General features: G+C 21.9%; 1 protein-coding gene across 2 annotated transcripts; it reads right to left on the bottom strand.

Annotated features, from left to right (window-relative positions):
- Positions 1–8391: 8391 nt before the first annotated feature.
- LOC129608024 (RNA-binding protein Musashi homolog 2-like) lies at positions 8392–85920 on the bottom strand. Of its 2 annotated transcripts, none has more exons than XM_055519326.1 (5): positions 85836–85920; positions 77662–77741; positions 20441–20936; positions 10162–10904; positions 8392–10065 (listed from the first exon to the last, which is right to left on the bottom strand). In XM_055519326.1, exons 2-5 carry the CDS (start codon positions 77709–77711, stop codon positions 9693–9695), a joined length of 1662 nt encoding a protein of 553 aa, XP_055375301.1. In that variant the 5' UTR covers positions 77712–77741; positions 85836–85920; the 3' UTR covers positions 8392–9692. The 2 variants fall into 2 exon arrangements, with proteins under 2 accessions (XP_055375301.1, XP_055375300.1); XM_055519325.1 differs by lacking the exon at positions 85836–85920 and adding an exon at positions 84774–84898 and having other exon boundaries at positions 8393–10065.
- Positions 85921–105296: the final 19376 nt, after the last annotated feature.

Below are 105296 nucleotides of genomic sequence, written 5' to 3'. Positions count from 1 at the left end.
GTAAAATTAAATTCAAATATATAGAATTTCGAACTAAAATCATGCTTTGTGAATATAACTGTTCAGCAGAATAACAGTTCTACTTTTTTTTTTTTTAATAATTATTTAAATTTATAACCAGAAATTTTTAAAATGAACTCTATTTTCGAGTTTCGTTAGATATAACAAAATGATTATGTCCGCATTTAAATAAATAATTTCGATTTTACGGAAAAAGATTTTCCTCACTGTAGATTAGTGAGAAATTTTTACTTGCCTATAATATCCAAAAATATTACACAATTTATAAGAAATTATTGTAGAAGCAGAAGTACCAGTATAGCCCTACACAGCAGTCTTATCAACCCGCATGTTCAAATTTTCAATATAATAAATGTTGGAAATTTGTTATATAAGATGGATTTGATATACTTTTATTTGGCAAAATCTATTTTAGGTATTAAGATACTTGTAAAGTATGCGACATATAATCATTATTTTCTTAGCAAAATAAATTATTTACGGACTACACTAAATAATTTAGAGAAAAATAATTCTTTTTGCCTTTTTTTTTAAATATAATTTTAATATTTTAAAAATCCTGTTATTTCACCGAACAATTGAACGTATTTATAAATTTTTTACAAATTACATAGTTTATTTTTTATAAAATAATCCTAAAGCTTCGAAATAAACAAATAATTGAAAATATATTGAAAATAATTGATATTGAAGCATAATTAATTATTATAATAATAATATAATTAATTATATAATCAAAAAAACAAAACAATATTCTACTATGCCTATTATATTTATACGAGTACATACAAAAAAAAAATCAAAACTATTTATTTATATTACAAACATATATATATATTTAATATATAAACCTACTCATTTAATATATTAATTAAAATAAATATGTTTTTATTAATTTGCAAGTGTTCATACATAATTGTTAAATATATATATATATATATATATATATACATATATATAGGTATATATATATATATATATATATATATATATATCATATATATATATATATATATATATATATATATATATATATATATATATATACCTATATATATATATATATAGGTATGTATATATATACATATTGTATATTTTTAAAGTTTAATGTATTTGAAGAAAAAAAATTATTTTTTTAACTAATTTTCTAATAATAATAAAATTAAATATACAATTTACTATACAAACTCATATCTCTAAGAGAAAAAAAATGAATTAATAATTTACTAAATTAATTAATTTGCTTTTTTTTTTTAAGTTACCACACAATGTTAAAAGAAAATCTATATTAAAAATGGTTATACTTAATATTTTTTTAAATTTTCTTTTAGATCAAAACATGGTGTGGAAACTCTTAAAATTTAAATTAATTATATTTACAGCTAATACAAATTATTATATCATTATATTTTTATTAAGTTATTGAGAAAATAAAATTATAACATATAAGATTATATTCAGCGGTTCTAATAATATAAAAAAAAAACTCTATTTGATTTCTAATTAGATGATTATACTATATTGCATTATAATTATAAATAAATGAAAAATTCAAAATTATTTTGCACGTAAAATGTAATATATTGTTATATAAGAGGGTAGTTTTGGTAGAAATACTGTATAATTTTGAGCAAGTGATAAAAATATTTGTTTGCCATATTATATGAATTTTGAACTTTTGTTATTTTAAGGCTTTTAAACTTTTCATTAAAATATTAATTTATAATTAAGTCAAATTTAAAAAAATAAAAAAAAAAAAAATTAAGAAAATTTAAAATAAAAATCTTCTTTTACCTTCCATATTGGACCTGTGATAAAGTTTCTAAATTTAAGTTATTATATATATATATATATATATGTATATATTTATTTATTTTATATATCATCGAGAAAAAATTATTCAGTATTGTTACCAAATTTTCTTTTTGCTAATTTGAATTAAATCAATGAATTTAAACTGAGTCGAAATCAAAAAAATGATAACAATGAAAAATATTAGAAAATAAATAAATATAATTTAAAATAGATTTTAATAATTGATTGGTTTGTCGACTTTTTATTTACTTTTGTTTTTATTTTTTTTTTTTGTTAAGGCACCTTATATATTTAACACGTCGTGATAAATATATAGTACTTTATTTTCTACTATTATAAATTTGTGTTCAATAATAAACTTAAAAAATATTTAGTTTTTTTAAAGAATTTGTGAAAGTTTATCGTATTTTTTCTTTTTACTTCTTTTTTTTTTTCTGGAAATTTATAATATAATACTATTATTTTTCTCCAAGATACACATTTGCTCGTTTTGCACGCAATAGTTAAGTAGTAAAAAGTAAAGCCACAATTGGTTTGCTATTTAAAAATTGACTAGTTTAAGTATAGTAAAAATTTTTCTTTGTAATTCAAATTACCATCTTTTTGTTTTATTATTTTTTGTATACGTATTTTAAATCGTGTGTATATTTACATCGAGAGATTAAGTTTACATTTTTTGTAAGTACCTTGTTACCTTATTAAAATATTTTCAGGGAATTTTAATACTAAATTTTTATTGTTTTATTAAGAAAATGAATTGCTCTAAATCAATTTTTTTCATAATATTTTTATAAAAATTCTGAATGAAAAGAAATATAATTTGAACAAAGTAATATTAATGCATAAAGAGCACTAAATTTAATTAAAATAATTTTCTCAATAAAAAAGAAAAGATCATAAGGAATATTTACAACTTGTAAATTTTGTTTTACTACAGAAGCAATGAATTTTGGTTTTGTGTATTTCTCTCAACTTTTCATTTTAAACTGACTTATATTTGTTTTAGGTCGTGCACTTTTTAAGATACATATTTCATTTCTAATTGCTGTTTTTTTTTCTTTAAAACTGAAACCATTATTATTATTATTTTATTTTTTGAAGTTAACATTGCGTTACTAATTTACTCTTGTTAAATGAAATGTGCCTGTAGTTTTCTATATGTTTTTCATAAACTTTTTCGTTGTTTCTATATTACTGTTTTAAAAAAAAATAATTAAAATCAAAAAAAAAAAAACTTACCTTTTCAAACACAAAAAAATATATATATATATAATAAATAATTAACAAATTAAAATATCACATATACCGTACAATAAAAATGGGTCTTTGTAGAAATAATACTTTAATTAAAAGAAAAACAATTATTGTACATTAAATTAAAATTAAAATGCAAAATAATATTTAAGAAGGAAATCGCACGACTATAAAACAAACTCATTTTGAAATGCAAATTAGAAATAAATTTAAATGAATGTATTGTTTTTTCATTTCTGAGTGAATTTTTTTAATCATTTTGATATCACAGAAACATACTTTGTAATTTTTTTAAAAATGGAAAAATTAATTCACTTGCAATAGAGAATAGATGTTCATATCTTATAACTCAATTGTTTTTTTAAATTTTTTATAATGTTTACATGTAGAATATCGTCTTCAAATTCTTATGAACTTAAAATATTAAATAAAAACCGACCCTATAATATTTTAATATTTCAATTTTTTAAGAAATACTAAAAGGTGTTGCACCTATTTCTATAAAAAAAAACCCGAAAAAGTTTTAGTAGAAATTATATTTTTTTATTTTCTAACTTATATTTCTAAATTTCCACTCAATTTTTTGTTATTTGTAAATGAATGTAAAGGATTTGATAAATTTTAAATTGAGATAATAATGTGATTCAGTACGATTTTTGAATATTTAAAAGCAAAAAACAATACATACAAAATCCATTTTGCATTTCTCCTTCTTTGTCAATTATTTAATTTAATATTTATGAAATTTTTCATATTATATCATAATATGAAAGAATATTAGACGAAACAATATTAAACTAAAAAAAAAATCAAATTATATAATATGTACAAATCAAAAGGATATACATAACAATCTAAAAGTAAAATATAAAAATTTAAATAATAAAATAAGTTGTTTTTGTTTTACTAAAAAAAAAATCTAGAAAATAAAGAAAACAACTACAAAAAAGTACAAAAATTAAGATAAAAAAAATAAAACTTTATTTCGCTTTTGAAATAAATGAAAATTTTCCAAAAAAAATAATTTTCATTTCTTATTTATATATACATAAAAATAAGTATGATATTCTATTTTTTATAAAAATTATAAGTAATATTAATCATTTTGTTCTACATGCTGAATTTTACATGAAAATAAACTAAATTAAAAGAAAAAAATCAAAAATTATACATCAGTACAAATATAATGAGAAAATTCCTATGCGTTACACAAAAAAAAATTAATATTATAAAATTAAAAAACTATAATTAAAAAAAAATTATACTTAATGTGTTTAAAAAATATTTTTAATGAAATGAATTTCTAAAATTGAAATGAGTAAAATTGATTTACATCATATTTCATAATACTTAATTAAAACTAGAAAAATTAAAAATAGCATATTTAATACAAATTCTAAAATGAAACTTAAATTTAAAATATGAAATTAAAATTTAAATGAAAATTCCAACATCTAATTTGTTTATAAAATTAATAATACTTTAAAATGTTTACTAAATAAACTAAACTAAAAAGAAGAGTTAAAAAATGAATTTTTATAATTTAAATAATTAATTATTGTTAATTAAATGATAGAATATAAATAACAAAAAAAAAAATTTGCATTTAGGTTGTAAAAATGTTTGGTTTATATAAATTTTATAATAATTTTTTTATTATTCGAAATTATTAAATTTTTCGAATTCATTATATTCCAAAATAAAACTTTGTTATTTATGAAATTTTAATGTGCATAATATAAATAAAAAATAATATTTTATTTTTACTTATTTTAAAATTGCAAAAAAATAGAAAAAGAAAACCTTAAGGAAATCAAAGAATTTACAATTTATTTATTTCACAGATGCTTCTTTGATTATAACATAAACCCAAAAAAATATTTAATAATTCAAAATGGCCTTGTTCGATTTTTTAAAGTAGAAATATTATTTTTTAGAAAATTTTTTTGTTAGATAGAACTCTATTAGATTAAATATTTAAAATCAAATATTAAAATCATATTATATCACATAAATTTTTATAAAATATTTTATGATTTTATTGAAATATGAAATAAAATGAATTTTAAAATGTTTTTTAATTACATTTTATTATTTTGCGATATAATTTATTTAGATTTTAATTGAAAAAAATATATGTTTTAATAAATTTTATGCTTAGTGTGTTCTTTATTTCGAATTAATTAAAATTTATTAATTTCAAATAAATGTTATAAAATATTATAGCGTAAGAATCGATGAGAATATTTTTGTAATTAGTTTTAGACGTATGCAATTAAAATTTTTTAATTTATTTTTGAAGAATTTTATTGAAATAAATCCAAAATGTAAGAATATGGTAAAAAGGAATGTCTGATGGTTTTTAAAAATAAAAGGACAGTAAAAAATGAAAATATTCAATACTGTTATTAGTTAAAAGGACATTGCTTACTTAAAGTAATGATGAAGACAAATAAATCAAAAAATAATTATTAGAACTCTGTATTGAAAAAGAAATAATTGATTTTAATTATTGCAGGAGTAAGATTTGACTAAAGAAGAAAATAGTTTATTGAAATTTTTAAAATTAAACTGAAAAAATTAAAATTATAAATGATAATATGAAATGATATGGAAACAATTAAATAATTTTCATGATTTCCATGTTATTTTATTGTTATTCTCTTAATTTTTTTTTTATTTTAATATTTTGTAAGCTTGAAACAAAAACTGATGAAACTTATGTATACTACAAATGAAATAAAAATATATGAATAAATTTAAAAAGATTTAAAAAAAAAATGTTTTTAAATCAAATTCAAAAAATATTAAACATAATTATATACAAAAATTAATGTGAAAGGCAAGTTTTTTTTTTTTATTCATTCATAAACTTAAAATTAATTTTAGTTATTGTTAGTTAGTAAAGCAATAATTGAAAAAATTATTTATTTTGTTAGACAAACAAAAAAAAAAATAATAAAAAGAAAGAAAAAATTAAACAAAAATCCAGTAACAATTTTGCGTTATACACTTTAACTACAATTTAAACTTCAATTATTGTAGAAGATTGTATAGTTTAGCAATGAAATGGTAAAAGTAGTAAAAAATAGTAGTAGCAAGTAATAATAGTAGTGGCTTGTGTTAAAATTTTTTTTTCTTTAAATTTCTATTTTCGTATTTTTATAGTCATCTTAAAAAAACAAAAAACAACTTTTTAATTTCGTTGTTGTGGTTGATGCTGTTGTGTTAGCAAATGATATCTTCTTGTTGCGCTGAAAAATAATAATGCTTTATGATTTAATCGAAAAAAAAAAAATGTTAAATTTTTAAGTTAAAATTAAAAAATACACTTAAAAACTAAAAAAAAAAAAAATTACAACATATAAAATCTACACCTATTTTGTTTTTCTAACTAAAATGAGTAAATTGTAAAATAACAATTCTAAATTATTCTATTCTATTATTTTGTTATTCATTCGCAATATATTGATAATTAATAAAAGTAATTTCATAATTATAGATTGATTACATAAAATATAATTAAGTATTACAGTAGTATTTATATTAATAAATTAATTTTAAATATGCATTTATTTTTATTGCTGCATTAATTAAAAAGGAGTTAATAATTTAAAATAAACAAAATAATGTTATTCAAATTATTTATTCACAGTTGAATATGAATTGTGTGCGAACATTATAAATATAAAATTAAATATTAAAAGAAATTAAATGTTTTTTCAAAGGAAAACAAAAATTACATTAAAATATTTAATTTAATATTTAATAAAATTAGAAAATATATTTGAAATAATATATTTATCGTTTGTTGGTAGGAGATTAATTCAGAAATCAATTATATATTCAAATGAACTGTATATTCAATTCAAGAAATTTTAATTATTTTATAAAGTTTATTTTTATATTATTGAAAGCATTCAAATTATTTAATTATTGGCTTCACGCGGCACAATATATGGTGATAAACTTATTTGGTATGTAAATTTTAAATATACTTGCACAAATAGTTCGTTTGTATAAATTTGCTTAATCAAAAAAAAACTGCTTCGAAATTATATATTATGTAATCTAGCTAAAGAAATTTTACTTTAATTTCTTTTATATTGTTTTTTTTTTTTTTTTTGCAATATTATAATATTTCTCTAAAGTTAGTTAATTATTTATTGAAATATACAAGAAAATTATACAATATATAAATATATTTACTGATTAAATGATTAAAAAATTATGTAAATTAATGTATAATGAAATAGAAAAACCAAAATATGTAATTATAGTTAAAATAAAATTATATATATATATATATACTTTTTTATCTAAATGTAAAACTTCTAAAACTAAAATATTTAAATTACACAAAATAATCTAATAATTTTATATGATTTTATTAGTAATTTATGTATATATATAGCATTTATGAAATAAATGAGAAAAACTCTTCTTGTAAAATTGTATTGTAAAATAAAATTATATATTTTATTCAGAAAAAAATTTAGTATTGATAAGTAATTCTTTTTTTTTTCAATTTTTTTTTTGCTTATTTGTTTTTTTTTTTTTTGTAATTTATTTATGTATTTTTAATTTAATTTAAATGTACTGAATTGAGAATTACAAATGTGTTAAATATAAACTATATATGTTATAAAACATAAAATTTATATTTGATTCTTTGTTGTTCATATTTTTTTCTATTGTTTATTTTTTTTTATATTAATTTGCTTTTTCTCATTAATTGATATATAGAGCATATTATTATATATACAAAATTTTCACTTTAAATTTGATTATTTTTTGAGTTGAGGTTGAAATTAAAAATGAAAATTTTTTTTAAATTTAATTCTATGACACGTTGTATTTTAACTCGTTTTATCTATATTATATTATATAACAGAGATCCATAAATAATTTTTTATTATGAAAAACCGTATAGTTATACTTTAAAATATTTCTATTGTTTAAATTTTTTTTCCTTTTTTTTCGATTTCTTATTTGAAAATAATCAAATTCAAACTGAAAAAAATCTATATTTTTTATAGAATATTAATTTTGTATCAATATATTATTTATAATCTAGTGACTATACTACATCAATGATATATGTATAATATTATATTAATTTTAATTTGATTTTATTTCTTTTAAAATTAATTGATAACTAATTTGTATTATGTATTTTTTAATTATTTTTTAATTTTTATTTCTCTTTTTTTTTTTTTGTTTTTTTTTTTTTTTTTGGTTTTGAAACATAGGAAATGTAAACAAATAAATAATGTTTGAAAAAAAAAATTTCCAATTTTATAGAAATTTTCATTCAGTTTTGTTATTCTTCATTAATTTATTATTTACTTTATGCAAAATTATTGATACAATGAAATATTTCTTATATATTTTCTTTTATAATATATACGTATTTCTATTATTATTATAGTGATATATGTGTATATCAAGAATTATACTTTTTTACAGTCAGTCTGATGGCATGTTTTTTATATTTTGTATTGTGTAATTTAATAATGTATATGATTTTGTTATATAAACTAATATTTGTTATAACTAATAATAGTTTATGAACTAATTATTATCAAGTAGTATTACTTTACATTAACGATTGAACGTCTTTTTTTTTCTTTATTTTAATTTATATCTTAATATTAAAAAAAAAAATTTTAAAACTTTTATAATTAATTTTATAATTATTATATTTTTAACGACAACTGAACCATTTTTTGTTTTTAAATATTTTAGATTAAGTTTTTTATTTATTTTTTTTCTTAATTTTCATTCGCATCACAATCGGTGGTCTAAACTTATTTTTAGCTAATTATCTTATTGTTTGAATATATAATTTTTTTTAAAGTCCTTTTTACTGTTTTTTATTCTTTTCTGTGTTTGGTTTTTTTGGTTTTGTTCTTCAAAAATTTTCACTTCCATAGTAATTCTTTTTTTGGATTTTAGTATTCCATTTTTAAAACTGAATTAGCGAAATTTTTATATTAACATTAAACAACAATTAGCTTTAAATTTGAGTTTTTTTTTTGTAATTGACTATTTTATAGAACAAGTAATATTTTTTTGTGTTGATTACGGAAAAACAATAATAATACTTCTTGAATTATGCATTAAGTTCGAAATTCAAACAATATATTTGAAAATGTTATTCGTATATTAATTATCACGATTTAAGTACTATTTAAAAGATCTTTGTAAATAATTCGAGACATTTTCAATTAAAAAAATTGGTTGGAAGGAAAATTATTATAAAACAAATGAAAGTAAATTTATTTTTTATGTAAGTACTGAAGAATTCCTGTCAAACTTTCAATTTTTATACATTATGTAATTATTTTATTTATATTTCTTTTCTATTTAATAATTTTTAAATTAATTTTATGAAGAGTTATGAACTTCAGTGATTTCGAAAATATTTTATTCTCTATTCTTTTGCCTATGTATTTAAATTTTACTTAAACTATAAATTTTTTTTTTTTTGGTTTTTTTTTAACTTTATAATTTTAACTTAAAAAATACAAATTAATTTATATTTTTATGAATATATACTTTGATATTTACATACAAACTAGAACATTTTATAAATATGTTTACCCAACATACATTCCCATTGGATATACGGATGTCCAATCAACACCCTGGAAACTAGACATATCTACATTTGCTAAAGCATAACTTTGATATGGATTTGTACCAACTGGAGCACCTGCACCGGCTGCTAATGTTGCCGCTTGTTGTACAGCGATTCCTGAAGGATGATTTGCAGCAGCATTTGCTTGTTGTTGACCAGTTACTTGAGCAGCAGTTTGAGCAGCTGTTTGTGGCATTGCGGCTGCTAGTCCAGCAGCGGCAGCAGCAGCAGCTTGTTGTTGGTGTTGATGTTGTTGATTAGCTTGATTTGCTGCGGCAGCAGCTGCTGCTGCTGCGGCTGCTGCACTTGTTGGAAGTGGATATGGTGTGTACCTACAAAGAAGATATCATTAAAAAATTCAATAATTACGTACATACACGTATAACATGTAATTTTATATGTATTAAATTTTGTTCAAATGCACATACCTAACGTTATGCAATGTTGCTGCTGGTGGATATGTTAATAATTTGCTGTAACTTGGAGTTGCAGCTGCAGCAGCGGCTGCAGCATTTGGATTTTGTATTTGAAATGGTGTTGTTGATTGAAATAAAGCTGATTGTTGGGCAGCGGCTGCGGCTGCAGCTGCAGCATTAGAATATGGATGTGGTAATACTGCAGTTGCTGCTTGCTGTGCTTGAAATTGAGATGCTAACAAAGGGTTTATTGTTGTTACTGTACCTGGAGTACCAATCAATTGTCCTGGTGTTGTCATGCGTACACCAGCTGCTAAACTACCCAACATTAAACGTTTCTGTAGGAGTTGTGCTGTTGGTGTTACAGCTTCTTTAGGTTGAGCTTTCTTGCATTCAACTTTTTTGTTTTTTATTGTATGAAAATGTATTTCGCATACACGATCTACAATATCTTCATTCTCAAATGTAACAAAACCAAAACCACGATGACGTTTCGTTTGTGTGTCCATTAACATTACAGTTTCTTCAACTTTACCAAATTGTCCAAAATATGCTTTGACTTCTTCAGCTGATGTATCTTGACTAACACCGCCAACAAAAATTTTTTTGGTTTTATTAGCCGGTTTTGGTCGATTTTTCGGTGTTGCATGTTTCGGATCAATCTTTTTTCCATCTAATGTATGTACCGGAATTTTCAATACTTTATCAACACTGTTAGGCTCTTGAAATGTTATAAAACCAAAACCGCGGCTTCTCTATAATTTTTTTTTTGTTTGTTTATCAAAAAAAAAGCAAAGAAAAATTTTTAATTAAACTATTTGATTCAATTTTTATATAAAAACAAAAATAATAAAGCAAATTTCTAAATATTGAAAAATAAAACAAATTAAATAATTATTCTAAAAAATTATATTTGATTATATTTTTCTAGTAAATACTCTAAAAAAAATTAAAAAATAAAAAATTACTTATAATTTAATATTTTAATTTTTTTTTAATTTAATTTAATTTAATTTACTGTAAAAAATATATTAATTATATTAAAAAAGTAAATTTTATATATAACCTATCATTAAAATAAGTGAATATATTCTTTTAATATATAAAAATTTCAACTAGATAATTTAACTATCGTATACAAATATTGTAGAAATTATATTTCTTATAAAAAATTTCTAATCTAACAACAGCTTTTCTTTTAAACTCTATATATATATATTTCAAATGTAATTAATACTCAAAAAAAAAAAATAAAAGGAGCCAGTTGATGTTCTTTTCGTTATTTTAATGTTTATAGGGTAACAAGTCAATTTTTTTAAAAGTTTTCTACAATTAAGTTATACAGAGTTACGTTTTAATTTAACGTAAATTATTATTATAGATATATATATATATATATATATATATATGGCATACCAATAAGTACTTACTATATAAAAGAAGAAAAACGATTTGTTACAAAATTAAAATTAAAAATCTATAAAGAACCGATTTCAAATTTGTCCTAATCCATTCTAAATAATACGTTATATATTTTTTTTTAACAATTTCTGAAAACTTATTAAGTTTCATTATATTTCAATTAAGTATATATACGGTATTTAATTAAAAATTAAATAATATATATATATTTTTTTTTTAAAGTATACACTTAACGAAACATGATAATTAATTTTATTATGTATGGTTTAATAATATGTATTACGTATATATTGAATATATATTTATATATATAATATATATATATATATATATATATATATAAATATATATATATATTTATACAGGTATGATATATATATATATATATATATATATATATATATTATATATATGCAGATATGCGTTTTTAAATAATAATCAATTTAATCAATTATGTATATTACTATTAGTATTTAATAAAGGTGTATGTAAGCAATTCGCCGATGTAACTATATTGTTTGATTACGAAAAAGAGTTAACGAACTTTATAAGATGATATTTTAAATTTTTCAATCATACAGAGTTAACTTGACTAAAAAACTACAAAAACAAATCGGAATTTTTAAATCATGTTAAATTTTTGTTAGACAAATACAGAAATCCTATTCGAATAATATTATTTATTTTATTTCTTTTTAGAAGACTGTAAAAAATAATTATTATGAATTCGAGAAAGAAATGGAGTGATATAAAATAAGAATACATACTTGGATTGAACGAAATAAGGTGGCCAGATATGGTAGAAGTACTATCTTTAAAAATAACGTCTACCTCTAAAGGTAATCAAGCTGACGAATGAAAGCTAATTATAGAAAAAACACTCAGAAATGGTTTGGTAACATGAATTCCTTTCTCAAATAAAATAATATCTGTAAGATTCTATATAAATCAAAATATTACACACGGGAGGTCAGTGATTTTGATTCGATGATTGCAATTTAAATTTGATATTCCAGTTAATTTGTTATTCAATTAAAAATCTGTATTCATATCAAGCGTAATTATAAATGATATTTACAAGTATTAATTCCCTAAAATATACAAATATATATACTTATATTGTTTGAATTTTCAATAATAATAATTTTTACAAATAAAATATAGAAGTTCAAAAGGTACCTATATGAAAAACACTAATTTTCTTACTTAATTTATAATTAGAGGTTAATATTTGTAAAAAATGAATTAAATACCCTGTCAATATATATATACATATATATATATGATATTTATTTTATCTCTAATACATAACAGTTTTATTTACGAATTGTCACTAATGTGTGTATATCAAATTATAGCGAATACTAACAAACTATATGATCAGGTATATAATTATAATAAATAAGGTGATCATAAATTAAATAAATATAAGTTAAATTTTTTACAATTTCTTCTCCCAACAGTTCTATTTCTTTTGCATATAACATTTATAATACTTTCACTAAAGAAATTAAAGCAATTCAAATAAATCACTTTTTATATATTAAAAAAATATATATTTACATATATCTATAATATATAATACTATATATATATTATAGATAATTACATATATCTATAATATATATATATATATATATATATATATATATATATATATATATATATATATACAAATATACATACATATATATATACATACATATATATATATAATGTACAGTTTATGGAAATTTACTAAAACCTGATAGCACCTTTCTTTTTTGGTGCATTTTAGTTAATAATGAAAATAAAATTGCTTTAGGCGAATCGCAATATTTTAAAATTGCAATTTCGGGTTTAGCAAATTCCCAAACACATAATCAACTATGTTAAGAAAAACTATCGATGCCATGAAATTTTTATAGATTTCTTTTCAAATCAAAAATTATAACTAAGTATACGTAACTAAATTAGTATTCTAACTATTCATAATTATTATTAGTGTTTTCAAGTTATTTTTTTTTTGAGAAAAATTAAAACATTTTTTTTGATGTTCTGGTTTTAAATGAAATATGATTATATATAATTAATTCATTTTTATTCTAAAATTATTGAAATAATATTACACTATGAGAGTGAGCATTCAGTTCACTCTAACTTATATGGAATGAGGGTATATAGTAAACAATTATATAAAACAATTATAATAATTTTAGATAAATTACACATTTGTATATATACATACATAGATATATTTATATAGAAATATATACAGATATAGATTTATATAACAATACACATATCTATATATATATTTGGATATATGTATATAAATATTAATTTAATATCTGTTGCGAGTATATATAAATATTAGTTTAAATTGTCCTGCTTATTGTGATTGGCAATAATAATTATTTTCATTTAGTAAATTGAACTAAGTTAAAAAAAACTTTTTTCACATTTGCATAATTAAACATACGTATGTATTTTGAATGTTTAGTTTCTTCGGCTTGTTCAATTTAAGAATAGGATATAGGGACAATCGCCATAATCATATTCTCATGAAAATAATTTTATATAATATATAATATTAATATAAATAACAGCTATCAAATATTTTTTATTATATTTTATGCTTGAGAACTATGTATATAAAATTGAATAATTCGAATATATATGTATATACATGATGTGTTGATTATAAAAGTAGTAAAGACCTAAGATAAAATATATTTTTTTTTTAATAAAAATCATATTGTATTGAAAATTTTATCTATATATTCTAGATTTTCATCAAAAGACCAACTTATACTTATATCAACGAATGTATGGGTCTCTTCCTTTTTCAATTCATATGAATTTTAAATAATAGACTATATTATTAAAGAGACAGATTACCAAAACATAAATTAAACTAAAAATAAATTATATAAATAAACAATATAAAATAAGCCAAAAATAAATTTTTATAAGAAATTTCAATTATAATAATAAAACAAAATATTTTTATCGAAATTATAAAATTAATTTTTTTTTTACAATTTATAAAATTTCATTTAATTTAGTTGTTATTTTATTCTATACATTTATTTTAAATAATTTTAAAAATTAAAACATTACATTATATATTTTAATTTTTTATCTAATGTTATATATATATATATATAATTTTATGAACTTATATAATGGGAGTTTACATTTAAAATATACATTTTTAACGATAATGCAATAAAGAGAAAATTTTATATATTAAACAAAATTAGAATACAAAGACACATGACATTATGGTGAAAATGTTATAGAAATGTATAATAAACCACTTGGACAGAAAATTTAACATTAAGAGATAGGGGGAATGTTGTACTTAATATATTTAAATATTAATATATTATGTAATTATGTAGAAACCTAAAAAAAAAACATAACACCATAAATGTTTTAAAATATTTATTATATATTATCTAACATTAACAAAATTCATTTAATATTAAAAACAAAAAATTGAGTTTGAAAGAGGAATACGAGTATTAATTTTTTCTTGAAATACATTTTTACAATATGGAACCAAATTTTATTTAAATATAGGTATAGTTAGTATTAAAATGAAAATTGTCATTTTTAGTGAAACTTTGAATTCTGAATTCGAAACAAATTTGATATTCTCAATGACTGTTTCTAAATTTTTCAATTAAGATCTTTTTGCTGAATCTCATTATTTTACTACTTATAAGCACATGGCTCCGCAACGTGTAATTCCTTTTTGCACGGCCCGTCAAAGCATCAATGTTATTTTAGGAAAAATTAACATGTCATGCTTAGAGAGTAAGCATGACAGAACTATATGCTAACTGATGGGGAATGAAAAACCTATTTCTATGGAAATTTCTCAGGGAATACGATGGTTCATTCAGCAAGTGTAGCATAATTTCAGGGCGGCCCGCCAAAAAAAAAAAAAATTATTTTGAAAATAGCCCACAATCCGAAAAAGTTTGCCAACCCAGTTTATATTACGGTTTGTTTAAAAATTTACGAGTACTTTTAAAAAAATTTCTGAGATGTCCTTGCTGAGTACATAATGTAAAATAAGTTTTAACAATATACATATGTGCATATGTACATTTATTAATTTTTTTGTAACAAATTTGCAACATTTTGGATTATAAAACAAATTTCTTGAATAATAGATACATACCATATGTAATTCAAACAAAAAAAAAAAATTTTTTTTTACTCCTATATTATAAATGCATAATTCTTTCTAAAATCAAATTTTTTAACGTAGCTTAAATTTTACTAATTAAAAAATGCTAATTTAGTTTCTACAAAAATTTTAGGTTTTTTTCTTTTCTTTACCTCCATAAGTTTAATATAGAAAAATATTTTTATATTATTCACTTTAAAAACAAATACGATGTAAGTACATACAAAAATTTCTAAGAGTGTTTATTATTTTGGAAAATATTCTATTATAATTTCATTTGTATAATATATTATACAAATATACATATGTATAACTAAAATAAGAGTACTACGAAAGAGGACAAATTAAATAAATGCTTTTCTAATATTATGTTTGCTTGTGTTTTAATTTTTATCGTTTTCCCGGATATCATATTTTAAAAAACTAATACAATAATCCCCAAAATTGATCTAATAATACATATACATATGTACGCGTATATATATATGTAAAAATAAAAATTTTTTTGCAATATGGATCTTTTTATACTCAATTTAAGAATTTTTTAAGCCATAAAAAAACTACATTTTGTTATAAAAATTCAGCAAAAATAGACTAAATATGTTGCTGAACAAAGATATACTACAATTTTACTAAAATATTTTTGATTTAATTATACTTTTTTTTTTTTTTGGCTATATTATTTAATTTCTAGTTTAGGTTTACTAATATACTATAAAATATAAATATCTTAGGATGTGCCAAAATGTTTGTTTTTTTTTTTAATGATTTAACTAGAATTTTAGAGAATATGTATTTATAAATGTACAATAAAAATAAAAAAAATAAAATGTGTCGAAATTTCGTATTGTTATGATAACAGTAATATTCGAATTTTTTGTAAATATTATACTTTTTCCAACTTGCAACAATAAAAAATTAATAAAAGATAAAAAGAAATATAATTTAAAATAAAATTTAAATACTATTCGTTGTAGAAAACGAAAACATTTATTCTCTTCTCACATTTCTTCTTCAAGTTGTTTTACTAAAGAGTTAATAGCAAGTCAAGTTCTGCTTTTGTAGAAAAACCTAGGCTATTATAATTTTGCAAAAATACTATCTAAGTACCATAACACTTAACTTTATTCTCTAAAATAACTCTCATATATATAGATATTCAATCTAATCTAATGATATCTAATTTACGTGGTTTATGCTTTAATCAATACTGATGATAGTCTGCATTTCTACTGTTTAGTGATTTCAAATAATCGTATGTGTATCATCCGCGTACTCTGAGTTCTGAAACTTTTGGAATCTTTTATAATTATATTATATATACCATATATATCATCAAATATGTAATCAATTTAACCGTAAAAATATTTTTGTAATACAGGAGAATGCAGAGTGCGCAATGTTGTGAATGCAGAGTACAAAGAAGACTAAAAGATAATAAGCAGAAAATTGGATGCAATGAAGTTACACCGAGTTCTTAAAATTTACAATAGTATCTTCTTGTTTTATTTTGGATTTGTATTTATTTTCTGTTCTATTTTAGGTTCAATCTTCAGGAACAATGATATTTATGATTTCTGCAGATACCAATGAAACAGCCTTTTATCATTATAAGGAATAAATAAATAACAAAAGAATATCTGAATCTAGATACCGAAAAACAAAAACTCTCGATCATTAATATTTTTAAGAAAATTTTATCATATATACTTAAAATTGTTACGGTAGTAATATTGAAAACTAAAGCGTTTATTTACATGTATATAAAGCAAAGCAAATTTTTTTCTATATCAAAATTACTTCAATACCGTGTTTCAATTAATTTTAAACTATTTTTTAATTAAATTATTCTAAATTTTATTCTAAATTTAGAGTGTTATTTTAACAACGAATAATATTTTTAGAATTATAAAATAAATAAAAAATAATATGAATACAAAATATTTAAAAACAAAAAATAAATCTAATGACAAATTTTAACAAAAAAAAAAAAAGAAATAAACAAAAATAAACAAAACAAAATTTAACACCTATATTTAGTAAAATTTTTATTATAATAATTAAATATTAATAATAATAATGTAGTATATCTTTAATTATTATTAAATACCTACTATATTCAAAAGTTAAAGTTTTAAGATCATTTATGAGTTTTTAAAAATATCTCAATATTCCAAATTTTAAATTATATATATAAACTAAGTTCTTTTTAATTAAAATTACTGCAATTAATTAATAATAAATTATTTTGTAAAACATTTCTGTACATAAATACTTAGTATTTTATTTTTAATTAATTTATTTAAAAAAATCAAATTTTATTAATATTATTTTGTTTTCTTTTTTGTATAAAATTAAAAATAAAAACTTTTTAGATACCTATTTATTATTAGATTTTTAGGTTTGTATTCATTTTGTGCCTGCCTGCCATTTTTATTTTTTATCACACAACATAAACATAATATTGAAAATATCAATATGTTTCTTATAAAATTTATATGATATTTTTCAAAAAGAACAAAAAAATATCATTATTCATCATCCCTTTGTAATATCCATGATCATTAGAGCCGAAAATATATTCGTGTCCTTGATTTGAAGAAGAAAAATAAAAATGTTATTTTATTCAACACAAGAGAAAAAACAAATTGTTTGATTTCTTTTTAATCTTCAAGCAAGAATTAAGACATTTATATAATTTTTTTTTTATATAATAGAATATAATTAATAATACAGAGTGATTCAATAAAGAGTACAATATTACATATCATTGTTTAGGACATTCAAAATAGACAAATACATTAAGATAAATTCTTTAAAATTTTTGTATCTCGAAACCCGTTAAGATTTGACACCTACTCTGAAAAAAAAAAATTATCCATTTTGAATGCCCTAATAAACGATTTAATATAATATTGTACTGTTTATTGCATCACCTTGTATATTTCATTTACATATTTAAATGTAAAAAATGAAATTATATCATTATAGAGTAAGTAATAAAAATTAAATCATGAAATAAATTTTATATACTTTTCATTATATATTTTCATAAAACGAAAATGTATATATAATTTAATATTTTTGTAAAAAATGCAAATGACATTTTCACCAAATATTCCTACTTATATTTAATATTTTATTAATATAATAAATAATTATACCTTAAAAATGATTTTAAATGTTTATGAATTCTTCTTATTCAAAATAAAAAAAAAAAAAATTATTACCCGTCCCGCGTCTTTATTCAGCATTAATGAGTTGCTATATGTATATACATTATAATAAATGTAGTTAAAAATCAATTTGTCACCTTAATTATATTAAAAGAGTCTAATATTTTATAAGAGTAAATTAAAATAATTTTTTAAGTATTTATAAATCGTTATCGATAGATATTTTTAATGATTTAAATTATGAATATATATTATTTTGTTAATTGATTTTATAATAATTATCAAAAATCATAAATTATTGTTAAAGGAATTAAAAATTTTCTTTATATTTTAATTATTTTTATTGATAAGTCAAAAACAAAAAAAACTTATACTATTTTCTGAATTTAACAAAAAAAAAAATAATTATTAAAAACTCAAAATAATTTAAATAAAATAAAAAAAAAAATAATAGTTAATATTTGAAATAAAATATAATTAATATTGTGTAAGATATTATAAGTTTGGTATATCACATTTAATAATATAAAAATAATATATAATTTTGTGCTGTGCAGGAATAATTAAAAAATAAATAAAATTTATAATCAAAAATTCTTAGTGTTCTAACCCTAAATCTTCTAAGAACCTCTAGAAAAAAAAAAAACATTAATGATTCTATCTTGAATATAGACAAGCATAATATCGAATAATAATAATGCAAAACCTAATTTAGTTTTCTTAATAATTTCATTAAAATGCCTTAAAAAATTTTTCATTAAATAGAAAATCCTCGAAAACAAGGAGAATTCAAAATTTTGAAAATAAAAAAAATTGTTGCAATTAATATTCTGCAAAAGACTGCTTATTAAATATAAAAGTCAGAATCATTAATCTATATTGGATATGACAAAATAATGCATGTTTTTAGGTAGGTATTATTAAATTATTTTTGGCCTATAATCTAATTGTTGCCATATCTTATATATTTTTTTGTAATTTTATTCCTTATTTTAATAATAATTTTATGCTTCGTCTTTCATTTTTTTTTATTTTGTTTTGTACTCGTAACTTAAAAACTATTCAATTTTTTTTTTTTGTTTTCTGTAAACTATAAATTTCTATTCTTAAGAATTTATATATATATATTTTTTCCCTTAAAGTTATAAATACACATAAACCTATCTATATATGTAAGTATGTAATTATAACAATGTCGAAAAATAAGAAGTTTTTGAATCTTTTCATTTTTATATTTTAGTTACCTTTCTTTTATAATTTTAAAAAGAAAGGGAATATACAAATTCATATTATAACTATACATTTACTCGTATATAGGTATAGTTATACCTACACTTATATACCTATATATATTTATTATAACAATGCATATAGAATTTAATGTATAAAAATTTCTTCAAAAAAAAAAAAAGAAAAATAATGGAAAAAAAAAGACAAGGGAAAAAAGAATAATTTTAAAATAAAAAAAAAAATAAAAACAGTTTTTAATACCATTTGGTAATCATCTTACCTGTGTTACTGGATCCTTCATTATTAAAACATCTGTTACTGTGCCAAATAAATTGAAATATTCTTTTAATTTTTCGGCTGATGTTTGCCAACTTAAGCCACCAACAAAAAGTTTTCCAGGTGCATCAATATTATTTGGTGTTGAACGACCCGATGATCCTGATAATGAATTTGCTTTACCATTTAATTGTCCTGTTGTTGCAACAACACCATTTGTATTTACTATACCAACATTTACGGTGCCACCTCCACCTCCAGTTCCACTATTTTGATTTTGTTGCTGTTGTTGTTGCTGCTGCTGCTGTTGTTGTTGTTTTTGTTGTTGTGATTGTTGTTGTTGTTGCTGCTGTTGTTGTTGTGTTTGTTGCTGTACTTGTTGTTGTTGCTGTTGTTGTACAGCGGCTACTGCATTATTATTAATTGTTGCAACTAGTGCATTATGTAATTCACGACTATGCTGATTAACATCAATCAAAGCACCATTCTCAATTGGATTGCTATGATGAGAAAAATAAATAATATCATCTTTAATTTTTAAATTTTTTAACATTTTCGTATTTTTTATTTTGTTTTTATTATTGTTCTTAGTAATTATTTAAAAATTGTCTTTTTATGCTTTAATTATTTTTTTTTTAGAAAAAAATATTTGATCTGTTTAACACTATGATTTCTTTTTTATTTTTCGAAAAATTTTTATAAAAATATATTAAAAATTTTAATATCACAAGAATATTTTAGTGTTCACTATATTTTTTTAATAAATATTTTAATAATTTTTAAAATATAAAAATTTATATTTTGTGTTTAGAAATAAATTTTATTAAGTAAAATAGTTAAAAAAAAGATAATAAATCCAAATCAACAGGTCTAAGTGATAAACATTACTAAAATTTATGTTTCATTACAGTAATGATCGAAACATAATGTTCTTTCTCTTTATAATGCGACATATTAAAGAAGCGGGAGAGAGGAAATGAGCGACGGAATTCAAAAAACATGATATTGTTTACTACATTTACAACAAATTTTGAGAGAAATATCATAAATGTCTCAAACATATAAAACAGGGATGGGTTAATTATGGGAAATTGTACTTGTAGTAAAGCAAAGTTGACAATTGTGCTAAAGTATAAAGTATAAAATGTTGTCATGAATTTTTTTATTACTATATTTAATATTTTAATTTGGTTATTTTAAATAATTCAATTAACATTTTTTTCAAATTTAATATATGGTTTTTCTTCCTATTACTAAAATTTCTATTCAAAAATAGTTCTATGCAAATCAGTTTTATTCGAAATTGTACTTGAACAATTTTACAATAAGTTTACCAACTCTGGTGAAAAATACAAACAAAAAGTGGTTTGAAAGAGAGTTATTTTTTTTTTACTTTTCTTTTTTAACTAAAAGACCAAAAGAGAAGGTTTAAAATAATAAAAGATCCTTTTTTTTTGTGGTGCTCAGGAAGAAAAGAATGATCGAGGCGAAATAAAATAAAATAAAAACATCTGCGCATCTAAACATCAGGTTTGTATTATAAAGTAAATTTATACACATTTGTATTTATATATGTTGTATATATTGTGCATGTGTTCATTGCTTTTGATATATATGTGTATATTATTCTATAGTAAACTGCAATTATTTCATTTAAATTGAAAGTATAATATTTTATTAGGATGGGATAAATTAAGAAAATGTTTTTGTGTATAAAATTTTCAAGCTTAAGTTGTTCTACTATACTTGTGTATGCATGAAATATTAATAAAATTATTGACGGTAAACCCGATTTTAACCGAATATATTAAAATTAGGAAATTCAAGAAAACACTACCAATACTTATTCTTCTGTTTTATCTAGAATTACATTTCAGGCACATACATCCAACTGTATGAAAGCATGCAATTAAACAATCAAACAATTTGTTGTTTTTTACAAACTAATACCAATTTTTAGTTAACGCATACTCGATGTTCGTAAATTAAACTGTAGATATGCCCGCAAATACGGTCAATCAATACAGTACATATCGCAACTGCTAAAATCTTATGGAATCATAAATACTGTTTAAGTAGAGAGTAATACTGTTTAAGCCGTAGAGAAGGCGTAGCAGTTACCTTAGGTTACAAAACAATATACAAATTTTTCCCGCACTAATTTTAAACTTGAAGTGTTCCTACCTATACATAACATAATTACACGAATATACATCTACACATGCACATATTTATATGAGGATCAAAATAAAAAATTCTTTTGTTCGAAAATGCGTGTAAGAGTAAGTTTTACAATTTTCGTTTTTACACATTTTATTATTATATTTTTCAAAATTTTTTTTTATAAAATAAAATTCAGGATATTCATTGAATTTATTTCTATGAAATATAATGTCTCGTGTTAGTAAAATATGTTTTGTTAGTCTGATAAATTATGCGCCGTTATATATACATAAATATACGTATACATACATAACTTCATATACTCACATTATGTTCAAGCCATTCATTTATTAATTTATATTTTCTTTGTATTGTTTATTGTATGAAGGTATTAAAATAATTTAGGGGTTGAAATTTTGCAATAAATAATGAATACATATATATTTCATTGTAGTTTAAAATAAAGTTTGAATATCACTGGAACAAATTGAACACTAAAAATTTGTATTGTTTAGTGAAAGAAAGATAGTTGAAAAATTTTGAAGAAATTTTTTAAATAAAAGTAAATCAAGCTATTTTTAAATTCATTTTTGATGGTATTTAAATAATATGTTATTAATTTAATTCAAAAAATCATAATAAACAAAAATACGAAACCTTATTTTAATTAACTTAGTTCTAGAATTTGAAGATCCTACCAGAGGCAAATTTAAGATGTAAAAATTTTATATAGTTTTCCATAGTTATACACATATATACATAAATATATAATAAAATTTTCTAGATGGACTCCCAAATCGAAATTCGCAGATGAATAAGACTTTTTGGAACATCCAACTCCTTACCAAAACAAAATTAATTTTCATATTTTTATTTAATGAAATAAAATTAAAATTGATTGAAAATTTTTAAAAAACTAATTATTATGTCAAATTTTTAACTACATTAGTAATCAGCGTGTTTCGAAAAATATAGACCTATACAAGACTTAAACCAACTCCGTGTTAAAATTATTCAAGCAAAAAAATGAATAAAAAACGGATAAAAATTTGCATCGGTTGGATTAACTTCAGATTTTTTTTTTTAATTTAATTGAATAATTTTAATAGAAATGTGATTTGAAAAAATAATTGGCTACATTTCAAACCGATTATAAAAAAAGCAAGATGATTACAAAGTAAGATAAGTCGTTGATTATTTTAAATTTTTTATTGAAAACGAGTTAATGAGTTGGCAACAATTCAATAAAGTCTAATAATGAATTTTTATCAGGATTGTAAATTTATTTATGTATTTGTAAATATAAAATATACAAAGGATGTTCTTAAATATTTTAATATGATAAAAAATTAACAGTCGAATAATGATTTATCGAATATCTTTATAGTTTTAAATTGAATCTTTTAAAGTGTTATATTTGACCAAATTTTTATACTTATTACTTCACTATGCTCTAAGAAAGAAGCTATTAATTTTACATAAAAATTGTCCTTCTAATTAAAATCAATTAGAATATTAAAAATATAAAAAATTTTTTACATAAATATATATATATATATATATATATATATATACGCAAACGGATACATTATACTTGTGGGTATAGGAACCAAAAATTTAAATTAAATTAAAATAATTTATTTCATCTCATTTTTATGTGTTCTAATAATATTCTATCCTATTGTATAGAATATTTATATGATTACGTTGGACAGTATTACCAGATACTAATCAAAAATGGTTAAATAAAAAAATACTTCTTTTTAACTAATTATTCTCAGAAATACGCATGCTCGTCAAAAAAAAAACTCGTAAATTTCCGTTTCTGTTTCATTTAAATATTATTTTTTGAATGTTTCTACTCTCATCTTTTATACTCTCTCTCACTCTCTCTTTTACTTTTGATAAAAAACCTATTTCATTTTTGTGAAACAGTTGCACAAATTTTGGGAAAGGCCAATACAACCGTACAATTTAACATGAAACACAAAAAAGAAGAAAAAATCCAAAGGACACTCTTATTTCATTTTCATAATTCCCAAATAAAAACAAAAAATTAAATAAAAGTTTTGAATAGGTACTTCAAGAAATTGGAACAAAACTGAAATTACTGCAAATAAAAAAAAAATAAAAACAAAAAAAATTTTTGCAGCAGCAACAGAGCAGCCAGAGTTCATGTTCCTTATTGATTTTTTCAATATACAAGTGTTATATTTTCATTATTACAAATTTAATACACACATACATACATATATGTACACAAAATTATTGTGTGTTTATAAAGAAAATTTTAACCATAAAAAGAAATTTTTCCAAAAAAAATTTTATAATTTTGAATGTGGTATACGCGAACCACACACGCGTATACAAAATATAAGCTTGTGTTAGTTTTAAATTTTTATATATGTATGCTAAAAATATACGCATACAATCATAAAAGAAAGCAAAAGAATTTAAAGAAAAAAGAAAAATTTATTTTATTGGGAAAAATTTCTTTTTTATAGGTAAGGTGCGGCGATAGCAATATTAACAAAAACTAAAATTGTATGAGCATACTAGGGATGTATGTATGTTGGTTTCAATACAATAAGAATAGCAAAGGAAAAAAAAAGGGACATAACATAAATGAAAAATTATATCATAAGGTAAATTTGTATAAAAAGAAAAAAGAAAACTCTGTACTTGCACAGTACACACTTATACAAGCATACAGATACGTGCAAATACCCATTATTAATTTTTTAGTATGATAAATTTTCAATTTTGTAGATTACATATTTGGTTTGAAATTTTGCCACCTCCCTTACCTCCTCACATTTTGGTGGAAAATTGATAGCTTTGATTTTGTTCTTAATTTCAATTTTTTTTTTACTTTTTGTTTTTGAAAAATTGCTTCTAAAGAATTAGGTCAATTTTTGAACAAAATCAAATATAAAAAATTATTATAATATATATGTATGTACATTACATATTTATACATACTGTAATGTTTGTAAAAATTAAAAAATGAAAGATGAGAAGTTTTTATATACAGAAATCGTATGAAGAGCTTTTTCGTGCTCAAAGTTGTTTTATGCTAAACATAAAATTTTAAAATTAATTTTTATCGTCCGATATTTAATTTACAACTAAATATCACACTATAAGTGCTCAAAATATCTCTACTATTGTTAGTAATTGCCAAATTTTTGTATACTTTTTGTATAAAAATTATTATTTATGAAAATTATAATTATTATCTAACATATTAATTTAAGTTTAATACATTTTCATCTCATATAACATAATAGCTTTAAAGCAATTGACCAATACTCCTTCCTTTGGTATATATCTATGTACGGCGAATAATTCAATTATGAAATTTCAAATATCATATTAATGACATTTATTTAATATTAATTATATACCATATTAATATTAAAATTCAATATTGCCTATATTTTAATCAAACTATCATTGTATAACAAAAAAACATTACAACGTATACACATATATCCGCGTAGATATACATAAAAATAAGTATGTATGCACAGGTAGAGAAAATTTCGAAAATTTATCGTATTTTATATCGTATATTTTTCGTTATCGTATTAATACAGTCTTTTTTTGTTCAATTTTGAATTTCTCTCTTCATGAAGGTAAATGTTAATTTCATACATACATATACGAGTATATAAAGCTAAGCTACAGTTTAAATGTATTAAAATAAGAATAAACGATATTAGAAAATTATTTTATAAAAAGATAAAAATATATAGAAATCTGTACACATAATTTTCATATATACAATAAATTAACATAAAAATGTATGTAAAAAAAAAATTTAAGTGTTTGTATAATTTAAATTACCAAAAAAAAATTTTAGTCTAATATTGTGTGCGCGAAACCAAAATTGTTCAAAATTTGAGTTGAACATACATTACGAACTTACATAAGAGAGGACAACGGTAAAAGTCAAAATGTAATAATAAAATGTACGTTATACATACACATTCGAATTTTTTTATCTTGTTCATTATTATTATTATAACCATATATACTTTTAACCGTATTAGTTGTGTGTGTGTGTATATGTTAATGTACGCTTGCACATTATACTTTTGTAACTCAAAATATTAATGAGTATAAAATTATAAAAATGTATGAAATTATTCCATATTCAGTATACCGTTGTAAAAATATTACGGTTAACATTTTCCTGTAAAGTACATTTTTTCATTATAGATAATACAAGATAATATAATTTAATTAAGGTCTACTAAAAATCTCTTTTATATTTGAATGTCATATACTATGAATTATCACAATACCAAGTTATTATTAAAAAATAAATATAAGGTATGAATGCTTTAATAAAAATATTAATATTTTTTAAATTTAAATATTTAAGAAATTTAAAAAAAAAAAATTCTAGACTCAGAACAAAAAATTTAAGTTTATAAGCCGATATTCTAAATTTTACTTAAATTATTTGCTTACATGTCTGAGGGTTTTACTGAAAAATTTTTTAATTTTAATTATTATTAAAGGAAAATCTACAATGTTATGCGGTTGGCAACAAATAAGGGCATTAAGTCAGCTATGTAGTTGTCGATTCTTGCATTATCAAATCGAATTCAACGAGGTGAAGTAAAACGACCTTGCGGATATTCTGTATAGATTTTATGTAAACCTGTAAGGCAAAATGGCCTATAAATTTTTTAGCTGAAGACTAGAGATATGAGAAAATGGATGGTTTTGAAGTTCTAACAAGAAGAAGAATGAAAATTATAAAATAGAGAATAAATAGAGCAAAAACGCCAGTTTTATTGCAGATCTTATGAAATTTTCTAAATTTGGCCAAATTTTGAAATACGGTTAAGTACTATAAAATTTGCTAATGAATTGGCCTGATGAGGTATACGAGTAAATTTGCGGTAGAGTTTTAGTTTTAGAATTCGGAAAAACAATACCCCCTAAATATTATATTTTTTATATATATATACATATATTTTCATTTGTTTATACATGAATCTAAGAAATGTATCCAACACAATATGTAATATAATAGTATATGATATACCCTATTTTACCCTTATCATATTATATATGTTTATACATAAATTCGTACACTATATAAATATATATATATATTTACAATATATGCATTATATTAAATAAATTTTACTATGCTTTTAAAGTCGCTAGGGGGTTTCCAAAAACAAACATTAAAAGTGTATACAATATTTGTACATATATATTATAATAGTATATAAGAAACATTATAATATATCAGTTATTACTATCCAACTCTCGCGTTATTATTTACTTTCATTATATTTATATGATATATATATATATACACCTATATATACTCTGTATAATATCAGTTAATATTTATTCACTTACCTATAAGTATACGGTAAATATTTTTTTACATATATAACGTACAAAAAATTATACGTATATATCATAAGAATGGTATATTACACATAGCTATAAAAGGATCACTTTATATATCGTATTCATAAAAACGTGATACGATCTTTAATAAATTTTAAAGAAAAATTATTAGTTCTACTACAATATTTTTTTTTTGATATATTGAGAATTATTTTTGAATATATGAGAATTCTTAGCCTACATTTATGCAATTTTCATTTAATATATACTTATATATGTCATACTTGTTTGTAATAAAATATTTCGTTACCTTAGTATATCTATATAAAACTAAAAAATTAATAAACATTCTAAACGTAAAATTTATTAAATGTTACGACATCGAAAATCTGTTCTACAAAGATGCAAAAATAAGACATTAAGAAGAATAAAGTCGTTTTCTTTTTTTTTTGTAAAGGATGGGAGCCAGAATAATAATAAAGGTATATAGCGAAAAACAAAAAAAAATGTGTCGTTTAAATATATCTATTTTATGCAATACATAAAAAAAATTTTACTATTTTATATTCTAAGCATACAAATTGAAATTAAATTTGAGACCAACCGTTAAAGCATAGAAAAATCAATTCAATAAACGTTTTTTTTTGTTCTTGTTTAATTTTTTGCTCCCTTATTGTCCTATATATATGTAGAATAAAATTATTTCTTTAAAACTGTTAGAAAAATAAGTATTATATAGACAAAATATAAAAGTACTTGTATATACATAAAATATTTGTGCATAAATATAACGTTCTTATCCTTATATAAGTAAAAAGTATTTGAAGAAATTTCAGACACTTTTTCTGTTATATTTACTAAAGAAATTAATATATTTGTGTATAAATTTGTATGTATGTATAACTGAGTGGTATATCTATATTATATTGCAAACAAGATGAAAACTAAATATATGTGCATATATAATATATATATATATATATATATATATATATATATATACTATATATATGCACATATATAATATATATATATATATATATATATATATATATATATATATATATATATATATATATATATATATATATATATATATATATATATATATATATATATATATACATTATTTCATTACATATTTTATTTATTATTTTCAATATAAAAATATTTTTAATGGTTACAGAAATTGAAACATAAAAATCTATTCAATGTAATATAACAATTTATACATATAACAAAAAATAGTAAAAAATTAAAATTCTTTTGTTTTAGTATTAAGGAATATACTTAAGTATATATAATAATAAAGCAATGGAATTCTTAAGATGTATATAAAATTTTTGAAAATTTGTATAATAATTTGATTTTATAAAAAAAATTATTTATTATATAATAAAAATCTTTGTCCAGGCTTAAAATTAGACTGTTTTTAATATTCATATAAATTTTTACTTTTATCAATATTACAGCATACTTTTGATCATCTTGAAACTACTTATATTCCGAATACATGGTTTCTGCATGCATTATCAACAGCTGAAAGAAATTCTATCACAACTTATCTTGAATTAATAAAATAATTATGAATCTAATTGAAAAAAAAAATAATGATACGAAGTAAAATTAGAATATATAGAAAAATATTTTAGTACTTTGATATAATTTGAGGTGAGCTTAACTATTATAAATAATATTTATATACTTATATGTATTCAAATTAAATTATAAAATTAATTTTTATTGAAACATTCAAGACTATATTCAAATTATTTAAAAATTCTTGGAACTATTTTATTAATCTCGTTTTTTTTGAACTCATCTAAGGGTTTTCATGTTCCGAAATTATTCCGAATAAAAATAATTCAAAATTTTGAGCAATTTGACTAATATTATTCAAAAATTTCCCATTTTTTTTCTAAAAAATTACTATATCTTGGCGGATATTCTAAAGCCTCTTCATAATATATATTGAGAAAAAGTTAAAAAATCTTACTGAAAAAGTAAAAATTCTAATTTGAAATTTGTTTCTAATTCGATAACTATAGATACTTGAAGAAGAATATTAAAAGATGACACAATGAGACTTAATAAAAAATTTCGTTAATAAATTTCCACTCCTATCTATTTAAGAAAATAAAATGAAATTTCAAAATAAAACGGGATGCATATTACAACTCATAGTTATAAAACAAAATATGACAAAAAAAAAAAATAGAATAAAGTATATATGTATAACAAAAGGGCTAAATAATCACAATGGAAGGCAAAAAAATGTAAAATAAAGAAATAAAAAATTTGGTATCAAAATCATAACACGTGCAACGGCAACAGCAAGAATTCAATTGGAATTGGAACGTTTATATATTTTTTTTTTCTTTTTTATTTTTCTTCTTTTTTATATTTTTTCTTGTATATTCAATATAGTAAAATGTTATGTACATTAGCCAAAAGCTAAGAATGATGGGGTGCGAGTATTTTTCATTTCAATATTGTAATTCTCACAAGAATAAATAATTTATATATAAATATATATATATATATATATAAACATATACTACTAATATGCAAATATACATAATTTTACATATATACATATACGCTAAGCCAAAAAAACGACAAAAAATAAAAATTCACAAAAGAAAACAATATGCTACTTGGATGGAAGAGGCTTTCATTTCTTTCAATTTTTTTTTTTTCATTTCTTCAATATAGTAACAAATTCCAAATATAGTATACTCACTCGTATATACATAGATACAAATACATAATGACAGGACTACTTATAAACTCAAAATATAGTATATACATACATACGTAGTAATATAAGGCTGTATATGGCTAGATGTTATACTCAAGTATAACAATAAGTGAAATGTCCTTTTTTTCCTACTTCTTCTTCTCTTTTTTTTTTTTAAATCTGGGTAAGAAGGTAATAACCCGGGAATTTTTCATTATTTTCTATTATTTTATGTTTTTTTTTTTTTCTTGTTTTTTCTCTTCTTTCTGTTGTGCTGTTCATAAATACTTCTTTTATTTTTTTTGTTTTTTGTTTTATAAAGCTTTATATCATAAGGTGAAATTGAAATAGTAGTAATTAGAGAAGATAGAGATGGCGCCATGGGTGTCTAATGTAAATAAATTGCAAAAAGTAAGAGAACCAAAAAAAAAAACAAGGAAAAAGTAATTTTTTTTTTTCGTTTCTGTGAGTAAGTATAAAACATTAACACATTAAGTTTTTATTGCATATATACATAAACATTCATACATACATATATATATATATATATATATTAAATATATATGTACTTAATGTGTATATAAAATATTAAAATATATACATATATTTATATTATGTATAACAAGTGTTTTCCATAATTGAAAAATTTTAATTCGTATATACAATATGTATATGTATGTGTATGTATGTATGAATATGTGTATTTATCAGCAGTTAAAATGAAATGTTAGTCACCTCTTATTTTATTTTCTTTTTATTTTTATTATTTTAGTCCTTATTTTTCTGCCTATTTTACACAGAAATATGGTATAAAGCACATACATACATACATTCTTGTATATATTCATTTTGTATATATACACATATATACCTACTTATAATGAGGTAATGAAGGAAAAAAAAAATTAAATTTGTCTTTTTTTTTTTTTTTTTGCTTTTTTTGAACTATTTTACAATATTAAATTACTTAAAAAGGCGGTAGTTTACAGGAATTATTAAAGAAAAAAAAATAATTTAGTGCATAAATTTTATAGTTAAGAATATGTACATACATGTACATACATTATATATGTATAACTAATTAGATGCATATATACATATATATATGTATGCATGTATACATAAAATTATAAAAATTTGATGGACAATTTGAAACGATGCGGCATTTTCTTTTAAATATAGCAATGTGTACATAAATTTACATATTATGTCACAACTTTCAGCTACAATTTGGTATATCATGCGAGTAAATATTGTAAATTAAGGTAGGACGATGTATGTATATGTATTTTTTCATATTTTTATTTAATTGTTATACAAATATTTTAAACATTCGATAACAATATGCTTTAATTGTTGTCAGTATTTTTTTCTTTTGTATTTTAAGAATTTTGAAATTTAAAATATTTTTTTTATATATTTTAAATTGTATTGAGCCGCATTTAATGGAAATGTCACTAAATATGAATAATACACTTTCTGTTATTAAATTTCTAGTAATTTATTAAAGAAATTTTATTCTAATAAAAATTTTTGTTAAAAAATATTTTTCTATTCAAATTTATATGCATATGCAATTTAAATATGTGAACGTGTAAAATATATGTATACATACATATATCTCTATATATTATAATATGAGTACATATATTTTATTTTTTTTAAAAAAGGACATCATCATACAAGTGAATAATAAAAACCGTATATAGCAACAAAAAGGAAGAAAAAAACCAAAGCAATAATACAAAAAAAAATACGGACATATGCGAATATGTAGACAACATCAGATAGAATATATTAATATATTAAGAGTACTTAGCCTATATAGACCTATAATAAAGTTGGGAATGAAAAAACAAAAAATAAAAACAGAACAAAAAATGAAAACAATAATGGGAAAGGGAAAATAAAGGAAGAAAAACATGTTGCTAAAAAGGCAAATGGTTTGTTTTTCCAGCAACAACAAAAACCAAAAAAATAAAATAAAAGAAAAACAAAAGCAAATAATTTTATTTGCAATTTTCTCTTTACATTAGGCAAACATAATGTTGCCATGTATGTATGTAATGTTGGCAACGAATTGCTAAAAATGCTTTTAATAAAGTTTTTTTTTTTTGTATAAAATTTAATCTTTTTGATGTTATAATTGTAACAAAAGGGAAACGTATGATTTTTTTTTTTGTTTTTTTTTTTTAAATAAAAACGTAAAAAATTGAACTAAGCCCATATATACGGGGTATAGGTAGAAAAAAAGAGCAATAACAATATTCGAATTGTTTTTCTCTTTTTTGTTTTTTGTTTTAAAAATGAAATTTTAACTTGAAGTACAATTATTATTGTTTGACAAAGAAAAGTATAACGTATATGACTTTTTATTTATAAATTTTGAAAAATAAGCCAAAGGACTTTGAATTTTAACAATAAAAATAAATCAATTCAAAAAAAATTTGTTTGTTAAAAGATTTTTTATAGTTAAAAAATTAATAGGGTATTGTAAGCCAATAATTGCAATAATAACTGTAATAATATAGATTTGTTAGAATTGATTCGGATTATATGTAGAGTTGTATGACTTCAATTGAATTTAATCATAAATTTCCGAATGGAATTTGAATACGCCATAAGGATTGCTCATATTATGTACATACATATATGGGAATCAGGGGTTTTTTATAAACTTACATTTTCACGGCAAACCGACAGAAGCTACAAACATATATTAAAATCTGTATATGTATAGTAATAGTATGGCATTTAAAATATTTATACAATAGTTTTGAATATCAGAGCAATTATAATTTAATTTAAATATATTATGTATACTAGAATATAATTATGTATACTAGAATATAAGTTAGTGTGAACTGAAGTATATCTAAGTCATTAGAATGGTATTTAAATGAAAATTTTGAAACTGTTATACATGTTTAAGTATTTATATATATATATATATATATATATATATATGTATAAGTCAACATATTTTATTGTTTGAAAGAGTGTGTATTAAAATTCAATATTAAATTTCCCTATATTGTTATAATGCAGGAAAGTATAAATTTAAAGGAGTAAAAAACCTAAAAAATTCGCATATGACTTAATAATTATCATATATAACGGGTGTTTTTTTTTTAAATATAATTTTCTATTGTTTAAATTTTTGACAATTTATACATGATTCAATTCAATTTAATTTCTGTTTTAATTTTAAGGAGATCATTTGTTGAACAACAGTTCCAAATTATTATAATATTTAAAAAAATATACTAAATGTTTAAGAATTGCATTCGATGAGCGTCTAAAATCTGATATCATAGACACTGAAAATCAAAGTTAAATGATGATATTATAGACTGAAAGTTATACGAAGTTATAGAAATAATCTGGAGACCGAAAATCGTATAACTCCGACTTTCGGTCTCTAGATTATTTCCTTTTAAGCTTAGGCTATTAGCCAATTATTCAGTATCGATTATAACTTTACAATAACACTAATTAATTTGTGTTAGGTTGAAATTAATCAAAATTCGATATTTCGAATGGATCATTTAAAAATGTAGATCTAAACAAAGTTTATATATGGATTTATATTAGAATAATATGTGAGAATGATTCATTTATTAATTTAAATATGCATGCAAATTAGCAAATTTTTGGTTCAAATTTCAAAATTAATAACATAAAAAATCACCCATTACATTTGTAGAAATTAATTTTATTATACATAGATATTTATGTATATGTATAAATATAAAATATTAATAAATTTAATTTTTTTATTTACAAAAATAAATATACTTACTAGTATAATGTAAAATTGTACACATAACACCGTTATTCATATTATATTAAAAAAATAAATAGCACAGAATAAAGCTATACTTATATAGAAAGAGAGTGCTATATAAAATATGATGAAGAGAAAGAGATAATTAAAGAATAATTGTATAAGTGATGAAAGGGGTGAATAGTTTTTCTTTTTCCTAATGCATTTTAATATATATGAATATAATATTAATTATTATAATATATATGCATATTACTTATATGTTATACGTATATATATACATATATACAATATAATTGTCAAGTTAATGAAAGAAAAACCTCAAAGGAATGGTCGACCAGAGAATTAAATAAGAAAAAAAATAAATTGTTTTTTATTACATGAAACTACATAAACATAAAATATTTACAAATATATAAATATTATAATAAATAGTAATGATAAAGTATACAAAATATATACAAACATGTTTAATTATATTTGCCATTCTTCCTTGATTATAATATATACATATTTACACACATATTTGTTCATATAATGCGCAAATCTAAGCGTATGTTGTATAGAAAAATATTGCCACTTATTAAAAATTTTTTTTTTGTTATAAGATTTTTAATAATAAAAAATTTTAGGTTTTTTTAATATTTTTACGATATTAAAAATTGACCATATTTTCGTATAATGGAAGAGAATCGGAAGTGTTGAAAATGAGACATGGTATGCTTTTGTAACAAACTGGAATCTTTTAAATTTAATAAAATTGGTATAAAATTTTGTATAGGGCAACTTATTTCATGAAATTCAAAAGATTATCTATATCTTCAAATCACAATCCGATTAACTCAAAATAAATCAACTGAGAGAGCAAATTTTGTATTACAACTATATGGCCTTGCCTTATTATGTATGTACAATATGTAAAGATGCAAAACGACATTTTTCTTTAATTGTGTTACAAAAAAATATAACAAAAAAAAAATAAAAGAAGAGGCGTGCAAATAACTTGAATAATATAGAAAATAAATTTTATTAGTGGAAAAATAGTACTGTAATTTTTTGTACTGGAACGTATAACACATAATTTATTGTAAATATTCTTGTATACTACTTATATTGAATAGCCAAATATAAAGAATATCGAATATCTATAAAATTTTATTTATATTTCATCAACATGTTACATATTTATAGGCGCAAAAATGAGTAATTTGCATTATTTTTTATTTTCAACAGAATACAACAAATTAATTATTATTATTACAACTATTATTTAGAAAAAAATTGAAATAAATTTGAAGCTCCTTTCAAAAACTATTATAAAGTAATGATATCAGTTTCGAATTGTAATATATTCAAAAAATATTTAAAATTAATGTGAAGATATTCAATGGATTATGCCTTTTCAGAGCCCTCATTACTTTAAGAAGATGATACGTTGCAATATTTGCTATCCGGGAGTGTGAAATACTAGCTAAATCCTACCGAAAACTTCGTGTGCTTATTTGAAAACCCACTTCATATGTAACTAGGAATGAGAATTACAAAACAATACTGAGCGAGTTAAAAAGATCTCCGCCCACCAAATCAATAAGAATTCCACAAAAAGAAAAAAGTAAAAAAAATATCAAGATTCAAATAATTCAATTAGATGGAAATTTGGTGTTATTAACTACGTACGGTCATTTATTGTACTAGAAGAGGATGTAAAGGATATTGCGACCTTTTATATGCAATTACTCTATGTAATTACTATATTGTAATCGGATATAGAGGGTTACAATTATACTCATTAATTAATCTACCATGATAAGTGTATGATATTACAAACACACGTATAGATATACTTACATTTCGGCGAATTTAAAGTTTTTAATTTGAAAATTTTAATGCAATATCAAATTGCGGAATTCTCAAAATAAAATGTTCTAAATGTAATTAAAAGTATGGAAAAAATTTCATATAACCAAATTGACCGCGAACATTTGGTATATGATTTTATGTAATTTTTTATAAATTTACGATATCCTGAAATATTCGTACCATAAGATCTATTAATTCTATATAAATCAAAATATATACAAGATATACCAATATCTACATATATAGAATATGAAAGATTTATTAAACTTTAATAAAATTCCAAACTTATGTAATACTATGCTGAAGTGTGGAGTTATAGAGAAAACACAATACTTACAATATATATATATATACCATTTGTTATTTATGAATGAATTTATAATTGAATAAATATTGATATTATTATAGAAAATATAAATGTACACATATACATATATATATGTAAATATGTGTATATTAAAAACTTTTATACTTTGTTAAAATCACCATAATTACATTATTAATCTAAATCGCTGTTATTTATTCATGTACATAGAAATGTTTATACTCGTATCTCATAAAATATTTATCAATATTAGTTGAATAAATTTCATATTATACAACAGAAGAGTATTTTTAAATTGTATAAATAAATATTTTCATATAATATTCTTAAATCTATATTTTGAAAAAAAATGTGCATAAATTAGTTATCCCTTAAAAATTGCGTATACACTATATAAGTTTTAAAGCTATGAAATTTTCATTATAAATTTTAAATTATTTTCTCAAGTATAATTTCTAAGTATAGTATATGACTAGTCTTACTTTCTATAGTATATTAAAATAGCAAATGATCTTTTAAAAATAAAATTTCCTTTATTCATCAAAGAATATTACATACATATGTATATGTGTATGTGTTTAGTACGTATAAATCTTTAAATAAATAAAAAGAAATCAACTAAAATATTGATGCTTTTCATATGTACATATGTAACGTATGCACATACATATGTTTATACAATGGAGTATACAAATGAGAGAGTGAAAGAATGTGGTCGGACATTGGTATTTTAATTGAAAATTTATGTTTGAATAAATCAAATATACTTTTAATGTAATATTAATTTGCTATTATGAAAAGTGAGTAAGGATATTTTTTGTTTTTCGTAATATGCTTGAAATGCTCCAGAGCGATTAATTTTTTTTAATTTCATTAACAAAAAATTTATTTTATTAAAAGTTAATTATTGATTTAATACAGTGTAGATTCGGTTATAACAGTGTTTGAATCCATTTTTATCGAAAGTAAAAAATAATATTTTATTATCTTAGTTCCAGAATATGCTAAATTCAAAAATTGAGGTTTAAATGAAAAACACATTAGTAGAATTAGACGTTTAGCGAGATTTAATTTTAATAGCATAAAATAGACTTGAAAATAATTGGTTTTCAATGAGAAACAATTAAAGATTTGATCTTAACAGAAATTTGGCAAACAATTTAGAAAGAAGCATTTTGAAAGTTAACTGGCCGATTTTTTTTTAATAAACTCGTGAAAATTTTACGATAAAAGTATTAACCGAAAAATAATTTTAATTAAATTATTATTATTATAATATTAAATAACGTCCTATAGAATTACAATTTGTAGGCGATATTGTAATTGTAAAGCGTTATTCAAGAATATAAATTTCAAAAAATAAAATTCAACAGGAATCGTTTACTAAACATTTTTTTTTTTTAATACTCGAAAACATAAAACCTAGTTTTTGTAATATTTAAATCTATTGATCTCTAGAGCATTCAAAATTAATGATCTATTTTCGCAAAATTTTATTATCTATATTTTGTAAATCAATTTATTCTTTTCATTTGCAATATATACAAAGTATTTAAATATAATTTTATCCAAAATCAAAAGATTTATCCAAACATTTTATAGAAATTCATCAAAACAAAAAAAAAAAAGAAGAAATAAAATGAAATCAACATTGTAACTTCCTTTTTGAATAAAAAATTAGACCGAGTGGAAATTCTATTAATTTAAGATTTTTCTAAAAACTAAAATATTAGACTATGAAGCGTAACGTAAGTATATGAAAAATTTGTTTTATATTTTTCTTTGATTTTGATTTTTTCAATAAATTTTTTGAAATAGAAATGAATGAAAGCAAGATTAATAAATTGTATTAGAAAAGGGACAAATAGAATAGAAAATTCGAACAACACAAATTTTTAAATGTAAATGTAAATTCATTTCAATCCGAACTTAACCCTATGCGCACAGAATTTCTATGGTTTTCGTTTATTTTTCCAAGACACAAACCAAGTAAAATTAAATAGTATACGTGGAAAATGGTTTTAATATATAAACAATGCTTGTTTATAATACAAATTGTAATAAATATTTTAAAAATATTAAAAATACGTCTGTCTGGAACGCTAATTTGTACAGAAATAATTGATCAAAGTTGCATAATACAAGACAACCGTTTGGTAGTTGTAACAGACATTGATGAAGCAATAAATTCATCTTGGTTATTTAGTAATATGGCCTTACAATTTACACCTATCCAATAAATTACTCGTTTATTTACCTATGTATATATGTAAATGCTTGTACAGAGATTAAGTGAAAAATTTGGAAAAAAAAAGGAAAAGTGATTTTTTAAATGGGAGGAAAAAATTTAAAATCTAAATTTTTTTTATAATGTGAAAAACTAGGCTTAGTTTTTAATACAAGCATTAAAATTTTGTTTTTTTTTTTATATTATATGAAAAAAAAAACGATATTATTATCATTTTGGACTCTTAGATCAGAATTATTCTAAGTCGCATTTTGAAAAGTTTTCAGGAAAATGATTTAATTTTTTTTTTTTTTTCAAATTATTTACTCTCTGTTATAATTTTGGAACTACTTATAAGTAAAATATAATTATAGTAAAAATTTATAAATTTTTAAATTTAATTCCACATACATTAGGAGTCGAACTTTTAAAACAAGATTTTTTATACAATAAAATGGTGACGATTTATAAATGGTCTTGTATTAGTAAATTTTTGAAATTTGTATACTTGTGTCTTATAATTTATAAAAAGCGAAGACTCTGATAAGGCCCAGACTAAAATCTAATGGTATGTGAGAAAATTAACGAAATTTGTTCAAAATTGAACTTAAGATAGTTTTGATCTTATATAATGTGACGATATTCCTCCTTTCTATCCCTCTCAATATATATATATATATATAACAAATAAACCAGAATAAAAGCAGATCGTAAAATATAGGCTAAGTACATTCAAAATAATTTCATTTTTTTTTTTTAATTTAAATAAACAAAATATTTTTTCTAACTCACTTTTTATTTTTTTTTATTTTTTTGTAATACACTTTCTTTTCTATCTTATCATTTTAACCTAGTTTTGTACAACATTTTTCCTATTTTTCTTTTCTCATATTATTCTTTATGTTTAAATATAATTATTATTATTTTTTTTTTTATTTTATTTTCATAATATGTTCATTCTATTCAACAATTTACATAAGTGTATATTATGTACAAATTTTTTTTTTTCTGTGTAAAAGAAGTTATACGGGTTCCATATTAATATACATATACATATATACTAAGTATATATTCCTATCTAAATTTAAAGATCCTTTTTTATTGTACAAATAACATAGCTACGCGTATAAATATGTACAATATGTGCATAAAAACAAAAACAAATAAATAAGAAAAATATAAAATTTAAGAATTGTCCCCCATATTTCTTGTTCATTCATTTATATATATATGAACATCTCTCGCTCAATCTCTCTCTCTCTCTCTCTTTCTCTCTCTTTCTCTCTATCTATTCGATGATAATTTTAATGATGAGAATGATGATGATGATTATAATGATAATGATGAATACAATGTATTGAAGTGCAAGTATGCATATAACGGTATAAACGGTTATACTTTTATGAATAAAAAAAAAAAGGTTTAAATCGTTGTTGAACTGTCATTCATTTCTTATTTTTTATCCTTTATTTTCTCTTATTTTTTTTTCTCATATTTTAATGATTTTTATTACAATTCTTTAAAGTCTCAAACAAACATTTATTGTATATTCAAAAAAAAAAAAAAAATTCTTTTGAAATGTGAAAATCACTTATTGGAATAAAGGCGAAGGAATTTAAATAAATATATATATATATATATAAGTATATATATTTACTATACAAATGTACGTGTATGTGCGTGTATGTCTTGTTATACACAGGATTCAAATTCCTGTGAAAGAATTGCATTAAATATAAGTATAAAGCATCTTATATAATTACAATCATTTACATATTTATATATATGTTTGTAATCTTAATATATTTAAATTGACATAAGTATACATATCATTGTATATATACATAAATATACTTATATGCATTATAAAATGTAAATGAAATAAATCACAGTTTATTGAAACAAATAAAGCGTATACTTATATATACTTATAATATTTTCAGTTGATTTTCGAATATGAGAGAAAGGATTTAAATTGGTATATGTACATACATGCACATATATACCTTACATAAAGTGAAAAATTAAAAAAAAAAAAAATATGTATCAAAATTATGCAGTCCTTCTATACCTTATATTTTTTTTTCTTTCCACATATATACGAGTATCGCGTAGGTAAAAGAAATTTTTCATATAAATGGAATAAAAAATTTTTATTAAAAATTTACTATGCATTTGCTGATACATTAAAATATATTTCCAAATATTGGATATATGTAGACATACGATCATAGCTTTACATATACCCCCACAATTTATGTAAACATGTACGTATATATTTGCTAAATTTTATTCATATTATTCATCATAAAATGTTAACATAATAACAAAAAATGTAATTTTAAATTTCATATTGATCATATATATATATATATATATATATATATATATATGTATGTATGTGCATATAATTATACTATTTCTATAAATCTTCAATAATTTTGATTTCTTGTGATCATAAGAATTTATTATACATAAAACAATAGAAAAAATATTTTAGTAATCATTATCAAAATGTAATTCTTATCAGTATAACAGTTAAATCTGTAAAATCAATATGTAATTTTGATATCAATATATATACAAACAAAAAAGCTAAACAGAAAATATAAGAGAAAAATAATCAAAAAAAATATAACAAAAAAACAAAAAAAAAAATGCAAGAAAAGAAGAGAAAAATTAATGAAACTGGACTGGACTAGAAATATAGAATAATAAGTGTGTGGTACATTACGGGCAAAAATACATTAATGATCAAAAAATTTTTTATTATTTGTACCTATAAATGTATGTATGTATTTATATAAATTACAGAAAAGAACATAAGTACTGAGCAAGAGCAACAAATACATTCGTTTTTTTCTGAAATAATGTTAAAAAAAAAAAACAAAAATTATTATAAAACGCATACAATTATACTCGATTATAATTCGAATACATTGAAATTTTGAATGTGTGCAGCAATATTTGTTTTTTTTTGTTGTTTTCAATTTTGTTTCTAGTTTTACTGTAGAAAAAGTTTTCTACAGTTTTTTTTTTTTTTTAAATTGAAATGAAAATAATTTTTATTTTTAAGGTTGATCGTAATTTTTGCATACAACCCTGTAACATTTCTCTTTGCAATATTTATTTTTTTTTTTTTGTATGCTATACTCTGATTATTCTTTTAATTTTTTCTTGCACCCTGTATACCATCGTTTCTTTTCTACTCCCGTTTTTATTTTTATTTTTTTCGTTTGAGCATATATGAGCAGGCATCCTGTTCAATAAAATTTTTTTTAAATTTTATTCATCCTGTACTGTTAATTTGGTTATAGCTGTACCAGCATCTCATTCTTTATTTTAATCTCCAATACCTTCCCGCTCTTGTTAATATTACAAAAAAAAAATTTTTTTTCGTGTTTTTTTATTTTCTTTTTTTTTTTTTTCTTTGAATAAATTCTTTGCACCCTTATACTTTATTTTGGTGAATATAATGAAAATGATATCACACAAATATTTTTTCTTTTTAAGTTTTCTTTTTTTTCTCTCTCTTTCTTCTAATATGCGTGTATCGGATATGTTTACATGCATATATATATGAGTAAAATGTCATAATATCGAATAAAAAAGGGTAAATTAAAAATATATTTATTATCCTGTTAGATGATATTCAATTTTTTTTTTTTTTGTTGGTTTGTTTTCTCAAAATTTTTATCTTGATTCGTATTATGTTGTATAGGATTTCATCATGTTTGCAAATATTTTTAGTCATAAAATTCTTGCATCATTCTCTATATATACTGTTGAGTTTTCTTATTTCATTTATATAATATATATATTCTTTAAATATTTTTTTTTTATTATTATAATTCATATATGTATGTATGTATATAAATAAATTCTATTACACATATTATTGTGTATATTATTTACAGACATTTTTCTTTAACTGAAATACTCACAATACTCTATGAATTTATTTTACAAGGAATATTTGAATTTAGTATAGAGTGTATGTATACAAGTATGTAAATATTTATACATATGTACATATAAAATATGTAATTTGGAGAAGTGATTGTATTTAATTTTGGGCACAAATAATATTTTGTAAATGTTAAAATTTTAAATTTCATATTTGATTTTTTAATACAAATCTATATATTGTGAAGACATAAAGAAAATTTAAATATATAAGATGTTAATATATAAGATTTATTTATATATATAAAGGTAAAGAATTGGGATAATTACAATATAGAAAATATGCAATAATATAATATAATGGGAATACCAAATATTTTACTAATATCGTAATTATAATTTATAAATATTAGTATATCATATTATATATACACATATGTATAAAATAATTAAAAAAATATATACATATATATATATATATAGAGATTTTCTTAAAATACAAAAATTATCGGCATCCACTGTATCCTTTTCAATTAAATATTCTATATATTTTAAAATATATACATACATACATTTGGTAGAACCAAATCCATATATATATGTATATAAAAAAAAAAATATGAATACAATTGTAATCGATGACGGTATAACTTAAACGTCGTTTTATATTATCTGATAATATAACACAAACATTAATCCATATAAGTATGTACATATGTATAAGTATGTATAAGTAAAATGTATTAAGATATTTATTAAAAAATATATGTATATATATATAAGTATGGGAAAATTAATATGAAAAATATATTCATATAAAACATATGTACCAAAACATACCTTTATATATTTTGGGGCCCTTATTAATTTTATTTTTGAACAAAAATGTTAATGATTTTAAACACAATATTATATGTATATATTGAAAATGAGATATATATATATATATATATATATATATACATATCTCATTTTCAATAATTCTATACTCAATAAATATACATACATAATATTGTATATGATTAAAAATAAGAACCGTTACGCAAACGTATAACATATTACATACATATATTTTGTATACCAATGCACACATATAAATGCATACACATTGAAAGAAAAAATTATAATAAAAATAATGTTTGCATGTGTATTTTGTTGCAAAATGAGAAGCAAAAACAAAAAAAAAAATAACATAAGGGAAAAAATGAAAATGTGTGTATATTCCACCCCCGGTTTATTTTTTCTCACATTTCTTTAAAAATGTAAAAAAAAGAAAAGAAAAAAAAAAACTAGCATTTTTCTATCTAAATAGAAATATTGATATATTTTTGGAACGCTAATTGGAATTTTTTACACACACATACAATGAAAATATTGAATAAAACTTGATAAGTAGATTTTTGTGTATTGTTATTCTCATTTGTATTTGGTGTATGCATACGAATTTTGTATAACTGTATAAATTTTTTTTTTTTATGTTGTTCTTTCAGTTTTTTTTCTTTTCTTTTATCATTTCTTTTCTATATTGGAACAAAAGGGAAAATTTACCCTAAGTGTGACCTAAGAACCTCAGTCAGCTTTTGATTTTCGTTCGTGTTATTTCTATGTTCAAAAAAATTGGAAATTGAAAAAAAAAAAAATTTTTTTTTGCAACAAAAAAAAAATTTTTTTTTTTTTTTTGCTTCATATGAAAATTAAATGGGAGAAAAAATTCACAACTTGGAAAAAAATTAAACAAAATCAAATGAGAAAATTTTTAATTTGAAAAAAAAAATTCAAAAAAAGGAGATTTACTAAATTTTTTTATTGAATAAAATATTATTTTGCTGAATTATATTCAAAAAATATTTAAAAATGAAAAGTGCTGAATTTAAAAAAAAAATTTTTTTAAGAGCAAAATAAGAAAAAAAATTAAATAACAAATATTTGAATTTAAATTTCTAAAATAAAATATGATGAAAATTAAATCTTTTTCTTTGAAAAAAAAAAAAATTTTTTAACCATCCCTCATTTTAATACAAAAAAAAAAATTTCAACTGAAAAGGATATACATACACATATACATAAGAAAATAAAAAAAAAACCAAACAAAAACAAGCAAAAAAAAAAAATTTTTATAAAGTGAATTGAATTTATATTTTCAGTTTTCTCTTTCCTATTTGATCTTAAAATTACAAAAGAAAAAAAGAAAATTTTTTTATTACAAAGAAAAAAAAAAAAAAAAAATTTTTTTTTTTTAATTAATTTTTTTTTTCCACTCCAATGCTGCTGCAAAATTTCTATTAAATTATAAGAAACCAAAAAAAAATTGAATTTTTCATAAAGGATTTTTTATAATACGGCATTATAAAAATTATATTCAGCTATATAACATCATAAACAGGCAAAAGGAAAAAAGAGAAACAAAAAATTTAAATGGAATATAAAATGTACCGAACGAGAAGCAAAAAAAAAAACCAACGAGAATTAAAACAAAAAAAAGAGAGAGAGAGAGAGAGGAAACAACAAAATAAGAAAACGCAAAACAAAAAGAAAACTTGTATGCCAATGATATTGTCCTGTCACAGCAGTACTTAATTATATAGTTTACTGCTGTTATGGGACATTACATTGTCTTTTAACAAGAATATCAACTTTAAAAAATTCCTTTTTGATTCAAACACGGAGAATAAATATACAATATTAAAAATAATAGAGAAAAGAAAATCTACTTGATTATTAAATTAAAAAATATAAGAAAATATTTATATTAAAATACATGGATATACATATATACATTATGTACATTATATATACATTAATAAAAACAAGCACGCTTTTTAGAAATTATCAAAAATATATACAATTATACTACAATAATGTTAAAATAACATGAATATTTCAAATGGGATTAAAAACAATTTTTTTTATAAAATTTTATGCATACTTACATAAATATGTTATATGTGCAATATATGTATGTATATATATATATTTGATATATTAATTTATATATGTATGCATAATATGAAATAGAATTTGAACAATTTTTTTTTTTTTATATATGACCTTTTACTTTTTCTTGAATTAAATTTACTTCTGTATTTTTTTTGCGGAAAATTATCGATTTTAATTATTTTCTTTTCATTTATCTATTTTTCTTATTATTTTTAGTTTTTTTTTTTTTTAAGGGAGCGTTGCTTTATTAACATTTCGTATTCATTTTGTTGTTCTATTATTATTATTTTTATCATAGTGATTGTATTTGTAAGTTCTCTTCGATTTCTCTTCTGTCTCAAATTGTCTTGTATAAGTAATTTATACAAAATTTTCTCTTTTCACATTTAAAATGATTACTTACAAATGAATTAATTAATTATTCACTTTATGGAAAAGAAATTTTAATTCCATGGAAAAAGATTGAAATTATTCAATTGCATAAAAAAGTAGATTAAAAATTTCAAATAAGAAAAAAAAAAATAAAGGCTTGGTTACAATACAATCGAATAGATTTTGAAAAAAAGAAAAAAAAATAGAGAATTTTTGTTATACTCTCTTGGTTTTTTTTTATCCACCCCAATTTCTGCTTGCTATTTAATTATTATATTATATGTACAGAACTTCTATATATATATATATCCTTATATATATATTAATATTCATATAGAGTACATTTTGTATGTATATGAATAACAGGAATATAATATTATTTTTTTTTTTTTTTTTGTGACAATGTTTTAATTTGAAAATGTTCCCATTTTATGTATTGATTCTGAAACAAAATGGAATTGAAATTTAATTTTGCTAAAATACCGTATAAGAATAATATGAAAATTATTTCAATAATTTTATTTCGATGAAATTTTGCATTTACACAATACCAGGAACAGGATAATTCCAATTTGAATTTACAATCTTCCAATTTGAATTTATAAAATCTCTTTATTTTTTTAAAAATGTATGGAGAGTTTATTCTCTCATATCATTAATGTTTGTTCAATTCCAATATGAAATTGAGTGTTTTAAATTCCGTAAATTTCATTTTTGATTCATATTTGAATTTTGTTTCTTGTTGTTTTGTTATTTTTTATACAAATATGTATATGCGTTATACCGTATATATTACCTTGTATATATTCATTAATATATGAAATAGACGCCATTTTGTTTTGAATAAGAATGAAAATATTTTAATATTTTTTGTGAAATAAATTTAACAAAATCAAAAACAAAATATAGAAAATTAAAGAAAAATTTATTATAAATTTAATAAAAAAAATTTTATAATTTAATTAATTTAAATTTAAAATATTAAATATTGAATTATTTTTGGGAATTGAATTATTCCTGAGGGAAATGTGCAAAGCCAATGCCGTTATGTTAAATAACGGCATATAACCATATTTATATAAAGTTTTTTTATTATTGTATAATGCAAGCTTGATTGCATATTTTAGGGCGTAAACTATTTTATTATTTTATGATTTAAAAAATTTTTGGTTTTTTACCTTATATTTTATATTATTTATATTATGATCAATTTAAAATAATGACTATTAATACCATAAACATTTTTTTAATATTGATTTTGTTTTTTGTGTTATTAATTTAATAATTAGGGCGGCATTATTGATAAAAGAATAATTTCTATATAATTATTTATTAATAATTGAATTTTATATTGAATTAAATGTTTGGTTGATTATATTATAGAAATATTTTATATTCATGTTATAGAAATATCGATGAAAATTATTAAAAATTAGGAATTTATTAAAATAAATAGTTTATTTTATGCTCCTGGTAATGAAAAACCATACATATATAAATTATTTGATTTTATGAAATTCCTCAATTATTTGCCTTTCTTTTGTCTTCAATTTGACTTGCCTTTCTTTTTATAATTTCTATAGGTTAATTTAATTCAAAATTAAATTAATTCTTATTGTAATTAGGTTATCAGTTTAAATTAAATTTTTTAATATATTTTTGCAGATAATACAAAAATATAGACTTACTACTATAGGTTATTAGTCGATTAATCGTAAAAGTTTCAAAAATATTTTGTTTGAACTAAATTCTAAATTTATCATTTTTAACTTTAAAACTATTTTATTTTATAAATATTTTACTCTAATATAAAAAAAAAATTTGTTTTTGGTCAAAAATTTTAATTAACAATTCACAATATATACGATATATGAAATGAATCAATGCAATTTTATTTTAGGTATTTTGACCGTAATTCAAAAATAATTCGAAATTTGAATAAAATTTACTTGATAATTAATTGAAAATTTTAAAATACCCTCAGACAACTAATAAAATACCATTATACTATGAACAACATGATATTTTTTATGCTTCTGTTCTGTTAAAAAAATTCAATATTTTATTAAATGTAAAAAGAATTTTAATCCTTAAAATGAAAATAAATATTTAATTGTCTTAATCGATTTATTTGTTAATTAAAACAGGTTCTTGAAGAACAATTGAATCTTGAGATTTCATGATGATGAAAACTGACTGACCGGAAAATTACTGCCCTATAATTACTGTCGTATTTAAGACTATTAATACCTATTGAAATGAAAAGTAATATCAAAAGTCCTACTGGTGACCTACTGGTCACAAGTAATTATTGTCAATTTTGGGTTTCTTTTATTTCAAACTTCAAATTTTGTAATTATAAAAATTAAATTTTTAATTATTTAATACGGAAATTTTAAGGTATACACAATTGTATTCTGTATTTTTACTTGCTATATAACATGGGGATATTTTTCAACTAAATCGTTGAGCCTTTAACCTTTAATAAACGAGCCGAAATTTCCTAAAATATTTAAAACCGGCAAAAATTTATTAAATTATGTATTTATTTTTTTTTTCTTGTATTATATTTCTTTTTGCCCGAATCCATTAAATTTTTTATAACAAAAAAAAAGGCAAAATCCAATCAAACTATAATCATTTTTTTTTTTCTTACTTGAAGGTGAAATGAAAAACTTCAATTTTTTTCCTTTTAACTTTTGAAATGTCATTTATCTTTTCTTTTTTTTTTTTTGTTGTTTCTTGCATTTTATATTTGATTTTAGTGCGCTTAATTTTTATAAATTTTAGAAATCATCTCTTGATACCTTAAGTAAAATATTAATCTTTAAGTAATCAGAAAATATAAAATGGGTTGAAAAAATAAGTTCTTTATAACTAAATTCATACATACATACATTCATATATTTTATGATAATAAAAGTATAATGATATTGCATTTAACAACCACCCAAACATACAAGAACGAAACCATCAACAACAAACAGAACGGAGAAAAAAAAAAAACTAAAATAGAATGAATAAAACAATGAAAATACAAACAAAACAAAAAAAAAATTTCAATTTTTTTTTTCTTACTTCTCTTATTCTTTTTCTTCTTCTTAAAAGTAAAATTCATGTTACCGTCAGATTTATCTTACATTAAAAATTCGTCCTTAATGTTTTAAAGGATTTTCATCCAGAAAATGTATAAAATGTAAAAAAAAATATAAGAAAAAAGAAACAAAAAAAGGTATGATGTACCTTAAGGTATAAAATTATAAAACAGAAGTACATTATACATTCAATCCGAAATATGTTGCAAAATATTGTAGAAGAAGAGAGAAAGCAGAAATAGAGAAAGGGAATGGGGGGTGAGAGAGAACGAGTATTTGGTTGGGTTGAAAAAAGAAACTTTCTAACAAAATAAATGAAAATCAAATTTTTCCATTTTTAATTTTGTTTTTGGAAGTGAAGCAGGGTTATAACCCCATCTTTTTGTACTCTTTTAAACTCTTTTTTATTTAAAAAAGAAAAAAAAAATGAAAAGTAATATGGAAGACAAATTGGAAAGAGAAAAAAGGGGTGCCCTTTTTTTGTTATATTTTTTTTTTTGAATTTTTCTCTCATGTCCTTCCTTTCTTAATACAGGAGAGGCAGGCAGGCAGGCAACCATTTAAATTTTCAATCAGCATTTTTTTTTCGTTTTTTGTATTTATCAAATTCACCGGGTTTTATGTATGTATGTATGTAAAGAATAGAATGCCCGATTTCTTTAATACTCCCAAAATAAAAAATTTCTTTCCCTTTTCTTATTTTTGTCTTCTTTAAAAAAAAAAAAAACAGGTTTTTGGTTCAGTGCTCAAAATTTTCTTCTTCTATTTTGTAAATCGTAAATTTGTAAAGTCAATTGCTTCGAGTAAAATTTCCCATTGCCATTACTCTCTTCAATCCCCCCACCAACGTGATGCCACTACTCAATAAACTCAGATTTAATTTTTCTATTTTTGTAGAAATTTTTTTTTTGTTTGTTATTGTTGTTGTTGCGATGATTTTCCTTACAAAATTTTTGTAATTTTTTTTCTTGTTTTTTTTCTACTTTTACTCATTTCTTCATATGGAGCGGGGCGGGTTTGTGGGAAGGGAGAAAGAAAAAATAAGAAAAGTTTTACAGATTTTTTTCTTTTTTGTTTTTTCTTTTCACTCGAAAATTTTGTTTTTGGTGCAATGCTTAAACAAAAAAAAAACCCAAAAAAAAAAAAAGAAAAGATAACAAAACATAAGAGGGGCAAATTGTTTTTTTTTTTTCTTTTTTCTTCATTCCTGTTACCATTATTTAACCGTTATTTAAGCTATTTACAGATCACCACAATAGTGAGAAATTTTTTTTATACACTTCTGTGTATGTGCATATTTTATATATAAATGTATGTGCATTTAATATGTGTGCACATGGCTAAATATGGTAAAGAACCACTCCCTTATTTAATATAAAAAAATATATATTTAAGTATATAGAATTATGTATACTTATATATTAATAGATAGAAGAAAACCCAAATTCAATTAAGAATGCAAGTATAAAAAAAAAAAAATAAATGAGCAAGCAAAATTTGGTAAGTATAAAAAAAAAACTAAAGAGTAATTGTAGTAAGCAGGCAAGTTGCAATTTTATAGGTATAACAAAATATAGTAAGACAGTAAAAAAAAAAGTCTTATTACATTTTAAAGAATGAAATTAAGATGGTCAAAAGCAGTCTTTTTTATGCTTTTACTGTTCACTGCCGATTTTGTCTTTTCTATATGGCAATACAAATTTTATTGATTCTCTGTGGCATAGTATAATTCTGTTATACTGAATTTTTAAATTGTATTTTGTTTTTTTGTTTCAGTTTTAGATAACATTTTCTATATATGATATTTTTATATACATATTTAATTATATATATACCATGTATATAAAATTAAATCCAATAGAAAGTATACATACGTATAGAGAGTTTCTTATATATGGTATACGGCAAATTTATTTAATAAACATAATCGTAGGAGCAATACTGATATTAACATTAGAAATGAATTTCTTAAAATAATTAAAAATTTAAATTTAAAAATAATACCAAAATCTATTTTTAAATCTTATACAAATTTCTTTTAAATATAAATCTATTTTTATCTATATTGTACATAGTTATATTCCAAACAGCTATTTAGGAATATAAATTTAATTAAAACAATTTTTAAAGTATTTAAATTTAAATTATAAAATTTCTAATTTACATTTCAAATTTTCAATTACAATATAAATTATTGCAATATTAATATTATTTTATATAGCCTTATACATAAAGTCATAAATTACTATATACACATTTATTATAACCCTACAACTATTTTGATAAAATAGTATACTTAATTGAAATTCGAAATATGTAATTAAATATTGAGATTATGAAGAAATAAAAAAACGGATATTTTAATCGAGAAATTCTAGAACTTAATAAAATTTTAATTCATAACAAATGAAATCTGATTATCATAATTTATTTTAAAAATTCAATTACTTATATACTATGTAGCCATCATTCATTATAGCCTCAACATTAAAGTATTCATATATACAAAACATACATTGAAAATTTTTTTTGAAATAACCTGCTCATATTTCCTCATATTTAATAAAATGTTATAATTAAAATTTACAATTTCATATAATCTTGATTATCTAACCGAATTAATTTAAAAATATCTAAAAATTTCACGTATAATATATTTTATATAAAATAGTATACTTTTAGGGGTACGATAACATAATTTATTTGTGATAATTTTCAACAAAGAATAAATATACTTGAATATAGCATACATTTAGCTCTTAAATTTTGCATATAACTTGCAACTAACATTAATCTAATATATTTATATTATATAAAATTTTTTTATAATATTTAAATAATAAAGTTTATGTATACAAATAAAGCTATAGCTACATACAAGTATATGTACGGTAAATGCAATTTTAAAAATGTATAATAAAAATTATACCACAAAATATGTATGTAAAGTGTTTGCTTGTCTTTATTTAAATGTATGTATGTACACATGTATATATGTATGTTATATATATAAGCATAAAAGGAAAATTTGAGAGGATTTTTAAAACAAAGATTTTATCCTTGCCTTATCTTAACAAAAAAAAAAAAAATGAAATTTAACTATGGAAAAACTTTCTTAGTTTTTATGATTTTATTTTGTTTTTTCTATTTTTAAGTTAATGGCATTTTTACTTCAAGATTATCTTAACGTTTTATATAGAATAAATTTTATAAAAAATGAAAATTCATGTTTTTGTTCCAGAACATAGAAAAGAAAAACAAGACAAAATTTCAATTCTGTTAATAAATTTTTACAAAAACAAAAATTTTTTTTTTTGCATCATTTTGTTGTCTTAAAAGCCATGTACTTTGATTATGCTTTAAATATTCTATAAATGCATGAATTTTTAGAATTAAAGTAAATTTTGCAATATAATGCATAATGGAAAATGAAGAGAAAATAATTTTTTGAGTCATCTTTATATATATATCATGTTGTAATATTTGTGCAGTGGCAAAGCATATATATATATGTATACAGAATATCCTTTTTCATTTTCATAATAAAATATTAATAAAATTTAAATATAAAAGTAGAAAATATGAAAATGTAGGAATAAAAAAAATGAGAAATTGTAAAATTTAAATTTTTATTTTCGGAAAAAATAAGCAAGAAAAAAAATTATAAATAAATATATTTATAAAATGTTAAATAGAAAAAATCCATTAAATATATTTATTGTTATATTTGTATGCATGTACAAATATGTATTACTAAATATTATAACTAAAAACAACTATATACAAATAAAGTGAAAACATAAATTTCGTACGTGATTTCAGGAATATTTTTTTTTTTTTTTGAATTATTTACGACTATATTAGCTGTAATACAATAAATCGTCCTTATTATACATATATATATATATATATATATATATATATATAGATGATTCATATATGTAATCATATAAGTGTTAATTATGTATTAAATGTATATAAGTAGTAAAGTATCCCTATGTTTTATATACCTTTAATTTCGTTTCTTATTTAATAATGAATGCAGCTAATTTGAAATTTTTTTTTTGGTTCTTTGAATATGTATAAAAAGAATATTGCTTTAATATAAAAATTAAAATGTTAATGCAAATAAAAATTAATTTTTTTTTATATATATATAAATAAAATAATAAGTATATAAAATATATTTTTAGAATAAAAATTAATTTTAATTTTATTCAATAAAGAAAAATCAAGAAAATTTAATAAATTTTTTTCTTTATTGTTTTTTTATCACGTATGAGAATAGTCACGTATTTTTAGGTGATTAAAAATAGAACAATATTTTATACTTATATATAGAAAATTTTTTCATATAAAATGAAATAAAATTGTGTATAGCTTAAATATTGAAAATAAATTTAATTAATCTCATATCCTTTTCCAATATTTGTTGTAATATTGCTGTAATGGTATCCAGAAAAGTTAAAATTTAATTGATTTTCTAAAAATTTATTAAATTATTAGGATTTACAAACTTGAGTCGAAGAAAATTTCACGTTTATAGTATGATACATTTAATGTAGTACTAGTAAATAAAAAATTCACAATCGAAGAATTCACAATTAAATTTTTTAAATTCTACCGAAAAATATATATATAATTATAAATTTCAAATATTTCCCTCTTTTTGAAATTTTCTAGAAAAAATGTACTCCTCTCCTTCTAACAAAGTAATTTGTATGATATATACTACATTGAAATTGAATTGTATGATACTATTGACATTATAGTCTCAAATAATTTCCTATATTCTCATAAAATTTAAAATAATAAATAAGTACCTAATTCTTGCTACACGTTTGTTAGCGAAACAAATTTTACATTAGGGATTAAGAGAAATTATAAATTTTAAGAGAAGAAAAACTATATGAAATTGCAAACAAAATCTCTCTCAAATTATCAACATTATTTTTATTATTTCGCCTGATACCAAATACAATTGTCGTAATTCTCTTATTTGATTTTCAACATTTTTCTTCACTGAAAATTGCAATTTAAAATTATTTCCTCAAATTTGATGACAATTAAAAGAGTGACAAATAAAAAAAGAGTGTTAAAGAACAGATAGTAAAATATTTGAGTACTTATTTATTGCATATAAATTATGAACAGAATAGTAGCCTTATAATTACTAATTAAAATTAAATAGTAAATTTCGAGCTAAAACTACCTACATACGTCAAATCTAAATTATTTGATTTTACATACAGAAAAGTTTAAAATTATAATTTAAATACAGAAAAGTACTCATTTCAATTACGGCACAATTAAATTAGAGAAAAAATTATAGACTTTTCGATTATTTTTTCTCCAAATTTTAATTACTTTAATAATTTTTTATTGAATTTATTTTTCTATTTAAACAAAATTATTTTGATTAAAGTTTCGCCCTCTTAATCAAAATTAAATAACCCATACATAAGCAGAATTTATTTATTTTTTGATTTTTTTTTTTAGAATTTTTCAAAAACTGTCCTTAACAGAAGAACTTTTTTAATTTTTTTCTATTTTTATTTTTTGTTACATAAAAGGACTTATAAAACACAAAAGTTTAAAATTGATAATTATGAAAGAGAAACAATAACAAAAAAAAAAAATCCTTTTATTATTTTTTAACCACATTAGATAATTTTAAGAACACCCCACTTTAAGCAGTTTCTATTCAAAAATTTCTATTTTATACATACCTACTGACATACATACACGTATATTATATTCAGGCTCTTTACTCTCTTATTGTTAAAGTTAAAAACCGTTCAAAAAAAAAAATTAGCTTTAATGAAATTTTTATTTTTTTCTAATATTTTTTCTTTTTTTTTTTTCCAATCTTATGTTCCTTCCTTGTTCAAAATTAATTTGTAACCTTTTTGTATTAATGAAATTTTATATATATATAGAAACTTTTATTATTTTGACCCTTTATTATTTATAATAACCAAAACATATACTAGAAATGATTTTCTTTTTCTATATTTTATTATATTAGAAATTTCGTAAAGAAAATATATGCGCGGCATAAGGGTTAAATTAATTAAGAGTTACCGTATTAAGTACGAGAATATTAAATTCGCATATGAAATAAAATTTAAAAATTGGTCATACAAGCTACCTTCAAGCAATTACTGGTGAAACACACAATTTAATTTGTTGAAAAATTTCTCATTAAATTTTGTGTCCCATAATTCTGTGAAAATTTTCTCAATTCTTTGAATTTAACAGTAGCTCACAAAGAGAACTCTTATTTAAAATTTATATAAGACCGTATTTGAATGATTCATTAGAGAAGCAAGAAAAACCTCTAAGTTGAATTTATTTTTGTTCAAATTAAAGTGTCTATCAATTGACGTACACTAGGTGATTTGATTATATGAGCATAATTTGTAAAATAAACACGAAAAATTTAATATAAATTTTTTTTTTATTTAAAAATTCAATAATCATTTAAAAATTTTTTTACTAAACACTTCTTCAATTTAAATTTATATTCAAAAATAAAAATGAGTAGGTCCTTAATATATCGAAAATATATCGAATATGTATTATGAAGTACTTAAGAGTTTTCTAAAAATAACGAGTTTGATTTCTACTCTTTTCCCTCTTAGCCCATGTACGAAATTGTGAATCTATTTAAAAAAAAAAATAATTCACATTATGAATGTCTAAAGGATAAAAGATCAGAGAATAAGAATAATAAAGAAAAGAATAAAAATTTAAAATATTTTTAGCTCAAGTGTGCTTACAACAAGCAATGTAGATATACATATATATGTATGTACATATATGCAAATAAAAGCGATGATTCCATCAAAATATTGATAATTTTTCATTTTCTTGTTTTTATTAAATGATTAATTTTCAATAGAATTCAGAAAATTATAAAAAGAAAAAATAACCTACAAGGATATTAGATAATATTAAGTGTGATTTTTTAAATTGCAAGTTATGTAAAGAAATATATACATATATTTATGTAAATACATATAGTGTTAAGGTACAATATATAAATTTCTATTGTACTGTGCATGGGTACTACAAGAGAGCTATGGATTTTTTACCATTGAAAATACAGTGGAGCCTCCACAGCTCGAACCTATACAACTCGAAAATCTTTTTAACTCGAAGCCATATGGGTTCCCTTGAACATTGACATAATTTTTTTTTTTTTCATCAACTCGAACTGTTTTAGAGTTCCTGTGCGACTTCGAATTTATAGAGTTCTCACTGTAATTAAGTGCCTCCTAAATTCAAAATCCAAATAAATTTAATAACGGGATTCCTGAAAATAAAACACTCAAGTTAAGAGCAGAGGGTAAATTAATAAAAAAAAAATAACGATAAAAATTCGTAACTTAATTTCGTTTAAGTTCTATGAGCTCACTTTTCAACATTCCATATGGAGAAAATAATTTCAAATACACTACGAAATATTTTCGCATATGAATAAAAAAATGAGTATATGAGACATGAGTTTAAAAAAAAAAAATTAAAAATAGGAAATTTAAAGGGAGCAAAAAAAAATTTATTAAAAGCTTTTTTTTTAAGGATCTTTTAAATTTTTTCCTACACATACTCTCTAGCCTATTCCATCTTAATTCAATTAAATTTCTCTCAATTTCTCTTTCTACTTTTCTTCCTATAAATATTCAGTGTAAAAACAATATGTGCTTTGCTTCTAATGATGCGGCTTATTATATTTATTTATAAGTAAATACATTAAGTAAGTATGTTTTATTGTATTTCTTATATACCTATGATGATCTCATAGGTGACAATTATGAGACACCCTAGTGAAGTACATATATTTAAAATATTAATACACTTTTAGCAATAGAGGTAAATTAATAGTTATACATATAATTTTACCAATAAATTACATTAATATGGATAATATAGTTATGTTATAATATTTACAATATGTGTTATACAATGTGTTATACATATATACATATACAAAAATTCATACATATTGTTTTTCATATATTTTATTTGAAATTACAAACATATGTATGTATTTAATTTAAAATGGAACAATTATATGTATATAACAGTATAGTAAAATTTCATATATGTGTGTATGTGCCTATATCACCAATTATTCAATTAAAAATTCCTCAACTTAAGTATTTAAATATTATTATATGGCATTCTTTTATATATGAAATTCTATATTGCAATAACTCTATACATATACATACATAGCTATTAGAAAAATACTAGACGACAGAGAAATTATTTCCCTACATAATATTTATGTGGAAATCAATAATGCAAGTGTACATAAAATGTAAGTATGTATTGGTATATGTATACATTTCGTTTTTAAATAATAGAACTTCAATAAAAATTTACTATACTAATTTAATTTTTAATTAAAAATAAAAGTCACCCCAAATTCTAATAAAAAAATATTCACTAAATTATTTCAGACTTATTTATCGTTTATTTTGAATTAATATAAAAATCACCTAGCGTCGAATAGAAAGAACTTCATTTTTTCTAGCTAAATTTTCAAAGGTTGTTGAATTTGCTAAAAAAAAAAAATTTGGTAAATATCGAATATATTTATTTAACACAAATATATGAATAGTGGCTACTAGATGTCGCATGAACACATAACATAATAAAATAAGAAAGATTCTATGTTTTAGTGTGGTTTCAATTTACAAAATAAAAATTAATTTAGTGAAAGCACAAACCATAATTTTTGTGTTAGAAATCTTCACTAAATAAAATAATGGATAATGGATATTGTTTAGGGAAATTTTATTTTTTAAAAAGGGAAACTGTAAGTATTTTGAATTTTGGTATGAAATATATAACCAGATAGCCATAACTTATGGTCTTATAAGCACATTAATATATATACGGTTTTATATTTATGTTTAGGAAATTAAATTAAAGGGGGGGGGGGGGGTTTAAAAAAAATTGCAAATAATAGTGGAATTTTCTTTTTATGAACATTAATCTCACTTTTTTAAGGTAATTTTGGAACACAAGAACAGTACACATCGCAAGTTCATGAATCATGGTGAAATTTTTTAATATAGTCTTTCTTGATATGACACGAATAAATTTGTGGTAGTGTTTACAAAAATAATATTTTTACGATAATTATCACTATCAGTCACTAGTAATTCGATACTCAGTATAAGACCCAATATTTCGAACTGCACAATTTTTCGTATTTTATTAAATAAGTATATATTATTATTTAATATTAAAGCTGAAGTCATATTAAAATAAATAAGAATTGTATTCATAATGAAAATTTCACATATCTCGTAAAAGTTTTTTTATCCTACTAGAATTTAAAAAAAAATATTAAGAATTTATTTTCAAAAATGTGTAAGTAAAAATAAGAAAATTAAAAATAGTAAAAAAAAAAAAATTTCTATTATTTTAATTTTTTTTTTTCTCCAAAATTTTGTTATTTGCGACCTTCAAAGTTTAAAAATAAATTCAACTAAAAAAGAACTTCTTCTATGCAAAAACTCAAAAAGGAGAGAGAAAAATTTGTTTTAGGAAATATTTGTTGAAAACAAAATTATTTGAGAAAATTTGTAATGCTTCCCAATTAAATATAATCAGTCCCGGTTCTGACTTGTTCCGCGCCCCCCGGCTGTTTCCAAAAAGTGCACCCCCACAATCTAATTTTGGTGGAGAAATGACGAATATGCAATGTTTATTGCACAATACGCATAATAAATCATTTTCTTGCAACTTTATCATGGTAATACAAGACAAATTGTACAGAAACAAAGCCTGGAATTAAATTATCAGCTTTTTGTTTTGCATAACGTTTATGTGTATGTAGGTACGTACATATTATAGAATAAGTTTCACTGTAAATATAGGAACACACAAATTTGTTTGTAAAACATGTAAGGAAAAAATTTGGAAAAAATTTTTATGTTTTTTAAAATTTAATTTTTGCCTCTGCTTTCCGACGCCCATTGCAAATTTCTTATTAAGCATACATAGTAGATACGCCGCTGAGTGTAATTATGAAATATCAAAAAAAAATTTAAAAAAAAACTCCATTTTTGAAAAAAATTTGTTTGGACTGTGTTCAATTTAAAATGCCCGCAAATTAGTTAGCAAAGTAAAAGTATAAAATTAAATGGAAAAATTTTCCAAGGAAAACATTATTGTGTATTGTACACTATAATAGTAGGATAAAAAAAAGTCCATAATTTAAAAAAAACAAAAACAAATAAAACATTTCCAGAAAAAGTAAATTTTTTTTTTTTTTTTTGGGAGGAAAACAAAACTTTTTTAATTGTTTTTGTGAAAAACGATATTTTCATGTTTTAGACATTGTGTGGTTATAAATAAAATCAAAGTTATTTTGTTAATAAAATATTAAACAAAAAGAAAAGAATCAAATTCAAAAAAACAAAAAACAAACAAAAAAGTTTTGTAAATTTAAAAAAAAAAAAAAATTTACTATAGAATTAAAGACCGAAAACCCTAAAAAGAGTAACTTTAAAAAAGTTTTTTGATAGCAACTTTTGAAAGGAAGTTTATTTGATTTTTTTGTGTTATTTTTTGTCTTTTAAGTTGATTTTAAAAACTCTATTTATTGTTGAATAGTCAGTTTTAGTTTTTGATAGTTTTGAATTTTTCTTTTTTATAAATAAAGCAGAAATTAAAGAAAATCCGGGGGAAAAGAGAAGAATTTCTATAGAATTTTCCATAAATTCTCCTCGGTATATCTAGGCGCATATTAAATATATTTTGTCCTCAAATTTAAGTAAATATTGTAAAATTTTTATTAAATTTTTTAAAATAATAATTGTGATGATTTGTGTAAGCCTGTAAGCTATCAAAATTTTAGAATTAGAATTTTATATTACAATATATTTTTCGAAATCAGAAAGAAGCTTAAATTCTTCCAATTTTACGTATTATATACAAGTAGTTTTTTATCACAAATAAATTTTAAATTTTGAAATTAAAAATTTAAAATTTAATTATAAGCCGCGATGCGGTGTACAAAATACAATTAAAAAGAAAAATGAAAATTTTGCATATAAGGTTGAAAATTTCAATTATATATTTTGTTGAGTATACAAACACTTGACACCCAACCTCTTATTATACAAGTATATACAATTAATTAAAATATATATAAAAGTAAATGTTGTAACAAAAACTATCAAGGAAGTAAGCCAACACATACTCTAATACAAGAAGTACAAGGATTTAAGTACTTCACATGTTTTTTTTTTGTAAAAATTCCTTTAAAAATTTCTTGCTTTTTTAAATGGTTTGTATACGAAATTGAAACTTTAAGGTGGGACTAGGTGACAATAAATCTTTGTCTTTTTTAGTATTTTTTAGTATATAGAAACTTCTTTCAACTTCATTTTCATGTTGATTTCATACGACATTTGTATACACACAATTTATGACCTAAATAAAAAAAAAAAGCAAACTTTAAAAGAAATGGGAAAAAACTAAGGGAAAAAAATCCCTGGACTCAGTTGGTTTATATAGAAAAGATTATATAGAAAAAAAAAACAAAACTTTATTTAAATTTTATTATTTTGATTTTTTGCATTTTTCTTTTTTTCATTTTTACGCTTTTGCGTTTCACGCACGAACTTTTATTTTTTTATTCTCTGTAACATTTTACACACCATCACCTTAAAAATCCTTCTTGTGTTGTGCTTTTCATTTATAATTTTAGAAAAAAAAAACTGTTTTGTTTTTATTTTTTATTTTTTCTTATTTCTTATTTTTCTTTTTTTCATATTATAATCTATTCAGAAAATCCCTGCAGGAATACATTTCCGCACTTCATGCGAAAAAAAAACAAGAACAACAAGAACAATCATAAAAAATATTAAAGAAAAAGTAGAGAATAAAATATTTTTCTCCTTTAATCTTTATTTTGCAAGAAAAATTTCATTTTCATTGATTTAAAAAATCAAAAAGAAAAACTTTTAAAATAATGAAAATAAAATCAAAAGAAAATATTATGATTGTCCTATGAGCCCTGTACAATATCTGGTTATAGTTTTGTTGATGAAAACTATGCGTCATACACTTGATTTCCCATAAAAGTAATAAATGATGTTAAATAGATGGTGTAATCGGAGTTATTTAATTAAAATTATTATACAGGGTGCCTGAAATGTTCTCGTAGTTTTGGAAATAATATAATTTTTCTCGTTATATTTTTGGTTTTTTTTTCAATTTGGTTTCATTATTTGCATTCGTCGTGCAATTTTACCCCCTTGTTAGCTGTGTTTTTTTATGTTTTATTAGCCTAGAAATGAATCGCGATAACAAGTGCATTACTATTATAGAATTACACAGGTCAGGTATGAAGACAGCTGAAATTGTAAGGACGACTGGTTACAACAAAAAATTACTGTCTATTATGCCATAAAATGTTACCAGGAGTTGGAGACCACGTCGGAGAGGCACTCAAGGTTGCTTGTGCATGTGTTACTGCAAATGTATAGCTAATTTTGAGCATTTGTTGTGAATATTGTTATTACTACTCTAATAAACGTCTCTGACCAGTTAACAATGTTAATTTCTTAATCCACATAGAATTTCTAAGCTGTAAAAATATTTAAAAAAAAAAATACGGAAACTTTTCAGACACCCTGTATTTTGCCTATTTTAATTTAATTATTAGATAATTTAGATTCCACCAATGTATATACATCGAGTGGTATTGTAAATCATGTCAATAAGTTTGAAGAAATTTTCTAAACCATTTCAAGAATTAAAATAGCACTTAAAAAATTTCTAACTAAGCTATTGAAAATAATTTGTTTAAAATTTAAAACTTAAATTTAATAAATTTAATTTTTAAAAAAAAATTTTGGATACTGTAGCTTGATTTAGAAAAATTGCTTTGAAATACTTAAAAATTAATAGTAAAATTGAAAATTTTAAAACTCCTTTAGTAGACAATAGACATGGTACCCAAAAAATATGTTAATAATTAAAGGATTATTAGTGATTCAAAATACATACTAGAAAATCTAATACTGTATAAAATTTTTTATGAAACTATAATACGAAGCTTTAATACGTACTGGTGTCAAGAGTACCTAAATATAAGTAATGAGTTCATATTCTTATCAAACTCAACAAATTTACAATTTCCCTACTACGGTCGTGTAATATTTTAATTTCCCTTTCATTTTTTATCATTTTCTCTTCTTAACAAATCTTAAATAAAAATGGAATGGATACGCTCCTGAAATACTATACGTTCCTGAAATTTGAGAGTTAGTGTTATCTTATTGAAAAATATATAAAAGGGGGTAGAATAATAATAATATTCACCAATTCACCTTCAAAAGACGACAAAATGAATAAATTTTTTTCTGTTTTATACTTTCACTCTCACTCTCAGATTTCTTTTTTTTTTGTTTTTGTTTTGTTGCTCTATGATTTGTAGCACTGTGAAAAGATGACATTTCCACTTAAAAAAAAAACACAAAAAAGAGAAAAAAAAAGTCATTGTATTTTTTTTGATTGATAACATTTGAAAATTCATACAAACACAAATAATTTTTGTATGTACATAAATATGTATAGATATATATATAGATATATAGAAGAGTAAATGTTGAAATAGAATATCAGTATAAGGATATTTTATTTTATGTGTATATGTGGATGTGTCGTATATATAAATAAATAAATGCCAGGAAAGCAAAAATTTCTGAAGGGCTTTTCACTTTTGTTGCCTTTATTTCTTATTTTTTTTTTTGTGTGCTTCTCGTAAGTAAACTTATAAATATCTAAAAAACAAAAAAGGAAAAGAGAAAAAACAATGTTCTTGAGAAAATACTTCAATTCTGAGAATAAAACAATACAAGAGAATGAAATATGAGATGGGTAGCAAAGTAAAGATTTGGTTTTTTTTTTGTTTTTGTTGTTTTTGTAATAATAAAGTTATATTGGATTATTTACCAAAAATTTGGCATGCATATATATTCTATATGTGTATAGAGAGGTAACATAAGAAAAAAAATGTTTTGTCTATACCTTTAAATAGGTACGTGTTATAACAAAAGAGGAACTCTATTGAAATTTGTTTCAAAAAAAAAAACAAAGAATATACAAGATGTTTCTATTTTTAGTAATTTCTGATATCTTCTTATACAGTTACATGGGTATATAAATTCTAAATAAATTTTGGCTTTAAATATTTCTTATACATGTCTTTCTATATAAAAATAAAATATGAGTACATAATATATACAAACAAGTATAATAAGAGGAAGGTTTTAGATTAGTTGCAGTGGGCAATGAATATATTTGGGGAATGAAACTAAAAAAGCCTAAAAAAAATTTATATAATTTTCTTTAAATACACATACATGCTCATACATATGTATGTATGTACATATATATGCGATTCTCAAGTATCCCAAAGTAAAAAGAATTTATTAAATTCTATACGGTATGTACAAAGAAAACATGAATAAATAATAAGATGACCAGAATATTTTATTAATTTTTTATTTTACACATTATAATTGTGGACATGTGAATAAATTTTGACATTTTAATTACCCAGGCTATGAATTTTTGACAGTATAAATCAATAAATAATTAAATAGGTGTACCCTACAAAATTATAATAGTTGAGGAAGGAAAATTTTGAGAGTGAGAGCGAGAGAGAGAGGAAAGCAAGTATACAATTTTAATGAATATTTTCTCAGAATTTTTAAATTTAAATTTCCCAGATTAAAAAGAAATTCGAATTTTAAAAAATTATGTCCGAAATATTTCAAAATTAGTATTTTTTAAAATTATTTTTATTGTATTAAGAAAGTATTTAAAATGCAGCACTTATACACTAAACGTAGATATCAGTTACAAAATTATTAAAAGGAAAAAGGATATTTTATACTGTTTGTTTTGAAAACAATTTTATATTGGAATACCAGCTTCATGAAATGTAATATGGTATTAATTATTAAACAAATTAATTTTTTGGTAGAAAATTAAAAAGGCCTGAAATTTGATTCAAGGAAAGAGGAAGTTTTTAAAAATGAAACATAACTTTTAGATCGCTAATTTAAAATTATTACAGGCATACGTTTTAGAACAATTTTCTTAATGAGTAAATTGCAAGTATCTACATACATTCATAGAAAGAAAAAAATTTCGTATTTACAGTATTAAACGAATTGTTAATCCTAGATGTCATTATCATCTACTAATTATATAATAAAACTACATATAAATAAAATATGAGAAAAAAAATGTCGCCTAAAAATATGCAATTTTTTTACTATTTACTTAATTTTAGGCTTTCCGTAGTTATATGTCAGTGACTGTTGGTAATTTGTAATTATTTTTAAAATTTCAATAATGACAATACGATAGCAACTAATGAGTCATCACTGTCACTCCATAATTAACTTTTAACAAATTACATATTTATAGGAGTTTTTTTTTCATATTTTACTATAATGTAAAAATAAAACTGTTGGTTAGAATTTCATCATTTGGAATACTGAAAACAATTTTTAAAATTTTTTTAATTCTTTTGAATTTTTAACAATTGGCAATCTTAATTATTAGAAAATATTTAATTTGTTTCATTGACTTCTTCCGCCCTTATTATACAAAAACACAAAGAATACAATAAAAGCACAAATATGCTAATATTTCATTTTCTTATATACCAAAATATGCAATGTGCTGAATTGAATGTTTGTAAAAAAAAAAAAAAAAAAAACACAATATAAGAAAAAATAAAAAAATAAAACAAAACGGAAAATAATAAAACAAACAACGGCACACAATTGTTTTTCTGTTTCTTGTTTTAAATGGAAAAACTTCAAGCTAAGCAAAAAAAAAAAAAATATTTTTCCATAATTTTTCTCATTTCCTCCGCCATCTATTGGTATGTACTGCATGCAGGAGTAAGTATATATGCCGTCCCTTATCTCTTTACTTTTTGTTGATTGTTCTCAAAAACTCTTTTCTTTTTGTTGTTGTTTTTGTTTTTCTGTATATTTAATAACAAGTACTTTCCACTTTACAATATTGAAAAAGTTCTTCTTTTTTTTTTTTTGTTATTAATATTGAAACAATGTACCGGCAGCAGTAGCACTGGTTACAGAATTTTATACAGTTTTTATCTCATTTATATGTACAAGTTTACATAGTGTAGTACGTATAACGTGCCATGTTATATATAGACTTTTAAAGAATTTAAATAAAAAATAAACGAAATTCTGCTGATTTTGTATATTTATAAAAGAAAAAACAACAATAAAAATTCAAAGATTATGAAATGATAAATTATGAAAATAACAGTAAAAGTGTATTTAAAATAACATGCAATTCTTATATTTGATTCTATATCGTATAGGGTTCAATATGAAAATCGCGGGGATTCAATAAACAAAAACAATGAAAATCAAAAATATTTATATATGTATGTAGGTATAATATAAAGGAATAACAGGAATGCTTATATAATCTCTTATTATTATTGTTTACTCATTGTTTTTTTTTGATTACCCTACAGCACATTTAAATTATATTGAATGTAAAATTTTCTATATATTGTTATTATGTTATGATTAAACTGACATTATAAAATGTTGTTTGTCGAAAAAAAAAAAAAAAAACAAAATGATTATTGAGTATTGGATATCACTAATATCGGATTATTTTTAAGACATTCTCTTACAAATAAGGAGTTTTAATGCATATAAGTATTTATATAGAGAATGTTAAACAGAACCACAATAATTGTATGTCGGTTTAAATGTTTATATGGTTCACTTGAAAATGCTGATTTAATAAAATAAGAATTTGTAGTAATAATGAAAATATTTCAATAATATGTAAAATATTTATTTGCATTTATTAAGAATTGACTGCGGATTAAGTATGTTAATAATGTAAATATTGAAAATTGTCTAATTTTTGTTTGTTTTTCAAGGATTAAAGCGGGAATATTATTACAAAAAAATTTGAAATCAAATCACAAAACAATTTAAATAAAATTTGATTAAAAATTGAGATTGATTAAGTGAAACTACTTCCTTCATTATTGTTATCGCAACACAATTTTCATAATTTTTATTGTAATATGTAAAAGATATTTTGCAAAAAAATATGGAGAAATGTTGTGAATTTGTTGCACATTCTATTTGTTGAATTCCTGCAAGTCTTCAAAAAAAAAAAAATTATATCGTCTCTATTAAGACTTGATGTTCCTCACAAATTAGCAAAGGCTTGCCATTACAACAATGATCTGTTCAAAGCTAAAGGTAGCCATTCAGAATTCATCTTCAGAAAATTTTGAGATTGGTTATGCTATTTAACGTAATAATAGAAAGGTAAAAATAACTTTACAAAATCCTATCAAATAATAGCATACGCTCATGATATTGCAATTACATCAAAAAACCACAGGACATTGGTATAGAAAAATTCGTGATATAAGAAAAAAATCCAAAAAAAAAGTAGAATTGAAAATAAATGGAAAGAAAACAAAATATTTAAAAACGAAAACACAGAAGGGGTCCGCCCACAATATAAGCATCAATGAATACAATTTCGAAGATGAGACAAATTTCACATATCTCGGAAAGCATGCAAGATCAATTAGACATATAAGACCGAATTACTGCTGAAAATAAAAGTTATTATGCAAATAAGAAATTGTTGCAGTCAAAACTACTTTCAAGACAATCGAAACTTGTAATATGTAAAACAATTGTTCGACCGATTATAATATATGGTTGTGAATGGTGGACACTTACAATGTAAAATGAAAACACTTTACTCATATTTGAAAGAAAGATGCTACGAAGAATTTTTTGAGCAACAAAATCTTCTTGGCAATGAAAAAATTAAGACACCATTAGATTTATAAAGGTGAAAAGACTAAGTTGGGCAGGTCACTTGATACATACGAATCAAAATATTTTACACGAAACTGTTATATTATCGTGCGAGAGGAAAACCAAAAACAATATGGAAGGACAATATCGAAAATGACACATCGTCGCTGTCATTACAATTTTGAAATAATTTATTAGTAAACTAGTAACCATATAAAAAGTTATTAGAGCTGTTTCTTTGCATATAACAGGAAAGCAAAGCAAAAATGATATTTGGTGTAAACCCTATAGTATATTCTGCTACTGCAAGAACAGTTAAAGGTAATAGAAAATCAAAATTCCCATTTATACGCGCAATCATTATTGTACTGTGCTCATTGAACTTTAATTCATATTAAATTTCTATATTTTAAATAAAAAGAATTATTATTAAAAACATCCTTAAGTTCAAAACTCATTTATAGGAATTTTAACCAGGAAAATGCATTAGCATATTAGCTCCAATTTTTTATTATTATCACAAAACAAAGTTTAAAAACTGAAGTGATAAATTGACATTTATTAATGATAAATTTAAAAAATAAACTTATTTTGCCACAATTATCACACAGTAAGAGCAAATTATAAAATAATTAAATTTCTTGTCTGGATTAAAGATTCTTAAATGATTAATAATTGCAATACTCTTTAAGGTATTCTATAACATTTTCTTACCTACATGAATTTTCCTTTAAGATTCTTCTGTTCTTAAACTTTTCGCTAATTCTTTTGCATATTTTCTTGTGCTTTAAAATATCATGCTATGAGTACTCATTTAAATATAGCTATACTTATATAGTATTAATCGTTCTTAAATGCAAAATTATATTTTGGTATCCTTTGAATTTGGTGCGATAGAATTAATCTTATAAAAATTTTGTCATTAAAGACATTGTTAGCTCAAGAGAAATCATTTATTTTATAAACTAGATTTATCATATTAAAAAATATTTTCGACTTAAGGGATATTCTAAACTTAAGGTTATAAGAAAACGAGAAAAAAAAATTAATTTTTAAAATTAAAGGTTATACTTTTTTTTTTTAAAAACAAAAATTAATTATTTATGAAAATATTTTTTGTAATAAATCAAAAAATTGTTATGGCATAGCTTATTATTATGAACAGTAAAATTCAAGTGTCGCAACAGCATTAATTTTGCATTCACTTCAATATTTTACTCTAAATGCTATTTTATAATATTTTAATACGCAAATAGTTATTTATCTAGACATTTAATAGTCATTCATTTAAAAACCGAGAGATCTCTTCTACATTATCTCATATAAATAGTTGTTATAAAACTATATAAATGTTAAGAAGTCAAACAACCTTGGGATACAAAACATTTTCACCAAATCAAAATCTCTTGAAAAAAATTCTATTTCTCAATATTTTAAATAATTTTAATCTCTTAATTTTAATCTCTTCATTGTTTTAAAGAATGAACAACTACTAAACCATGAGGATTATTACATGTCTTAGATATTAGAAAAACTATTAAAAAGATGCCTTAGATACTAGTATCGAAAAAGAACTGGTAAGTTCCATTTGGTTCGTACACTAAGTTTGATTTAGTTTGATTGTTCTTAATTTTAACAAATTATAAATTCTCATAATAAAATTTTTGTATATTCTTGATTGAGTTCTCAAATCACGGACAAAAGAGTACAAAAACCCATTTTATTTTCTCTTAAATTACATTCAAACAAGTAATTGCAGTTTTCGGAGAGCTTTCTCTTAAAACATCAAAATGTTACTATACATAGGGTAAGGTGAAATATTACAATAAAATTATACTACTTCTTTAAAATCTACTATAGCTTCCTTTATCATTTGATTATCGTAATTTACCGTAATGATGTGAAACGTGTCTTGTAATTTAAGATAAAATTCATGAAGCGCAAACAGGAGAACAGAATTTTTTTTTTATATTTTTGTATTTGCACTTTTACTTCAAAGAAAATACGAAATTTAAATTAAATAAAAAAAAACTCAAGAAATGTGGGAGACAAAATGGTTTGATGCTAAAGTCTTATTACAATTATAATAATTCTTATTTTTTTTTTAATTTTAAAATAAATTTAGGTCAAAGTTGTTGTGTCTCAATTATATTTAAAATATATATATATATATATATATATATATATATATATATATATATATATATATATATATATAGATATTTTATATACAAATGTATATGAAATGGTGTAAGATTTTAATTTAATTTAATAGACTCTTATATGATTTTGTTTTCTGCTACAAATTTAATAAAGTGCAAAACGGAAAAAAATTCTTATATAATTAAATTTCAGGTCTATTGTCCCTTGTATTTTAATTACATTAATATTGAAATGAAGCGAAAAAATTAGTGATTTATTTCTTAATCGATTGAAATTTTAATAACTTTAATACCAAAATTAAGAAATGTAAAAAATGAGTTACAAAAATATTTTGATTTACGTTGTCCGAAAATAAATCAATCCAATGTTGAATCCAAAATTGAACTTAAGCTTTTAACTTAATTAGAACTAGTATTACAATATTAAAAAATAATTGTATGCCTTCTATTGCTTAAATTTCCCAAAATATAAAATCGATTGCTGCCATGTTAATTGTATCCATTTTGCTATACCATCCCAATTTGGTATTATCTTATGGAACTATTGTGAATTTCAAACCATTTCAAGGAAATTCTCGCTTTTTCTTTTCAAAATTTTATAAGATTTTATTAATTATGATCTAGAAACTTGTTGAACATTAAAAATTTTAATTTAATAGAAAAAAAAATTTAATATAATTTTCAAAATATTTCTGGTAAGCATTCATTTGATTTTCTATAAAGCGAAGAGTCAACTAGTTTTTAGAATTGAATTTAAAACGAGCTAAGCTAAAACAAAACAAATAAAAAAATAAGTAAATAAATTAAATTTATGAAATAAAAAATTAAAAATAAATTAAATAAATTAAAAGAAATTCAACAAGAGTTGAACATTCTTAATAATTTTAGCGTACTTGAAAAATATTTGCAAGTAAACGAAAAACAAATATAAAAAAATAATTTCCAAGGACTAGGAAAAAAAAACATTGAATTTTTATTTTAAATATGAAAAATAATTGTGTTATTTTAATTGGAATTAAATCTATTTATTTGCATAAGGAAAAACTAAATTTAAAATATAAACAAAAACTTCATCCTTTTATGAAATTTTCAACTTGAAAATTTTTACGGTGCTATACAGGTTAAAACTGTAAATTATTTAACAATATTATATTTCATATTCAATTTAGAGACAAAAATATTTACTTTTTATTAACCCTTTTGAAGACGAAATTCGACAGGATCATTTTTAGAAATTAAAAGTGTTAATATAATAAATGGTATAGAAACTAAATGAAAAATTGAAAAATTTCTGTACGAATTGGAATCAAGCTAACAACAACCCTTGTTCCAAGCATACACAGTCTCTACTCACGAAATTTGCATACAAGAACTTCCAGCAAATATCGTAAATTCTCAACATTGATTCACGTGAATTCTTAAGTTTTTTTTTTAAATAAATTATTTTAATTGTTGTTTTAAAAATTTTTAATCCTTGTGTTGATTAAAACAAACTCTGGAAATTATCATTAATTTTATTAAAAAATGTATGAAAATTTTAAAAAATTCCCATTTCCGAATACTACGCATGCAATTTCAATAATTAATTTTAAAGCTTCGTAAATTTAATGGTCTCACTAGTTTCTTAATTCAATGTTGAAAGAAAAACAAGAAAAAATTAATATCTATAAAATTTAAAATATAAAACTATTTTCAAGAAATCTGAAAAGGAAACAAAATGAATTTTTATCCTCAAAAGGGTTAAAAAATTAAAACGATCAACGTATTTTGATGGTATTAAATCTATTTCAATTCTCATTTATTATAAACGTAAGAGAAAAAATTCTTAAGTGACACAGAAAACAAGCAACCAGACACACAAACTTAAAGAAAAATAATTTACAAGAGGAGGGCAAAAACTTATTAAAAAAAAAAAAAATCTTTATAAATTGCTTTCTAGTGCTATCAACAGAATAAAGTTGCATCCAAATTAAATGTAAATTCATGTTTTACGAAAAACAAAAAATTATAAAAAATAAAGTTTTCAAAAAAAAAAAACATGAAATTTCATTTAAAAAATTTATTTTTAAAAGAGTTGTAATAACTAGAGACAGAGACACAGAAACTGATTCTCCAAATAATATGAAAGACTAAAAGAAAAAAAAAAAGCGGAGCAAGTAAGAAAAACAAATTTCTTCCTCCTTAGAGTATCAATGTATTTGTAAAAATGTTTCTTATTTCTTTGTAAAAAAAAAAATAAGGACATTCCGTTTAATATTTTCTTCTCAAAGAGCACATAGTTTTTCTTGTTCTTGTTTTCATGTCAAATCCTATTTTCATTTAATAGGAGAAAAAAGAAAATGAAACTTTTTCATTTTATTTAAAAAGACATTGGATAAACATTTTTCTTAAAAATAATAATAATGAAGGATATAAGAAAGAAAATACAGACGACCAAATTGGAAAATGGAACGTAAGTAACAAAAAGTTTTTTTTTTATTATATTATTCAAAATTAAAGGGTTTCTATTGCTTTTCACCTGTACTCGGTCTTAGAGTTCGTTTTTTTTTTTAAATAAGCGAACACATGAATTAAAGCAAGATATTTTAAAGAGATTGTTTTTCGGCAACTCTATGAAATTAATGGTTCTTAAGAAGGACATAGGTTTTTTGAAAAGCTCTTAATTGAATTAAAATTTATATGTGTACGTTCTTCTATTTGGAAATGAACACAATGAATTCTTATATCTAATTTTCAGCTTCTTGTTCAAAAATAATTCATTTATTCTATACTTATTTTATTCTTTTAAAATGTCCAAAAGGAATCAAGTTAATTTTGACTAACAATCTTAAAAAATTAAATTAATTCGGACCAAGTTTAAGTAAAAGTTTCTTCTCATTGGTCATTAAAATGAAATTAGCGTTTAACTTTAAAAATATTTCCAAATTTAATAGCACTTAAAGGGTATAAGTACAATATTATGTTTTCGTCCAATTCGCCCAACCAACCTCAATCAAAATTTTTTCAGATCTTATCTTTCCGTAGACTGTAAATGAAGTGCCCCTACATAACTCATTTCCTTACAATATAAAATTATTAAAAAAAAAAAAAAAAAACAACTTTTTTTTTCGAAAAATTGATTCACAAATTTTATTTTACTTTAATCTTTAATTTTATTTTTCCTCATATTTTTATTATGTTTTTTTATTAAAATTTTTATTTTATTCCAGGGAAAAAGTTCAGGATAAAGTTTGGCAAAAAAAAAATTAACTTTAATATTTTGATATTGAATTTTTTTTGCTCTGCTGTTTTTTTTTTTTGTTCTTTTGTTGCCTATTTATTCTACTAAATTGAATTAAATTTGTGGAAAAATTGAAAATTTCTTTTCTTTATTTCTCTTTTAATATCTTATGTGTAATAAAGAGAATATTTGGACACGTAGGAAATTCTTATGTAAGAATATTTAAAATATTTAATATTAAAAATATGATGATTTTTATAAATTTTTTTTTTTAAAAGAAATTCGAAAACTAAACAAATAATTTTGTAATTTAAATTAAAATTATGGTCAAGTTTAATGTAAGAAGATTGCAATTTTAAATAAATTGTTAAAATTTTTACAATTAATAAAATTCTATTTCTTGTACACAAAAATATTTTCATTTTAATTTTAATGAAAAAGGAAAGCAAATGATTATTTTAATAAAATTAAATTTAACGAAGAAATTAAAGAATTTGGTTAGGTTTGAAATGCATGCACTATCATTTATAATAAAAAGTAAAGGTGAAATAATTCGCAATTTTATTAAAAAATAATTATTTTACAGTCAACCCCCTATAAAACAAGGTCACGCACAACAAAATTATTCTTATGAATATGAACAGTTTTGTTATATTTTTTATCATAACTAGAATTTTCTTGTATTCACCCTCTATAACATGAAATCTTTAAAAACCGTTGTGTTTGTCGGTTAACAAGAATAATTTTTATATTATTTTGCTGGCAATTGAATCTACTACACGAAACTAGCAAATATAAATTCTCTTTAAGTCAAAATTTCCTCAAAACAAAACAATTTTTATTTTAAAAAGACCCTTTTTAAAAGAAAATTTTTGATTTGCCAACTTTACGAGTGAATGAAACCAACATTAATTTGGAAAAAACTTTGTGTGCGTAGAATTAAAAAATTTTAGAAATATGTAATTAATTCGTAAATAAACTCGTAATAATTAATTTTAAAAATAAAATGTTTTTCATACTCTTTAACGAGAACTCACTCTTTCACATTCATGTTAATTTTGCTGCAAAATAATTTTTCGTGCTCGTTATGGAGGTTCGACTGTTCATAAATTTTATTAACTTGTATTATTATTTAAAAATATTAAAAATAGAAAATTTAAAATTAACATTGAATTTCAAAATTAGTTCTAGAATTTAGAATATATTTATTTTTGGATAGTATACTTATATGAGAAATGGTTCAGATTTTGAATTCTTAAATAATTAATTAATTTCATCTTGAATTGGAATTACAATACGTAAAACATAATAATAGAAAATCTTACACAAAAATATTTCTACTCCATTTGACATATGCACAAATGTTCGTGTGCATATACATATACACACATGCTATATTTTATTATTTTGTAAACTGTTATAGAAAAGAGTAAATTCTGAAACGGTCGTATTTTATGAGTTCTTAACACTTTTTTAAAAGAAAATTTTATTGAAAAATTTTAATAATAACATATAAGTGTGTAATTGGATATGTTCTTCAATAAACAAAGAATTTTCGATAAACAATGTTTGTTCTTTGATTTTCTTCATGCAATTATAAAAAGTTCTTTGTTTCTAACTAGCATGTGATGGTACATTTATACTTTTTATCCGATTAATCAGTGCATTTTATAAAGAACATATTTCATAAAATATGAGCCACTATTATAAAATATTCGTACATACGTGCATTGCTACATATGTTCTCGTATATGAATGAAGAAACAAAGTTTAATAAAGATTTCAATAAATTTCTTTGTTGATTTTAAAGACGTTCCCCGATATCTTTACATAAGAAGAATTTTCGATAAAACTGTTATACTTTTTCTTTTTGACTTTCAATCATAATATCTACATATACATATATGTATATGTATATAAAAATTCTCATACATTTGAATATGAATAAGTATAGATTTTATATTTTTTTTTCCTTCTTTTATACTTATACTTTTTCCTTCCTCTAATTTGTGTAGAAATTTGAAAGAAAAAAAGAGTACAAAGAAGAAAAATAAATTCGTAATAAAAATCAAGACAATATTTTTATTATATTGGCGCTATACAGCACATAGTATGACACAATGTTACATATACACATTTCATATATATGTATAAATATATTATGTGCATAAAGAGCATTATATATTAGAATTCAACCCTCCCTTTTTATCAAAGTAGTATAATGGAATATTATTGAAAAAAAAAAGTAAATATGAATTAAGTATAAAAAAAATATATAAAAATAATGAGATGGAAGAAGCTTTAAGAATTTGTAGACAGTGTATAAAAAATTTCTAATACTCAGTAAAATTTCGAAAGACATACTTATCTCATATCAGTTATAATAAACCTTTTTTGGAAATTTTGTGCGAACCATTTTATAAATTAAAATTATACTCAAAGAGTTAAATTTAAACTAAATTTCAATTTATTTACTATTTAAAATTTTCAATATTATTTGTAATCCTTAGTAGATAAATGATCTCGAAAAATATAAGCAATTATTCCGATGAATTAACGTTTAGAACGCGGAACTTACTCCCTTTTCTCTATTAGAAATATTAACCATAAAATTTGAATTGTAAGTTTGCAGTCCGTATTGTATCTACATATATCAAAAGTATGTATGAATGCATCTGAATACACACATATAATTATGTGTGTATGAATACACACATATAAATTAAATTAAATGAAGAGTTTACATAACAAGACCATTTATGCTTTTTATTAAAATTTCTCGTTGGAATTCAAAAATATTATATATTTTTCGAAGTATTTCGAAAAAGAGCTTCTTAAAAATTTCCAATATACTAATTATATATTTTCTCTTCTATTCTCTTTATCTCGAAAGATTGAAAGAGACAATAGAAAAATTCTCATTTTTTAAAATTACTTTCAATTTTCAATTAGATCGACTTTCGTTGAGTTATTAAAACAACTCATTTCTTAAATTTTTCTCCATAAACTATATAGAGCCTTTTTGAATTTCGATATTACAGATTTCTATATTTTGGTGAATTTTCCCTTAGTATTTTTACACCAGTCAAACAAATTGTTGCAATAAACGAATTAAGAGAAATAATTTTTAAGTGAATTTCGGCTGGCATGGCAATGGATTATTGAGAACCTTTAGCTTTATCCAAAACCTTTAAGAAGAAAATGTACTGTTTCGGAACCGCAAGAAACTTAAGGTTCGCCACAGCTTTATTTACAGCGATCCAATAAATATATAAATTTATATATACACATACACACATACATACAGATATGTATGCATATTCAAAGGAAGGATAAATTATAATAATGATGATCGTAAAAATAACAGAACAAAGGAATGATAAAATAAAAAATGAAAAATATAAAAAAAGGGAAATATTATGACGATAAAAGATGAACAAAAAGAAAAGAAAAAAAGAAAACAGAGAAAATGAAAATTAGATTTTTATTGCATAAATAAACAAATATAATGAACTTAGGAGAACTTTAAATACAAAAATTATTTCTTAAAAAAAAAACTTTATTTATTTCAAATTATTATTGAAAATGAGTTAAAAAAAAAAAATTTAAGAAAGAAATTTATTTGATTTTGAATTCAATGTGTAATCATTCAATTTTATCGTAAATTTCTTTTATAGAAAAAAAATTTAAAAATATTTAAAACGTCACATTAGTTAAAAAAAATTATTATTTTTTAAATATTTGTTTACTCCGATAACTTAAGAATTGCTGATTACATAAAAAAATTTAATACTAGTAAATTTTGAAAACTCATTGAAAATCATACTTTAGTTAACTATTGATCGTAATTGAGTATTCAATATCATTCAGAATTCCATATTGTCTATTTATCTTTGAATTCTCTAATATTTCCAGAATTATCAATTTCGGACTGAATTTAAAATTGAAATTTTACAAAACACAACTAATTTATTAAAAAGCGCTATTTTAGACTACGATTTAATTGCCCTCGAATATCTCTAGAAGATTCAATCAATTCAATCAATATATTCAACCTATTCTTTTTGAATTTCAATGCGTTAAAACTGTTTTTCGAGTTCCTTATCGAATTTTAACACTTTCTAATGAGAATTTTAAAAAATTTTTATAATTTACAAAATTTTAAAACAATAAAATTATTTATTTATTCCAAATTTAATTTTAACACGTCTATGAATTTCGAAACGCTACCAAAATTTTCTAAAGGAAATTTAACTTAAAAATATTTTACATTTTCAATGATTCTTTGAAATATTTTTAAAACTTAATAAACTTCTTAGAATTTAAAATATTTAACTTAATTGAGTTTCAATATTTAAGAGCATTAAAAATTTTTTTAATTTTAAAATGTCAATTTTTTTTATTGTATAATGCGCATTTTTTATCGATTTTAGTTGCAGCATTTTTAGTACATACAACACTAAGTATCTTAACCTTGAAAAATCTTATATAAAAGCATTATGCACTTTTTGTGTTAAGAAAAAATTATAATTTTAATTTCTTGCGTTTTTTTTTTTTACATCTAATATTATATTTGATTATTTTAAAAAACAAATACTTATATGGTGAATTTTATCTTAAAGTTTATCGTAAAAGTTATATCCTTTGAGCATATAGAACAAGGGTTTTTGAAAATGTTACGCCGTTAATTAAAATATAAAAAAAAATTCTTTTACTAAATTTCAGAATTTTAATTAATTAAAATTAGAACTGGAATATAATTATAATTTGAGCCGGCAAATGGCTCTCAATTTGTTTCAGGAGCAGTAATGATCGTGGAAAATCTTTATAATTTTCATATTTCTTATATAAAGACATTGTAAACAATGAACTAATTAGAAATACCAAAAATTAATTAGAAAACATTTAAATTACTTTTTTAAATTTACTTTTTTTAATAATTGAATTTTCGTGTTTTATTGACTGAAGAAGAAGCCCTTAATAACAAAATATAGTGAACACTCATTTAATATTCTTTTTCGTAATATTTATATCGTATTTTTTTTTACGTGTATATTCGAAAAAAGAAAATCAATATTATATTCAATTTCATTTTTTCAATTATTGAAAATTTTCTGAGGGAAAATGAAAAAAAAAAATTAACAACAAAATTTCTTACCATGCTAATGTATAAGCAAGTGCATCCATATTAAGGTAATATTGACTCATGCAATCGAATTTTTATTTTATTGTACGTACCTGAAAATAAAAATTTGAAAACAAAGAAAATTAATATTAGTTTCTATATATGCACTTACTAAAAATATTGAAAATTTTATGTATGTATATGTAAGAAAAAATAACAAATAAACAATAAGAATAAATCAATAAGGCGAATGCAAAAAAAAAGAATATAAAATTATCAAATTGATTTTGTCACTCATATAACTCAAATATTCGGCTGAATTCGTAATATTAGCGAAGCGGGCCGAAAACCCATAAAGGAATTTTCAGATTTATCTAGAATGGCACAAACCCAAGTTAAATATAACCTGTACAGTAATGGTATGATATGGCAATATTGTAAGAAAGCCAGACTATAGTATGAACCTTGGGATATGAAACTTTTCAGGTGATATGAATTCAGTGAATCCAATGATATAAGATAATCCTTACTATAATTACAAATAAAATTTAAATGGAAATGTTAAATTTTTTATTTATTTTAACTATTAATAAATTTATTAAAGAATTTTATTGTTTCCTCCACATTCTTAACTTAAAAACTTGTTTAAATTATAAGAAGTTATAAAATTAATTGCACATTATAAAAAGAAAATCTAATATAATCTTCAAACTTTTATTTCTCGTATTCCAAAATTTTGAAAGAGATACAAAAAGGATATTTTATTAGAAATAAAAAAAATTTTATTTTTCCTAAAAACATGTGAAAAAAAAATTCTTTTGTCATAATAAATTTTGTTGTTAGTTTTATTAAATGTTTTATGCATTTATATACTTTTCTCATCATCTTATACCAGATTACATTTACACAAATTATTTATATACTATATAATGCATATGCATAATAATGAATCCTTAAAAATAGGGATTTTTCTTAAAGAATGAAAGCACATTTTATAATATTTACAAATTGTAACGTCTGAAGTATATTTTTGCATTCAAAAATTCTAGCTCGAAATATTTCATAATTTTGAGAAGTTTTCGAAACACCAAGCAATATTTCTGTGTCCAGTTGAAAAATAGAATTGTAACTTAGCAATAAATGACTTGCTAAGACTTTGTGTTATTTAATCACAGCCCTTAACCTACATTTCTTTTTAATTTTGGAAATATTCAAGGAAATTTGCTTCCAAGTCTGGTATCATTAATTGTATAAATTGTAAATAATTATATACATTTCTGGTTGCAGTATTTTAATATTCTGTATGGATACTCTATACTTATCATGTTATTTAAAATAATTTTATTTAAAAGATTAAAGTAGACGACGAGAATTTTAATCTAGGGCAAAAACAAAATTGCATAAAATGTATATATAAAATATTTTACATATGTATGGGAACATGTGTTAGTGATATTCTTATATGTCAAAAATTTTATATGCTATACACTACATATTATGTAAAACTATACATTATTGCAAATTGTATAAGTTTTGTTATGTAAAAATATTTCAAAAGACCACAATGAACAAATGGGCTAAATAATTTTTTGAATCTTTCATTATATTTTGAAAAATTGAATTTATTTTTAATATTTTTTTTTAATATATTTATAATAATATTATAGATAGTTGGCAGATAACCAGAAAAATTTATTTGGAAATAGTAAGATATGCAGTTATTCCTATACTTAAAGACTTTTAATGTTATTGAATCATATGATTCTGATTGTCGATCAGTTGTAAAGATTATTTTTAAAATTTAAAAATAATAAATGCAACAATGTGTAAATAACTAATATGTGAAAATTTTAAAGAAAACTTAAGTCGAATTGGATTTGGCTGGAATTCAGACATGCTAGAATTTTATTCATTATTTTATTCAATTTATTTCTGTTCGGCCAAGGATTCGTTTAAAAACCTCATTAAAAATTAAAAAAAAATCAAAACTAAAATGATTTATTCTTAAACGTCGAATCGAAATTTCGACCATATCGTGGCTACATCCCGGCTTCTAATGTAATTTTCGATATAACATGCATATTATATCCTTCTTGTTTTCCAATTAAAATGAAAATATATAGAATATACCATAAAAATGCCATATTATTAGCCCAAATCATATTTAATTCAATTTATATTAAATAACAGTATTTATATATATATATTAAAGTAGAGAATATTTTGTTTATGCTCTTTTTAATAAAAATTTGAAATTTGAAAGCACAGGATGAAAAACTTTTTATAAATTTTATATTAAATTTTCTTTAAAGATTTTTTCTTCCTTTTAGATTTTTATTTTGAAAATTCTTAAAATTTTTTATATTATAATAAATTCCAATATAATCCTTATAAAATAAAGGTATTAGGTACTTGAATCATGTATGTACATTAATATTTTACTTGCTTAAATTATTTACACATTGGTTTGAGGCAAATACTACGTATACTTACTATAGAAAATTTGGTTATATATGATCAATACTGAATATAAATAAAAAATGGAATGAAAAAGAAGTAAAAGTAAGTGAAGAATAAAAGATAAATGTTAATAAAGGAAATAATGTTGATGTGTGGTGAAATGTCAAAATGTAATGTCAAAATGTGTGGTGAATTTGGCTTTAAAAACCCCCTAAGATTTTCCGCCCCAAATTTTGCATATATTTGCTACAAGAAAATTTATTATGAAAATACTTATGTTAACAAAAATATCAGAGCTGCGAAGTTGGCTGTAACTAGATCAGTGAATGAGTGTGACTCTCGGTTGCTATCAAGTTAAGTCAGCTTTCATGGTATCGTGCATGTATGCAAGACTACTATTTTCTGGCTTCCTGGACAAAGCGAGATACGGGGAAATGAGATGGCGGATTGTCCTGTTCGGCCAGGGTTGGTGGAGGTTCCAATATGTTGGATGAATTGGGTTGGTTTTCTCTTGAAGGAAATCAGAAATGTTATGGATAAGGAAATCAGAAGAAGAAGGTCTCTTGGACGAGGCTCGAACGTGCAAAAGTACCTTGTAATTTTTCCAAATACGAAAGTCGTTGCACAAAAATCGAATTACATAGTTAGGTTACAGTGTATTACCGAGGTGAAGATTCTTGGAGCATATTCTCTGTGTCTGTCCGTCACTGATGCGGAAGAAGAGACTTATTTTAAGGGCTTTGGATGAGCTATCAAGAGAATCTTATAGAACATAATAAAATTCATATTGGCATCACAGAATTGACACAATTAACCCTACCCCTTCCCATTGTTTTTCAAATTAATAAATATTTTTTCCAAAGAAAAATAAAATTCCAATATTATATCAATTAACTCATTCATTTTTAAATCAATTAATATAAATTTTCATTCGTTATTTAAATTCTATTTAATAGAATAATATTGTAGTTTATTATGTATGTAAATGCCATTAAAATATTTTATGAATTTTTAATAAATTTTAATGAAAAATTTTTGTTAAATTTTAGCACTTCTGGTATTATATTTTGCCAGTGTATTATAGAATTTCAAATTTAGAAAATATCAAATGAATATTACAATATATGCAAGTTGTATTAAATAATTTATTCGTCTCCAATAAAAATATTTTTGTTTTAAAAAAATTGACATAAATATTAATTGTTTAGTATTTTATAACACTTAAGGTTTATGTTCACAATATTTTTTTGTCTTTGGAACAACAAACACTATAAATGTATATCTTATCTGCCTTACAAAAATTTAATAATTTTAAGCATAACTAAAGAAAATGTATACCCTTATATTTTAGGTACGGTATTGTTGGTCACACAAGAATTTATTATAACTATTATAAGTCCTGCATTAAAATAATTTCAAATAAAATAATAAATTAAATAATGTTAATTCAAAACAGGTGATTTAAACACTTAACATTACCTATTAGTTTGATAAGAGTTCAAAATATTTATAAATATGAATAGCAAGAGAACTTTTGCATAAAGGATTTGTAGCAAGAAATTCTCAAATTACTTTCAGTTGTAAACTGTTTGATGGTCTTTTCATATTTTTAACTTCAGTTGGGCCTTATTTTTTAAATTGCGTTATTTTTAATACAAAACATTCATAAAATTCTGTAATATTTGTTTTTAAATTATTAAAAATGTATTTTTCGAATTTAAAGGCTGAAATAAGGTGAACTCTTTAAAGGATATGCTTTAAAACATATAGTTTTTTTTCTGTTCCACTGAAATTTTTGTTAATACAATATTGTGTCACAATTTCAAATTACTCTTTACAAATTGGGTATACCTACTCTATACAAGAATATTTTTATTCAAAATTTATACATAAATTTCTTTAAAATGTGAGTTTCATACAATAAACGTGACAAAAAATACTATAAAAATAAATAAATAAACAGAATAGAATGTATACTCGTACTATACATAAAATACATAATATATGTATGTACATAATATAATGTAGGTATATAATTGAATAATTTAACACAGTGTAATGGTACAGTTTTCAAAAAAGGAAACGTAATATTTTGTAGGATATTAGAAAATAAGAAAATAATTAAGGTGAAAATAATAAAGAAAACTCGAAAAAATTTCAAAAATTTGTAAAACAAAAAAATTCAACATTGTTTTATGGCGTAAAAGAATTCAATGACACAGGACACTAAGTGAAACTCCTGTTTTTTATTAATTTAACAGAATTATTTATTTTGTTCTTTGAATTTTAAAAATATTAAGTAATTTCGTCAAGGTTGTCAAGATTAAAGTTGAATAAATAATATTTTGAAGCATCATAAAATAATATTCACCATAAAAATTGTAGCCTCCATTTTTAATATTTATACAATAAATTTTATATATTGTATAAATATATACCCTGTTATATACCCTGTTATGTATATGTACACTCTGTTTCCCAGAGAAAGAAACAAAAATTCTGACTTTGACGAGCTACATCTCAAAAACTATGGCTTAGATCAAACTCATTGTAAAACCGAAAATAAAGAAAAATTAATTGTTTGTGAAACCAGCCCCCAATGGTTACTCTATGTCACATGGTTCTAAAGTTATAAACATTTATTTATATGCAGGAAAAATCTGATAACTTTTCCTTCAACAGGCTTTCTCTAATCCATGGATTTGCACAGGAAATTTAACATAATTTTTTTCTTGCCACATATAACAATTTAATTGAATCACTTGTATCTTCACTTAATTGAATCAATTATTTATTTAATTCTTAAATACTATTGTTCAGCTCCTTAATATGCTCAATAAAAAAAAATATCATATTTTATTTTAAAAATATATGAAAATCGTCCTTTATTGTTACCATACGTCTTTATAGTAAGTATATGGGAAAAATTTCATTTTTTTTTTGTTATATTAAATTTCCCAAATTTGCTATACAAAATATACTTATTGATTTCAAAAAATTATCGAGATATTTTTATTATTAATATAACAAAATTAAAATAAAAAATCTAATTTGCTTTAATATTTTTGTATAACATGAAAAGCCTATATATAATTTTATACAATTAAGAATTAAATTAATGCAAGGATAATAATATAGAGTAATTCCGATACAAGAGAAAAATATAAAGCAAAATATTTTTTCTTTTTGTCACATTCCATCGTTTTAAAATGCTTTCTAAATCAAATAAGTTCCATATTTTTCTTTTAAACAGAAAATATTCAATAAATAAATCAAAACTAAACTATAAGGATCTATGGTACTAGATTATGTTTTAATATATTTGAATATTAATATTGAATTATACTATAAACATTCGCCAAATATTGTTTATTTATGACAGAATAGTTTGTTTATATCATTATTTTACAATAATATCCTTGTTTTGAAATGAAACTATTAAAAAAGAACCTATAAACATACAAGAATATAGAGGGAAAAGACCTTCTGACTTTGGAAATTTCTTTTGTAAACAAAACAAAAAAAAAAACAAAAATTTTTGACTTATACATATTTCTTTTAGAATTTCAAAATTTGAAGGAAGGTACAATTTTCCCAAAACAATTTTCCAATTTTTCTTCAGTTTTTTTTTTCATTTCTCATAGAATATTTTCAGACATTTTTCCACTGAAACCATAAATATAAAAAATTAACGAAGACATATTGTACATGATATCTACCCATATAATAAATATGTAATATTGTACAGAATAAATCAATAAAAATAATTACATACATACATACTTATTTGTTATGTATAATTCTAAACTATTTCTATATAATTCGAAAATTTCATTCAATAAAAAAATTTCAAATTCATTAGAGATTGACTTTGTGTGGTACAACACGCAATAATTTCTTATTCATGATTTTTCGATGATATTTAGAATATTTAATAATATTATATACTAAAATAACAATTACTTATTTATAATAAAAATGAATTAAATAAACCAATATGTTATACGGTGAAATTCTATACATATTACGCTATAGTTATAATAAATTCATGTGGGTCTGCTTTGCATTATAATATAAAGGGTTACCAAATTTTTGGAATAATATCCGGGTTAATTTTTACAGAAATAAATGCGGCTATAGGTTGGACCAGATTGCTTACAATTTAAAATTTTTTTTTTTCATTTCGTTAGAGTTTAACCATAAAAATGATGAAATTATCAAAATTTCACTTAAAAAGTATTAATTTGTAAATTGCCCCTAAATTTAGAAAAAAAATTTTTTAATACAGGAAAATTTTAATTAAAAATTTGTTATAATAACATTTGAACCTGATTTGAATGGTATGGTGAATAGGACAATTGAGTTTTTCGCATTCTAGTAGGTTACTTCTCTAAGCATTACTACCCGAATTTCTACAGGAAAAAATTATAAATAACATGTGCACATTAATATTGTTTTAAGGCAAAAGTAATTTCGAAGAATTTTTGATTTTGCATCTGTATACAGGTATTTCTTAATTTAAAATTCATTCAGGTGTAAATAGACAATATATAGGAGAATTAATGTTATATACCTACTTGTATAAGAAAATTAATTGATGTATGTGTATATGATAAAATAATATGGTGAATGAAGAAATATGACAAAAATTTTAATTATTTAAAAGATAAATGAAAATTACGTACACGTTAGCATTATTCGAAGAAATAAATAATATTAAGAACATTAAAGTATAGATTCAAATTTAATTAAATTTTGTAATCCTCTTCATTATTTTACGCAGCAAAAAATTATTTTTATAAAATAAATTAATTGAATTATTTTGATAAAATATCGTAATTTTCATATGTATACGAATTTACGATAAACACAGTTTTAAAAGTTAGAAATAATAAAATACAGTTATAGTTCTTTTTGGGATATATACAGGCAATTACTTATTATATTTTGAATGTGTTATACATAAAAATATAACATATGCAAAACTAAATTCTCCTACACATATTAAATGTTCTAGTTTCTTAAGTTTCTAATTGTGAAACCATAAAACTTTTTTAATTCTATTAGTATTCGTTTCAGTATATAATTAATATACATTTGCATATGTACATGTGTATATTTTAAATGTATATAATATTGAATATAAAAATTTAATGAATTTGAATTTGTATTGTTTAAAAATTGAGTATGTGACAAAATATTGTCAAAAATAAATTAAATAATTTTTTACTCGAAAAATTGGGATTAAAACTTTTTAAACAATATTTTAACAGTTTTATATAAACTAAACAATTTTAAGATTTACTACACTATTTCCTTAATATATGCACATACATAAATACTACAAAATTCGTTCAATATGGGATAAAATTTAACACTAGTTGGATTCCTCATTCAAAACGGCATATTTCCAAAATATGAAATTCGTAGTTTGACAATGAAATTTATAGAAATGAACTATCCGAAAATTTGATTTTTTGTATAAAGTCTGGTATACAGTGGCTGTATTCAAGAATAAGTAATTTCTCTTTTTAAATTTTGAAAAATTTTTAAAATAACATAATAAATTTCTCAATTTGTTTAAATATTTCTATTTGCTAAACATAGTTAAATATATTTAATTAAAAAACAACGAGTCATTTTAACATCTTAGTATTGAACAGTCATAAATAGCAGTCACCGGTCTAAAATTTTATTTTATACACTATTAGATTTTGAAAGCAAAACAAGTATAGGAATAAACTTACACACAGGAAAGACGAATTAGATATTAAAAAAATTTCAAATTCCTCTTTTTATCCTTAATCCCAAATAAAATTATAAATTTTTTGCAACAAAACTGAAATAGAATTTAATTTAAAAATTTAAAGAGAAAATTTTTAAAATTATCACATTAATTTTATTGTAATTTTCACACAATAGGAGTATATTTGTATAATTGTTTGTTAAAAATTTTATCAAAAAAAAAAAAACAAAAGAAAATCCAAGAAACAGGAAAAAAAAATTAGAATTTATAACTTGGTATTTTTTTTTATTATTGTTATTCGATATTTCCTATATATCCTTACAGGCAAAAAAAAAAAAAAACAACAAAAAAAAAACACAAAAATTTGGAGTACAAAAAATTTGTTCTGTTCAATTTTATTTCAAATAGTAAAAACAAAAAAAACCACAATTAAGATGATGACAAGGACAAAAAATATCAAATTTATTTTCTTTTTTTTTTTATTTTTTTTTTTTATTGTTATTTTCAATCTTTATTTTTTAATTTAATTAACTGAAACTATATTTGAAAAACTTCTTGTCTCTTTATACTAAGTATTTGTGTAAATTCTAAATTTATACTGACGTTTTGTCAAACCAATTTAATGAAAGAGAAAAAAGAAACGAGACAAAAAATTACTAAAAGAAAAAACAAAATTGAATTGTATACAAAAATTTGTTTACAGTGAAAAAAAAAAAGTTACCATACATAAAATATATATATGAATATGTAAGTGTGTGTATTTAGAGTAGTTTAAGATAAGAAACGAAGAAATAATTTTTGTGTTTAATTTTTTACAACTCTAAGATATTTTGAATGAAAATTGTGTTATCATGAAGGTTAGGAAAAGTTAGGTTGATGCAGCTACTGTAAGGCACACATACACCATATAGAGCCGTTGTGATCCCACCCGATCAACAAAATCCCCCACCTTAAAAAAAAAAAAACTAAAACAAAAACTAGTACGTACTCAGCACGTACTCAGAGGTATTCCAAGGCCCTTTTTTTAGGTGAAACCACAAAAGTATCCCCAAAGCTCCCGAGCTTATCCGCCCTACAGTCTCCTTGAATTCCGCCGTATCCTGAAACCCAAATCAGGTCAATTTCGATCAAATCCGACATCTCGTTGAGAAGTGACTTGCAGTCTTGTACCATTCTAGAATTGAATGTTTCTTAATTGCAACGCTCTTATAACTCGGTAAGAATGCTCATTTCTCTGCAGCATATCACGTTCTCGTCCAACAAGTGCATAACTTCGTTTATTGCAAACACTTCCACCTAAAAGATGTTGCTGTGGTCCGGAAGAGTGAAAAAACTCGAAGTGAAACCCGCCTCAAGCCTGTTATTAAGCTTACATCCATCAATGTAGAAATGAATATATTTACGTCGCATGTTGCTTTTTCCCAGCAGGTTTGCTTAGGCGGGATTGAAGTGCCGAAACTCTTCGTAAAAGAAGCGATAGTAAAATATAGCCATACGACTATTTCCACCATCATCTGCTTCGTCCGAATGTATATCAGAATATGTTAGAAAAGCATCGCGAGAGTTTCTTTGGGAGTAGAGCAGAAAACTCCTCATTATTGTCATATATATTGAATTTTGCTTATCAGTTTTAAATAGACGGACGTGATTTGGACCTGCAGTTTAGCTTAGAATCCAAGATAAGGCCCGAGAACTTAGATTCCGGCGAAAAACTAGCTAGTAGTCAGCAGTCCAATCGCAGATGAGATTTAAATCTCTTTGAATCAACCCATTTAGTGCATGGAGGTACGTCCCGAAGCTAATCGGCGATTCATGAATGAATACGCTCATCAGTGCCACTTAAAAATTGTACCATAACAGGATCAGATGTCAATTTGACTAGACTTTTACCAGGGCCATGTTTACATTTCTGTCCCTATTCATTCCTTTTAATTTAAAATGTTATAAGCGTATAATGAATATTACGGATGCAAGAGAATTGATTCATTGACAATGAAAGGTTTCCATTACAAAATGAAGAATGGTTACAAGAATTAAAGACAAAAACCTTTTTTTTTATTAGCTGCGACAACCATTTTACCATTTTATTTTTCATTTTTCTTTAATTTTACATTTTTCATTTTTCCAATTACGTGCATACTTGTTTTTTATCATTTTGGCTATACTAAAGCCAGAAAGAGAGAGTTTGTCATAAAAAAAAACAAATATGCAAAATGGTTTATTGGAGAATTTTTTTTTTGTCTTTTTTACTCACTTTAAAAAACTTAAATAACTGATTGACAAGCAAACTGTTTCCCTAAAAAATAAACGATACCAATAAACGAACATTAAATTTCATAAAAAAACAATAATTAAAAAAAAATGTACACTAAAGTAGAACGTTTTTTATTTACGCTACAACTACGTGTATGCATGTATGAAAACAGAGTATGTATGAACACTGTTCCCATATACGTATATGTATAAATCTTTACATAAATTTATAGGAAATCTTTTATGAAGTATGATATTTGATCCTATCACTGTTCACTTCATTCATTTTACCAGAGTTGAGAGAGATGTACGAGTGCACTGAAATAGAATTATCCTTTTTGACAGTTTTAAATGTGTTCTACGTGAATACTATATGTGAACTTGTGAAGGAAAAAGCGCGTTAAGTAATACGATATGAGGTCGTCATTTCCTGTATTGTAAATTAATTATAATATAGTACACATATATACACACGTTGTCAACTTAATGTAATATCATTAATATATATTACTACCATAATTTATCAATTACAATTTTCCTCATTGGAGTTATTTTATTAAAAATATAATGTTATTATAATTACGTTTAAAAGTAACTGTGTTATAAATAAAACGTTGTTCATTGTATTCTTTTTTTTTGTAAATTATCATAAGTAATTGGTCCAATTTATATACCAATAAATATAATGTGTTTACTCATACTATTTTTAAATTAGTCACTTAATTAATGAAGGCATAATTTACTATGGATTATCAATTCTTGGATAAGGTGATGGGTCTATTGATGAATGACTATTATTCTTCCAGCCACCGATATTGCAATTAGCATTCCATGCTTGTGTGGCATCTATATCATCCTCCAAAATTTATTTTTGGTTGAATCTACATCTACAATAACTCTAATACAATCATAAGTAATTGAATTTATCAATATAATGTAGACTTTTGAAGACTCATCCCCAATTTTAATTTCTTTTCAATTAATTTTATAATAGTTAATCTTCTAAAGAAAATTAATTGAAAATTATTACGAGAATATTTAATTAATTAAAAACAAAGCAATAGGGTTAATTCCTATAATTGATATTGACAACTGCAATTTCATTTTGTATACTTATTACATAATGGTGTAACTATTTTTTTTTTGGTATTAAGCAGACATAAATGCATAAGAAATGCATCCTTATAAGTGATAAAATCCGCTTTTTAAACAAAAAAAAACAAGAAGCGAAATTTTTTGAAACTAAAAAAAAAAACGTTAAGAAATACACTTTTGAACACACATAAAAAAACAATATTGAATTATTTGGATTAGTCTTTGTATAAGCCTAAGTATATTACATACAGAATTCTAAGTAAGTGTATAATGTTAACGATGAAACCCAAAGAATAAATATAATATGAAATATTTTCAATATTTTTCACTTATAGCGTTCTCATTTCATATGATATTGCTAAACTATGCATTTAGCGATTCCATATGGTATTCTCCAGGTCTCATTCATCTTTGCGAATGTTAAGAGAGCTTGGTTGGTAAATTAAACCGTTCCATAAATCAGAAGAGAGAGACACCATTTTAACGATTGTTGTAATATTTTCAATTTATTCAAGAAGTTAAATTGATTACCAAAACGTTTGCTGTATTTTTCTCAATAAATGCTAAACCATATCAGACTGATAGGAATATAACTGATACTAAGTTAAAATTTAGTTGATCCGGGTTTAAATTAGAGAAAACTACAGCTTTAAATGCCACATACAATATTAATGAGATGTTCAAACCATATTTTATAATGCGTTTCCTACCTACACAGGAACGAGGTTACGTAATGCTTAAAATTTTTAAAAGTATCATCGAAATTCAGGAATTTGGAACCTTTTCAGCTGTAAACATGATAAAATTTTGACTATTAAGGTATGTGTCTCTAATACTGACATACTTCGTAACAAATTCAACTTTGACGTGAGATATTTTGTATGTGGGGCACATTAAGCGATCGTGTTTCCGATTTTTTGAATAATTTGGATATTTACCAATAATGTTTTTTATAAAATTATTTAATCAAAATATATTTTAATTCATGATTTTTCGATTAAAGATGAAAGGAAAAAATGTATCTAGTTCCTTATTAACATTTATTATACCCATGTTTACTAATGATTTTGGAAACATTGTTCGATTGCTAGTACCCATGGTGAATTGACAAATTATACCAAGCCTATTTGATGTTGACTTTCATACTGAAACATGCTTAAAAAAATCAAACAGTAAGATCGCCCAAAAAAATTTTCATTTAACAAAATTTAAATCCAAACTCATTTTTTTTTTCAATTATTTTAATGTGCCACAAAAAAAAAAGAAAAGTGTTCTGAAGGACAATGTAAAAATTATAGCTTTGAGCAAATATGCTCACAAAAAAAACAATGAAATTCAAAAAAAATTAAAAAAATTTTTTTTTCAAGCTTAGGTGACATTAAAAAACGAATAATGACTTCCCAAAAATAAAATTGGCTTTTTTTTTAATTTTGAATTTCTACTTTCGGTTTTAGTTTTATTGTTCATCTGACTAAAATTATTTATTTATTCTTATGAATACATAAGGATATTACGATTTCTTTACATATGTATGTACATACACATACGAGTGTGTACGTTGACTTACTACCTACAAAATATTCACAATTTTTATATGTAGTACTTATTTGTTAGCATTTTATACAATAAAAATAAAGCAATTTTTTTGCTTGGTTTTCTTTTATTGTCATTTTAGTCGATTAGCATTCGTGCGACACTTTGAAATTTTCACACCAGAGTGCTTCGTCGTTCCTTTTTCATTTTATTTTTATAAGAATAAGAAAACATACTATTGCCATTTTATTTGATTTCTTTTCTTTTTTTTTGGTTTTTTCATGCTCTTTTCCATTTACAATATTATGTGGGCATTTTTATATCCATAAATACCTCTGGTGGGCTATAAAAGAAATTAGTATATTATTTGAGGCCAGACAAGACTTGAATTTTTATAAGAGACAACAATACATTTTTAGAATGACATTAGCGCACTCAATACAACACTAAAAGAAACATAAACGAATAAAAAACAAAAAAACAAATTTAAGTATATAAGAAAAATAATAAAAAATTTTGTACGAGTATCTAGAACAAAAAAAATTTGGGAAAAAGAGAATAAAATAAAGATTTTAGAGATAAAAAACAAAGCAAGAGAAACACATAATTGCGAATATTATTGTTATTGTTGTACTCTTATAACAGATATAACATGTGGATAATTTAAAGAGGAACAGGAAGCGTTTATATATATATTAACTTACTGTTATTGCACTAAAAATTATAATGTAAATGAGAAAAATTTAAAATATTCTCAAATGTGATCAGATTACACATTACAAGTATGTATGTACCCACTTATTGATGTACTTACTTAATGGTATATGAGTACGATATTATGATAAATTCGTGTGGAATAAGGGGGTAATTTAACATATTTATTTCTTAAATGTGTAAGCGTACAGTGTGTTCCAGACCTGGTGCTAAATTCTTGAGGACTATTTCCTTAAACTTTTTTAGAAAAATTGTTTGTGTAGAGTATGGGTGAACTTGAAACTCTAGATGTAGTTTTGTAGGGTTAAAGAAAAGCTGTTAGAAAAATTTCGTCTTACACAGCATTACTAAATAACGAATGTTGTAAGACAAAATATTGTTTTAAAATTTTTGGGGATAAAATTTTCTTTTATTTTTTTTTGCTCAAAATTTCATATTTAAACAGTTATTATTCGAAAACGGTAAGTCTTGCATTTACCATGAACATTATACTATTTTGTATGTCTTTTAATTGAGGAAAAAAGTTGTCTATGCATTTTTGTCAGACAAAATTTTTTCAATTTAATTTTTTTTTAATCCTCCCAAACTACCACTAGATGTCTGAGCTTACGAATAGTTCATTTCCAAAAAAATATTCAAAGGGATTACCCCGCGAGAGCTTTAACATCAGTTACGGGCCATCCTCTATCATATCATTATAAAAATATTGATAATTGGTAAACACCTTTAAAAAAAAAATGAACGGTAGCTGCATGAATAATGGGATTAAAGTAAGCAAATGGGTAAGAGTACGTACATAATATGAGTTTAAATAAAATTGTCAGTAATCTTGAAATTTTGTATTTTGCTTCGAATGTTTAATATTAATATTGTTTGTTTGTTTTTTTAATTTTCTAAAGAGGATTATTTTTATGGTTTCTCCGAAAAGTGAAAAAACAAAAATTAAAAATAACATTAATTTGAATTTATGTACGTATAAACAAAAATTTACAGCCTTTTCTTTATTAGTTATTCATAAATATAGAAAATTTGCATTATACTTACGATATACTTACGATATAATTATAATTAAAGTTCATACTTAAAAAATAATTAAAATTACAATGATTCAAGGTCAATAAATTAATTAAATTAATTCAAGTAAATTAAAATAATTTTAATTATTTCGAATATTTCATTAAATTTAGTATATATAATGAGGTTATACGAGTATGCAAATTATTAATTAATTTTTGATCATCTCTTAAAATCACCATATGAGCTATTGTGATTTAATTTAATTTTATGTGAATTGCATTAAAAATGTAAGATTAACAGAAATTAAAATTTAATAAAAAAGATTTCTTTTGTAAATAATGAAAGGTCACTAATACTATATATGTACGGTATAACATGACCGTATATTACTCTTAAAAAATAATTTAAATAAATCTAATGAACGAGCGGACCTATCGATTAATATCTAAGTATAACACATTTTCTGAAGGAGTTCTTTAATTTCTATAATTAAAAAAACTTTTCTTTTTTTGTTTAGTTTAAAAAAAATTTTTTTTTGATTAAAAAAGTTTTTGTGTGTGTGTATGGGATTTTTTAAAACAAAAATCAACAAATAATAATAATATTTAATTTATTTAATTTGAAAAATTAAAAATTTATTAAATATCTACGTATACAGTTTATTTTTTTTTTTTTAAATATTTTCTAAAAATATAACTTTAATTAGCAATTAAATTAAAAATTTACATAATATTTTAAAAAGAAGACCCTTCTTAATGTATATATGTATACATAAATATTTTAATATATATAGAGACTCTATATTCTACACAAAACATATATATAGACCACAATATACATTAACCTATTTTGTGGGCAGGCAAAATAAATACACCATAATATATTTATTTAACTTCTGCAGTTATAAATTTAAAATAAAAAAAGGACACTATAAAAGTTATAAAAACATTAAAAAAGAAAAAAACTTACGGTAGAGTTTTCCCTCAATTTATTTCTATATATGTACATTGTGTATGTATACAAAATATTAAGTAAATTATAAAAGAAAGTACCTATAGCTATTATCTTTAGAAAAAAATTTAAAATAATAATAAAAAAAAAACCAAAAATTGCAATATACTTAATGTATTATTAGGGAAAGGATTTTAATAAGTGGGTGTCCTTTTATAGTTAGTATGGGTGTACAAATTATATAATTAATCGAGTTTCATATACAAGTATGATTTGAAATTTTTAAAAAGTCGAAAATCATTATTCTTGAATTTACAATTATTAAGTAGTATTCAAAGTTATGAGCCGAAAGCAATCGAGTATATCTTCAATGAATATAATCCTAATATAATCTCCTATGAACAAACTGAATTCGAGAATTATTAACATAACAACTAGATGCTCAATGTTACCAAAGACACAGGCTTGGCAAAATAAATACCAAATCTATAAATTCCATGTGTTTCATGTACAGTCGGAATTTGAAGAAAATTTCGTATATTATTGAGAGTTCAAGTACATAGCAATAAATGGCAAGTAAATTAAGATTACATATATGGATATTATAAAAACTAGGTCTCAAATATCAATTGAAGTATGCTGCCCAATAACTTAATATTTTCCCTTTATAAAAGTATATTTATATAGAAGAGCATGTATCTTATTTGTCCTCATACATTAGCTCTCATCTTCTTGCTGTGGTGTTTTCTTATGTTCGGGTTTTACCTCCTTTTTTTTGGCAAAATATCAAACATTTTGATTACATTAAATATAAAATATAAGAATTCTTAGCCAATGAAATTTTCATTATTACAGAGAAAAGGTAGAAAATGTAAACCAAAAAAAAAATATCCTTTTTTTGATTTTATTCTTTTTTAATTTGCTAAAACATACAAAACAAAACAAAAAAAAAATTAAGAGTACATAACCTAAGGATTTTTATTTTCAGTTCTTTTTTGTCACCTGATTTTTTAAATTATTTATAAGATTGATATCAAAACTAAAAATGGTAAAAAGAACAAGAAATATAATAGGAAAAAAAAGGATATTTTTGTTTTTAATTTTTTTGATTTTGTTTTGTTGATTTTCTTCTCAAAGGAGCCATCTTTAAATACTTTTAAAGAGAAATTGTAATGCTTTTATAATTTTCTACGTGTATCTGCCTTTTTGGTTTGATTTTTTTTTTTGGTTTGCCTTTAATGTCCTTTTTACTTTTTTTTCTCTATTTTTTTTTTCTTTGTTATTTTTTCGGTTATCGCTATAATTTTTTTATTAATGATAGGTCATATATTTTATTTATTTATTTTTTATGTCTCTTTGTGTCAACATAAATGAAGAAAACGAAAAGAAAATAATGTAGAAATTTATACCGTTATTAAGGTAACAGTAAATTTTTTTCAAAATTGTTTAAAGGAGTGAGCAAGTGAGAATTATTAAAAATATCAAGTCATTCAGGTTTAGATTTTGGCTAAAATTAATTTTTAAAGAATATAAAATGAATAATATTTTGTATAAGGTAAAAAATATTGATTGGGTCTTAGAATTTAAAGCTATGTATGTTTACACCTTATAATAAAAAAATTAAAATTTACACTCAGCTTGTTTTTAAAATTTAAGTTCAATTGCGCTTTAAGTTTGTTAAACCGCAGAGCTTTAATTTTATTGTTTTTTATTCAAAATGGACTGTAATATTAAAATTAAAAATCAGATTATCATGGAAAAAAAATTAGATGATTGCAAGACTGTATAATTGTGAATAATATTGTGTATATAATAAAGAAAATTGGAACTTAATTAAAAATTTTACAATTGGTTATGAAAATTCCACAATCGTCCTTTGATGTTAAAATTATAAAATATTTAAAATATTATACAAAATTCTAACAAACGTTTGATCCTACAATCTTCTTATTGTTGTCATTTTGTATTAAAGTGTCTCGTGAAAATAACAATAATTATATAGGAGGCAAAAAATAAATACATTAAGTTTTCATTAAAAAGTAAAAACATATTTCTTAATTTTATTTTTTATTCTTATGGTATTATCTTGGGTTACGATCTGTATAATAGAAAATTTTTAAAATTAGAATTGCCTATACATTAAATAATTTTGCCTACAATATACTGTGGGATATTTTCATATAAAAATCAATAAGTTGTTGGAAATTAAGAATTTCACTCGACGGTTAAAATAATAGCACGTTATAGCGTACATGACAATTTAACAAATTAGGAAAGTATTGACAAATCTACCTGTAGAATACAGTATTTAATTTGACTATATGAAGATCAATACTCACAACTCAGTTCGAACAATGAAAATATGCTATACAGTTCTCATGTCTTCATAAATTTATTATAGCACTAAAATTATTTTTAATTTTCATCTCATAGCAATTTTATTTTAGAAAAATTCGTGTATGCTCATTTTCTAAAAAAAAAAATACCACATTTTTCCTCCAGTCAGATAATATAGAAGTTTAAAAATGTTTTTTTTTTTTACCAATTTAAAGAAATTAAGTAAGAAAAATTACATTGTCATTCCATATTTTAAATATCATTATTCTCTTAAAATTTTAATATTAAATTACAATTTTGCAAAAGAGCAAAAAAGCAACAAAAAAAAAATATTATATTAATTTTTCCAGAAATCCTTTTTCCTTTTACTCCTCTCTAAATATTGTGTTAGATTTAGTAAGAAATTTTGAATAATTTAAAATAATTTATAAATTTAATTATGTTTATAACAAAGATTAAAGGTTTTATTAATTTTAAATTAATTTTAAATTTCTTTATTGGCATATAAATAAAAAGATCAGGATAATTTTTACTCTAAATATAATTAAAAATTTATTAAAACAAAATTGGTCTATCTAATCGAGATCAGACTGAACGACCAATAATTTATAAATAAATTAAATATTTAATATTTTCATAATTTTTACAATTTTTCATAAAAATTCATAATATTGAGAAATCAAGAACAAGCAAATTTTAGTAGATAATAAACTGATTTAGTTTTGAAAATCATAAAATGACCAACAAATAAACGGACAATTTATTAAGAAAATTAAAAAAAAAAATGACTATAAAATTTTATTAAATTTAAAAAGTTTCTCTTTAATGTTAGTTAATTAACCATCTATATAATAAAAGAAAATTATCTGAGTAGATATACATTATATACAAACTCATAACCTCCATTTTGTGAAAAATGATTATTAAAAAATTGTTTTAGTTTGTTTTGAACCCTCCAGACTGCCATTATTAATATTGTTAATTTGAATAACTTAAAAAAGTTAAATTAACTTTCAGTCTTTTGTATAACAATATTGAAACATACATATACTTATTATTTATAGTAAATTAGTAAATGAATATTACATATAAGATATAGAGTAGCCCAAAAAAAAGAGAGAAAATATTAAATAAAGAAACAAAAGATTCAACCTTAACATTTAGTATTCACTAATTTTTAAAAGATTGTAACAGGAAGCCAAAGATAAAATATACTTAAACTTATACAAAATACAATAATAGAAAATTTTCCTTTTTTCTCTTTGACAATCTTGACACTTTTATATATTTATAAGAAAAGGATTAATTAAAAACTAATTTATATGTCAACGATGGCAAATAACAATTAATTATTAAATTTGTTGAAATTATTTTTTTTTGTATATGTTTTCTTCTACATACATGTGAATGAGCAGATTTCCTATAGTATTAAGAAAGAATTTGTATTTTTTAAATAGAAATACAAGAGTTTTAAAATCAAAAATTATAATTTTTAAAGTCGTTACTCATAAACGGAAACTAAACAAAAAGGACAAATAAAATTTATCCAAAATTGAATATTGTAAGTTCCGTGGGAGTATAAGTACATTTTATGTATATATAGCTATATCAACAAAGTTTGGTTTTTAAAATTAAATAATAATTTTGCAGAGTTGTGTGTGAATTGATCTTCGTATTCTATCCGGTTCGGAATAGCTTAAATGCAAATGAAAAGAAAATTTTTTATATTATTGTCATTGTCATTGTCATTGCTCATTCATAGTCTCTACGAAAGGAATTTGTGATCATTCAAAAGTTGATGTCGGAGATAATTACATAATTCGTAGGATTCTGCAAGTGGTATTTATGAGAGGGCTGAATATATTTGTAGTAGTTTTATGAAACGAGAAAAAATAGAACTCACCGTGTCAAATCTGTAATACCCATACGAATTTGTTACCCTATGTGCAAATAAATATGTAAAAACACTACTACAGAACAGACTATGACCTATAGTTACCATAAAAATTTATGCAAAATTTCAGTACTGTGTTTTCAATATTTCAACAAAGCAATTCAATAAATTTTATCAAACACATCGGCCTCACTCATATATATTTGCTTGTGTGAAATTTCAATATTGCAGCTTTTATAATTTCTGAGATATAGTCAAATAAATTTTGAAATTGTATGGCAGTTACCCGAACCAGTACTCCGATCATATACAATTTAAATAGGGTTATGACATTTACTATAATTGTGAAAAATTTGTGAACTTAGCTTAATTAGTTTTTGAGTTATCGCTGGAATGGACGGACAGACAATGCTAAATCGACTCAGAATTCGACGCTGATCAAAAACATATACACTTGAATGTATATCTCATATCATTGTTTCTTAGCGTTATAAACGGTAAGGTAAATTTAGTATACCCTTCGAAAATACGTTCGCACGGGTATAGAAATAATCAAACTGATAAAAGGACGGACAACAAATTAATATCACAAATTAAAAATAATGAAATTTTTAGAAATATATTAAATGAAATAAAAACAAATAAAAATATAATTAAAAAAAAATTTAATTAATTTTGAAAATATTTTAAAAGTTTTTAATTATGTTTCATTTAATTAAAAATCATTTATTATTTACCAATTAAACAGAGAACATACTAAAAATTTTATTAACAAACTTATTTCTATAGTACACAAAATAAATAATTTGATGAGTGAATAATTTAAATAGACTCATTATGTACAAATCATCAATATTAGAATAATTAAAATTTTAATTTGAAATTCATGACTAACGGGAACATTGTTAAATTTCTCATTCCTCTTTAATTTATCAGCCCAACAAGGAATTTTGTTTTGGCTTATCAAAAAAAATTTTAAAAATACTTAAATTAAATAAACTCGTTTTGAATGCCCCCAAAAATATTTTATAGACTCGTTTTAAAGTTGTCACTATTCTGTTATATTATTTGAATAAAGAGTAGTATAGAAAAAAAACTTTTTATTTAAATTAAAAAATAATTCTCAAAAAAATAAATCATAATCCTTGTAAAAGGATATAACAATAATAATATGAAAAACTTTCATTTTCTCTTTTGGTTTCTGATAAACAAACAACTTTTTGTCTATAACAATATTCAAAATAAAAAATAATACAATGTCTCCGAAAAATATTGTTAAAAACCGAAAAAAAAATGCAATAAAAAATTTCAGACAAAAACATTAAGAATTTCGTGCCTGGTACCTAAAGAATATTTTTAATAAAACATAGACAATTTGCCCTAATTTTTCAAAAAATAATCATAATCAACCGATTTTTATTAGGAAAAAAAATTAATGGTAAAAGAACGAACATGGGATAGAAAAATGAAAACTAACGTTTTAGAATCTTGTGTTCGATTTTAATTTTTTTTGCATTTTTATGTATTTTAAAGTATTGCCAGTGCTAGTAAACACTTTTTTTAAATAACATATAGTTAAATCAACAACAATATAATTACAAGTTAAATTTGAAATGTTAGGTTAATTTTAGAAATGCATAAAACAAAAGCAGGATCAGCTGTATGAATTGGAATTTCGGTTTTTTTTAGAAAATTTTTGTGCTGAACCCCAAAAAAGTATAAGATATTCTTTTAGAATTCAGCTTTTGTTGTTATTTGGTACGGTTTTGTTTACTGCGTTAAATACTTTTCTATTTTAGGAAGCCTGACGTAACAATAATCAATAATAGTTACTCAATAATTCTCTATTTACGCTTATATCCGTATTTAAGAAATACAACATAAGTATTTTCAGATTCGTTTTTTAACAGTTCGAACCATTATTGATAAATTTACAATTGAAGACACGAGTGAATGACGATGTCATGCAGAATTTTGATGAAAATGAGTTTATTGCTTAAATAGAAGTTTTATATGTTAAATTTTTATATTCAAAAACTTGTTTTTTAAAAAACGATTCAGTTTAAGAGATAGCTTACCTTTAAAAGGTGTTATGTCAACACTTTTCAATTATTTTGCTTTGAAAGAATGTCAATTTAGGCGAAACTTGAAAAACTGTAGTTGACACCTTCATTCAGTCGTTTATTAAATTTAAAAATACCATAATATTTGGTCAATATTAATAACATTCATCATTTAAATTAATTCAGCAATTAACAACATTACCTGATTACTTTCGGAATAGCTGTAAAATTCCAAATTTTATACTTTCAAAAGCACAAAATATGATTATTTAATGAACTTAAATTTATTCCTTTATGATTTAGAAAGATCAAAAATAATTTTAATTTATTTAAAGAATTCAATCCTAAACTCAACCTATTTTATCCGTACATATAAGATGAAGATCAAAAAAGAGATTAAAAATTATATTACAAGTCCAGTTTGAATATAAAAGTATTTTTTTTTTGTAAATTTAATTTTATTAAATTACATATTTATATATGTAATATAATATTATTGTTATATGAACTATTGTTGAAAATATAATTAAAAAGGATAATATCAGTTATATCAGAAGGATTACATCTTATCTCTAAAATAAAATAGAATATTTTCTATAGAAATAATTTTAGTTTATATTTACTCTATTTTTTTTTTGTTCTTTTCTAAATTTTCCTTTAGGATATTTTATAAATATATGTACTCGTATATATGAAAAGATTATTATGTTGTAAGGTGAAAAAGAGTTCATACAAGTACTATAGAATGTAATATTAGTACATAATAAACTGTTATAATATTTAATGTGTATGACAATATAATAAAAATAATATTGTATTTTAAAAGAAAAGCAAATGCATGTTATGAATGTAAGTTGTTTTGCTTTAAATTAAAGTCACATATAAATGCAAACTTATTAAAAATATTAAAGTTTTAGAAAAGGATTTTTTTTAAGTTTTATATTTTATAGGGGAAATAAATGAAAATTGACATAAGATGTATAATGAGACAAATATATTTTGTACTAATGCCTTATTCACACTAATTTTGTATAATGCCCTATTCAAACTGCAGTAGAATAACATGTTGTACTCTTCGATTAACTTTTTATAAAATAACTCACACTTCAGGGAAGTTCTTGATTGCGTCACCAGTATAAGTAAAATATTACGCCTATACAATTTCCTACAAGTAATTAACTAAGTAATTTGAAATTTTAAAACTATTTTTATAGAAAAATTAACAAAAGAATTTTACTGTAACATACTCTACAGAATTTACGAAAAAAATAACATTGGAATAGGTGTATAAATTATGGCACGTTCTTAAAATATTTTTATGGTATTAATCCTTAAAATACTTTGATAAAAATTTTAAAATTTTTTTAACAAAATTTTTTATTATGTTCGTATATAATTTTGTTTAAGTGTTTTTTTTATAAAAAATTTAATTTTGCAAATTTATTTTTCATTTAAATTTATTGAATTATTTTTGTTTGAATTGAAAATAATAATTAAATGACTTTCAAAAATTTCTCAATTCCAATTTTTTTGTTAATTAAATTTTCCTACCAAAAAATTAAAACTGCATAGTCAACTTTAAATGTAATCAATTATAAATGATTATTCTTTATTTATTGTTAATAAAACTATTTATGTATTGTGTGCTATATATGGAAATTAAGAGAACAATTATTAAATTTATAACTAAAACGAAACTGTAAACATGAAGGCAAAAAAAAAAATTTGTTATAATACCTTCCCCTCTTCTTAATTCCTCTTATTAAATTTTTAACAAAAAATATTTAATTTTGATTTGTTCTTTTCATATAGGGCTTGAAATATAAAGGTGTATAGTAACATTTGATTTAGAAAAATACAGAATATACGGAGGGAATTGTGATCTTGTAGATTTGTAGAATTGTACAACCAGATAAACGGTACAATGCGTGTATAAGTATCTCTTATGGCCAAATCCACCCTCTAAGAATCCGAGATCTCCAAATCGACCCTTTTGATAAATCCCAGCACTTTATGAGCCCAGGAAAATAACAAACCTTATTTTCCTTCCCCGGACGAGTGAAAGCATCACACTCTCTCAAAAGTTCTAGTGAGGTTTGTTCATTTTCTCCATAGTAATTTAAAATTTAAAAATTCTCTATAATATTAATTTGATAACTCAGTATTTTAACTATAAATTGTAAAATATAAATTTTAATTATCTTGCTAATCAAAATATAATAATATCAATAAAAATTCATATAAATAATCAATTAACAAATTATCAAATATTAATTAATATTTATGATGTGGTTTGCTTCAGGTCAATGAAATCAGAATATATTTGAGGCAGCTTAAAAATTGTTCTATTTAGTATATATGAAGTATAAAATTTCAGTATATTATGAATATTTTCATATTTATATAAGGCATTACACATGGATTGAATTTATCCATATAAATTTCATCATAACCTTCAACTTTACAGTACGCTAATTACTGATGTATTAATAAACAACCCCTGCATATATTACTAGAATTTAATAAATTTTTCAACTGAATAAATTTAATATTGAATAATTATTATCAACAAATTTCTTTAGTTTTCATTTTCAACTTAAATAATATTATTATGTAGTATGTGTACCTAAACCTACACATAAAGCAAATACATAATATATGTACTTTGGTTGAGAATAAAATATGTGAGCATCTACGATGATAGTTATATTGAATAAGTGTGTTTTGTTTGAATGATAATTACCTATATGCACAAATTCTGATATGCAAATGCAGGATAATTAATTTGAAATACAATGTTAATAATTATTAAATCTATATTATTATAAATATTCTTTAGTTAAATAGAAAATGAGTGTACATTTTTGATAAATAATAAATATAATTATTATTATAAGATTAACATTATAGCATATTACATACAAGCAAATGTATGTACTCGTATGTACTTATATAAAATAAATTCAAATTAAATATACGAGTATTTACAATAATGTATATATAGTGGTTTCATTTTATAATCATTTACTTTGTTTTAATTAAAATTAAATATTGATTTTCAATTGTTGAAATTTTATAATTTCAATTTTTGGTGTGTAAGACGTAAATGAAGAATTAGAATGTTATTTTAATTTGTTTACAATGTTGTATTGCATAATTTTAGATGCACGAATGCAATTAATTGGAGTTTATATTTCAGTAGTAGGTCAAATTTCAGGCACGATTTCCCGGCATAATTTTTTTATTAAAACTACAGAAATAATTTTTTTATTAAAACTACAAATGTAACTGGTAGCTAAGTACACTAGTGAGTCAATAATCTCTTTGGAAACGACCGCAGGTGTACCTCAGAATCAAACATGTTAAGATGATGGAGACGTAACCCAGCATGTTTGCGAATATTAGAGACATGATACAATGATTATGCCCGACTACAGAGTTGTTCTAGGATCTCTGAAATTTTTTTCTTTTACAGTATTGGCATTGTCTCCGTAGAATGAGCACTTTAGAGTGGCACAATGGGTTACATCATACTGGTTTTCGGAGTACATTGTCGTTGAAATAAATGAAATCGCTCACGTCTTAACAAGAGGAGCAGGGCGGGCGGCTAATGTACTCTTCATGTGACCTGAACCATTCTGCGGAAGCTGTCCACAAATAGTTTGGCAAAGCATAAGCAAAGATATAGAGCTAGTGGGGTCGAAACTCTATAAAAATTGTTTGGGCTTTCGCCAAGTTCAAGAGCTTTTGGATGGAACTCAGCGAGAATTCTCAAGGTTTTCTTGATGGAGCATTGCAAACTGAGGAACTGCGCCTCATATTCTTCTATCAATACCATTCTAATTTAACATGAACGGGTTAATACGGCTTTTTTTAATTTTCTTCAGAATTCAAGGTAACTATATATCATTATGAACATTATAGTTTTATTTTTCTTAAGGTAATTAATAAAATTACAAAATGCTTAGAAAAAGAAAATATATAAAATCTATGTGTTCCAGTTTTTATTCTTACTCATAATATATTTAAATTTTATAAATGAAGTGAAAATTCTAAATAATGCATAAAATTTCAATGAGCCGTCATGGTAAAAAATTTTAATGACAATATTTTTTAATGAATTACAAATAATAATTTAAATTATGCGATTTTGTCACTTTTGAAATAGTTTCAGAAAAAAAATTTCTTCCTTCTTAAAAAAAATTAGCATAAATTTTTTTCTCTTTACACTACTAGAAAAATTTTCGAATTCAACTCAGAACCAATATTATTTATGATAAAAGCCTAATTTTGATTTTCAATCAGATCAATAATTTTTAATGGCAGTATTTAACCTCTATTTTTGGAACAACATTTTAAATGCATGTGCCTACTACACAAATTCTAAAAAACGTAAGAGTCATTAATTACGCATCATTACCAAACGTAGTGTTCCGAAAAGAAAAAAATCAAATTATAAAAATTATTTTTCATTATATTTTATTAAATTAGAATGAAATAATTTTAATTTTGTTTCCAATTTCAATATTATATTTCAAATCAACCGTCCAATTTTATTTAATTGTAATTAATTATAAAATTTTTTTTTACTTCGTATAATTTTAATGTTGTTCGTAAAAAAATTATTTTTAAATTTTTCAAAATCGGAAATTGTTTGTTAATTTCATTAACATTATTTCCGTTTTTTATTTTTATTTTTTTTTTACAAAAGTTATAAAATAAATTTTTTCAAAATATTGTATAACAAAAAATTTTACCATTTTGTATTTAATATGTTAAACCGCAGTTGCCATAAAATTAATCATCTTAAAATTAGTGCAAAGTTGAGCCAAAACATTTCTTATGTCATTTTTATTTTGTATAAAAGATTAAAATTCACTAAAAATGACATTTACTAATCGTTTAATTAAATTTATAGATTCCAGCTATTAACCCATTATACATATACAAAATATAAATCGGCAAGACATAAATGCAAATTATTGTATGTTTTTATATTTAATCATCATCAATTAAAATAAATTTCTATACACACATATGTAGTAGAAGAGTGCATTTTTATTTTTTTTTTGGCACAGATTTTCAATAAAATGAAAATAAGTACAAAAATAGAAAAGGAAAACAAAAATATTATTAATGCATAATATATTTATTATTTATAATTAAATTCTTGGAAAATTTACAATAAAAATGAATTATTCAAAATGCAAGATGAAGAAGAAAAATACTACTCGTATAGTCGCTTGAATGTAAGAGGAAAATGTGTGTAATTTTATAAAGCCAAAGAATGAAATGAAAAATTCTTAGAATGAAAATTAACAATTGAACATAGAAAAAAAATGTTGATTTATTTTTAAATTTCGCTCTTTTAAAGTAATTTTTTTTTTAAATTTCAAGTTACATTGAAAATATTATGGACAGGTCTGTTGTTCCCAATTTGTTAGGGTTTGTCTCGGATACTATTAATATTATGGAGGGGGTGGTCAGATCGATGTTATTTTTACGGATGTTAGTAAGGCCTTCGATACTATTTCGCAACAGGTTATACAGAGAAAGTTAGCTGGCGTGGATTTTTCTCTTCGTAGCTTGATGTGGGTCTACTCCT

This window comes from Condylostylus longicornis, unplaced genomic scaffold (assembly GCF_029603195.1).
Source record: "Condylostylus longicornis isolate FDR11 unplaced genomic scaffold, ASM2960319v2 ptg000030l, whole genome shotgun sequence".
Lineage (NCBI taxonomy): Eukaryota > Metazoa > Arthropoda > Insecta > Diptera > Dolichopodidae > Condylostylus > Condylostylus longicornis.
Note: the sequence above shows the minus strand (reverse complement) of the source record. Positions and strands in the feature narration are given on the sequence as shown.

Excerpts from the sequence above, each read along its gene's own strand:
- LOC129608024 (XM_055519326.1), bottom strand. The coding sequence starts at position 77,711 with ATGAGTCAATATTACCTTAATATGGATGCACTTGCTTATACATTAGCA. Across the intron at positions 10,905-20,440 it reads TGAAGGATCCAGTAACACAG|AGAAGCCGCGGTTTTGGTTT; the intron begins GTAAGATGATTA and ends AAAAAATTATAG. Across the intron at positions 10,066-10,161 it reads GCAACATTGCATAACGTTAG|GTACACACCATATCCACTTC; the intron begins GTATGTGCATTT and ends TCTTCTTTGTAG.